Source organism: Myripristis murdjan, chromosome 3, assembly GCF_902150065.1.
Source record: "Myripristis murdjan chromosome 3, fMyrMur1.1, whole genome shotgun sequence".
Taxonomy (NCBI): Eukaryota; Metazoa; Chordata; class Actinopteri; order Holocentriformes; family Holocentridae; genus Myripristis; species Myripristis murdjan.
In genome coordinates this window covers 30253347-30397525 of record NC_043982.1, presented here as the reverse complement: position 1 = coordinate 30397525, position 144179 = coordinate 30253347, and the positions used below count along the sequence as shown (strand labels likewise).

Sequence of the window (144179 nt, the reverse complement as noted above, 5' to 3'; positions counted from 1 at the left end):
TTTTCCTTCTTTTTTCCTTCCCAATTTCATAGCTTCAGCATCTCCTTAAGGTGCATTTAATGCTCATTTTACACTTATTTTTTCCTTTTTTTATTATTGTAGTTTTTCCCCTGTGTAACTTTTGGAGGAATTGTTTCATTGCTGGTCATGATGTTTGTGATCACTCTGTCATTTTATCTTATTTTTTTGAACTGAAAACCCATAAAAATTTAATTGAAAACATTTATCTGCAGAACATGCAGTTTCAGAGATGCTTTGAATAAAGTTGAAGTGGCAGGCAGTTAACAGGAAGGCAGAGTAGGAGCTTATTTAAGCTGATATAGAAATTTAGAAAGCTAAAACCAGGAAATAACAACAGGGTGGCTGAAAATTGTATGGTGGAAAGACCCCTAATGATGACTCACATTACAAAGGATTTTACTGTTAAAAAAAAAAAGTATGAAATATTGCTTAATCTAGCTTTAAATTGCACATCAATACTAGTGAAGTGTAAAACATAGAATGCACTATATACAGTACCAACTGTTACATGACATTACATAATATGGTATGTCATTTTATAATGAGTATGATGATTACCATGTAGATGACCATAAGGTTAAGATAGAGTAAACTTAAGCACTTTTGTGTCATTACAGAACATAAAACGTATCTGCCATGCTGGTGGAGATACCACCAACAAAAGGCTTTACACACACTAACAGGGCCGCTGATCATGCACTACTCCCATCAGTCAGCTTTAGCCTTGGGTTTTATCGCTTTTTCAAGTAGTGGTTTATCTATGTTTTTCATCAAACTCCAGCCTCCTGATCTCATGACAGTTGTGTTCTGGTCCTTATGTAAGCACTAGTGCTGGAATATGCTGTGACGGCTGTCATCTCCAAACTGAATGAATTTAAATCACTGTCACCTTAACATGGCAAGATGATTGATAACACAATCATTACATTGCTGCTTGAAGCAGTTGCTCAGACGTGAGATACATCCTCTGACTGTCAATGCACTGCTTTACAGCAAGGAGCCAGTACATGTACTGTATCGCTTATTATGGTTTGGATACAAACTATATCCAGTGATGCTGTGAGATTGTAGCCATCACTTAGCATCTTTCTTCAGATAATGTTAAAATTGTGGTAGCTACTATTTAAAACCAACAAAATAAATGCATTTGACTCTCTTCCTAGTGTCAGTAGCCACTTGCACCCTGCAGATTGGCAGCTCTTGCAAAATGTTCACCCATCATCGAGATTGCTTTTGCTGTATTGAGTCAAAATATCAACCAGCCCATATCAGCTTTACAGCAAATGTACTTCAGACTTGCACATTTGGGCTGTATGTTTCCTGGTCAAGCATTCGTTACCATCTTTTTTGGTCTCCTCTGCCATCTCTTTATCAGTTTGGATCCAGACTCTGACCCACTCTGCATGCTGCTGCTCATTGATTTCCTGACTCTGCGCTCCAGAGAGTACCACTCTCTCCTCCGCTTATACCAAGACTGGGAGGTAAAGTGTATGTGTGTGTGTGTGTGTCTGTGTGTCTGTGTGATACTTAGATACTAGATGTTGTTACTCTGCAAAACACAGATTGTTTTAACAAAAAAAAAAAAAAGATTTTCTTTGTGTGTCCAGGAGTACAGAAATCTGTCCCAGCTGCCAAACTTTGCATTCTCTGTGGCGCTTAGCCACTTCCATCTCAGTGAGCAAGAAGACATCGATCCTGAGGAAAGTGAAAAACACAGACACAAAGCCGACCTGATGCTGCAGAATGCTCTAATCATGTTCCCTGGAGGTTAGCCAAACTCACAGAAACATGTACCAGTTTGAGTACTGCAACATGATTACTCTGCCCTCTTCATGTGGCTTATTGCATGTGTAAAAGGTTCACTGGAGACCTTGAGTTGGGTGCAGGAAAGTGTTCCACATTAACTGTATCCCATCGTAAATAAGTGTTTTCACCTGTTTGTTGTGCTGTATGTGTGTTTTCTTCAGTGTTGATGCCTTTATTGGATCTGTGTACTGTGCAGCCAGATGCTGCAGTCTCATCACATGCCTTCTTTGGCCCAAAGAGTCAGATGGGGTAATATATGCTGCCTTTATTCCTCCATGTTTCAATGTAAGCTAGGCAGATACAATCAACCTAGCTTTTACCTCCACTAAGTGCATCTCATTTGTGCCAGAATAGCACAGAAATGTAATTACTATCAGATAAGGGATTGTTCTTATGGCCTGTATTGTAACCCTTTCCCCCTTTTCCCTTCTTCTGTGTTCCCCTTCCTGTCCTCCCTCCATGCTTACATCCCTCTCTCTAGGCAATCTCCAGCCCTGGCCGAGCTGATTGGACTGTATGTGGGAAGGACTCACACCTTGTGGAGAGAAGGAGGGGTAATGCTCTGGCTTGAACAGTGTGTGAAGCAAGTGTTGCATCGAGTCGATACCAAAGATCCTCTGGTGGAGGACTGTGAGAACAAGTAAGATTCCAGTAGCTTCTCTTCCAGCTCTGGACCTCATTTTTGGTAAACTTTGCCTTTCCTGCAGTTGTTTGAATAAAACAGTTTTTCATGTTTCTCAGTTGAGATAGTCATTAATGGCATTTAATTGGACTGCCCACTCTCCTTTTAATGCTATGATGAATATAATTGTTCTCAAAGCCTTCACCCTAACATGCTGTTCTGTCCTAGGAGAAAGCAGAGGTACCAGAGTGCACCACGCAACATCCACCGCCATGTCCTGCTCTCTGAGATCAAAGAAGCCACCTCTACTCTTCCTTTAGTGAGAGCCACTTTTAATACCCATGATGTCCTCAGTGCAGTCACCAATGAACACCAGAGTAGGGATGGGCATCAGCAGAATTTTTGCGATTTCAATGCCACTTCTGATTTTTCTTGACAAATCAGATTCTTACCAGTTATCTTGTCTATTCTAAGATTTTCCAATCTGATGACTATAGTTTAAAGTGAGATAAAATGTGTGGAATGTTTTTGTTCACACTACATTGAAGCAGCATTTGAAGAGCATGGAGTTGAGACAGGATGACAGCAGAACTCATGCTTTATCCTCATAGAAATGTTTCACCAAGCTAAGATTGATGTATGATTCACGTTTACTATATCGACCTCTTACGAGCCCTGTTACCTTACAGAGGAAGACTTAAAAGTACAACATAAATGTAGTAACATACACAAAGACAAATAGCTGTGCAAACAGACAGTAAAGATGCATAACCTAACCTATTTAACCTAAAAGAAAATTCTAACACCGAAAAGAAATTTCTTTGTATCTTGCTGCAAGACCAATATGTGCAAAACAGACAACAAAAGGGTGTTAATGAGGTTAATTAAAAATGTTATCTCACTGAAGGAAAAGTTTATGGCAACTCATGCAAACAAAGCTCTGATGCATCCCACATGAACTGGGGTTAAGGTCACAATGAGGTATAATTTTGACATGGGAACCACAGCATTTTTAACACTGAGGATTTTATCATTTTTAAGGGAAAACTTCAAACAGAAATGAAAAATATGTCATTACCTACTAACCCTCAAGTCGAAACACACCCTACCTAAAGTGTATGTCAGTATAACATACAGCAGGTTAGTTGTTACACACGACTTAAAAAAAAGAAAAGAAAAATAAATAAATAACAACCATAAATTTACTCCAAACAGCTTGTGTAGTATAATCTACCTGTTCTTTACCCAGTCACATTTTATGACACCTAAGATGCCAAGATGTGATTTTCTCTTTTTTTTTTTTTTTTTTTTTTAACTTTTAGGGGTCACACATATTATGCCTTTTAGCCAAAAACTTAGCAATTATGAAACAAAATTTCTGTGAATATTCTTTTCATAATTGTGCTGTTGCAGTATAATGTAGCTCTGTTCCTACAGTCATCAACAAAAAAGCCAGTTTTGTTTCAGGAGCTATTTTCAGGGATAGTTTTCAGCTCTGATGCATCTCTGATGTAATGCGTTTCTGAGAAGGCGTTTCCACTCTCCGTCATTTCATTTTTTGTCTTATCCCCTCAGGACGTGACCACTCAGCCTGTGATGGGCTTTGACCCTCTTCCTCCTCTGGACTCAGTGATCTCTTACAGCCGGCCGCAGAGGTAAAGGAAGACTTGCAGACATCAGAACATGAGATTGGGCTGTCAAGTCATTTTACAGTCGTCTAATACAATATATTGTATAAGTGAAGATGAAGATATGGTGTTTACAAAACTAAGCATTCAGTGACTTGTCCACTTGAAAAATAATATTTGTGTGTGTGTGTGTGTGTGTGTGTGTGTGTGTGCCCATGCATTTGTGCATATGTGTAGGCAGAATGCCAGACCCTCGAATGAGAGTACGTTGTCGCTGTTTTTCCGTTCTTTGCTGCCAAACTTCAACCTTCAGGTGAGTTGAATGGACACTAGATTGGGCTGAGGCAGGTGAAAAGGAGTGCATTTCTCAAGGCAGGAGTTAGAAAAGCAGTATTCATACAAATTCTCTAAATTTGTATAACGTTAAAATATTTGTCAAGCACTTAATGCTTAGTGTCTATTGTACACTGAAAAAACTCACTCTCCTAGCAGGGTTCTGTAGTACAGAACAAGGAAAAATGGGAAAACATCTGAACTCACATCCTCAACTGATACATTCCTCCAAAGTCCCCATAGTCCCCCTTAGGGGCTGACAAATAAAGAATATCAAAACTGTGAAGGCATATGACCTCCTCACGCATGGCCATATAAAAAAAAAAAAAACAGCTTAATTTTGTCCACCATTTCCCATTTGGTTCTCTGAACAACTCAACAATGACAACATTCATTAAGTGTGAAGGAAGCTGTCTGCATCCTTGGCCTTACTGTTACTGAGAGCCCTGTTCAATCCTCGATGTTATACTTCGTGGAAAGCAAAATGTAACAAACTGTTAAATGATAATAATTATCTAGTTTGGAGTTTCCCACACTGGTTTCAGTAGCCTTTTATCTGAGGCCCTTATTAAAGTTCAACTACAAAAAGAAAGCCCAACAGAGCTCTGCATATGAACAGAAGTTTGTTCATACTCAGCTGCTGACTGCCAGGTTTGTCTAACTTGTCAGGGGGTCAGGGAAGAGCCGGGTCCAAATGTGCACATGATGCATACACACAAAAGCAAGGTGTGCTCCTCTTTGCACAGAGAAGCTGGTATTTATAAAACAAGACGAAGAAGATGCCGTGAGAATGAGTCTACATCCATGCAAACTTCAGATCTTATGAACAACAGGGCTTATTCATGAAACTCTGTGGTAACAGAATAATGGCGTACAAAATCTGCGACATGGAAATTTCACCTAATTCCTAAATTTACCACAGCTGTGACTACTGTGACGAAGCCACATTACTGCTGTTTTATCCTCAACTGTATCCCAGGTGACAGCCAGTCAAAGCGATATGATAACACATTTAACACCTTTCCCACACTGTGTGTCAGCACAGTCGACAGCATAGAGAAGTCAGGACCACAGAGAAAACCAAATTCTGTGCTGCACAACTTGCTGGCATTTAACAGGCGCTGAATTATTTACACAATATTATCATATGCATATTATTAACATGATATCAGCATTTCATTTGTTAAACATCACCCAACAGTGATGATAGGTGTGGTCAGAAGTGCAGCAGAGTTAAAGCTTTCGACCCCCAGAATTCAGTGCAACAATAATTTTCTGCCATACAATATTTAGGGTTTCATCACTTTTTGAGTCTAAATACAGTGCCATATAATGAGGATGATTGTAGTGTGTGTAATCTGTGCCTTATCCTGTTTTCTACAACCCTAATTAAAAAAAAATAATAATCTAGCAAGAGTTTCTTGCAGACCTATTTATATGTCACCAGTTAAATGGTTTGATTAATAATAATATAGAAGTGCATAACAATACAATAACAATACAATAGCTTGGCATCATTAGATAACCTTGAATCTACACAAAGTTTTATATTCTGGACATTGATGCCTGCTGGCCTATCCCAGTTTAAGCAAAAAATCAGGATATTAAAAGAATATTTAAACATTATGAAGATCTTTGGAAATGGAATCTAAAATTCTTAATAATACTCATTGTTTATTTATTCAGTGAAATTATTTTATTTTAATTAATTTGTATCTTTATTTTTATAATTAATTTAATCAGTATTAAGTCTTTCCATTTCTCTCATTAAATGGTGGATCTAAATTAACTGTTTTTAGCATGCTTTCTTAGTTCCAATCCACAGTGCCATGGAAAATATGAAAAATTATTTTCTGCCTCATTTTTATGAGATGTGAGAAGGCTGATTCCTTAAAATAACTCAAATGAAATAAACCTGAAGCTAGATATTTGTGTGTGTTCTTTGTTCGCCGTGTGGGCATAAATTTAACTGTTGCAATACTTGAAGAGGAGCTTGAATCATCCTCGGTCCATATCGTCCTCGGCAACAAATGAGTGTTTGCTCTATCCGCTTCATTTCCCCACTTTAGTCTCATATCTCTCTGTGCGTTAGATTACGCTGTAATGTGCCCATGATTGTATGAACAAAGATAAAAATACAGGAATACCATATGGCGACACATGTCTTGATATACAGGATGACAACCGAGAGGCAGAACTCAGTCCAGGTTGACTCGTACCTGAGGGGTTTTGTTCAACATAGCTTACAATTTCATGAGGCAATTCCTACTGACACCTATCACTTAGTCATTTTTTGCATGTCTCCAAGGACTTTCCAGAAAAAATTAAACTTTCCTAAATTAAACTAATGAACTGGAAGCAGGCAGAACAAAATGATGTCACCAAAAAAAAATAAAATAAAAATAAGCAAAACTAATCTCGTATTGAAAATATCGTTTTGGACTTTTATCATTTTGCTTGGGGATGGTATGAATGCTGTCACCATCCTAGCAAAAATATCTGGCCTGCTGGCACCCTCCAACATCCTCATCCTCCCTTCATCCTCATCCTCTCCTTCAGTGTTTGCCAGCAGGTGAAAGCAAACCCCAGATTCATTTTCGCTGTGGAACCGGCTTTGTTCGCTTGGCATTTCATCTAGCTATACTTCCTTGTTCCATGGTCCTCATCCACAGTTTTCATCACTTCATATTGGATGTTGTGCTGTTGATCTGGCACTGTGCACTGTTATTGGCTGGGAGCTACACACCCACCGCCCAAAGGCTGAAGCCCAGAAAAGTCCAGAGCACAGCAAAACAACAAAATGTAGACAGAATGCAGGGTCTCTGCAGATACACACACCAGCGCTCACTTCTAGTAAGTCATTAGTGATGCTTGACAGGGATTGTTTTTGTATGAATCTGTACATTGCTTTTTAGGAAAATTGTACTCTTCTGCCTGTAAACTCAGCACATAAACGGCAATATAAAATCTGAATGTAAATAAGGGTCAAGGAAAAACATCCAACCTGAAGTGGAATGCCTAGAAGCAAGTGGACCCCAGGCATCTTCCCTGCAGAAAAGTTTCAGTTTCCCTGATAATATTATTCAGTTGTATAAAATAGATTTAGCGAAGGCTATTTGAAAGATCAAGGTTTTTGATTTGTCTGGGAATAAATTAATCAAGTGCCATTGTTGTCTTAATAGCCAATATCACACAGCTACCCATAAGATTTTATCAAACTTAGCACACTCTCGAAGTCACAGAAATAAATCGCAACTTAATAACAGCCACACTGGTTTTCTGTGACTTATCAAAAATGATCACATAACATTCTTGCAGTTGGCAGTGTAACTCTGACACAAGCGTTAGTTTTCTTTTCATATTTTCAGCAGTAATTATGGTTAAAAAAAATGCCTTTTGGTGGATACTGTAATCCAATTCGCCACACAGTAGCATGAGTATGTACAAATGTTGGCTTTAGTGCCAGTGGGAATCAAACCTCTGAAAAGGGTTAAAAGGGAATTAAAGAATCCAAGCGAGAAAGATTCAGGTTTGCTGGTTTGAATTAGGGCTTTAAGGCCAGTTTTAAAAGCGTCAGTGAATGGGACGGTTTGGATTTCAATGGGGAGTGAATTCCAGGGATCTCCAATCCTCAGGACAGCACCAGTAACATGCAGTATGGTGAAACTGTTTATCTGTTGGTAACTGCAGTGAGACACACCACATGCTGTATGTCAAATAATTAAAAAAGATTGATCAGGAACATCCAATAGGAGTAGTATTTTGGGTGTCATGTCAGAGTGCAAGCACAACACTAACAACAGGTTCCACAGTGATAATAAAGTAATGAATATGCATGTGTGCCTGTCGCTGTTCAGGGTGGCCCGAGGCAGGAGGACGACATGGAAGTGGCTCGAGCCGGTCGGGAGCTTAACCAGGAGGTGAATCGTCTAATGGTGGCAATGAGGGACATGCTGGCCAACATCCAGTTTCAAGAGCCACCGAGAGAGGACAACCACGACACAGACGAGGAAGAATGGGACTGAGGGAGGACAGGGACGGGTGAAATGAGAAGAATTTATTCCGATCATCAAGAAGAGTGGAATGAAAAAGATGAAGAGCAAATTAACAGGTGGTGTGAGGCTCGATGGAAGTAATTTAAGGATGTCAAATACAATTAAATTAACTTTAAATGAGACGAGATGGCAGATTTGTTTTTTTGTTCTTAAATGTCACAATTAAAAAAACATGTCGGAACGATGATATTCCTTATGCCAAAGGAAATGGGCAACATGTAATTATGAGCTGTTTTGTCTGAAGCCTCACTCTCCTCTGCCTTAAGAACATTTATGACAAGGGCAAGTTCTGCACAGTTTAAAAAGTCATTTGTTATTTATGCAGTTAATGGGAGTGCACCCGACATTTCTGGACATTACAAACTTTCTCCCAAGTTTAGAATTCAAATACATAGCTCTGAACTGAAAAATGCAGTATCTTAATAAGAATAAGGAAAACAGCAGCTGATTATCTGGAAATAAGGCTTCATAATCACCTTCAGAATGGATAATGTGCTAAAATAATAATGATAATCCAACTGAATAATGTTTATCATTATCATTATTACTAGTTGTATCAACAGTCACATTGTTTTTTTTATGTAAAATAATCAAACATTGTGTGGGTCCACAGTGTCCCACTCATTGCCTATGAGAAGCACCAGATTGTATAATTGATGATATCATGGGTTCAAGTCTTACTCCGCTGGCTTTACTAGAGCTTATCACTCAGGCATACTGAGTGGACTGCCCTATACAATGGGAACAACATCACCAAGTTGCTTATTACTACTAAAATATTTTGCATGGCAACAACTTTACACAGGTTTAATACCCCGAAGAACTGCACCTTTTATACAGGAAGCTTTTATTCTGACTGTTGCCTTTGGAATTTGCCATATTCACGTCAGTTCAGTGCAGGGGATTTAAAGGTTAATATCAAATAGGATAATGGGCCTGAGGTGAATCGGATTTGCTCCAAATGATATGATTGAGGCACACAGTCGTTGCTGTCTTTGGATAGATTCCTATAACCAAATTGAATATGGAAGTTTGTAATGGTTTAATTTTAGAGCCAGCCAACCAGTGCTTGCATTCAGCTACAAATCAGGAGTAGCACACAATCAGAGGCTGTGCCCGGTTTAATCCATTTTATAACCCACCCTCCAGAACCACTGCGAAGCGTATTTTAAATAAATTTATGCAGTGTCGTCAATGAGAAAAAAATTTGATTTACAAAATGACACTGACATGACCCACTTAAACAATTATGAGTGCTGAGCTTCACTTTTTCAGACAAGCCTTTTAGAGGGATACTGCAACTGTAATAAACTTGTACAAAAGTCACTGTGATGTAATTTATTTTTCCTTAGAGGTTTATAATCATTAATCCAGTCCACGTGAAGCTCTTTTTTTTTTTTTTGCTCCCCTTCATTTGGTGGTCAGGGCTACAGTGGCTTCAGAAAGTATTCAGACATCTGCACTTCTAATCCATACTATTATGTCATATTGACTTAATTTAAAATTTTACATTTTTTGTCATCAGTCTACACACAATATGAGAAAGGAAAACCTGTTTTAAGAAGTTTTGCCAATTAAACTGTTTTAACAACAAAAATTACTTTCTTGTGTGAAATTGGGGGTGTCTTGATACACATAATTTTAGGTGTTTCAGTGGCATAGAGATTACTGGCCATGTGTGATTTCAGAACAGTCATAATAATGATTGATGAAGGCTTGCATTGCTGGGTGGTTAAGGTCCATTTAGTGAGAGGAAAATTAAGTAGATTTGGGCATTCATGACTACAGAATTTCTGTAGTTATCAAGTATTCCCAAAAAGTTGTCAACAAGACATTAAACTTTTTAACACCATAAAAATGTATACACACACACACACACACACACACACACACACACACACACACGCGTATGTGTGTGTGTGTGTGTGTGTGTGTGTGTGTGTGTGTGTGTGTGTGTATGATGGTGGGTACAAGCACTGTAATTTCCATTTTTATGGATAAAATAAACTTGACTTTACTTGACACACACATATGTATGCGTGTGTATGTATGTATTGACACTGAGCCATAGTGTCAACTAGTAGGTTTCCTAGTCAACTATACTGGGAAACCCCTAAAGTAGATAAAGCAAAAGTAAAATAATCATGACAGTGTGAAACTGAAAAAAAAAAAAAAAAAATGCATGAAAGTCCCCTCCACGTGGTGTTTCTCCATCACCATGAAGCTGAAAAGGACAGAGCATCTGCACATCCAGCTCAGCAGACCTGACTCCAGGCGCATTCTGTAGTTTATTTGACAGTTACTAAAACCTATGGAACACACAAATCCTCAAATCATCAATAGACTATTTATTTATTTATTTATTCTGTAGTTTGCTGCTTGCTCTGCAATTTTACTTACCAATTTGAAAGACTGGCACATACATTCACAATATTCCTTTTTATTAATTCCTCTGAACCCTCAGTAGAATATCCATAATGTCAATCAGTGATAGGTGATTTTAACTTCATACCACAAAGCACAAGTTACAGCTCTATATCTGGCAGATCTCTCCATCAAGATGTTTATCGTTCACCATTCACCAATGTTTCGCCTTCATGTTACTGCTTCTTCTTCGTAATCATAATCTTACAGCCTCAGGAGTAGTTGTGTCTTGCAGTCTGATAATCTGCTTTACGCTTACAATGTTTTCATCTGGCAGAAAGAAGAATTTTGTCTCATGACATGCATAACTGCATGTTTCTTCCACCCGTGTGTCTCACGAGAAAATATGTTACATAGGCATACTAATTTAATCTCAAGCTCATGGACCTTTTTCAGTCCCATATTTTGTTGCTGTTGTTTCTCTTCCTACCTTTTAATCACAATTACCACAGCAGTAGTTTAAGCATAATCATGCAAAAATCCTCTTGATCACAAAGAGAACACTAAATGGAAATGTGGAACAAAACTTCCTTTGCACACAACTGTTCCCACATTGTGTTGCTCAGCAAGGCACATGATGATGCAGTGCTCTGGGTTCAGTATAGTGTACTCACGGTCAAATGATGTCCTTGTTCCTACTTTACCTGGAGCTATGGTTCACGTCATGAGGTGTTTTCATGTGATCCGTCAGCAATATAGACAGGCCCTCCTATCTGTGCACAGACTGCGCTCTGTGTACCAAAGATTATTCCAAAATTGTCCTCATTACTGGAAAGATCATAAGTCATTACATTGTGACGCAACTAGTGAAATGAAACCTATTTTGAAACCCACAACCCAAACTAAAACTGAAGCGGGGAAAAGGACCTGAAGTTGAACCTCATCTACCACTGCTCTGAGGAGGTGAAAGAATTTTATTTTCCCAGGGAAGATATTTCTCTGTCTTTCAACATTTTCAGCTCTAGCAAATAGATGCATAGTGATACAACAGAATTATTAAAATAAATAAATAAATAAAAAAAAGATGTTCCAGAAAGACAGTTGATATGCACTTCTGTCCATTCATGTTAGATGGACTCAGAGCTTGGTGGGATTCACATGACCGTACATATGAAGGGCGCTCTCTGAATCACAACAAAATCATGTACTTTCAGAAAGCAAAGGGAGAGGTAATCGCTGCGTGGCTCTAATGGCTCATACGTCAGGTGTTCTTTAGTGGGTCAGGTGAAAGTGCAAGAAACAAAATCCTGGAAGTCTTGCTTGATGTTAGTCTTTAGGGCAGACAACCATGGAAAAAAACAAAGGCACTCTGTCTTTGACTTCATTGTTGAGTCTTCATCAGGGTCAGACTTAGAGTGGATGTGTGTTTGTCTGTTGAGCTGCCTCTGCTCAAAGAACATATTTATATTATTGCTCACTCAAAGAAGCAGTGCCTTAGTGTTTTCCATTGTTGTCTGAACTACTTAAAGACTAATATCAAGAAAGACCTCCCAGATTTTGTTTCATGTTCTCTCAGGTAGTCAGAATATATAGTGGTCATTACCGCATATCACTCTAAGGCAGAACCACAGTCAGTATTGCCATTTGATTGCACTAAAAAAGTGTATTTTCAGGTAATTTCCTCTGCATTATGTATTCAGGTTGACCGTCCATCTGTCCATCTGTCCCATTCTCCTGTGAATGTGATATATCTTGAAGGAATTTCTTCAAATTTGACACAAATGTCCACTTGGACTAAAGGATGAAAAACACAAAATGCACTTTTGGGCATAAGTCAATAATTCATATATTATGACAAAGTTTCACACAGGTGTCTAATACGATAAAATGAAGTGGTGACCGAAAGGTCAAAGGTCAACTTCACTGTCACATCATAATGTTCTGAGTCTCTTCAGAGAAAACAGTGGGCTCTGTCCCTCACTGAAGTGGGCTTAAGTGTTGTGAGTCCAGTCCTATTTTTTATTGATTTAGACCCCAAGGTACTCTTCACTTCCTCTCCTTGGATGAGAACCAGGACAGGGGCCTTCCTGTCCCTCTGGTCATTCACCACACACACACACTGGTTTTACTGATTTTGAGCTTCAGGTGATTATTGTTGCACCATGTGACAAAGCTGTCCTCTGTACTCCTCTGTAAAAAAAAACAAAAACAAAAAAAAACATCTCAACAAAAACTCAAGTAAGGACAGCATGCTTCTCACTGGACATTATTCACTGGAATCATATCACTTCCATTTTGGCAAAAAAATACACTGAATAGCTTTTATTAAATTCCTTCAAATTCTTCACTACAAATATTATGAGCCTGGATAGACATGGATGTAAACTGCAACTTGTCAGGTCTGCAGAGGCATACAACCGTGAGGCAGTAATTCTAGTTTTTTCTTTTCATCAGTATATTGTAAACATCACAAGTTTTAAAAGATCAGCCCAGTTATGTTTGCTATGCTTTGTTTAGCTGAGGAGATGTTCATTTTGCCTCACAAACACGTCTTTGTTTGTCGTGACTTTGATTTGTGCATGATGTGCATGAGCAGATTTTTTTTTTTTTTTTTTGAAGTCAGGCACAACTCCACTTCCTGTTGAATTTGACCCCTGGACTTTCCAGATCTCTCAGATGTTTTAGCTTTTTAAACTCTATATCCTCCTGTAATAAGAAGGATATGGTGATCTAAAAAAAATCATCAATTTAGACAATTAATTTCAAAGTTGAGTCCTAGGACTATTAGATCGAGAATAGGACACACAGAAAGTTTATTTTTAACACATTGCGCAAGTACAGTGAAAATTTAACTGACATTCTTTGTTCAGTGAAGATCTAAGAGGGAATATCTGCACATCAGCTGAGCAGCCTATTGATCCAGTGCCTGTCAGGACTCTGAGGAGGACAGTATGTGTGTCAGTCAAACCTACTTCAATGTGCTCTAAATATCATCCTTTATTTTTTGTTCAGTATAACCTCTTGGTGTGTGTGTGTGTGTGTGTGTGTGTGTGTGTGTGTGTTTGTCTGAAACAACACGATGTGATGGCCTAATTATTTGGTATGAGCGGTAAAGCTGCAAAAATTTAGACAAATTCAAAAGTGGGAGCATTTAAAAAAAATAAAAAATAAAAAAAATAGCAAAGTAGCCTACTGTTGATTTGGTTACTGTGGAAGTGACACAACTTTCTTTTTCTTCATGCTTGTTTGTAATTATGTATTCCAAGACATGTGGGCAATCTTCCAAGAATTATCTTGGAAAAAAAAAAAAAAGGAGAAGACTTACATGAACCGAAACATCAAATACTATCTGGAAGCATTTCCAGTTGCATGTTGCACCAGTCAAACAGCCATGTATACATGCTTTGAATCTGCTCTTTGATCTGTTTCGGGGTTAGGGTTAGAAAATTCCAAGCAATTTCTGGTTATTTTTTCTGACTGCTGTCTCATAACACAAACTACTGTTTTTCTCTGTAGAATGCCTGTAGGTCTACATGGTGATTCTCATTTCAGTTTCAGTTCATTTATTCTATTTATTTACTCTCCACTATTTAATTTATTTGGTTTTCCACCTATGAGGGCAGGACTGAGATTGGCCTCCATTTTCCCAGTGGTTTGCTGCTCTCCCTCTAGTTGCAATTAATTTGAGCGACTGGCAACATATTTTCACAACATTGCTTTAATTTAAATGATTAATTCCTCCAAAAGAACTAAGCAGAAGATTTTTTCATAACCTCACTTGGTGATTGGTAGTTATAACTCCACACCACAAAGCATAAGTTACTGTATATCTGGCAGAGCAGTCCATCTAAATATTTATCATTCCCGGCCTGTTCTTCACCATTCACCCAAGTTTCACTTCTGCATTGCTGCTTCTCCCTCACAATCACAATCGTACAGCCTCAGAAGTTGTTTCTTGCAGTTTGATAATCCACTACATCCTTATGTGGTTTTCATCTGGTAGAAGGAGGAATTTTATCCCATGACATGCATAACTGCATTTTTCCACTTGCAGATTGCACCCAATCAATCAAACACGTGTACCAGCATGGTAATTGATGCTGTGCATAAGCAGTGTGGCTATAGCCATAACCATATGCTTTGAGTGCTTTGATTCATTTTTTAGCAAATCACGAACTTGTGCTTTACTATTGTTATTTGAAACATTATACAAAGCCTACCTGCTCGATAAAATAGAGATAGCACAAGGGTTGAGGTGTGTACTGTCTTAAACATGGGCTAATTTCTTTGGAGACTGTATGTCTGAAGGCTGTATCAGTGTGTGAACCATATACCAGTGGCTTACAGGAGAGGAGGAGTCCAATAACCCCTGCAGCCACTCACCAGCCTCTGCCACTCTGCTCTTCGAAAAGCGATTCATAAACTCTGATTCCCCAGATATGACAGTGAGGCTGAAGTCACTGACAAGCAGTTGGAGTAGTCTGCGCTCGCTGAAGGACTTTTGGGGCAGGATGGTATAGTCGCACTTAAGGATTCAAAAGATTGCCTGTACAATTTTGGCAGCGGTGCTTTAATAAAGAAGAATATTTGTCTGGATCTCTGTGGTGGGATGAGCTGCGCTGGCAGGCGAGGAGCGGCTCTGGAGTGAGGAGGCGCGCTTGAAGGGAGCAACTCTCCGGACTGTGTTGGTGTGTTTAAATCAAGTCTACGATATCTGGAAAGTTATGCCGCTGCTTAGTTAGTTGCTGAATTTCTCCAGTGGCTGGCTTGATTTGTAATCATCCAAATGACTGTTAATGTAACGTGTCATGGACATTTCAAGCACTTTTCGCATGGGCCAGCGTGTTAGTGGGATCAAGTAACTGGACAGCTGCTGTGAGGCCAATTTCTATTCGATTTTTTTTTCTTTCTTTCTTTTTACGCCCGACTGTAGGGTAACGTCAAGTGACTGCAAACTACAAGGAAAAAAATTATTCTCTTTCAGCCGTCCAAGAAACCAGCGAGCGATCCACTGCAAGCCAATAACAGACATGGACAACAGGTCCCATCCTAACTTCCCCATGCACCGTATGGAGCCAGGCCCCCTGACCATGTACTTGGGGGAGAACGAGACGAATTCCACCACTGGAGAACCAAACTCAGTGGAGTGCTTGCAGATCCGCATCCCCCAGGAGCTTTTCCTGACCCTGGGGCTCATTAGCCTGGTGGAAAACATCCTTGTGATATTGGCGATCATTAAGAACCGCAACCTGCACTCGCCCATGTACTACTTCATCTGCTGCCTGGCCGTGTCCGACATGCTGGTCAGTGTCAGCAATGTGGTGGAAACAATATTCATGCTTCTCAACGACCACGGCCTACTGGATGTGTACCCAGGCATGCTGCGCCACCTGGACAACGTCATCGATGTCATGATCTGCAGCTCCGTCATGTCCTCGCTCTCCTTCCTGTGCACCATAGCGGCGGATCGCTACATCACCATATTTTACGCACTGCGGTATCACAGCATCATGACCACACAGCGCGCAGTGGCCATCATCGTGCTGGTGTGGCTGGCCAGCATCACCTCCAGCACCCTCTTCATCGTTTACCATACCGACAACGCTGTCATCGTCTGCCTCGTGACCTTCTTCTGTATCACGCTCGTGTTTACTGCTGTGCTCTACCTGCACATGTTCATCCTGGCACACGTGCATTCCCGGCGGATCATGGCCTTCCACAAGAGTCGCCGGCAAGCCACAAGCATGAAGGGAGCCATTACTCTCACCATCTTGCTCGGAGTCTTCATTCTATGTTGGGGCCCTTTCTTCCTCCACCTCATCCTCATCCTCACTTGCCCCACAAGCCCGTTCTGCAACTGTTTCTTCAGAAACTTCAACCTTTTCCTCATTCTCATCATCTGTAACTCACTGATCGACCCGCTCATTTACGCCTACCGGAGCCAGGAGCTGCGTAAAACCCTGAAGGAGCTGGTTCTGTGCTCGTGGTGCCTCGGTATGTGACATCATGCACATTCAGGAAGAACAGACGGTGGAGAAGGTTATCAGCGATGTCAACATTTTCTTCCTGAATGCGTATTGTGTCAGAAGCTGTAAAGCACTCCTGTACCGGCTGACGATGTCCATATGCCCACGTGCGCAAAAGCAAATGTAGCCTCTATCCAAATATTTTAATACATTTACACATCCAGTTGTGGTTTTTAAATCATACATATTAATGTATCCCATTTTTGTGATTATCCCCATAATGTAACTCTTATTTGCAGTTTTAAAATGAGGTGCATTACACTCAGTACCGCGCATGTAAACGCGCTCTACGCACAAGTACCTGCCAACGTAGGCTAAAACACGCACCTCAGCATATTTGTCTGTTGACTCTTTCCAGCTTATTTTCTTTTAAACAAGTGGAGGAAAACAACTCTGCCACCACTATGTATTGACTTGAAAGATTTTTTCCACAAAATGCAGTGACCCAGTGCTAGAAACACCCAACAGAATTTCACTCAAATCATAAGAGTGTCTTTTTCATATGAATAAGTTTGCATTGTGCCTCCGTGACTGTATTGGTTCTGCTCATTTAAATACATTTATTCTCAAAGCTTGAACACTCTGACATGCACATTGTGCCACAATCCACATTTGGATGTGTATCAAGTTATTGCACTAGATAATGAACTGTGTAAACCCCCCTCAAGATGAACGTTTGGCTTGTATCTGAATGGGAATTTTATCCCATATCTGGGGAAAAACTTGAGTTATTTCCCCTGGCTACTCATTCCAGCTGACATGAGTGTCTTTTGAATAACCTCGGACATCCTATAGGGTAACTTGGTTCCTCACCATCCGTAGGCCAACTGCAAGAGCTTCTAGTGCTGAGAAGCCTTCTTTTCTCAAGGCGAATGACTGATGGTGGGTGGAAATAGATGGATAGAGATGATACATTTAAACAAAGTTTGGTGTGAAGAAAAGAGAATGTAGTAGAAATGAGAATGGGAGCTTGAATCAGGTGACAGGGATGTGGACCAGAGTGTCAGGACTATTGGATGGGCCTATGTTGTGGCACACTGATATGGGTGGGCTACCTAGAGTTCAGAAAAGACTAAATTAAATTATCGACCTTTCAGGTAACATGCTATTAAAGACCTGTGAAGAGGGCTTGTGAAAGATTTTGTATGGTTTCCTAAAGTGCGTAAACAGTACCGAATTTAAAAAAGAAAGAAAGAAATGAGTAAGAGCCTAAGAGAGCCTAAAGGAAAACCATGAGTGTTTCAGTGGCCTATATGAAAAATCACCTGCCTATACATCTGGAAGAACTGACTCTTTGGGCTGGTTTCAGAGAGTGTGTGGATTAAGATTATATACATTTATGTCGTTACTTTTTGCCTACAACTTAATCATTTACTTAATGCACAAAACGCACTACAGTACTTGTAAAGACTTCTGTGAATTTGTTTGGGAAAAAGTTCAGTGCCATTGTTCAATGTTTATTTCATGTGTTCCTTTATCCCACAAAAGTATCTACCTTTATATTTTGCCGTATCTTACAATGCAGTGTGTGATATGCAATCTAATGCAAATATATTCATGAATGAAGATTCAGAATTTTATACGGCCTGTACAAGGAATTTCTCTTGGTCCAGATGTCAATTTAAAAACCAGTAAGGACACATGTCAGTAGATAAACGACACCAACAGTACAATGCAGTTCAATACAGTAAAATATAATCAATACAATACAGTGTACCGTAAAATAAAATAATTAATGAAGAGCCCATGGGTATTTTACAAGATGAGTCTTCATTGTTTGTGTCTGTGTGTGTGTGTGTGTTTGTGTGTGTGTCTGTGTGTGTTTCATGTTTTAAATAGATAGGATCATCAAATATAATTCAAGTACAATTCGCTTTATTTTTTATTGTATTTTTATTTTATTGTGTGTGTCTGTGTGTGCGTGTGTGCGTGCGTGCGCGAGCACGCGTGCGTGTGGTGTAATAATGAATATTGCAAAACTGAAATGCTTGTGTTCTCTGATGTGTGTGTGTGTGAGTGTGCTGCATAATATTTCAAAATCTTACCTTATATTAAAGTTAATTGTATGACAACTGTGTCATGTTTTGTAATTCCTTTATATGGGCTGAAATAAACAAAAGGATGAATTTGTCACAAGTTTGTGTTTGCCATGGTTATCACCAGAGAACCAGGCATGCAGCCCACATGCTCTAACAGAGCTCTCAAGCCAAAGAATCACGTGAAGGATGTATATCTGAAATAAAGAGGTTAAAACAACAAGAGCAACAGATTAAAAAAGAAAATATTATTTAGAACTGATACACGTTTTTCATCTTTCACAAGTGTTTGGATGAAACAGAAATATATTAATATAAGGTTTTCTCACCATATCACACACCATATATCACATATGCTCCATAAACTTTTTTTTTTTTTTTTTTAACAACAAATTCCAGATATTGACTAACTTAACATAAACACTGCTGCTGCTGCTTTAACTTAAGGAAAGGCCTTTCTTTTGAAAAAAATATTTTCTATTTGTTAGTAACAGTTTCAAAAGAGTTGAGTGTGCGACTTGGGGCCAATTTATTATCTTGAGTCTAGCACAGCTATCCCAGGTCCAACTAAAATATAAATTTCCAAGGGGACAGTGTAATGCGCGCTGGACTAGGTCCATTTTCATCCAGTGGAAGACCAGACAGACCTAAAGTGACCGCACCATGTGAAGACCAAACTAACATCTTTACGAGACCACAATATTGCACAATATTGCCAAACTACAGCCTTAATAGAAGAGGAGCAGTCTAAACATTTGACACAGAGCAAACAAAACCTGGAGAGATTGTTGTTTACAGATGAATCAAAGTTTTAACTTTGCAGTTGCTGTGACAGTTTATATGAGGACTGCTGAAGACAGTAAAAGGTGCATAAAGCCTACAGTTCAACACAGTGCATGGCGGAAACATTTAAATGTAGGGATGTTTTGCCTGTTCTGAAACTACCATTCTACCCATCCCTTCTGGCTGAAAGTCCTGTGGAGGTTTCACTGGATAACAACCCTAAACATACTATACTGTGCATATTTGAAGTCCAAGAAGAGCACACAGACCTGATTTGCATGGCTTTCCTCTCACAGTTACTTGTCCTCAATCCCACTCAATGTCTCTGGGGACATTTGAAAAAGGAAAAGGTGAAACATAAAGAAACATCTCAAGAAACTGTAGCATGCTGTAAAAGCGACATCTAGAAAAATCAGTGCCAGACAGAGAGCAAACTGTGATTAAGGCAAATATTGAATACTGTGGAATTTTGACTTTCTGGAAATACAAGGCCTTTATTATATTAGCGACAAATTATGTCATTACTTTTGAAAAAATGTCTTTGATTAATTTATTAACCCAATTCCACTCCAGTGCTTTATATTTTCCATTATTTCTCTTTTTGTCATTACATATATATGTTTATCCTATTGACTTATAATAACAGTGATGCATTAACAGTTACTCATTCAAAACCAAGGGAGCCTGAAAAAGCTGTGAGAGTACGTTTGTACAGGAAGTCTAAATTAGATTAAAAGTTTCCACATTTTTAATGAACTGCTTGTGTGTGTGTGTGTGTGTGTGTGTGTGTGTGCGCACATGCATGTGTGCATGTGTGTGTGTGCACGTGTGTGTGTGTGTTGTGTCTAACTCAAATTAATTCATTATAGACTGCAGTATGTTTCAAATATTTCAGGGGAATTAAACGAGAGAGCAAATGTTGGGTAGTAGAATGGGGCAGGTTATCAAATTTGATGCTGTATATAGTTTCAGAAACAAATATATTTACTTTCTAGCTGGTCTTTTTAACCTACTAAGCCTACCACTATTCTGCAGATGTTTTTAAGTTAAGGAGAGGACATTAATTTGATTATACCTCCTGTCCTGGGGCTCAAATACATGAAAGGCCTGTTTCAAATTGTAATTTCTGGAATTAACAGACACAAGGCCCATTGATATTCTTACATAGTGGTGATGTCTGAAATGAGCTATCTTTAAACTCATGCTCAGTCTCATTTGCTCAAAGGCATGTCAGATCCTTTCCTAATCTGTGAATAACAGCATAAAAAAAGAGGGATTTCATAACTGGAACAGATACAATTTTGCATCCCTTCCTTGAGGGAGAGTTTCATCCATGTCATTCCTCAAGTTTTTGACCTGACTGTTGATTATCCACGTGAGTTAAAGTTGGCGGCGGCAAGACGCAGCAGTTGTCATCTCTTGGTCCAAACGAGACCAAATTTGATCCTTTAGTTTTAACACTATAATGGAAAGTATAGATCAACAGCCAATTCTCATTAATTTACCTAGAAGTGGTATCTAAAAAAAAAAAAAAAAAAAAAAATCACATCAGGGGAGCATTCATGATCTGTGATCTGCTCGATGCATGCTGGGATAGGAACCTTAAAAACATGGTAGGGGATATTGTCTCTTGTCCGGTGCTGAGGAAGGCCAGGGTTATCGTGGGCAGCCCTGATCACCCTCTCGCTCATGAATTTGAGTATCTGCCATCACAAAGAAGGTACAGGTTACCACAGGTTAACACTAATTTGTACCAAGAGTAATACAAATGCTGAACTTGCACAGTGTGTAAGATCTCTGCTTCTCTGTTTGTTTGTCACAGTGTCTACAGAGTTTTTTTTTTTTTTTTTTACTGACTTTATATGTATTGGTGGCTTTTATCCCCTGGCTATAAGACAACATTCCTCTTGTGGGACAATAAATGATCTGAACTGAAATGATCTGAACTGTGTTAAGTGGGTAGGAAAAAAAGAATAATCTTACTTGATGGTTTGCTGGCCTGTGTCTGATAGTGATCAGTTACTAAAGACCAAATAATAACACCCTGTCAGTTATTAGTTATGATAATGATGATGTGCAGATTTAATAGCTGTGGTAATTCTCCATCTCACTCTGATGTCTGAGTTCATGTGAATGCAGCATGGTGTGTGGAAACCTGTGGGCAAATTCAAGAGAGATGAGCCCACATGGTACTGTACTTTTTCTCTGTCACACAGCAGTCAGTGGCCTTGGTTGGACTGTCTCTCTCTATACAGGCGTTGCATGATACATTGTATCATTACAGTGGAACATGAAAAACATATTATATACAATGTAGCAGTTCATGCAAAGCCTAGAGAGAGAGAAAGCCCAGGCAAGGCCACTGAGACAGAAAAAAAGAGTATATATATATGACTGAGTTGTAGCATTAACACAATTGCAATGACTGGCCTAAGGGGGGCACTAAATCTTGCACTTGTTTCTCTAGCCCTCCCCCAGGTGACCCATTACATTACACTGCATGCACTGCTTTTGTCCAAAGCAACTTACAGTATGTACATTTTATCAACAGTCATCAAACTAACCACATATCACAGTTTTCATCAACTAATATAAGCCTTCAATAGGACTAAGTCCTTTTTTTTTTTTTGTTATTTATAATTTGTTAATAGAGAATAGTGTCTGGTGTGACAGGTTAATGCAAGTGGGGTCCAGTGGGGTCCAGTCTTGTCTATGTGGATCCTTCAGAGTCTTCAGTGTCCAGCAAAAAATAAGTGTTGATTCAGCCTTTCTGACAAAGGGGAACCCTCATTCCACCATTAAGGTGCGACAGATGAAGGAGTTATGACTGGAATGAACAACTTCTGCAACCATGTAGTGACAGAGTGATCCCATTTAACAAAAGCTGGACGAATGGCAGTGTTTGGTTCAGCTATGGCAACAAGGCGTATTTGCCCATCAAGGACAAATACCAAACGGAGACTAGAACAAGATCAATGGGTGGTAAGGATTATAAGGCAGTGTGGACTGTTTTGCATATTCATATTGAAAGGTGCTATTTTAATATCAATAAATAGTTACAACATTTATTTTGGAGAAATTTATATATTTACCATAAACAAACAAGAGCATCAATGATGGTCTGAACGCTATATTTTACATTGTCTGCTACAGAGTTGGAGTCCATTTGAAATATTCCCCATTGCTTTACAACACAAAGCATTATTTCTTTATGACACAAAGCAGTAACCGGTTTACTTTGCAAGAAAGCTACAATTTTACTCCAGCTCCACTGTTTTGACTGAGCAGTTTGAACTGTACACAACTGCTTATTTCAGAATGAATATTTGCTGTTATCAAGGGCCATAAGCATCAGAATCTGTGGAAAATGTAGGAAAACAAACATAATTTGAATTTTAATATCAAGAATATTTCATGATAATAATGTATACATATTTAAGATCTTAGAGTTGAGACTTTGGGAACCACTGTGCTTTTTTTTTGTGAGCAACAGCTGTATGACACTAATTACACTAATTAGTAATTACACTATAATTTGTATTTTATAAAATATACAGTATGTACTGTGTACTGTACTGAGTGCTGCTTAATTGTAATTATTGCTGATTAGCCCATTTGTGGGCAGTGGCGTATTTACTGTTGCCTTGCTGTTTAATGACTCCTAGCTTTGTTCAGCAACACAAAGCACCTCTGTTCACAGTAAAGGGGAAATCCACAACTGCTGTCCAAACAACAAACACACTCATTCTGCACAGATCCTGTACTATCTATATATGAGACTACCAGAAAGTAGGGCTCCAAAGTTTTTAAATCATAGACCACAAGCCCAGCATGCATCGAGCAGATCACAGATCCTGAATGCTCCCCTGATGTGTTTTTTTTTTTTTTTTTTTTTTTTTTAAGATATGCTGTCCATTATAATGTTAAAACTAAAAGATCAAATTTGAGACCACTTATGTCACACAGCAAAGCAATATCAGCTTATGTAAAGATGATGACACAAATGGAGCAATTGGTGATCCATCAAAAGTTTTTTATTATAAAAAGAGGGATAGCCTGACTGTAAGCAACAATTCAACATATTCTTTGCCTGCTTCAGCAGAGATAACAACAGTAGGGAACGGGATAGATAAGATCATCATGGAGTGATACCGGACACTAATGAGGGCACTGCACAGTGTCAGTGCAAGGAGAGCAGCTGGACCTTGTGGTGTCCCAGGGTATGTGTTTCAGGCATGTGCTGTCCAGTTAGCAGAGGTCTTCACCAGCATTTTCCACCTCTCTGTGGCCTACAATGTTGGCCTGACGTGCCTCAAATCAACAACTATCATGCCCATCCCTAAGCAAAAAATGTAAGTTGCCTTTCACTCGATTGTACTCAATCCAGTGAGAGCCAAATGCGGAGCTGATTTTGGCCCACATCAAACACACCATCTAACTTGGACCAGCACCAGTTTGCCTGCCAGAGAGACAGATCAAAAGAGGGTGTGATTAGCCCTCCATACCACCCTGGATGACCAGGAAAGACCAGAGACATACATCAGGATGCTCTTCTTGAACAGTTTGGCCTTCAACACCGTACTTCCTAATGGACTAGTGTCCAAACTTCACTGCCTGAGTGTGAGCACAACTATTTGCAACTGGACTCTGGATTTTCTGACCAACCGATCCCAGACTGTCTGGTTAGGACAGGATACAGTCTCCACCCTCACCCAGAGCAATGGTGTTCCTTAGGGATATGTGCTGAGCTCTTGCATGTATACCCTCTTCACCCATGACTGTCTACCTCTCCAAGCAACAAACACCATCATCAAGTCCAGGCATACAGGGACGAGGTGTGAAACCTGACAGCCTGGTGCTCTACCAACAATCTCACTCTTAACAAAAAGAAGACTAAAGAGATCATGGTGGACTTTAGGAAGACAAGGAGAAGAAATCTCGGCCCAGTGTTCATTGAAAGTGAGGCTGTGAAGACACTTTCCAGTTTCAAATTCCTGGGGCACACATCACTACGGGCCATACACACCTCCACTGTCACAACAGCACCTCTACTTTCTGAGGAAGCTGAGGAGAGCCAGGCTGCTGCAGAAGCTTCTTGTGAACTTCAGTGCACAGTGGAGAGGTTCCTGACGTACCGAATCACAGCATGGCATTCCAGCGGCACCAGGAATGACCAGAAAACTCTGCAGAGGGTCATCAAGATGGCCCAAAACATCATCAGGACAGTGGGACACAGCTGCTGGTAGTTGAGGACATCTACTAGTCCTGATGTCGGGGCAGGGCATCTAACATCATCCCTGACTCAGCCCACCACGCCCACCCTGCCCACCACCTCTTTAAGCTACTCATGCATGCACCACAAGACTGAAAAACACCTTACTGAAAAACATCTTATCTTATCTTATCTTATCTTATCTTATCTTATCTTATCTTATCTTATCCCATAAAAAGTCAGGAATGTGCGGTCAATCAGTTTTGCAGCGGTTGTATTAAACTATCCTTTGGGACCAACTGAGACCGAGCACGTCCAAATGAAATCAGGAGCTGCCATAATGATTGCAGTGTTTGGAAAACTTAATTGACTGTTTATAATAACCATGTAATCATCAAAGAGCATCTGAAAACCAATAAGACAGTCAGTTTGACAGACATCTTCTCTGCTGTTTTGCAGAGACAAGTGCAGACAGACTACATTAAATCAGAGTCTGCATGTAAAGAATTTAAGCATAGCAGTGGCCCAGTTATGCTATCAGATTGTCACAAAAGGTCATTTCATGATGACACCAATACACGTTACATAGTTTTACAGTATCTATTTCACTTATATGAAACATGCCCTTTTATACTTACTGTTTGTGTTAACACTGCACCCTTATTATTAGAACCATTATTCTATTTTCTTAACATATTGTGACTATGTATCCTCTGTTTACCTGTTTTTTGTCAGTAGATTTGTCAGTCTTTGCAAAACTACTGTTTTGCCTTTGCTGAACCGACCAAGACACAGACATAAATGCAAAAGGCACTTACCTATTGGCTTGTGATTGTCACAATCAAAACTATATTTTATTTGCAGCCTTGGGCTATTGATGACAAGTGCTTTTGTACATCAAAGGGCATTGCATGCTGCTGGTATGTCAAATCTAAGTCAGCCACAGTTTTAGCTCCATAGCAGAGTTGTACTGTTTTGCTGTACCTGATTCACCAGTAAACACATGTCTCATGTACTGAATGAACTCTCAGAGGGACTGTTGCATGAGACACTCATTAAAGGATGTTAGAACTGGCCATTCGGGGTCAGGAGCACAGCAGTATCTGTTACTGCAGTACATGCACTACATATACTGTCCATTCACAGGACAGATACATAGCAAGCTGAGCCATCATAACAATGTCATATGTCATGTCATTAAGCTTAAAAGTAACCTTTAATGGTAAATTTTGCTCATCTGTGTAGGTGCATTGTGTAGATTCAGAATGATGATGTCATATTTAGGATGACCCCTTTCACAATTTTTATGAAAGTTATTAAAAGTTGGTGTTGTTTTGTGGTGATGTGAACTATGGGAAATGAAGATAGAAAAACAGCAGGGTTGTTACCCTGAAAAGTCATGCTCTCAGCTTATGTCTGCCAGGGTCTCACAATGATCCCCTTGAGGTAGCAACTATTGACAGTCGATGCTAATTTAAAACTAAACTAAGTTATTCAATAAAAGCGTCTGTCAAATGTAATAAGATTTTAGGCCTAAAGCAGCTATAATTTAAAATATCTGAGGACACCGGTTGTGGTGGCAGGTCCACTTAATTGTTAAAATATAATTATTGCCCTTACATAAGCAAATGTAGAGCATCCAAAGACATGATTTCTTTCTATGTATTCATTCATTCATTCATTCATTCATTCATTCATTCATTCATTCACTGGATTCCTCCATTCATCCTCTAATACTTTTCCCAGCCAAAATTCTTAATATCCACTGCTCTGCTGACTCTCCTAAGCTAAATGTATTCATAATTGCAGACCAGGCTGCTGCAGTTAATTTTATAATAATGGACAGTCTCATTGTCATCACCTGAACAAAAACAAAACAAAACAAAACAAAACAAAACAAAACAAAACAAAACAAAACAAAACAAAACAAAACAAAACAAAACAAAACAAAACAAAACAAAAACAAACAAAAAAAAACAGACAACATAGAGAGCTCAATAAACAATCAGTTACACGGGAACATGCTTGAACACACATGAAGATACTGATCAACTCTTAAATTTAAAGTTCTTCAGCACTGATACAAATTGAGCATAGGATATGAAATCAGTCAGTTTCGAGTCATCCTGTAGGCAATTTAGGGTGGATGAGGCACTGTACTGGAATTTTTTTCTTCTCAGTTCCTGCCCTGACATGGGTAATGGACAACAGTAGTAAACTGTAGTCATTCCGTGTTGTGATCCTGTCTTATCTTTTTTTATGATTTTTTTTTTTTTTTTTTTTGGCATTTCTGCTTTATCTGGCAGTGGCAGTCAAGAGAGACAGGAAACCTAGGGGAGAAAAAGGGAATGGCATGCAGCAAACAGTCCGAGGTCGGACCCGAACCCAGACCACCGCAATCAGGACCCAGCCCAAACATGTGGCAAACGTACCCATCCAGAGAGCCACCGGGGCGCCCCATCCTGTCTTCTCTATCTTTGGACAAGCAAGTTCAAATTTAAAATTTTGCTGCTCCCTCTTTTCACTGTTACATTTCTTAAAGCTAGCCAGTAGCCATTTTGCAGCCTGATATAGCTGCAAAAATTAAATTACATTCTTTGTAACTGGATTTCTTGGGATAAAGGGGCAGATTAAATAAGATTATTCTTCTTTCTGCTCCCTTTCATTCAAGATCTGGGAACGTTTGTATTTATATTAAATTGTTTTTTGTTTTTTCTTTTATAAATGAATGAAATAAAGAAAGTGTGTTAGAGGCCACCTAGCTGATGTTTGACTCTCAAAACATGATAGCTACTCTTAAGGTTTAGTGATGGCACTCAGGTGTGAGAGGACCATTAAGGTGGTAGGTAAACCAATGATGGTTAAGTAAAGTGGGAACAACAGATGTTTTTTACAATGGACCTTCGCCCTTCTGGACTCGAGATCACCCCACCTACATCAGCAACAACAGTGTCAGTCAAGTCCTAGTGCCATGCTGATGAAATGCACCTCTGAGTGACTGAGGCAGCATTCACAGAAGCACAATGCAAAAAGAACTACAGACAGGTGACAAATCAAAGGAAACCAATGTAAAGTGTCATAGTAAGGTGTCAGACCCCCCACAAGCTACCAGAACAACCTCAAAGCACCTTGGTGTAGATTCTGTCTCTGTAACTCTACTGGAGCGATGGAGCACCACTCTCCCAACAGATACTGTGCATAGAGAGCGATATTATAGTAGTGCTGCAGTGCATAAACCCATCATTACAAAGACAAATGCACATTTGAGAGCTCAGTGGTGCAAAAACCACAGGCACTGGTCTACAGAGATGTGGAACAAAGTGATGTGGTCTGATGAGTCACCCCTGACCATATTCTGGACAAGTGAGCGAGTGCATGTGTGGTGTCCACCAAGAGAACGCTACAGGCTTGACCCCTGCAGTGAGGGGTCCGCTGACTCTGGTGCTGTGTTTGGCTCATCTTGACCTCTTAGGGGGAAGGATCACTGCAAATCAATACAGAATTACTCTGAGTGATCAGCTTTATCCTGTGATGAAACATTTCCATCCTGATGGGAGTGCACCCATGACTGTGTCCCCATCCACAGTGCATGAGGGCTCACAGGCTGGTCATATGCTGTGGACTTCATAGTGACAGATCTCAAGCTAACTGAATACCTATGGGAGATTTTGAAACGACTAGAGGGAATATTGTTTGGAAGAATGATGTTCATCCCTCCAGTAGAGCCAATGTGCATTTTACAAAATAACAAAAATTTTTTACCCCCAGATAATATTTTTCCTCATCTACAGTATTGGCTCTGGAATCGAGTAAATTAATCTTGTGACAGTGTTCTACATTACACACATATTAAAGCCATCTGTAGATAATGAGGACAGTACTCACTCTGTTCTTGACAAAGAAGCCTTTCTTTTTGAGGAAGCAGGAGAGACCAGGCTTTTACTGCTTGTAGACTCTGATAGGGAAATGACATACAGAATGGGGCTGGATAAAAATATAATATTTTTGCCCCCATAAAGCAGAGGTGGAAGTACTGGCATTCTTAAGGTGACATGCATTATAATAATCAAATATTTTACAAATGTGTGATGGGACAATTTGAGGCATATGCACATGCTATTAATACTCAGTATCTTCAGCAATCTGCACATTTTGCAATAAATAAATAAATAAATAAATACACACACACACACACACACACACACACACACACGTACATATATATATATATATATATATATATATATATATATATATACATACACACACACGTTCCCAGTGGAATGTTGCAAGCATCCTATTCTCCTTATTTATTTTTCGAGTTATTCCTTGAATTATCACGTGAACACTGTTATAGTGTGGTGACACTTTTTTTTTGTTATGTTGTGCATATATCAGCAGCCTGAAGGTACAACGTTTTAATCACATGCTACTGCCCTACACAGCATGTTGAGAGAGAAAACAGAGCATGTCTTTATTGCAGAGAACACACTGACCCTTGCGAAGCCTCTCTCTCATGAGCAAAGGCATTTTTTGTTGCTTATCTATGTAGAAAAAACTCCCTTATGTTAACACTATCCCTCTGTGCATATATGTTACTTTGCCACTGCACTTTTTTTTCTTTTTTTTTTTTTAAATCTTCAAACACCCCCTTCAAGCTTGGTGGTATTTTTTTTTTTTATGACTGACATGGCACCCCAGACCTAATGTACCAATCAACTGTACAATTATACTATTACGAAGAGGAGCACCTATAGAGAAATTGGGGTTATCATGTAGGCACATCTCACAGACTGGCATTTTAAGTATGCTGCTCATATCTCTAAGAGAAGACAATTTGTCTGGCAATCCACACAAACATGCTACAGGTAACAAACTGATTTATGTTTATTATAGTTCTTTCTTTGAAAGGCTTGGCTGACAATTCATCCATAACAGAGGAAACTCCTTGAGTTCCCAATTTAGGTCAAATTCAACTTTAAAAGCTGCTTTTATGTCCATTTATTCATAGTGGTTGGCATCAACTTTCTCCCTAGAGTATTTCCCTGACCACAACCCACTGGATGCTCTAACATAAACACCATTGCCAGAGGAAGTGCAAAAGAGGGGATTGAACATCAACTTCCATGCACTACTATGCTGTGGTAAATTTTAATATTTGATCATTGATAAAGCAATTGTCTTAATACCTATGATACAGATTAGAAGGATCTTTGTTTCTCTAATGAAACTGAATGTGTAGGCTTTAGAGCTACAACCGTTCCACACATTCACAAAATTAGCTGCTGATGAGAATGTATAGACATAAATTCTGTTTCACTGACAAGCAGGCATGCTCCCCACTGTTTACTGGTCATATGATCATTATCAACAAAATTATCAAAAAGTATTCACTCTTATCAGACAGAAAATATTACTCCAACAGTTAATTGCTGAGACTTGTGAAGCAGGGAGGCTTTGCTCAGTAAGTGAAGGCTGGGAGAGCCAGTTAAGCTGACAGGAAACACACTTCCAACAGGAAACAGAAGCAGCTCATCTTTACAGCTGGTGGAGATGATAAAGTATTTGACAAACCTGTTGTCCAGTTTGGTAAAATAAATAAATACATAAATAAAATCTAGGGATCTCTCTCTCTCTCTCTCTCTCTCTCTCTCTCTCTCTCTCTCTCTCTCTCTCTCTATATATATATATACATATATATATATATATATATATATATATATATATATATATATATATATATATATATATCACACACACAAACACACACACACACACACACACAAACATCAATCTATCAATTGATGATCAGATAGATAGTTATTAAATGCAGCATGGATTTTTATTCGTTAACTCGCGGGGGATTAAATTATTGCAAACTAAGGTTCTGGTGTGAGCCATTCCCGCCTTAACATGAAATGTGCCTAACAGAAACAAAACTCCGATTGTGATTTCAGCCAGTTATCAGCAGGCAAAGAGCCAATGATCAATTGCAGTCTCGCCCGCTAGATGTCACTGTTTGTCCTGCCGGAGCCAGACTGAAGTAAACCACCACACTAGAATCTGCATCAAGTCTCCTAGTGATAGCAAGAGTAACACCGGATATAAGGCGGTCTTACCTTCAAAAGAAAAGTACTAATCATTGATTATTGCAATAAAAGTCAATCCAACATTTACGGAGTGAATAAAATTCAGTTTTGGTTTCATTTACCATATATTCATCTTCAGGTATTGTACATACCATAATTATATTTGAACATATCTTGCAAATGTGGCCTGTATATTTGCATATGATATTGCATTACCTACATTCTATGTAGGTAAGCTTAAGCAGCCTCATCCAGATTTTACATGATCTCCATTGTGTATTTGTGCTGTACAACAATTTCTCCTGTCTTATTAAATCACATCAATAGATTCATGCCGCACTTGTATATACTTTGGTATTTTATTTGGCTTTGAATTGTGACTATTTAGCTTCAGTTTTATTATTTATACTATAAGAGTGTTCTTATATCTTATGTGCTTTTTTATATATTGGATGCTATTGTCAATGTCATTGATGGTCTGCAAGTAAGCATTTCATTTCAATATTTTCATTATGCATATGACAAATTAACTAAACTTGAACCTAGAATATATTCTTGATATCTCTTCACTGTTATGTATCTCGCGTGGATGCTGTGGGTTCAAACACATGCCTTTTATTTTGAATGCAGAAACCGGAAATTGAACTTTTTTAATTATGGCTAACTGACACGCCTTGCCTGGTGATGTTGCTGATGACAGATAAACAAATTACACGGCAGATTTGTCCATCTTTGGAGACAGGCGTCGACTATAAACGACATTTTGCCAGCAGATATCTGTTTTAACGAAAGAGTACCCACTGCCGTAGGATAAATAAGCTTGACAACGGGGTAAGCTTACCCAGCACTGAGGTCGGACCGACGCCAGTGAGCTAGCGTTAGCACCAAAATGCATTGACGCCAGTTGGAAATGCTAGGTAGCTGTAACGTTAGCTGTTGACATCTCTGTTATTGTTGTTTTTCCTCATTTCATGTGAACAATGTAGCCTCTGACATCGATGGTTAACGTTATCCCTAAGGCTAATTTTTTGGATTACACGCATCGAAACTTAAGGTTACAAACCCACGATAAAACGATAAACTTAAGGAAAAAGATGACTCCTCTAGAAACTGCCTTGATTGTTTTTATTGACTGGGGATCCATCCTGTGGCTGTAACCGCTTTCCCAACCCTGGTACCCATAATATCCCTAAAGACAGGTCCCTTTAAGATTTGCTATTTTTCTAATCTAAACAGACAACAGTAACAGTGACCATCATTTAAAGGTGATACGCTGTTTTTTGATAGTTGTCATTGTCCATCTCGGTTAAAGCAGATTGAGACTCACAGGGAAGTTGTGTTTTTGATTTGCATACCTCTGACCACTATTACCGTGTAAATGCACATTTTATGCCCTCACTGTGGGCTCCCCTGCCAGAGTAATTTTATATTGGAACCCCCCCAGCGGTAAACAAAGTTGTACATGTGAACCAAAGAAATTTCATTGTATAGAGAACTAATTTTGTGGTTAGCTACTCAGTTCGCTTCTGTCTTTCTTGGAAATGCTACTCCTTATCGTGGTTATAATTAACATAATGTTCTATAATAATGTTCAAATTGATTTTGATCAACGCTAAGATAATAGAGAAAATGGAAGATAATCTATTTTGCTGTAAGCTATTTACAGATAATGTCCACTGTGTTGTGAACAAATGCGTTGGGATCTGTATAGGAACACATTGCGAAACAAGTACCAGTCAAGCTGACTCAGACATTATTTACTGTTGTTGCATTAAGGATGAACATCCTGCTCATTTGTCCTCCTTACTGCACCAGTTCATAACATAGGAACACACATAGAAAGCAAAACAGACTAACCTTTCATTGTAATTGTGATTTGTTTTTTCCTCCCTAGATGTAGCCATTGAAATGGAGTATGATGAAAGACTTGCCATTTTCCGTCAAGGCCGGCTCAATCCCTTTGATCGTGGAGAAGAAGAGGATGGTCCGCAGGGGGGCAAGACACCCCCCCAACACGGTAATCATAATAAAGCCAGTCGTGACAGAAGAGTGCTAGGTGCACACTCTGACTTCCCTTAAGGGACTTCTTAAGTTTTTTTTTTTTTTTTTTTTCTCTCTTTTCAGAACGTTAAATGCCTCAAGACAGCCTGAGTAGACAGGATTTTATGTCATAGTAAATACAACTCACAGCTCATGTCATGCACCCTAAAAACAGTGCCCATATCTAGACAGTGCAAAAAAAGAGTTGCATTCATTAGTGCTAAGTGTAAAGGGATGAAGTAAGTAAGTAAGATGCTGTTTAAGTCCTGTGGTCAACATTGGATGTATGTGTTTTTCCTGAAAAAAGGTGATGGCAAGGGGTAACCTTAGCTGACTATAGACCAATCACTAAATCAGATTCTGGGTTTAATCAGTCACTGACCTCACCGACTAAATTTAAAGCAAAACAGACACAGTTTCCTACTCACTTTATTTCCTGTTTACAACTATTTGTCTTTGGCTGACCTAAATTTAAGAGTAGAATCAATAATAATATTTCAATAGAGGAATCTTAGTTTTGTTTTGTCTAAGTTTTGTTTTAAGCTTTGTCTTATTGAACTTATTAGGTAAGGTATGATTGGTATTTTTCAGAAGTTGATGGTATTAAACAGGTAATAGGTGTGTTAAGGGTAAGAAATTAACACCGACTACGAGCCCGGTGCTGGTCAAATTTGCCTTGAGCTGGTAAACATATCTATTTGTCACTTTGGCAGGTTACTAGCTGTCATTTGGAGATCCTATTAGGTTCAGAACATATAGTTGGTTGGTGTAATGATGAAAAAGGTAGTTGAATTTTGGATTGTATTAGCCAGTGTAACTGAGAAAAAAATGTTTCCTGCTCAGGGTTTGATACGAGGAGGATGTAATTACTCAGCTGTGTGCTGTGTCAGTTAATCCACAAATTGTTTTTGTAGCATGGGATATTAGGATGAAGATGGATGCTCTTCTAATCCCTGGGGTGGAAATTAGGATGTAGTAGGCTGCCAAAAATATTGGCTATTGCTTTTCTCAATGTCAGATAATTTGCTGCTGCAGTGCAAGGTGATGTCTAAGATCATGTTTTGCTGAGGCTCATTTATTTGCAAATATAAACTTGCACTCCCTGCAGTGTCCTAAAATACTGCAGGGGGTGCAAGCACCTAAAATATAAAACACCTTAAATAAAATGAAGAAGTTACCAAGAGTATAGTAGATGCTGAGATGTAACAGTGATGTGTGGCTGGCTGTAAACAGAAGTCATTACTGATTATGAAAAAGTGATCCAGTTTGCTTTTTTATGTTGGCAACTGTGTTTGTAACTCATCTCACAGTCATTTTAATTCTCTTACGTACTAGGAATAAATCTTAGCTGGTGGATAAGGAAGTTGAAAGTGTCTGGTCCAGAGGAAATGAGAATATGACCATAGGCAGTGTTCTGGTAACACTTCCTTTATTTGAAGATTTGGGAATTGAAGAGGTTTTTGTTTGACTGCTGTAATTCTGACAGGCTGGCCCAGCTCACACTCAGCTTAGCTCAGTTGACTACTGTATGTTGGGGTTTTCTGCTGCATGTCTTCTGTCTGACCTGCTACTGTCAAGTTAAATTCATTCAGCATGTTTTGTTGTGAGGTGTACGCAGGTAACAGTTTTTACTTTGTTATTGTAAGGTTATCAATAAGCACTGTGTCATGACTGAAGTTGTGATTAGTCTGAAGTTTTGGTGTCAGCTGTATGGCTGTTAAACCTCAGTTTGATTTTTTTTTTTTACCCTGTTTTCAGATTCCTGCTTCGTTTACTTGGTTCTCGGATTTAATCAGATTTTTACTTCTGAAAATTTAGTTAAAATATCAATTTCATTTTGACAGTGTCAGTAATGTGTTTCATTACAGATTATTTAAGATAAGGCCTCTGGTGTGTACCTTTCAGTTGGTAATTTAGCAATTATGGAGGGAAGGATCGTTCATAAGCGTTATGAAGGTTTTATTGGTTGAAATTTTAATTTACACACACTAATGCAGGATGATTTCACTATTTAAGAAGCAGAGGCCATGTGAGATGATTTCAAGTGGACTTTAAGAAAGAAGATTTTTTTTTTTTTTGATAAATTCATTAATGTCTAACTTTTTTGACTGGCTGCCATTAGACATTGTTATTTTAAACAAGCACTACATGTTGAATTTTATATAGTGCATGATGTTTAATGTGGGGGCTCTCCAGGCATACAAGGTCTTGCCTTGAATTTGCTGCCTATTAGCAGTTAAAGAGAGAAAAAGATAAATATTTGATGAAGAATGTCAGTGTATAAAAAAAAAGAAAAACGCCTTTATTGTGTTAACTACAATGTGTTTGCAAAAAATTTATTGACAGAGGGAAAATAACGTGGTCAGTCTAAAAAGTTAGCTTTTATTGTCCTCTTCACATTTTTGCAAATGCAAGAATGTTGGGAAAAATATGCATATAGGCCTACATTTTACGTAAGGAATGTGTTTTATTGCTGAATGCATGAACACAGCCCACCTACTTATTCTACAATGGTGTTTATATCAGTTTCTTTCAATTTTTGTCACCGATATACTAACCTGTATTTCTCCATTATGTCCCAGTTCCATGTAATTAGATGTTTAAGTCTGAATGATTAGGCTACTGCTTTTTATCCAAAATTATGTCTGTTTTGCCAGTCTGTGGGATTTAGTAATAACTATTGTATGTATCTTATACAAATGATGTAATGCCCCCTGTGGCCAATAGTGAGGCAGAGTAATATGTCCATTAACTCTATTATCTATTTATTAATTCTTGAAAATCAAAACTGAGGAGCTAACGGATCTCCATAAGGAATTGTACAAATACAGTTCAAACATGGCTAGGCATGTGTTCAGGGTTTTCGTTCAGTTTGGTAGATGTCAGATCTCACCAGCAAGATGCATCACTCACTCTGTTGTCATCATAATGAGGCGGGTTTTTAGATGCATCACATGACTAATCACAGCCAGAATCACTTTAATCACACTTGTTATGGTGAAACATGTGCTCAATTCATTATTGACAGACACCTCACATGTAACACAGATATAGACTAACACATTTTTATAAGAATAACAATGTCAACACAGTGGATTGGTAGTTAGACACAATGTATGAACAGTTCTGGACAATTAACATGTAAATATTCATTAAGTACTCACTGTGTGCTGCCTTCAACACCTGATGAAAAAGGTTTAATTGCAAGTTTTCATGATAAACTCATATTCCAAAAATGCCAGCCATCTCTGATCCGATGGATAAACTGGGTCTGAAATTTTATGATTTTACATGCCTCATGACCACATATGAGACGATTTTGCAGAAGTTGCCTTTGCAGCAGGATTTGATTGAAAATAAGTGTGTTTGGGAGGTACTGAGCTCACAGTCAGATACAGAAGACTTGGAATATAGGCTACAGCATGACGAGTGCGAGCTTTTTAAACAGAACAGTGTTTTGCTGTTGTAAAATCACAAAATTACGGATCCAGTTTTTCCATCGGTCAGAGATGGCTGGTGTTTTTGGAATACAAGTTTACCACGAAGATTTGTGAGTAAAACTTTCTTCTGTTAAATCTATATTAATCAGTTCTCTAAGGTTTGTGCAGGTGAGGAGTGCCTCAGTGCCTGTGCATTGTCAACTGGCTTAGCTACACATTACTAGAACTGATAAGGACACACCTCGGGGTCCTGTAATCATACATGATAGGCTGTTGCCCTTTGAGACTTCTTGAATGGTTAGTTGGAGTGCAGGTATTTGCTTAAGTGACCAGAGTCATGTGTGTGAAATTAGCATGCATGACTGGGTGCACTTCAGAGCAGTATGCGCTTACAAGGAGAACAATGCCTCATGCTGTGCTCCTCTCTTGTTAGAGGCGAAACCTGAACTTTTCTCCTCTGAGACCAGAACCCAGAGCTCAGACCGGACCATGGATCTTGGTCTAGCTGAGGATCACTTCTCAAGGCCTGTGGTGAGTCGTGTATTTTCCCTGCAGTTCAGCTCAACTCAGAGACTCAAATGAAGGCAATTTAGGATCAGAATAATTTTGAGTTTGTAGAAAAATGTTCAAAATTCAGTTGTGAATGCATCTAAGATTGTGTCTAAGAGAGAATTTCTGAATGTTTGAGCACAGCCTTGTTTATGTCTGCACAGCTCGTGTTAAAAGTGAAACAAGCACACACACTGTTACATTTGTAATGTTTGTGTTTAATTTTTTTTTTTTTTTGCTCATGGGATTTGATTAATGAGTGGAGATACACAGATTAGGTTAGCATCTCTATTTAACTCTATTTTTCTATTTGTTCACGAACAGAGAGAGCTTTCATAATGCCTGTACATGTCATTTACATTTTGTGTTTGTTTTTTTTTTGTGTGTGTGTGTCTGCTGTTACAGGGCTCCTTTGTGGCGTCAGACATTGAGCAGTTGAAGCTGGCCATTGAGGAGTGCAAGAGGCTGATCTTGGAGCTGCCCGAACACTCGGAGAGACAGAAGGACACGGTGGTGAAACTCATCCACCTGCGTCTCAAACTACAGGAGCTTAAGGTAGGGCCTGAGGAGGGAGGGGAATACTGCAAAGAGCTTGATGTAAAAGGTGGTGGTGCTGGCTCAGTGGGACAATCTTTTGTACAAGACAGTCTGAAATTATTAATTTCACTGGTGAGGAATGCACAGATAAAGATTTGTGTATAACATTTTTTAATAGTGATTTGGGAAGTATCATGGTGAAACTGGTGAAATTGTTTGTATTTCTGATTTTTACCACAAATATTAACCCAAACCAGCTTGAGCACAATTAAAAGGTATAAAGGGAGAACTACTGTTGCTTCAGAGTGCAACCATTTTACCCAAATTCTCCTTATCCAGTTGTGCCATGTGGTTATTTTTTGTGGTTGCACTGGAACAACCAGACCAAAATTTTTATTCATTTTCCTTGCAAAAATACTACAGTAATGTCTTCTGTTTACTGGAACTGTTAAAGAATGTAGGCTATTTCTGATAAAGGCTAGACTTTTTTTAGAAGGACAGAGCTGCTGTCCTTCTGCCTTCACCTAAAATCCAGTGGTTCTTCAGAAGGTAATTGATTTATCTGGGATCTCTGATGAATGCAGGAGTGGACAGATAAGGCACTCAGGCTAGTATTTGCAAAGTAGAATTTAAATTACTGCTGTCAACACAATCTTCCACCATTGTCAGGTTTTCTTGTGTGGTTGGCCTTTATAATGAGGCTGGGAAAATGGCAGTGAAGAAATAATTTTACAGACTTTCAAATTGTCGCACAGAATTTTTGGTGCTCTATAATTTTACTTTTTTTTTTCTCCCTTTCCATTAATGCCTTTTAGGAATCTAAACCCAGCCATGTATTTGTGTCATACGCTCCATTGTTTTTTAAAAAATTTATTTTAAAAATTCTCTCAGAGACATACTGATGCCACCTTGACTAACGAAATTCATAATTTTAACAAGTGTAATTCATCATTTTAAATTACACAGTTATTTTATTTTTTCCTTACATGACCACCATTCAGCTGAGTGACTGAGTGAGTGAGTGTTTTTGGAGATGGGCGGTAATGTGTTCTGGTAGAGTAGAAATTACCGTAATTGCATATTTTTATACTAGTTAATTGTATTGGTCAAGGCAGCTGTGTGTCTCTGTGAGCTGTTTTAATGCAGTTTTTGAAACCAGTGGGAGTCTGTGACTTCCAGGAGATCTGACAAGGGCTGTGACTTCTGATTGTGGCTGAAACACTGGTGGATTTATGTTTGCACTAGCATTATCTTTTAATTCCAATGGGCAATATAGCTCAATATACAACACTGCTGATCCAAAACCAGACTGCAGTGTTGAGTACTGACAGCTGAAAATTATGTCCTGTCAATCAAAAGATGTGAAACTGCTGAGTGTCACACTGAATGCTGTAACATTAAGGGATTTTCCAAAGCACAGTAATGCAATGTAATACTGTAGTCTTATGTAAAATTGCGAGAGAACCATACCATGTCAGGTGAACAGACTGCTGCATAATATCTTGTTTTCACATTAGGCTAATGAAATGCCTCTGTCAAATAGCAAAAACTTCCTTATTGTGTTTATGTTATTGAGTTTTTATTCAATTACAGTCAATAGGTTACACAGTCTGAGCAGGCTCTGCCATAAAGCATGAGACACACAATAAAAGAAAGCCATCTGCAGTACACACTTTTATTAGCATTGTGCACATTTTGAGGAGAAGACTATGGGTTCGGTAATTGTGCATTAACTATGTTGCTTTTCTGTGATTATAATGAAGCTTGCATGTGCATCACAGATGAGTATCTCTGTTGCACAATTGGTTTTCCTTGGCTCTGTGTCACTGAACAGGACCCGGAGGAGGATGAGCCAAATCTGAGAGTTCTGTTGGAGCACCGCTTTTCCAAGGAGAAGAGCAAGAGTGTGAAACAGACCTGTGACAAGTGTAGCACCATCATCTGGGGCCTAATCCAGACTTGGTACACCTGCACTGGTGAGACACATTGTCCGTATTATCAGTTCAATACAGCACATTAGATTTGCTTTATGTGACACTTGCCCAAGGCACATAAGTGATAAAGAAAACACCTAAATGAAACTAAGATCCTGCGTGCTGCTCTTGCAGTGCAGCTCCATAAACACTTTTTTCATAATGATGCTTTCAAACTGCGTTAAGCAAGTTTCTTCTGTTATTAAAAAAACAACTGACAGAGTGAAAAGGCAGACACTTGGAAAGCAAAGTTGTAACACTGGACTCGGTGGAAATTTTTTCCATCATCTCCCTGAATCAGGTAAAATATCATTCAACTACCCGAGGTGGTCAGGTGGAGTAGAGGTGATTCTAGTGGTAATGCTGCTGCACTATCGAATCTGTCATGCCAAGTATCTCCTTTTCTTCTTTCAGGTTGCTATTACCGTTGCCATAGTAAGTGTATGAACCTGATCACCAAGCCCTGTGTGAGGTCAAAGGTCAGCCACCAGTCGGAGTATGAGCTCAGCATCTGTCCTGAGATAGGACTGGACCGGCAAGACTACCGCTGTGCAGAATGCCGCACACCTGTGTCACTGAGTGAGTGGGCCTCTGCTATATCCGCTGAGGGGGTTTGGGAAGCAGACGAGATGGTCAAGAATGTGTACATGTGTAGTGTCACATTCACTGTCATATACTGGATTATTTTACATTGTTGATTGATAGTCTGAAGCCATAATCGGTTATTATGTTTATACAGTATGTTTTGCATTCTGCTATATCAAATAACCAAAATATAGGCCCAGACTTTGTAAATATAGTGTGAGACACTATATCTTGATGTAATGCATTTTTAATACAGTAACAGTATAACAGCAAAATATAATCTAGGAGTATGATAGAAGAGAGTTTTATTACGCTGCTTTTGATTTTATTTTTTCTTAAGGAAGGCTGAAATAATAAGACAGACTTATAGCTTAAACAGACATTGCTATTAAGACAATATCTTAATAGCAATATGTGATTTCAGTAGACCAAATTTCAGCTTAGCATTATATCTTCACCTTTGACTAGCAAGTCTTGCAAATGTTATTTAGATATGTGATTCAGCTGATTGCGGTGTAATGTTATTATAAATGGTCTGACCTGACAGCCCGTCAGGAAGGGGACTGAAAGTGTGTGTGCTATAAAAACTTTGTGTATGCTGATACTTTTGAAATAATATTAAGTATTGAGTGACTTTTGCGCTTGACAGCCTTTTTTCACATAGTAAATAAAAAGGATCTACTGTATAATCCCGGAGTTGTGTTGTTATTTTTGATAACAAATAGTAGTTTCATCTTTTGTTTTATAATGTGCTACTATACATGTTTTTATTGTAGGGGGCGTCCCTAGTGAGGCCAGGCAATGTGACTACACCGGCCAATATTATTGCAGCGCATGTCACTGGAATGACACGGCCATCATCCCAGCACGTGTCATCCACAACTGGGAGTTTGAACCACGCAAGGTAACATACCCTGTCCTGCCACACTGGTATCTACCCAGAACATAACGTGTAAAATCATGTCTTTTATAAAATCTAAGAAATTTCCTGTCAGTTGTGTGTCTTTATTCTTTATTAGCTAGTCTTTCCTCTATTTTATAATTTCCTCCATATCATGTTTTCTTACTCTGTATTTTAACTTTTAGATATCATACATTGTTGACTTTATTGTTCTTTACATCTTGACACCAATGAGGAGACCCACTCAATGGTCTTTCAAGGTAAAATTAAGGTCAAATGAATGAATTATGTATGTGCAGCCAGTTTATGTTTTGAAAATCTGTGTTCTCTTTAGGTGTGTCGCTCCTCAATGCGTTACCTGGCGCTGATGATGTCACGACCTGTACTGAAGCTGAAAGAGATCAACCCACTGCTGTTTAATTTTGTGGAGGAACTCGTGGAGATTAGGGTGGGTAGCCTCACAGTTTTTCAGGCATTGGTGCAGATCCTATAAGAAACTGTAGAGTCTAAAAATAATATGCTCTCAGTGTAAACAAATTACATTCAGTCATATTTCACTGAAGAGTTTTTACCACTTTCCCTTGAACCACCACCAAAATTGTGTAATCTTTCTGTTTTTGGATTACTGCCACAATAATTTCGATCTTTTGACCCAGCCCAGCCCTTTTGCGTCATGAGTAGCGTTTCCATTTCCATAAGAGTCTAATGAGGTGGAAACCAGACAGCTTTTGCATGGAGCAACTGTTACCACATGCTTTTCTCAGAGGGGACATAACCCTCAGGCACTGACCTACAGTTCTGCACATAGAGTGGGACTAATGACAACGTGTGTTTGTGTGCGGATGCTCTATTACAGAAGCTTCGTCAAGATATCCTGTTGATGAAACCCTACTTTATTACCTGTAAGGAGGCCATGGAGGCTCGGCTACTTCTGCAGGTCAGCAAATGTCTACAGTGTCTGTTACAGATTGAAATGACTTAGCATGGCGCAATTCCAGTCTGGTCTGCTCTGGCATGATATTTGTTATTGGTTAAGCCTTATTTGCTCTATTTGTCACAACAGCTCCACCATGTGGAGGCAGATTAGTAACTACTGTTAAGTAAACTACTGGAATCATTGCAAATCCATTTCCATAATCTTTTCTCAGATGTTTCATAACTTGTCTGTCAACATTGGTTAAGTTGTACAAAAGAAAAAAATACTGACCCAAATTCCCAACCTGTCTTTCGTAAATGTTTTATAAAAGTTGTAGTAGTCTTGTAATTTGGTGAAAGTGAAAAATATCTAACAATCTTTAACAATTTCCCATTTATATTCATATTCCCCAGCTCCATGACCGTCAGCACTTTGTGGAGAATGATGACATGTACTCACTACAGGATTTGATTGACATCTCCAGTGGTAGACTCAGCTGCTCGCTTACGGAGATCCATACCACATTTGCTAAGCACATCAAACTAGACTGCGAGGTGAGCTTTGTTGTACAGCACAAAGCACAAATGAATTCTCCTACTGTAAGATGAATGTAAGCATTTGTATCAAACACTTTTAATCACTGCATGCTTGTACAGGGGCTTATTGAGGATAGTGTATTTTCTTAACTAATATGGATTATGTTTCTTTCCTGAAACCTTGACTTAGTGTCCTATTTTGTGCTTGTGTGCATGTATCTATGTATACATGCTTGTGTCTGTGTCTGTGTGTGTGTGTAGCGTTGTCAGGCCAAGGGATTTGTCTGTGAGCTGTGTAAGGAGGGAGATATCCTGTTCCCTTTTGACAGTCACACTTCAGTGTGCCACGACTGCTCTGCTGTCTTCCACAGGTTCGTCACCACAGATTATTACTCTGTTACATTGATAATGGAAAATACCACAAATATTACAATTGAAAGTAGCACATTATCAGAATGGACATGTTTGTATATGTAACAGATGTTGGCAATTGTTGTGTGTCTGTTTAGAGATTGTTACTATGACAATTCCACTACCTGTCCGCGATGTGCCCGAATGACTGAGCGCAAGCAGGATGAGCTGTCAGACGAGAAAGAAGCATAACCCTGCAGAGGACCCTGCCTGATGTTACTGTGACTACTACTGGATGTTGCACTTTGCCTAATGGTGTATTCAACTTTATCAAGAACCTCTGATACAAGTGTTACAACTAGCTTTTCATTTCAGTCCTTTGTGTGTGGAAGTTTATTGTGTTTAGTGTCTTTCTTCCTGTGCACTACATAGTGAAGCAGGGCACTTAGAGGTCCATGCAGGAAAAAAATCTTATTTTATGATTATTATTTTGTAATCTAAGATTTTAATTCATACTCTGAGATGAGTTGTACTGAGCACTGTGTGTGTGTGTGTGTGTGTGTGTGTGTGTGTGTGTGTGTGTGTGTGTGTGTGTGTGTGCGCGCGTGTGCGTGTGCGTGCGTGTGCGTGCGTGCACATTTGTGCATGCATTTGTGTAACTATCTGTGTAAGTATGCTAAATAAATATAGATGCCCTGTAAAGAAAAGAGCTTACCAGTAGGTCATTTTGCATGCAGGTGTTGTGTAATATTAGCCATTAAAAGCCTCAACTGTGCTTATACTGCCAATTTTGCTCAGTCTTAAACTTTTAAGGTCCCCACAATGAGAAATGTTTTCCACTTCCTACAATACAGACCAAATTATTCACTAAATTAATATATTGACAAAATTAATGACATTTAACTCCAAATCAGATGCTTTTTTTTGTGATTCATGTCTAAGCATCCTTCAGGTGTTGCCTTGTTGGCATGTATCAATTCTGTCACTATGTTACAAAAAAGGATGCTCCACTAAGTATAGGACAGTGTAAGTCTTTGACGGTAATGTTTGGCCTCATTGTCACTAACATGGTGCACATTCTAGCCTTGTGTAACTTGCCTATATATTTTTTTTTATGTCTGTTTTGATTGTTCATGTTAGACAAACCAGCCTCTCACTTTCAGGCCTTAAAGCAATATTTAATTTTAAGTGACCACCCAGACCTTAACATGTATACCTCCTATGAGTTCAGAAATAGTTGGCCACTAAATTCATCCACCTTGGACATCCATAATGATCACTCACTTACTTAGACACTGTAGCCCAAGAACAATTAAAAAAAAAAAAAAAACAGTAACTGCTATTGTCATGTAGTGTTATCAACAAACAAGTTTGTTTATGACCTGAAAAATACACAAGTGTAATTTTAGCTATATTGGCTGTAGATACACACTCAAGGTTTGTGTGTTAAAATATATTTTGTACTAAAGAGAAATATTGCTTTAAGTGACAAAGACTGAGAATTGAGAAATTCTTTACAAGAAGAACATATATTTGCTTTTTTTTTTTTTTTTTCAAAATGTAAAACGATGACCTCATTTCAGACAGTTTGATGTATGTTTGGTGCTGTCAGATTTAGTGCAGTGTGTAGCAAACAGCCAAGTGTAAACAAAGTGAACATACATTCATGGACCATATCCTAAGTTTACATGGTGTGCACAAGATTGTCAGCTACTTTATGTACTTTTACCAGTATGTTTTATCCAAAAGTCTTAAAACACTTTGGATATATTTAAGATTTCAGTTTCCAAGTACAGCACTTTTATTTTCCTGATGTGACTACATCTGTTGACACCTTTGGCTACATGTGTAAATGTTGACTTAAAGTTATTTGTTTTAAAATAATGACTTCAGGCTGTTTTATCTTTCAGCATGATATAATGGTTATTTTTTTTTCTCTCTATCTGATAGTCATACATGTTGGTGAAAAACAAGCCTGTGATGACTTGTAAAATCATGTGGAGTACAGTGCATGAATAAAATAATGAGGTACATTACGGTTGCAGTGTTGTTAAATTCATCACACTTGTGGACAGGTGGTGGGTTTTGCCCACAAAGAGAAGATCTCAACTTTGTGTTTTTAAAAAAAGGACCAGAAACGCAACAGAGGAATGTTCATAATGTAAACCGACATCTGACATAAACAATCATGTGACATATGAAATTTTATATAGACTGTTTCAACCATATAATTAAATGTTCTTACATGATTTCCAGGGGGTAAACTGAGATCAGCCACACCCATTGGCACTTAAAGCACAGATCATTTCCTGTGGTAAGAGAACAATGTAGCCCTGCCTACTGACTTTTTTCCCCTATGTAATTGGATTTTTGAACATTTAGCATGATGATTTATCTATCTCGGGCAATTATAAAGTATATGGATGTTCTTTCTCACTGTGCAAGAATGAGAGCCAACAAATTGTTGAAAGCTGGATAATAACCCTTGATATCCTCAGCTAAAATGTGCTAACTGACTTGCTGTGCGGCAGTTAAAAAGTACTCAAATTCTCCAGTTAAATGGAGTAAATGCATAAAGTCTAACAAGCTGAAATATTCAGGTGGAGTGCCAATACATCCAAACTGTACTTCAGTATCCATCAGGGTTATCGGTACCGATATATTGGTCCAATGTCTGCCTTTTTATGAATATCAGACATTGGCTTGTCTATGTCTTCCCAACTGAAAACAAGAGGTTATTATTTATGGCTTTTTAAAATAAGATTTTAAATAGGCTACTGTTTGGCCATACCCTTTGTTTGTTTAGTTCATTCAGTCATTTCATTAAAGATATTTGCTCTGTTGTTATTAGATTTATTTATTTATGTATTCATTTATTTGCATAGTATGTTATGTAAGTGGCCTACTGGCCGGGGCAGGTCAGCACAGAGGAACAACAACGTTTCCCCAGATAACAGCTGGCCCGTGGAGACCATAATGGTGCGCTGCGCTCCCACAACTCAAGTCTCGCGAGATGAGGAGGAGTAGGGGGCAGGGTGTCAGGCATTGGCAGCTGCATAGTGATCTGATCACAGGCTGCTGATCTGATGCTTGGGGACTCGGATCCACTGATCCAGCCCTCGACAGCCAGGGGTGACTAGCTGGCATGATGGGGCTGATGTCTGTGAGCGTCGGGCCCTTCCGCAGCCGAGTGCGCCTCTGGGGCAGAGACTTCTCCACGATCTGCACAACTTTTCGTAACAGTGCTGCTGTAGCGTCGGTAGGACACATTGTTGTTGTTTGTGTAAATGCATGTGCTCTTAAAGTTACCATGAGCTTATCAGAAGTGTTGTTGAATGCAGAGTTTTCATGTGCAACAGCTGTTTCTCCGTGGGTTTCATAATAACGTGTGCGGTGGGGTTAGAGCCATGTGGAGCGGTGTTGCAGGATTTGTCACAGCCGTGAGAAATGATGAAGCAGGCGGTCGAGGAAAGTACACAATGTTCTCCGCGACATGCAGCACACGACAAAAACTGGTCACAGTGCGACATTATTCATTGATCATGTTTACATACGCTTGGTGCTTTTCGTTTTCTGTCATGTTATGCTGTTTAGCTGGGCCCATTTCCTCTGTTTCATAATATTTTTTGTGAAGGGGGCGTCTCTCAGCCACTTGGCTGTGGGTCGGTCGAGGGGTAGCCTTGTAGTTTAGGCACGTTGCATAAACCTGAACTCCCTGACGTTTGTGAGGAAGGCTTATTTGTTGTTCACTGCAGTCAGCATCCATTGCACTTGCTTTTCAAAACTTCAAAACCAAGCAAAGATGCAGATGTGCTCCACAAGCCTTGGCCTATTGAATTTAAATGCTACATAAACCTGCTTTTGTCTGTGTTCGTTCAAAGTTGCAGGGATGTGCAGTGGACACTACGTTAGGCTGTAGCAGTGAAAATGGTTATTTTGCACACATTCATGATTAGGACGTGAAGGCGCTCAGCTCCTCAGCCAGTGGAGGTGATCTGACAGGTTGAGTCAGACAGCCGACCTTCCAGCCAACATGTTTTGTAACGTGCGCCTGATCACGTTCACTCTCTCCTCCCCACTGGGATCCAGAAGTAAAACTAGACAAGAAAAACTCAAGACAAAACTCAAGACTCAAATGCTGTGTGTTTTCACACATTGAGATGGATAGTTTTATGTTACTTTATTATTATTGTTATTGTATGTTTTTTTTTATTTATTTATTTTTTAATCAAGAGCCAGACCTGAGCACCATCCCCAACTCAACCACACCGTATTATGTTTTCTGTACTTGGATGCATTTGTTGGATTGAATTTGGAAATATTGTTCAAGCCCCATAGTTACTATTGAAGACTCGGGGTTATGTGATATGAAATGAAGAATAAACATTTGCCTTTCAAGTGTTCAAGTGAAACAAAGGGAATGTGGCCTATAGCATTGCACATGTATAACAGGCTTTTGCACATGTGACAGATATGTAATACCATCATGGTGTTATGTATCTATGTTTATGTGATTCTTAGCAACTGTTGATATGTCAAGTGTTTATGGGGTTTATGAAGCTCTATGATTTGATGAAATTGAGACTGGAATACTGCCCAGTAAGTCCAGCTGCCCTGCCCAGACTCTTCCAGTATTTCAGTGATACAGTTAGTTTTGTTTTTGCAGTTGTTTGGGAAAAAAAGAAGAAAAAAAAAGTTTCTGGGTAGATTAAAGTAGTAGAGACATTACATTATCACAGAGACTTTTTGTATTGCATGCCCACCAGTTCACATTGGATTGGACAACATTCATCACAGCACTGAATGATGTCCCATACTGTCATTACTACTTCATTGTAGGCCTATTTAATGCTCAGTGAGCTCTGCTAATTTATTTATCATCTCTTTATTTCAGAACACATCATTACTCCAAAGGAAGTCTGCAGCATTATATCAACGCAATTTCACACTTACTCGGTTACTTAGCTCCAACAAACCACCGAGAGGTAATGTGCCTCTTGTATGTTGTTTTATTGTATAACTGAATGCATAAACACGGAACTAAATCTTTTTCCCATGGGGCACATGTGTTTACTTACTTTGTCCTCTGCTTGTGCTGTTAAATTGTTTAGGGTTTGAAAAGTTTTTCCCAAAGAGTGATGAGAACCCCAGTGTCAACAAATCAGCTGAGGATGAGGAGGGTAGGAATCATTATTATTATGATCAGAAGCAGCATTTGTAAGTCACCTGTGCCCTCCTTTCTTTAGGAGGCAGCACGTGGTTGAATTTCTGCGGTGTTGTCTCTGTTTAGATCAAAACACCAAAGACCAAGTGCCGCAGGGAGGAGGAGGCCGTGGGACAAATGAGGAAGACAGAAGGAGAGGAGGAAAACAGGAAGAGTCAGACTGGTGGACGCGCTTTCAGGTGCAAATCTTTATTTTTTAGTTTTATAAATGTCACCTGTGTCAAAAGTGTATAGCCTAATTGTATGAAATTGGTAACAGTAGGATAAAATATATCACTTTGTTGGCAGAGGTAATCTGTTGCACTGACAATAAATGCATGATTTGTGTTTCTGAAAATATTTTGTTTACATGCAGAGTTAGGGTTAGTGATTTTTACTGATCACTGATCATTTTCAAATCAAACTTTTTCATTCCACCTCAAGTGAGAATGGCAGGCCGAGAATGCTGTGCTTTGTTGCACAGCCTTTTAATGATCCCAAATCCAAAACTGAAGTTTGTGATTTATATATAAACTCAAAAGTCTTAAATTATCCACATGCCGCAGTGGACAGGCCTGATTCCAGTGCCAAAATGTCAAATGAGTGAACTTCTTGGTTTTTATTAAACTCTGAAAATTATCTTCAAATGATATCTTTAATTCAGTACATGTTAAGTTGCAACCTTAATAATTTGGCATCAGTGTCATTAGATATATGCAGAAGGCTATTGAAGTTATTTTGTATTCAAGTCTCCAAAATTCAATCATTATGTTGGATTTATGTGCATGTTAGCAATACTGAGTCTCCTCATTCCTCTGTGCTTTGATGAGGACAGTATGAACATACTGACTGCCTGCCTGTTTGATAATTTGTTACACAGTTGATGAGTAGGACAGCAATTGTCATGGTGTGTATTTGTAAAGCTAAATCTGTATTGGGACAAAGGGCCTTGTTTAATCATGAAATTAACAGGCTGCTCCCAGTTGGCATGAGAGTCTGGCATGCAGCAAGCACAGTGGCTTGTTTTTCACTGGAATGCTGACGCAGCCCTCTCTGTGATCAGCTGGTCTGATCCATCTCCCCTCTCTTGTGATTTTTTTGTTCCTATCAGGATGAATTTCCTTGGGATGAAAAAACGCTGCGCAACATCGCAATTGGCGTAGCGGGTATGGGATCAGCTTTTCTATACTTCTACTTCCGGGAAACAGGGGTTGAGATCTCCTGGAGGGACTTTGTTCACCACTACTTGGGCAGAGGCTTGGTGAGTGATAGAGGAACTTTAGATTTTTTTTTTTTTCTTGTCTGTTCTTACAACTATATTGCTAGATATGTAAGTTGTGCTCTCTACACAGGTGGATCGCCTCGAGGTTATCAACAAACAGTATGTCAAAGTGATTCCTGCCAATGGAGTGAACACATCTGAAGTGGTTAGTAACAAGAAAACACTGTGCTGTCTCTTTGCTGGTATGGCAGGATCAGGAATAGCTTGATAGAGGCCACTCTGAACTGAGTTTTCTATGAGTTTCTTGTTTAGCATATAATTGTGTATTCCATCTGTTATCTGTATGTTTCAGAGCTACTTGTGGTTCAACATTGGTAGTGTCGACACATTTGAGCATAACCTGGAGATGGCTCAGCAGGAGATGGGCCTAGACTGCACACGCAGAGTACCTGTGGTCTACACCAGTGAAAGTGATGGGTGAGCAGAAAGGCTTAAAGGCCACATTATACATTTCTATTTAAGTGTTGCTGTAGCTACACCGGTGTGAGTATTTATAGTTCTGCACCGGGGAATCGATGCACACACTGCAGCGATTGCTGAAACATTAAACAACAGTGTGAAAATTGTATTCACTCCATACCAGTGAAGCACAGATAAAATGGAAGCAGTTATGCTTACATTATCTGAAACAGAGAGTTCACTTTCAAACACTTGATGGTATTCAAAGTGATGTTTTGGGATATTTCTCACCATGAATTTAGTCTGTATAGTATACTGTATTTGCAGACCTCCTCAGTTCAAGGTAGTTGAAGAGAAATGAGATCCAGCATCTCTCAGTGGAAATGATGCCCCCAAACATGGAAGCAGTACAAAATGTTCTAGCATTGCCCCACATGCAATTGCAATTTTGGAGAGGTGCAATTTTAGAGAGTTATAATCTATGACGGTGGCCTCTGGGGACTATGCAGGAGGCACAGACACCTACGGCATAGCTATGGTGACATTTTGATGCAGCAGGCTCAGGGAGAAAGGGAGTTAGGTTTACTTGCAAAAGCATCCAGATTTTTCATATTTAAATCCAAGTGATTTGACTCTTATACAGGAAAATGTTGGATTTGCAAATGTTTGTGCTTGCCTAATTGAACTTTTCTCTCTTTCTTCATAGGACTCTCCTATTGAGCATTCTCCCAACACTGCTACTGGTTGGCTTTCTAGTTTTAGCCATGCGGCAGGGACCAATGGCAGGAGGCCAGGGAGGTAGGGGACGGGGAAACCCCTTCAGCATGAGTGAATCCAAAGCCAGGATAATAAAAGACAACATCAATGTGCGCTTCAAGGATGTTGCAGGCTGTGAGGAAGCCAAACTGGAGATTTTGGAGTTTGTTAACTTTCTAAAGAACCCTCAACAGTATCAGGACCTGGGAGCCAAGATCCCCAAGGTGTGTTATGCATAAAAGGTCATGCGGTGGAGGGTGGGGGAGATTAGGAGTGTCTTGACATTACAGTGGGTGGAATATTTTGGTTCCATAACAGACTACAGACTGTAATGAGTTTTGAAATCCAGAAACTTCAATTTTGAGAAGGATTTGTTGAGTCTTTGGTGCTGATCAACAATCTTATAAACCTCCCACAGATATATAAAACAGTTATTTTGTGTTTTGGCACATTTCAAGTCATACATATGGTATTTTTTAATTATCTCCAAAATATAGGGGATCCAGAATGTGCCTATTTATACCTGGACTGTGCATCAATTTGAGAGAAATGGTGTGGGCAGCAAACAAGAGCAACAGAGTCATTGGCTTACTGAAGCTGTTTAAGCACTCAGTTTTATCCTGTTGGTTGTACAGCGTACTGCATGTAATTTCAAGCAGCACACTGATCCCTGTTCTTCAGCATCAATCATGGGTTACATCCATTGCTGCATATATTCTCAATCTCTGTGGGCATGGCTGTGCAGCATCTGTTCATGCCCCACTAGTCACTGTTTGCCCCGCCTCTCCACACCATCCATCTGTCCCAGTGACATCTTCCCTCCAGGTGCCTGCTCTCAAGGCGACAGCTTATTCATGTCTCCTCTGCAAAATGTTTTTAGCAGTGTCACCTACTTTTACAAAAACTAAATGAAAAATAACTGATTTTTCTTTGCAGAAAATAGGGTAAAACTCTAGTTAAGGAAGTTTAACATTTAAGTGTCATGGCAGTCCTCAGAGGTAACACATGGCCTTGTTTTTAGGGAGCAGTATTATCAGGTCCACCTGGGACAGGGAAGACCCTGCTGGCAAAGGCCACGGCAGGAGAGGCTCATGTGCCCTTCATCACTGTGAATGGATCTGAGTTCCAGGAAATGTTTGTTGGTGTGGGTCCAGCTAGGGTGAGTACTGGGCTGAACTGTTGACTGTTAATGAATTACTGACTGATATGATTTATCAATCACTTGAATGGCTTATTTGGTTTCCTTTTTGCTGTGTCTTCTGTTAGATAAGGGATATGTTTGCCATGGCACGAAAGAATGCCCCCTGCATCCTTTTCATTGATGAGATAGACGCGGTGGGCAGGAAGCGAGGCCGAGGAAACTTGGGTGACCAGAGTGAGCAGGAAAACACACTCAACCAGCTGCTTGTTGAAATGGATGGTAGGCAGTGATCTGAACCCCCTGTTGACTCACTCAGTGTTTGGACTTTTCTCCCATTCCCTATGCAGTATACCTCTTAGATCACAGTAGCCAATGTTTTTCATTGCAGGGTTCAACAGTAGCACCAATGTGGTTGTTTTGGCTGGCACCAATCGACCTGATATCCTGGACCCAGCTCTGATGAGGCCTGGACGCTTTGACCGACATATTTACTTAGGTACAATATAGCACTCTACTTCTTTTATGAGATCCTCCTTCATTACTTTTCAGCTGCCTGCTTTCCTCTTCCAGTTGCTCAGTTTTGTACTGTCACTCGGAGTCTGGTGTTTCCAATGATGTCATTCATCCTCTTACATATGCTAAACCTCTCTGCTACTAGCAACATCATTCTTTTGTTTCCACTTTCTCTTTCGATTAAACTGACATCCCTACCCTCTTTACTTAGTTCTCATGTATAACTACCTCAGTGAAGAGAGATGTCCTACAAGATTGAACTGTGCCTTGCTGTTTGACTCTAAATGACCGCACTGACTTTTCAAAAAGTATGACATCTTCTGCATGCACATTTGCTTTATGTGATACAGGTTTAGGTCAAGGGGCCAGTCAAGGGATCCTGTGGCTAGCCAAGAAATTTGGCTAAATGGGACAAATGCCAGAGTGCTGGTTAGGCTGCATTATCTATAATGTAATAATAATCATAATACACTTTATTTATATAGTGCCTTTCATACAGGGGTTGTAGCGCAAAGTGCTTCACAGTAAAATGAAGAAACAAGAGAAAAATCATAACAAGTGCAAATACTGGCCAATAAAATCAAGCAATCAGATACACAATAAAAGAGGTAACAAAAAGCAAGAACAGATGGGCCAAGAAAGTTTGTAAAAGATAGGGAAAAAAAACAATGGTTAGTTACAAGCAACGCAGAATAAATAAGTTTTAGCATTGGGTAGTAGAAATCCATAAATTCGGTGCATATATTAAAAAAAAGCTGGCCTGCATATTTTCTTTATTGTGTGATAATTGGAAAGCCTGGGCCTGTATGTGTGTTAGTAAATCATTTTGCAACTCAAGCAGAGCTGGTAGCAAATTCACTTCCTCAGTTGAATAAAATCTTAAGTCTCCCTCCAGCTAAGGCATTTTCATGAGGTAACATAAGGACCAAAATATGGCTCCATAAAGCATTGTATCAGTGCCCAAAACCCCCATCTTTCCACACTTTATGAGCCATTTGGAAAAGCATAGATTGTCAACAGTCAGTGGGTGGAGCCAAACACCCTGCTTTCAAATATTATACTTCCATGGATGCTGAATTCTGCTCTCTTGTGCTCCGGTGTCCATGCATTAACTTGTTACCATGCCGTCCACCTTTAGCCAATATAGCACATGAAAATTAATGGGACTAATACACAAGCAGGCCCAGATTTAACTTTGTAACTGTTCTTTGTACCTCACAGACCACTTATTAGGCTTGATCTTACCAAGGCCCACACTGTGTTCTCACACTCGTTCAGTCTGTTTTGTGTACCACTGGTCTTTATTGCACCTGTTCACTTGTTATGTCATTAGGAGTGTGTGTGTTTTGAACGGTGTGCTTTTATCTTCGTGGGTAAAATGGTTTATCTGTCTCTGCCCATTGAGATCTAATTTACTTTGTTCCAGTAGTGCTGCACAGTGTTAGGCAGGGCACTGTTCTTTCTGACTTAGAAAAATGGGGCAAAATGGAAGGAGCCGGATCTCTAGAAACAGAAGGATTATGTAACAGGAGGATCGGGACACAGACATCCTCTTTGTGTTATTGAGTTTTTTTTTTTTATCTCCTTTCCTTTAGTTTATTAGTTTTTGGTTTCACTTTATTAAATTTATTTTTAAAAGGGATCATGTACAAAGTGCCTTAATCTCCAACCAGAGAGAAAATATGCTTTGTACCAGATTTAGCTACGAGCTACTTTCCATCTGCAGTCCCTGGGCAGGGACTGGGATCCTAGCCTTGCCTTATGTTTAACAGCTGTTTAAATGTGATTTTGCGCATGCCTTACTCTTTGCTGATGTCCTCATGTCCTTGTTTGCTTTTCTCTGCCTTGCAAGGCAGTAATCTTGAAAATGAGTTTAAAATCATGGGGTAATTAAGTCATCATCTGTTCATCTTTATGCCTCTTCCTGCAGGCCCACCAGATATAAAGGGCAGGGCGTCCATCTTTAAAGTGCACTTGAAGCCTCTCAAGTTAGATCCCACTATAGATGCAGAGGCCTTGGCTAGGAAATTAGCTGCACTATCTCCAGGTTTTACTGGTGAGTTCCTGAGTGTGTTTGTGTGTGTGTGCGTGTGTGTGCGTGCATGTGTCCACAGAGAGGACTTGTCTTTCATATCTTTCTGTGGAATGTCTCATGTCTTTAGCCTCACCCAGTTGTTCTCTCTCCTTGTGTGTTCCAGGAGCGGATATTGCCAATGTGTGTAATGAGGCTGCTCTAATAGCGGCACGTCATCTCAACCAGTATATCAGCACCAAGCACTTTGAGCAGGCAATCGAGAGGGTGATTGGAGGTCAGTTAATAACCACATTTACTCACTCTCAAACAAAAACATTACTGAGATCTTTACTGGCCTGGCACAGCCATACTATGATTTGGTTATCATTGTTTACTACATTTGTTTATGATATTTTTATATATGCACACAGTAACAGTAATAGTGTGCATAGGTCATTTTAATGACACATGTGACGTGTGCAGTTCATATAAATAAAACATTTAATTTAGGAGATTTTAGAAGACAAAATAAAATGGACTTTCTAAAAATTTGGGTGACATAAGTGCCTCCCCACCCCACATACGCACACACAAACCCCACCCTCAACCCCTGGAAAAACAGCAATTAAGTCAAAATATTATTTCAGATATATTATGATATTTTGATTAGACAGTCTCATGATATTAAATTTTGTATATCACCCAAGCCTAGGGGTGCACAATATTATTGGCACATCATTGGAATCAGCCAGGCTTTAAAACAAATATCGGCATATTGGATGTCGGCAAAAAATCCAGTGTCGTGCATCCCTAATAAAAATAAATATGGCATGTTTTGCACAACGTAAGCTGAAGTTGTTGTTTTTTTTTTGCTTTTTTTTTTTTTTTTTTTTTTTTTTTTAATTTTCCATCAGTATCATCAGTTTGTCATCAGTATCACCGGACTCCTTATTTAATGCACAATCCTGTTTGGTAATTCATGCTCCACACCCTCAGGTCTCGAGAAAAAGACCCAGGTACTTCAGCTTCTTGAGAGGACTACTGTGGCGTACCATGAGGCCGGCCACGCTGTGGTCGGCTGGTTCCTGGAGCATGCAGATCCCTTACTGAAGGTGCTCAGACCGTCTCCCACCTTTCTCCTTTTTCTCTCATGCTGTTGCTTGACTTGCTTGCTGCATGCTTCCACAGCCCTTGCTTCACCCCCCCTCTGTCTACAGTCACACTTTCTGGAGACACTTTCTTTCTCTATTTTTGGGATTGCCTTGTTTTGAGAAGGCAGAAAGCAGAGTCTTACAGCATGGCAGAATCACTTTTGAGAGCTCTCCTCGGTTCAGTATGCATATTTCTACACTCCTGCTTTTCACTAAATCATTATATGTTGACTGTGTCCTCTCCCAGGTGTCCATCATTCCCAGAGGGAAAGGTTTGGGCTATGCTCAGTATCTGCCTAAGGAGCAGTACCTGTTCACGCAGGAGCAGCTGTTTGACAGGATGTGTATGATGCTGGGTGGGCGTGTTGCTGAGCAGGTTTTCTTTTCCCGAGTCACCACCGGGGCACAAGATGACCTCAGGAAAATCACCCAGTCTGCCTATGAACAGGTAATCACTTCACTTTACAGCAAGCATCCACAGCTGGGTAGGCAACCACAGAATGACATACTTTATAACTGTAGGTGCTATGGTTGTTGTTGTTTTTTTTTCATCCATCATTGTTAAAGCAGTGGAAATGACATATTGCTGATGTAAATTCAGAGAAAAATAAAGTCCCAGTAATCTAAATTGTGCTTTCATTTTGAACATATAGTGGGTTATCAGGTTTGATCACAAGCTGAAAAATACTGGGCAGATGCTTCACTTTTCATTTCATTATTTTTTCAGCAGAGTTTTCCCTAGAAGTAGTCGCTCGCGGGCAATTTGCAAACACTTTGAAGATTAGTTTATTGCCTCAACAGCCCAAGGTGAAGAAGAAAAACTAAAACTGTATGTTTGTGGGAATAGAAATGTATAATTGGTAAACAGCAAATGGTGATATGAAAGCACAAGCAGGTGATGTGCCTGCAGATACACTAATTCATTTACAATATGATACTGTGATTTTAATAAAGACAAAAAATGCATGAAATGGCTTTAAAAACTAAAATGAAAAAAAAAACAAACAAACAAAAAACAATTGTTTACCATATCAAATCTAAATCGAGTCAAGTTGGTGACTGAGTTCTGGTTAGACTCTCACTAGTAATGATGTGACAGAGCCAAACCTGCATCGTACTAACGAATCAAAAGATTTCCAAGCAGTTTAGGACTAAGATAGTCATCCTTATCTCATAAAATGTCCCTCATACAAGATGCACAAGTATGTTTTCCTCTCAGTCCTTGAAATTATCCTCAGTTTTTGTCTTAATCCTCATTTTCTCTTAGGTGGTACAGTTTGGAATGAGTGAGGCAGTAGGCCAGGCATCCTTTGACCTTCCTGCCCAGGGCAGCATGGTAACTGAGAAGCCCTTCAGTGAACACACAGCGCAGCTAATAGACCAGGAAGTCCGCTTGCTCATAGACGCTGCTTACCAAAGAACCCATCAGCTCGTCATCGATAAGAAAGACCTGGTGGAGAAGGTGAGAATCATTGTCAATGTCTTGAAGACATTTAAAGACAAAAAAGGACTTAGAGCAGTAAAGATCAAAAGTGAATTTATATGGCTCATAAGAACAGTAACTAGGAATTTTAGACTAGTTAAGAAATGAATAGCAAAAAGAGGTGCATTCATCTTGCTCAGCATGTCGCATCAGCAGAAATTTTCATTTCAGACCTACACCGATATTTCATTGTAAAGCAGATATTGGCTGATACCAATGACATGCTGATATTATCGTGCATCCATAACCGTAACTCATGCTGCATACGCTGAATAGAGCGATCACAGAAAAGATATCAACACTGTAGTTCATGAACAATGGCCTGCTAGTGATAATCTTTTCAGATTTTAAAATTAGTTAAGAAATGAATAGCAAATAGAAGTGATATTTCAACACTGCATTCAGCTTGCTCATTAGGTTGTTTTCCGTCTTGTGTTGCAGGTGGCAAAGCGTCTTCTAGAGAAGGAGATCCTGGACAAGGCTGACATGCTGGAGCTGCTGGGGCCTCGTCCATTTGAAGAGAAATGCGCCTATGAGGAGTTTGTAGAAGAGACGGGAGAACTGGAGGAGGACACTTCTCTACCTGAGGGGCTAAAAGACTGGGACAAGAGCAGAGAGGATCAGGAGCACCCGCAGCGCAAATCAGCCCTTTACCTGTAGGTGGACATGCAGCCCAGGCCAGATGTGCTCCTGGACTAATGTGAAGACTTCAGGGCTGGACCTTTTGTCCCAGACTAATTCCTGTCAGACTTAATATTATTATGAAAGAAGCCCTTGTTCATCACGCCGCATGTCGCAGGAGGTGGGATGGTGTTGTGGTGTGTAGGTCCAAAATGGCATAGTCTATGCAACCTGCAAATTTTGTATAGATTTTAATTTAGGGTAGATTTTATGTTCAAATGGGAATACCAAAAATGGACTTCTCATTTTATTTTGAGGGCAAATTGAAGTCACTGAGCTAAGTTGCTATGAAGGGTGCTTGTACAGCTTACCTTTCACTGAAGGTGCCTTAATCTACCCTGTTTCCCTGACATGTTGATGGAAGACCTAGTACATGGTGACACTGACAAACATCCCACAGATTTGTAGGAATATATAGTTTTGCACAGAACCGTTATTGAACTCGTGTTTTAAAATACATACCGGTAATATTTCAATTCAAAATTGAGAGTGCGTTGAGGCATGTGCCTGCTAAATACTGTAACATGTTGCACTGACATGTTTTTATATGAGCTACATTTTATTCCGAGGTTTCCCCAGAAGATTGTCCTCATCTAACCTTACTGAATTTCAACAAAAAATGTGCTCGTTCACCCCCAGGCTATATAGTATATGGTAGATATACCAATAAATCTATACAAGGGCAACTAGAATGCACTCCACCTCAGCAGCCACTCTGAAAATGCCAGAAATATATCCAAAATATCTTTCCCTAGGTGTGCGTTTTAAGTGGCTGGCAGGAAAGAAGGATTATTTTTAAATGAATGCTTATTGAGTAGGGAACCTGATGTTCTGTTTTCTCAGATCTCTGAGATTTCAAAGGTGCTTTGACTGTCTTTAATCTTTTTGAAATTCACCTGCAATGTCAAATCCTTCGTGTCTAATAGTTCACTCCCGTGGCAGGCTCGTAGTCAGAGCAAAAAATATTCTAACCTCCCTGGAACTTTCTGTCTCAAGTGAAACACAAAATTACCTTTTCTCACCATCGCAGACTTCAAACAAATGTTGACCCTCTTCAGCCTTGTTATCATGCATCACACAAGGCAGCTGGTAGATGAGAATTCATTGTTTGGGCAGACTGACATTTTTTAAAGTAGTTTTTTCCTCCTAAGTATCCAAGTGATGAGAGTTAACTCCATCAGCTCTGGTATGAAGACACGACAATAAACCTCCATAAACTAGCACAGCGCAGGATAGATAATACTGTACATACATCTGAACCCTGTAAAGAGGCTACATTTAGGTCGCCTGCTGTTTTATTACTAGGGGTAAAAGTTGAGCTCAGTGAAAATCAAATAGAAGGCAATAAGATGATATTCCACATAGTGCCTCAATGCTAGTTTTTGCTCTGAAACAGATTTCATAGGTCTTCAGTGCTCACACTACCTCACAGTCTCAGTATCAATAACTGCCTCTGAAAGGGAAGTGATGTCTTTTGAAAAAAAACCTTTGATCACAAATATCCCACTGCAGTCTGGTTACACAGGGTGTGTTTGTTTCCTTGTAATTACTTGTAGTGAAATGATGCTTACTGCCTCTTGGACTATTGCTGTGGTTATATTATCAATGATGAAATGAATAAGTGCTCAAAATGAATGCAGGCTTAACTGACTATTAAATCTATGGATTCATGTTTGCCTCTCCCTCTGGATATTTTGCAACTCTCCAACTTTTAGACATTACACACTATAAGACAGTTAGGGAGAGAGATAGAGGATACAAAACAGCTGCAAGCCATTCATTTATTGCCCTGAGAAGGAACTAGTCAGCCTTTCAGTCAGATATTGTTTATTTGAATATTAATTAAATCTGAGCCTAACAAGCCAGCATCAAATCACAATCACGTCATCTTATGTTACCAAAACTGATCTCTCATTCATTTGACTTGGAACGTGGGACACTGGCTCATCAGAATAGTGGTGGTGGCAAAATGTTACATTGCACATCCTCATTTTAAAAGCAACAAATTAGCATTTTAATAAGAAAAGTACCTAGAAGTAACCCTTCTTGGTATCTGTATCATTATTGCCATAAAGAAATTATCCTGTTTGGCTTTGTGGTACACAATGAGTTAAAGTGAGCAGGCAAGCTAGTTGTTTCTGTACTGAGTAAACAGGTTTGTTTTGTGTAAAATGTATTAATTCAGCACACACCGTGCAGGCTGAAGAGCACAATCCCTGCACTAAATCCAGTTTCATCACTTTTTTCCAACAAAAAATCAAAGGACCCCAGCCAGGCTGACACTGGTGCAGTTTGTCAGCCACTTTATTAAAGCTATTATTATTAAGTAGCTTATCTTATGTGATTATTGTTTCTTGCTGGTCCATAGTGTTTTTTCTTTCTACAAGTCAGTGAGTGTTGTTGGTTATACATTGGAATGCAAAGATAAAAACTAATGGTAAAACTGGTCACCAATAAAGAGAGAGTAAGCAGTTTTTTTATGCCCCAGTGGTCTGTGTTTATATCTTTAATATCTCCAGTTTGGTACATAAACCCAGCATGTCTTAAAGGAGGATGCCTTTTTTTTAAGAATCTCAAGACTCGCCATGTTTATCTACTGTTTCAACATCAGTTTTAATGCATTAAGCATTTTGCGCAGAGCGCATGTCTACATCTCCCCTGCGCTTCTAGAATGAACAAAGGAGGCCAGAGTCGAATATCAGAGTACCATGTGACCTAGAATGTGTATGCAATAACTTGATTAGTGTGTTCTGAATGAGTCTAATGTCAGACTGTTATTTAAAAAAAATCACACTTCAAGAAAACATGCATTTTCTCTCAAGACATTGTTTATTCTTCTACCATCCCAGTGTCAGTTTTGATCCATAGTGTTCATCCACAGTATTCAGAATTATTGGCACTGTTGGTAAAGACAAGCTTAACAGTGAGAAAAAATAAAACAAGCAATCAGCTATAAACTGCTTAGAAAAATAAGAAAATTTGCATCATTTCATTTTGTCTATGGTTAAATTCATTTTGTAAAAGCTGATTACAAAATTGTTGGCACTTTAATGTATTTTGGCATTCATGCAAAACATTGAACTCCACCTAACTATATTGCTGTTCACATTTCAGTTCAAGCTTCAAGTATTGCTCATCTTCTGTATATACTGGATCAGTTTAATTTCACCACCAGTCTGTTCCTTTGGATGACTTTAATTAGTTTACCAGCAGTTGTGGCACCCATCATTTTCAAAATGAAAAATAAGATGGAAAACACTTTTTAAACAAATTTAGTGGGGAAAAAAACAACAACAAATTTTTACAGCCTTTTGAGTTATCTGTACCAAACGTGCCAATAATTCTGGAGGGTACTGTAAATTAAATTCAGCAAGAGAAGTGCAAACTTTTTCCAGGCAATTCCAAAAACATCACACATTTTGTCATAAGGATGGAGGAAGTGTGATGGAAGAAATATAAACTTAGAGACTGGCTTCACTGAAACCCAATGCCACTACTCAAAATACCTTATAGTGTCATTCACAAAAAATAAAATAAAATACTCCAGTCACATTTTCAGGCAACACATACTGTAATGGTCTCAGCTTGATCTAATTATTAATTTTAAGTGACACACTATTGCCTGATGTTTCAGCTCATACTCAGTGAATTCAGTGTGAATTCCAGTGCCTGGCCATCACATGGGAAGTCACCGTCGGTCTTACCCTCCAGGCTGTATCTGAGGCTGAAAGGATGGAGGTGCCATTGTTCTGCTGGCCACATACCCTGTTTGTCATCCAAATTCAAAGCTTAAAATTTCTGGCAGCCCAGAGCACAGTAATAACCCCTTGCATGAAGAACAATGATTATGTGTGTATGTGTCTGTGTGTTTGTTGTTGGTGGGGGTAGGGGCGAGGGAGGGGGAAACTAGGAGAGTATATGTATTGCACATCTCAACATCTTTAGTTACAGTGCAGAGCACAGCGTCCAGACTTCAATCTGAACGAGGATATTCAGCACCAAGATACGTGTGTGAGTGCCCAGTGGCAGATGGGAGCTTCCTGGTCCGCTCTCTGTTCCCACCCTGGCTGTGTCTGCTCTGGGTTTCCTCTCAGTGTACGGCCTGGGTGTTTCACATCGGACATCATGGCTGCTTAGGCCTCTCTAGCTTCATTAAGGGCTCTGTGGTGTCTGAGTCGCTGTGGTGTTTTCTCTCTCGCGGCGGCTCAGCCTTGCTGCAGCGTGTCCATGAGGGTGAGCGCATGTACCCGCCTCTGGGCAGCACAGGCTGGTGGGGACCTGAGAACCAGAAACACCACGACTTGTCATCAGCAGAAACAAAAATATTGGCAGACACATTAAGTGTACATGGGCACTCTTACAGACACAGCACTGGTACTGCATCAGTCACAATCCATACCTCTCACTCTTCACAAAATTAGTTATTACTACTTCCTACTGCATTTTAAACATGCAAACCTTTTCACTTTGTGGCCCTTCAAATTGACTTTCATTAAGCCACAGAACTCTATTTAAAGTGGGTTGAGAATATATTTTGGGTCGTGTTCAGTATTTGTTTAGATGTCATATGGCCTTTTCACACTTGGGCTCCTTAGCCCTTGGTTAACTAAGTCATAGACTGTAGCCCAGGGCTTAGTTACTCTCGATTTACGTAAATACGTATTAACCCAGGGTTAGCAGTTAGGATTCACACTTAAAAATCAAAGCCCAGGTTTAATGTCCTTGGAACACTTGCAGCACAGTTTTGATTGGATAACAAACATTCTGTTGCTTTTCAAAAGCACTCTATCACTGTTGTTGTAACCTTGATCCTAACCGTGATTCACACTACAGTCATTAATAACTTTTTGGGGATAACCCTGCAAACTCAGGGCTAAGCCTGCTGCGGAGCAGGGACAGCAAGCCCTGGGCTGAAGTCGGGGTTAGCCCACTTTGGAATGAGCTGGGATTGTGCCAGTGTGAGAGCTCTCTTAGCCTGGAGCTAACAGCTCCCTCAGCCTCAGGCTACAGGAGCTGGTAGCTCCAGGCTAAGTGCAGTGTGAAAAGCCTTATACTTGAACACTGTCAAACAGATTCAAAGTGGTGAGAACTAAACACACTCATACATTTTTTATATTTTGTTTAAATCTCTAGTGATTAAATCATTATGAAGTTAAACTATTCATTTTTCTGAGGAGGCCCTAGAGGCCCCTAAAGAACTCCTGACCTCTCCTGAGCGAGGAGCCATTTACCAACCCCAACCCATTTATAGAAGTTTGTATGAACAGGGAACCTTACAGGATACAGGTACCGCATGCTTTCAAGCACCCTGACATGAACAGTGTAATATATGGCACACCTTTACTTATACAAAAACACACACAGGAAAAGAAACCGGAGGAAAGTTACTGTACATGATGAGTCACATAAAATAATATGCCACATGAGAGGGTGACAGACCAACTGAATAGGGACAGGAAGCAAATTAATCTGCTGAAACTGCTGCTATCCAATACGAGGAATTTAAATGACATACACACAAAGTAAATGCACAGGGATGAGCCACGTCTCATGACAACATTTCTTTCTGTAAAACAGTTGGCAACAACCAGTCTCAGGTGGCTTTCTGCTACCATTCTTTGTCTTTTTCTTCAGTTTCACTTCCAGAGACTATTTATGTCAGAATTGTATAAAACAGGGAATGCTGACAATGCCCAGGCAAAGAAATAAAGAGGTGATTTTCCTGTGTGGGAATTCCCAGGCCATCATTACTTCACACCACTTGGTGGTGCTGTCCAACCAGCCTGCGAGACAATAAGGCAACAGTGGATTTGAATGAGTGAAAGCACACAACCCATTCTAGTTTTTACTGCATGTATCAGTAAAAAGACTGTCTGTGGATGAGGTGTGCTCTGGGCCCACTAAGTGAACGGCATATTCACTGCCTGGCTTAAACGCTTCTCCCTAAAGCCACACCCTTACCCACACATGCTTTAGAGAGAGGCAGAGATGACATTATCGATCTGTTAAGATTGATGGTGTCTCTGTTGGATTTTAATGAGCGGGACAACAACCTCCACAGCATCGTGAGAGGCTCTGCTGGTCCAAGTGCCTTTTGTGTCTGCTGTTGGCTGCTTGCCTTGTGTGTGTGTAATGCATTATCTGTCTACACTTTTTTTCTTGTCTGCGTTATTTGAGTTAGCTGTTGACCAATGCCTTCCCAACCATTTGACCGAAAACTTGAAAAACATAATGCCAGGAAAATGATTCAATGGGAGACACAGAGGAATGTTTGCCCACCTGATAAGTCAGGTTATATAATTACTTCCCTCCCAATGTAAATGGATTTGCCCTTCTCTCTCTCTCTCTCCCTCTCTCAACACACACACACACACACACACACACACACACACACACACACAGTCTCCCAAGCTACAGCTTTCTCAGACCCGCTCTCCTCCCCACCATTTGTGCAGTAACCCCCCCCACCCCCCACCCCCCCACCCCGCACTGTTGGCTCCTCCCACACAAAGGCTAGTGAGACTCAGAGGAGAACAACAGTTGTATGGTGGCAGATGTGTGTTTTTGTGGGTACGTCTTCATGCGTACGTGCGTGATGATGCTCTTCTCTTTCAATCCATTTAAGGGGAATACACTCAATTTTTTTGGGCATGCTAATCCTATTGTCTGGCACAACCCATTCATAGCTTTTGAACAGGAACTGGCATTTTTTCCAGAGACGCTAATCTGTGATGTCATGCTGATTTGCAGCATGGTGAAGCCCCAGTGGCAGCAGATGAGACCAAGCAGGAATCTGACCTTTCACATGCAAAAGAGTTTTCGTTGTAGGATTGAACAAGGAAATGTGGCCTCATGCCCTTAGAAACAACCCGGGTGCTGACAATGTCATGTTTTCTCTCTTTTCTGATCCTTTCTCTGTGTGGATGTGCAACATTACAGAACTGGGAGGGAGTTTCCTGTTGGGTGGATGTCAATATATAAAGAAATTGATTGATTGAAGTAACAGTTTAGCTGTCAGACATGGGAAGCATTTTAGCTAAATATATTTTAAATAGTTCAAAAATAATGCCTTATAAATAAATATATAGATACATCTTTCTAGAAAACATCAGATTTCTAAGAACTGTCAAAAACAGGTTTCCTACACTTTATTTTGGCCGTAGCACAGCAATGAATATGTTGTCAAATCACTGACAAGCTGATATGTCACACAACCTGTCACAGACTCCTGCGACAGGTGATCCTATATTTATCCTGAGTTTTTTTTTTTTTTTTCAAAAGGAAGATTGGGCAGTATTTAAAACTTGTGCTTTCCAGCTACTGCAGCAGAAACATGTGTTAAAGTTTCTCCAGTTACTCTCCAAGAATAGCTAACATATTCTTTCTTCCCACATTTCTTTGGTTGTTTGATTCACACTCCTTTGAGAAGCTGTAAGGCTATGAAGGTTGTGGCAGAGTTTCTTTCCTAGCCTAGTCAAATTTTTTTTTTTTTTTTTTTCTTGGGAGGGAGGACAGTTGGAGAGCATCGACAGAGAAAGAGACAGTGTAGGGAAGATACAAAAGATTCTTCCATGTGGTTTCTGGTCTGTCTGAACATACATGACCTGTCCTGAAAGATACGACTCATTTATAGCCTATCCGCCCGACTTGTGGATCTATTTGTTTCATATTAGCTGTGTTTTCATTGAATTATAAGGCAAATTTTGTAAAATGAATAAATAAATAAATAAAATTTAAAAAATCACAGAAAATAAGATGTAAACTTGGAGTGTTTCCTCGAGGTTTAAGTGGGTAAACGGCTTCCTGAACTGTGAGCTATGACAGGAAACATCCATGTGAAAAATTTCTTTATTTTTCTGTATTGTCAAAATTTCCAATATAAAAATGTTTTAGAAGTGAAAAAATTTAAATAATATTGGAATTTGCACATTCTTTATTGTATTTTTTGTATTTCAAAACACTTATTTTCAAGAAATCCATTTCATCACACCAGAATTTTAGGATTTGTTTTGCAATATTTGATGAGCAAATGTGTGTAATTTGTGTTTTGGGCCATGTCTTCACTGTTTGTGATGCTGTCAAGTTCTGTTGCCACGGTGATATCCTTTCTCTGTCCTTCAGTGCCAGCATGGAGCTCGGCTGTCAGAGGTGCAACCCTCTTGGGGGACACTGCAGACCAGATGATTCACATCTGTGTGTGTGATGCGGTCAAGAGTGTAGCACCAGAGGAATGGAGAGTAATAACAACAAGGTGATACAGTGGCTCTGCTTTAAAGTGACTGTGGACTGCAGAGCCGCCCTTGAACGAAAGCTGGATATAATCAGCAAATCTGTTTTCTTCTTTCTTCATTTCGACAACTCCATCCTTTCCCCTTATCTTTTTAGGAAGTGCATGGTTTCACCTTAGGTTGTACTGCTTCATCTTGCAAACTATAGTCGAAAATAGATTTTATACAAATGTTTTTGTTGATAATGCAGTCTTGATTAATGTACCTGAAAAAAAGCCACCAAGATAGGAGCAAAAGGGCTCTTGTCTGCTCAAATGTCATCAAATGAAACTTTTTCTATTGGCAAAGAATAGAGGGCCACCATTTTTACACTGACAGCGCCCAGGGTAGTAAAATGTACAGTTCATTCAGCTCATTTGAATGTGATAGAATAAGGAGACATGCTCTGCCTCAAGCTTTTTGTTAATTGTGTCTAGAAACAGTCACTGGATGAACCACATTATTGGCATTAATCAGATCAGGTCATTAATCTTGAAGTGTTTGTGAAAGGTTTAAAAAAGTGAATGCCTTGGGGTGCATTTCCCTCTCAGCAACTACCACTTACTAATAGAAGAAAGGGAGATGGAGCGAGATGGGAAAAGGTAGGAAGGGATTAGACGATGAACATGAATAAAAAAAATATTAGAAAAGGGAAAAAGGGCATGTGACAGCAAGGAGGAAAAATAAGCAAGAGACAGGTTATGTAAGTAATCTGTTAGTGTAGTTGTTCAGATTATGATAACAGTTTAAATGGCTTTTGAAGGGCCGAGCCTTGTATCCAGCAGGGAAGAGTGAATTATTCAGGAACCTACATTTAGAATGAACTCGCTAACCCAACCAACCACTCCTGCTCCCTCTCTCTCTCTCTCTCTCTCTCCCTCTCTCTCTCTCTCTCTCTCTCTCTCTCTCTCTCTCAGTCTCACTCTGCCTGGCCTTCCACTGCACTGTCATCCCTCTCTGCTCTGCTCTCCCCTCACCTCCTAATCAGCCTGCTTCCTGTAACATTTCCCCTTAGCTCTAAACAACACCCCACACCCCTCAAACACACACACACACACACTCAGCAACTTCCCACTACACCGCAGTTTTGTCTGACCCACATTTAAAGTTCACACAATGTAATTAAATAAGCCTTTGTTTCTCTGTCTTCCCCTGTATTGAAGTCACTGATGTCTTTGTAGACAAGTGTCCAAGCCTCTAAGTTCTGTTCATGAGGTAAAAAAAAAAAAAAAAAAAAAAAAAAAAAAATCATATTAAACCAATATAGGCACATTACAAACACGTCTCTTTCATCGTGTATTAGGGGTGTCAGACTCATATTAGGTAGTGGGCCACATTCATTCAGAGCCAGATTATTTTTTACTAATGTCAGTATGACCCGTGTCAACCATATGGATATATTAGGCTACTTCTGATATATGATATTAAATCAATCAATTTGTACCAGTTTGTACCAGTCAATGAGCAACTGCATGTTGGCACATGAAAATAACTCATAAGGTAGAATTACATAAAGCAGAGGAAGGAAATAAAACAAACTTATAGCATGCAGTTTTTCCATTTACATCCAAGAGGAAATGCTGCTCTTTCCTTCTTCCTTGAAAAATTCTACATATCATGTCTTTTTGCTTTCTTGATAGCATCATTGCTTATGACCACTGGATAGTTGGTAGTGCTAGGTCTAATTAATATATCATAATTTATCATATAGATGTCTTATTTTGCTTATTACTCATACTTGATAATAATTGGATGGAAATATTTCATTTAAAATAAAATAACATTTTGATTTAAAAATGTTTCTTGTTTTTTCCACCCTCCCTCCAAAACATCTTGGGGGCTGGATGAGCCCACATGCCACTTTTGGCCTGCGGACCGTATCTCTGACATCTCTGCTGTATTACATTCAGTTCCGCTCAGTTCACTTCTACTCTTTATACACTGCAATGTGTCTGTGTGCCTATAAATGTATGTTTTTTTAAATCATAACATATCATATCATATCACCGTCACTATGAAAGTTTAAACTTTTTTTGCAGGGTTTTCCAAGACTTTGTAAGAGTTGCCTGGTGTGAAATCATAGCGGGTTGGATAATGAGAGAGGTTTCACAGAATCCAGATGTGACAGAACTGCTGGGTGTCACAGCAGAGATTTGTAGCGTTGAGTCGCTCTTAGAATAGATCCATTCCCACACGCAGTATCTGTCACTGTCTGTACCAGTCTGTAGGACACAACAGAATATCTCTGTTTGTGTCTTAATTATGGCCCTTCTTGATAGACTCTTTCCTATCTTTTGAAATAGTATGGCGCAATTATGCAAAAAAAGATACTAAAAGACTACTAGAGGGCTACAGCTCTTGCCTATTTGTTACACTACATGTTAGATTCTCTTTGTGTGTGACATGAGCACACACTGAGCATTAGCATCTATTTTTTTCTTCCGCTACCATATAATAGATGCTATTAGGTGGACACTTTTACTCAAACTGGCTTACAGTAAGATATTGTTGGCATCAGATCACCCAAGGAGTGAAACCTGAAATCTTTTAAGCGACTCAAATGTGTGAACAGCCATTTTAGTATCTATCTGGGATTATCCTCCTAAACTGTACTCCTGCCATCTCTGAGACAGACAGGCAGAGACAGACAGGGAATGATGGAGAAGTGCCAGCTAAGGGACAATACGAGTGTGAAAGGTTCTTTATGTTGCTGTCTTTATCTAATGTGAGACACACAGCACAAAGGCAGAAGAGAGATTATTCAAAGCAGGGTTCCAGAAAGCAGGAATGGCAAGAAATCCAGATATGAAATTTACAGATATCTGGGATTTACTGATCCGATAAGCAAGATCAAAGTAAGTCTACATCGGTTGCTATATGACAGCTTATGTTCTGAAGCTGGCTTGCTAATTTGCATCTTTACTTGAGTTAAACTCAAGCCAGCCTGCAAGACGCTACTTCAAACCAACGTGTGACTTGTGTCAAAAATGTACACCCTTTTCCAGAGGATCCTGTGGACTTCAAAGTCAAAATAATCTGCCGAGTTTCATCTCACAAGAGGGTGATTAGACTACTATTTTTCAGCACAATCTTTTATCATAATAACTCACATTTGAGCCTCACATTTCAAACAAACATAGCTCTTTGTGGATTTGCCCTCTCTCGTGTAGAAGTTATGGAGCTTTCTCCACAACACTGGAAGCGCAGAAAACCTTGTGAAAGCAGCATTATGTACATTAGTTAGAAATTTCACAGAGAGCTAGAAAAGTCAGTTTCATTTGTGTTTTTGTTTCGTTTTCATTTCCTGCAAATTAAAATGAGGCATATGGTTTTATATTCTCTATATAGTTGTTTCATAACATGCACCCACCTCTAGCTGGTACTTAGGTGCAAGAGGAACTTCTCTTGTTTTAATGGCCTCAGTCTTCTTTCTGCGGGCCACAATGTGAAATACAACTGTATGACTTAAGCCTTTAATTCAAAGTAGGTGTGAGCAACTATAAAATGACCAGTCTGAACTGTATTTCTGTATTTTATTTTAATTTGCTTCCATGTGTGTTGCTTGGATTTGACCTGACTAAATGAATTAAGCTGATTTAAAACGCATCAGCGTAAACAGTACTATTCAAAAATCAATAACCCATTTCAATTGTAAAAATCACAAATTATCTCTAGGTTATTTCGACTGATCAAATTTCGCTCTTTTGCTGCTGCTGAGGTGTTGCTCATTCTTTGAGTAATTAGGCCTAGACCTATGTTCATGTTTACTGTATACAACATTGATATCTCCTGTGCAAGAGCAGTGAAATAAAACACCATGTACTGCTTTTTGTCCTCTGAGTCTATTAGTAGTTCTATTCTCAGTGCTGAACTGAGGGAAGCTTTAACTTAAAAATGATAATAATAATGATTTCATCTGAACATGGAAAATCTTGATCTGCTGCACTGAAACTGAAAGGACTAGTTTAGTTAGTTTAGGATTTCTCTAAATCAGATATGTAAGGTACATATATGTTAAGTCTGCCAGAATAAGAGACTGCACAACACTATTCATGTACTGTGCAATCAGTTGCATACAACTGCAACAAAGAGTATATGTTTGCTGTACACTCAGACTGACTCATTCAAATGTCTGATCTATCTTTATTTATAATTTATAAAAGGGAGTGAACAACATGTTTCACATCACTGCTTTTTCAGCTCCCTCATTGAGACCCGTTGTTCGGTCTTATGTTTTTGCTTGCATAAATTATGAATAAAAGAGATCAGTCATCTGTGTAAGTCAGTCTGGGCGTGGAACAAACATTTATTCCTCAATGGATGTTTTCCTGCGCTCCACCAGCACCTCACCAATTTGGAGCTGTACAAAAGAAATCATACCTTACAGCTGTCCATCTTACTGAACTAATCTCAGTTAGTGGGATGGGACTTGGACAGACACTTGGCTGTTACATCTGCACCTGTGCTGTCTACTGTCTGGCTACTGAGAAGCAGTTGTGGGTGAAACTTGGCTTGAGGGGGATAGGAGATAATGTTTAATCTGCTCAGCTGTGGGAGCATGGGTTTATCTAGGGAGCGGGTGATTGGGACAATGGAGGTACAGTGAGGGCGACGATGGTAAAGGGAGTGGGGAGTTGAAGGGTAAGGGAGTGAGATGTGTGGATGGGATGAAGGAATGACAGAAGCTTAAGGTTTTAGGCTTTTTTGAGCAGATTTTGCAGGACATGGAGGCCATGGCGGAGGACAGGGGCTTGTGTGTGGAGCTGCGAAGGTCTTTTTCTGGATGGTGGAGAAGTAAGTGAAAGCTGGGCTCCAAGGGAAAATACATGAGGAAGTAAGGGGAAAGCTCATTGGACTGATATGGAGAGGGCGATTTGAAAAACTGTTAGAGGGAACAAGCTGCAAAACAAACAATAAGGGCTCTAAAATCATTTGTAGTTATGTGACATGGCTCAGTAACTCTTTCTGAAAAACAAGAGTCCTCTTAAGGCTGAGGGATTTTGTTTCCCCTGCTCTGAAATACTCAATTAAATATTGACTTTAACTACTGCTAATGGACCTTACTGAGTACCTCAATCACAGTATAGAGAATTGAAGGGTAATTTAAATTGAGAAAAATTATTTTTACTTGTTTCAAATTTCTTTTTAATCTCGTCTAGAAAATGAACACAAACACATTGTTTTTTTTTTGTTTTTTGTTTTTTTTAAATATATACTTGACATTACGTTATTTACACTTAGAAACAATCAGGTTAAAAACAAAATAATGATGACAACCCCTTCATTTCACCTTCTAAAGAAGTAGCCCTTTTATCTTGTTTATAATAAGATTAAAGACTGAACTTGTCATTTAAGCGATTCATATTTTTTCTGAATCATTTAAAACACCCTGAACTCTGAACCACCCTAAAACATTGTATATCTTTGTAACTTTGGAAATATTCCTTTTTCCTCAGTTCATTACCATCTGAATTGAACAGGCAATGGTGCTGAGTCATACCATTAATTGTTGTTGCATCATGTTCAAGGAAATGTGTTGCTATGACCCATCCTATGTAACTGAGTTGGTAACATAATCACCATAATAACATGGTGATTATCCAGTTAAGCACTGGGCAGCCATGAACTTGGCATCTTGCATTCGCAGTTGTTGCAGTTGGCAGTGAAAGAAAAAAGGGCAAGAATCCTTCATTCGATAGTAAACTGGGCTTTAGACCGAAGCCATAGCCATAGACAGAAACACTTTTTTGTTCCACCTATCACGGTTCTCTACAGTATCCCTTACATGCCAAGTAACAGCTTTAATTCAAAGTATATGCTGTGGAGTTGCAGATAATCCTGCATAGCACAGATGGCTAATAAGGACCATAACTCACTTTTAACAAGCCGACTCATCACACAGAATATTAGTGATGAACAGAAAAGTGATGGGAAACAGGGAAATTTTGCTTCCAAAAAAGAGGGTGATGTTTTAGTGAAGGAAGGAAACTGAAGAGAGGAGATAAGATGGGAGGCAGTGCAGAAAGCATAAAAGGAGATGCTTATTTTTAAAGATTTTAACCTGAATTGCTCACTACTTCCCTACTGTACTGAAAAGTGTCAGAGCATGTCTGTCCACATAAAACCAGTTTTGTGCTGAGCCGTGGCCATTGCTGGAACGAATCAGCCATCCAAGAGTTAAGATAGTTCAGCTTAAAGTGAAATTTCCAATTGGTCGACCAATTGGTTGTCACATTTCTGCAAGTACATCTTCATAGTTAAGAGCAAAACAAACAAACAAAAACATCCTTGATGCATCTCTAGTGTATATGTTTTACAATGTTTTACAATCAGAAAGTATACAAAAAGTAACTCAGTTGTAGTAACTGCAGCACAAGTAATTAATTAACATTGAACCTTGCTAATTAGAAAACACATAGTTGAGATCACACTTACTGCTATTGAAATCCACAGAGGATAAACCTATAGTCAATGAATAGCTCAATAGCTCTGATAAAAGCACTTTCATTTTTTTTAGGTGAGGTAACATGACTTCAATTTGCCTGAGCTGTAGAAGGAAATTTTGGTCATCCACTGCTAGATATAAAAAAACATTTTTCTTGCAGTTAACCTGCATTGCACTCTCTGATCATATTACATGTTCCTCACAGAGCCCCTGGTGAACATTTTATTGAACTAATTAGACTTGTCCATATAAACATCACCATATCCATGTAGCAGAGGCTTCATCCAGTCATGACAGGCTGTATTAAGTGCGAGGCCTGGAAACACAAAAACGTGTTTTTGCTCACTTTGCCATGGGGTCTTAAAATCTGTATATTAAAGCGGTCATGATCGCATATTAATCTGAACTGTGTGTAGTCTGAATGCCATCCAACCATAATGCTCGTACAAGCAATGCAAACTATTCAGCTTCATGATCACTACTCTGAGCAGGATTAGAGCAGTGGACATTAGTTTTATTACTTCTGCTGGTGGGGATTTGATGGCCACATTAGTCACTGAAATTACTATACTGTATTGCAAACCCTGTGATTTACTGAACTCATTTTTTTTAGTAAAACTTATTCCAGGTTTTTATGACACTGCTGCCATACAAGCCTGCATTTTAACTGTATCAATATTTAACCCCCACAATCAAATTTATAACTGATTCAGTTAGCACACATCAGCCTCTTTTCTCAGTGTTGAAGTCCTTATTGTTAGTCTGTGCTTCCTCAACATATTCCTTGAATTCCATTAAGATATAATCATGCCTTTTTACAATAGGGAGAAACCATAAGATGTGAGTTCCACTTGTCACACCATCACACCCTTCCATAAAAGTCCGTTACTGATTCTCTACTGTATGGCTCCCCATATAGCAGGAACTGGGCATAGATAATAACAGCGTAGCCATTAGAGAAGTAAAGCATAAACTGAAGGTACGCCAGGCCCTTTGCATGCACAGCACAAGTCGCAAATCAGCAAGAGAGAGACAGCCGGTTACTGAAGGTGAAAGGGAGAACTAATACTCTGTGGATCAACTTAGGAACATATATTTGCTTTGAATCCATTATATATTAATCGCCAAATAAAGCATTTTCATTTGATGACACCCCTAATATCACTGGTGAAACTGACATCTTTATCAAAGAAAAGTAGTCTCAGTTTTAATTATTACAGTTCATTCTCTGGATATTGAATGTATGTATCACGAAGAAGTTGCATGAACTAAACTGTGCCGGTGGACCTTTAAATATGGAGCTGGCATGGAGCTCTGAGTGCTGAGAGGCAGGGAGAGAGGGATGCATAGTGTTGGAGAAGAGCTTTCCCCCTCAGCATGCAGTATGAGGTTCCCAGGTCATAAATAAAACATGTCAATGATTTTTTTTTTTTTTTTTTTTTTTTGCTTCCTTTGGCAAAATGGAAGGAAGGTAGGTTGTTATCCTGTACCTACTGCTGTCTGTGACAAACATGCAAGTGAAATTGTCACCCCTCTGGTTTATGCAAATATGCACTGGGTTGCTGTTGAGAGAGAATTTTGGTGAATATTTGGCCAGTATGGTGTGAACAAATCAGCACAACGGACAGTCCCATTTAAATACGGTGTTGTTTCCTTTCATTACAGTTTTGCAGTAATTTCCAATTGTTATGTTGCATTTCATTAATAATCCTCAAGAAATTAGCTGAGTATCATCAAAGCCCACAATAATGCAGGCAAACACACAAGCCACACACACACACACACACACACACACACACACACACACACACACACACATCGGATGAACCTTTTAACTTCTTATACATTATGTATACAGTTAGAGTATGGCAGCAGTATTCTGATCCCACAGGTCATTACAACGTGCAAAGAACTGTTGGTTCATGTTTTCCTCTACAGAAGACAGATTTGCACCCAAAAAAAGTCACTGTGTTAAATCAATGTGCTGTGTGGAGGAAATCAAATTTGGGTGACGCTATCCTCGGACAGCTAAAGATCATGTGTTAGTATCGTACAGCTATTATACTGTTAATGACACAAGATATTGTCTGGGACATTTTAAGTATAGCTGCGAAGGCTGTGGAAAAAGCCACACAAATGAAAACTGCATACATGTGCCATGAAACGAATCTGGCTGCAACACATACACATTACACTCTGAGTGGATACACTTCCTCAGGCAGCTGCATATTTACTGTTGCATGGGCTGTGTATTTGTTTTTTGTATCTTTGTGACTAACAGTTTGAAAATATATGTCCAAATTCACTGAACACAATCTTGCACCTCAGTTGCTTGAGCAAAGAGCTACTGAAACACAAGCATAACATTTTGACACTATTCACTAAGAAGTGCATGTAAATCAAGTTGTGGCACAAACAAGCCTTAAAAAAGAACTGCACAAGCAAATAATCCCCTTCATCACCAATTACAAGTGCAAATTGCCTACTTACGATTTGAGACTCATCGGCCGCAACTGGCCCTTGCAAGCTAAAGCGCCTTCTATGATTGGAGCATTTTCTGATTTGATTTTAGATCCCAGGACAAATACCATCCCCCTTGCTTTTCCTGATTTGCTGGTGATGATGCCAGTGCTACCAGGCACACTTTCCACTGATTGTGAACAGCTGGTGAATTGCATGGCATTTTGATTTGATCATTTTGGTATTTCAGCATGTGTTCTTCCCTGCAAATCCTCAGATGGGTCTGATCCAAGTGTATTTTCTATGTTAAAACTACTTCTAACCTCCTCATTTTTCTGAGCTTTTTTTAAGCACATATGCATTTTGGATTACAGTCCAAAGAACATTCTTTAAAAGAAGGGGGTTGTTTTCACCGGACTTACCTGCTGGGGACTCGTTGTGGTTCTCCTCATCAGAGTCAGCAAAAACTTCAGCCAGTTCTTGGTCAGACATGTCAGTCAACTCTGTGAGATCCAGAAGGTCAAAGTGCACCTCCAAAGAAGACACGCTACTCAGGGGCTCTACGAGGCAAAGACAGAGAGGATGGCATGCATTTAGTTTGGTATGAAGTAGCAGTTTTACACTATCCACTCATCTTTGCTGACACCACAGAAGAAACTGTGCTTTTTTAACAGGGGTGGGGGGTTGCATGTATTGCAAATACAACCCTTGAAAGTGTACTCATAATAAAATCAGTAACCATCCCTGGTGTTACTAAAATCAATTTCAGTGACACAAAAGACTGAATTATTTATCTAATTATATCAGTGCTTCTCTTGCTCTACCCCCTGTGCTTCAGAAATATCAGAAGAAACTGCACTCTTTAATCTGCAACCCAGACAAGGGAGCTGGACTGTGTGGCGAGCTGTTCACTGTACTCAATTTGTGCCTGTCCTTCAGCGTGATACTAATGTGTTACAACATGCAGCTTGACCGGACAGTCAAGACAACAGCTAAGGTCAGTGGAAATGAAAATAGCATCTACAGCCAGTTTTACAAAACACCAACCCCTCCATCCCTCTCCTGGGTGTGGGACACCTGCTCTTTTCTGGACATTCCCCAGGCAGGGCTCACATGGCTACAGATGTGTTGTGCTGCACGTCAATGCGCCAAGCTCGGCATTCCAATCAAGCCACCTCCAAAGTTGGAATGTAAATGTAATGTAATACAGCACGGACTGTATATTTAAGGATCCGGCTCTGTGACACATTCTTTGTTGAAAACATACCCTTACAAAAGTTTCGGTAAACCTGTATATTTTAAAAGAACCATGTCTGTGTAATATGGCTGAACTAATCCACCATTATTGTGAAGAAGAAAACACCGGATGGTGTGCTAGTTTAGTTTAGTATATGCATAATCATTATAATAAAAGGACATCCAAAAAATCAACAAAACAACAACATCAACAACAAAAACTGCATTAACAGTGTAGGAGAGAAGGAAGCCCAAAGGGCTTATTCATAGTCCTCCCTTTAATTCAGCAAGTTGTATAGAGTATAAGCCAGAACAAAGAAATTTCTTGTGAGTGCAAACATACACAAGGAGTATACTGCATTGCAGACTGCACTCAATTCAAGTTAAAAATGTTAAAAAAAAAAAAAAAAAAAAAAAAAAAAAAAAAAAAAAAATTAGCTGTACTCTGGGACTACATGACAAGAGATTATGTTTTTTTCATCAAGCATCAGTGGATGCTTGTCTGTCTGTGCTGTACAATCCCAAGAAGGACTGTGAACCTCTGTTTTAGTTAAACACAGAGTGCACTTCGATTGTTGTGTGTGGGTATGTCTATGTGGAGAAAAAGAGGGGGTGCTTGACAGGTTGAAAGCTGTCATTATCCCATATCTTCTGTGTGACACTATTCAGTTTCTAGGCTGTTTAAAACAATGCTTCAGATTGAATCAAAGTGTGCTGTTCTGCTGTTCTTTGTCTGCTGCTAGAGACAATTTCCTCTTTTATCTATATGATGAAACACACAGTGATTTAATGAAAGAAAAATTGAGACATGTTGCAGTAAATAAGAGAAGACTGATCATCATGCTGAAGTAATTGCCTGTCAGATGAAGATGTACTCAGCATCAGAAATGAGAGGAAACTTGAGAGATTGATGCAGAGAAATGAAGCAGTTAGAGTGAGAGGATAGAAATACTGTAGGAGAGAGGAAAATGCAGAGGCTTTTAGAGTGGCATGTTAGTGGTGTTTGAAGGTGTCTTTCAGTGAGCCATCACTAGCTGTATGGGGTCAGAGGCAGGACAAATAGGCAGTTTCATGTCTCCTCTCCTTTATGACACACTTAAGAGAGTAGCAATCCCTACTGTCTCACCCTTTATGATACCTAACTCCCCCCTAATTCACTGTCTTTACAATTTTCAGGATGGTTTTCTCGTTATCAGGAAATACCTCAAACACAATTTAAAGCTGACATATATACGTAAACATGCATACAAATATTATCCAAGTCTACAAAATTGGTCTCTTATTGAGCATCAATAAAGCATACATTACCATTATATCACAAATTAGAAAATAGGCTTGGTTTGCTTCCTTGTACTCATTACTTATTGGAGGACCTAACCTATTGAAGTAATGCAAATTACTTATTGACAGACTTTATTCACCATCAGCAGAGTAACCAGTAGAGAACGAGGCCTGATTACGATCGTGGAATGTCAAGTTTCATTAATTCAGTGTCTTTATCTGCTTGTTCCTATTCGGGGATATGGGCGCCTATCCCAGCATGCATTGGTTGGAAGGCAGGAAAACACCCTTGACAATCCATCAAAGGGCTAACAGAGATAGACAATTACACTTGCCTCGCCTACACTTTCCAACCACCTGACTGGTATGTGGGAAGAGACTAAAGCGCCAGGAGGAAACCCACAATATAGACACGAAAAGAAAATGCAAACTCCATTAAACCGTTTTGGTTTAAGGCAAAAGGGCTAACCACTGAGCCATCATGGTGCTCCTTCATGCTTAACTGTTTTTGATTTTACCTATCTCAAAATTGCCATTTTTATCAAAAAATTAAAAAAAAAAAAAACATGGTTTCCTCTCAGCTTATCTCATATATAAATGACCTGTCATATTTTTGAAAAATTTGGTAAGGTTTCTGTACACTCCACAGCACTGAGACAGCCCTCATCAAGGTCATAAATGACGTCCTCTCAGCTGCTGATGATGGGGACTGCTCTATTTTGGTCCTACTGGACCTAGGCTCTGCTTTCAATACAGCTGACCATTCTACATGGTTAACATTACTGTCTTTTATGTTGTACTTCCAGCTATGTTTTACTCCTTGTATTTATTCATTCAATTTATTTTAGTTTTTTTTTATACTTTTCACTTGTGTGGTTTTACCTTGTATAAGCACGTTGTATATTTGATTTGAAATGTGCTATATAAAGTTCTTAATATATAATAATAATAATAATAATAATAATAATATATAATAATATTAATTTCATCTTTTATTTCCAGTTGAGTCTACAGTAACCTTACGAAACAGTCAAGTTTATTTACATTTATGTTCCTGATGCAATGCTCTCCCTGATAGAGATAGATGTGACACACAATAATATTTACCAACCCAGTGACTGGACTTATGTGGTCAATAATACATCTGAATGCTAGTTAGCATATGCTCCACAGAGAATTGTATAAGAGAAAACTATACTGAAAAGGTTAATGCTATTTTATTTGGGTAAATGTTTAAGTCTGTAGAAAGTCTAAAAGTGAAAGAGAAGGGCAACAAAGGGGGAGGAAGAGACAGAATGAAGGACAGAGCAAGATTGTGCCATTTTTGTCATTTAAGATCTTAGTGATGCATTGCACAATGATGACTGTGCAGCTCTAATGGACCACCTGGAGAACTGTGCGGGAAACTCTGGCTCAGCGCTGAGTTGACTCTGAACCTAGCACTCCAACGGAACATACTCTGTGAAAGCAATTCCTCATCTGTCTCACCTGACATCACCTGTGGAGTTCCTCATGGCTCTATTCTAGGCCCTGTCCTTTTTTCCTGCAAACATGCTCTTACTTGGCAATATCATTTGCAAACAATGAAGCACTTTCATGATGATGTTACCCAGATGTACCTCCATTAAAACCTGGTGATCCAAACTCATTAAACATTCTTAAGAACTGCCCGCAGACATCAAGTATGGGTTGTCACAGAATTTTTTACAATTCAGTCAAATCAAAAATCAATCCACATAGCCATCCTAGATCCAGAAACCTTATTCTTAAAGATCATGGAAGTCTGTCCAGTGTCAGAAAGAGACCTTATATTCACATTTTTAACATCTTGTCATTAGCTACAGTATCGGTTAGATACAGAATTTATTTTAAGATTTTATGGATCATGTTTAATGCTCAGCTAGGTCTGGCCTCTAGTTACATAACAAGCCTCTCATTTCCCTATGAACCACAGCACAGCCTGAGATCCTCAGGCAAGGCTTGGACTGTCCCTCAGGCCACACTCAGGACTGAAGGAGACTGCACTTTTCCATCAGAGCACCTAGAATGTTAAACTACCTGCATATGGAACCAGGAATCTTTTATAGCGATTTTGTTGCTCTAAATAAACCTAAACTTTAAAATTTAAAATCATCTCATACGGTGCACTTTCACAGACTTGCAATTGTGCAATTATTTTTTATCCTTCCAATTTTAATCTTGTGTTTTGCATTGTCTTTTGGGTGAATTTGTGTTACTATTTATTCATATAGAAGCCCAACTTTTCAGTTTTTAAGAACAGTTTTTTTTTTTTAAACAAAGAAAATTAAATGTGTTAATTTGATTTTGCTTCTTCTTTTGTACCTTGTAATTATGTATTTTATTCTGCTTGTTTTTATTCCTCCTGAAAAGCACTGAGAAGTAATCTACTATTTTAAATATCAGTAGTGAGAGCAGTTTTTTTTCTAACAATCTGCAGCTACATGGCACAGCTTTAAAAGGCTAAGCAATCCACCCTCACAACACTGATTAGAATAGAATCAGCATTTCTTTTAATAAATCTATTCATTATTAATTTGATTAGAGAAAAACAAAAGGCGGCATGTAAACAGCAAGCCACACTATTTCACATCAGAGACCTTGGCTGTTTTCATATGTTGTTGCCTTGGTATTTGCCCATGGGCTTATATTCAGTACAACTGCACTGCAAAACGCATTGATTTGCATGGCAATAATAGTGTAAGACCTGATGTTTTTAAGCATTTTATTTTAATCCAAGGTTCCTCCTTTGCATGTATGTGTGTTCATCTGTATGTACATATGTGAAGAACAGAAGAAACATTTTGCTCAGGATGAGCTTTCCCAAGAGGCTGGAAGATGCGCTCACCTGCAGTCTTTTTGGGGTGTTTCTTTTTCCAGGAGAAAAGAGACCAGAACTGAAACAAAGGGATGGGGAATTGTGAAGGAGGAGATGAAAAGGAAAATGAAAGCGGGAGAGACAGAATGACATAGAGGGAGAGGTACAGGCTCTGTGGGCAAGGAGATAAATGTAGAATATAGAGAGGGAAAGAAGAAGATAGGATGCAAGTAGATGGAGACTTGAAGGGATTATATATGTATACTTAGTCCTCTGATGTCATTTTTTAATCTGTGGATACTGCTGGAAAATGTGAATTTCCTTTGGATGAATAAAATATCAATCAATTAATCTATCTATCTATCTATCTATCTATCTATCTATCTATCTATCTATCTATCTATCTAAAAGAAACACTCCCTGTGTTATTTAACCATTTTCAACTGGTTACAGCTTATTCTTACTCTGCTGTGCTTGCTTTTCATAACCCCATCTCTAACATCCCTCTCTCCCTCTCCCACACCCACCCTTCTTGAATAATTAATCAGTACGTTTTCCCTCCCAGTGTAGTTGATGACAAGCAGACACGCTGAAACAACTGCTTCCATCTCAACACCAATCAGGGTGGCTTTAAGATGCCAGTGGGGAGAGCTGACAATACAAAATAACCTGCTGACCATGGCCTATTATGTCAAATTTGGACTGTAATAGTTTGCTGAACCATTCTTAACGCACAAATTATAGCTTAATTCCTAAATAACACTTTTAATTCCTATTATCCCCTTTTATCCCCTTTGGAAAAGTTGATGATGCTTTTATTAATTACTAAAATCCCTTGAAATGATCAGTGCAGAATACCATTTGCCATTTGGTTAGTATAAAAGATGTTAAATAGTTTACAACTGTTCATTTAATAGTATTTCATATAAAAGATTTCCTTTCCTTTCCTTTCCTTTCCTTTCTTTCTTTGTCTTTCCTTTCTCCCTCTTTCCTTTCCTTCTTTTTCCCTTCCTCTCTTCATTTAGGAACACGCTGATGGATTTAACTGAAGGAACAAAGAGACTAGACAAGGAGGATGGGTAACAGGGAGGTGATTTGGGAGAGGGGATGAGAGAGGAGGGGGCATGCCTGGCATGCTGGACTGTCAGAGCTGTATATGTGTAATCTCCTTCCCTCTCAACCACCTCATCACAGCGCTGAGGTCATTAGTCCAACCTGAGCAGCCTGTAATGAGGCCTGGGCAGTCCAGCCTTCACTAAAGGCTCCTCAGGCTTACCTCCTCCAGAGCCTAGCCTGAACTCTGAAGGGGGTAACACCCCCACCACTACATGCCCTTACGCCATCAGTGTCCCTGCATTCTAACACCTCCAACACAAACCCTCATGCTAAAATTTTAGGCAAAAAGTCTTGTTAAAATCTACACAACTGGTGAAAAAAACAAATATGCCTCATGTCCTTCTATTATGATATGTGAATAGAAGAGAAATAGAAATAGAAATCCATCCTTTCTTAGTGTCAGGATAGAGGTGTCAATTAAAACTTTCTAATTCATTATGCTGATAATTATCTTTGAAGTACTCTCCACCCCCACCCTCTCACTCCCTCTTTCTCTCTCTTTCTCTAGCCACATAGTGTTGGCCAGCCTGCCAGGTGGCTTGGCTAGTGGTCACATTAAGACATTAGGGCAGAGACCCTAGCCTCACTCGATGAGTGGTCCCTTTAAAATGAGCATTTAGTTAGTGAAGCAGATAAAGGCTGCCTTGTAGCCACAGTATCTCTCTCTGTGTCTCTGTGGCCTGAGGCTGTGCCCTGGGCTCTGGGTCCTTGGTCTGGCATAAACAGGGAAGCCTCTGTATCTCTGTATGGGACTGATGCACAATGGATCCTTTCAGCCAAGGCTGTGGAGTGGACTTTGAGACTGGGGAGGCAGAATGCCTAAAACATACAGTGATCATTCAGCTGACTGGAGAAGCTTCACGTGTAGTGGATGAGGAGGTTGATAACTCACAATGGTTTGTGTAAGATGTGTGTGAAATCTTTTTCTTTAGTGTTAATGCCCATGTTAGCAGTAGAGTATGTGTTAGCACTATTTTAGTGCACTGGAATAATCACTGTCATTGACCACACACTCCTAAATAGAAACAACCTCTTCTCTGTGCTTAGGATACAAGTACTTGCCAACTTCATCTTGGTCATATCCTTTAGTTATTAACATATACTTTCAGTTATTTCCATCCATCCATCCATCCATCCATCCACCCTTACCCCGGTACTCACGTCTCCTCTCAGTGACGTGCAGCAGGCCAGTAGTGTGCCCTGACAGGCCGCCCTCCTCCTCCCCAACTGGGTGGTGGAACAGCTCCTTGGATAAATCCCCTGAGCTGGAGGGCTTCAGCAGCTTCTGAATGTCTTTATTGGGTTCTATCAATACACACAAAGAATACACACACACACACACACACACACACACACACACACAAAGCGAGAGAGAGAAAGAGAGAGATGGCATTATTGATATTATTGATTCACTATTGATTTTAAAAAGCTGATTATGGGTTTGAGCAGTTTTATTAGAAGACAACAGAAGTGCTTCAGGAATGCTGCATTTCTTTCACAACTTATTGTAGATCTCTGTTTCCTTCAGCTCTAATTTGCTGACCATGAACCAGCAACAACTTAAGATCTTATAATTAGTGAAATCTCTATAGGGAAACCTCCACTCTTTGGCTAATGATAGTGAGCACTGTACCTGAACATTCCCACCACTGGAAGAACTCCATGTTCCTTTCAACCCATATCAGTCATATACTGCAGTTATCTTCTTTGCATAACCAATGTTATGCATTCCCATTGAGATAATATTTTAGACATACCAGATTGAGGCCTCACATTAATCCCCAGGTTATTGCATCACCTGTTCTTTGTAATCTCCAATTTTGGAATTACCTTTTTCTGTGTCCTATCTACAGCATTCACACAGACAAATCTACACACTCTCTTATTGTCTATCAATCCTGTATTAATTTCTGTGGCTGCAGGTATATAAGTGAATGTGTGTGTGTTTGTCTGAGATCTTTTCAGGTGTGGAAATATCTGAGATGAGATGGCTACTCAGCCATGATTTAATTTCTGTGAAAACAACTTCATCATGTGTTGAGAATCAATGCATTTCTATGAAAAAAAAAAAAAAAAAGTATTCAGAGAGCTTTATTATGTTTTTCACTTATGAGAGTATTCCCAGTCAGGCAGGGAGAAATATCTCAAACAAGCATTCAAGTTAGAAAAACAATCTCACCCAGGCTCTGAAAATAGAACGCACTTTAAATAGTGTCCCCAAACATGCAGTAAGCACAAAATCTCACTTTACAAAACTTGATCAAAGTTAAAGTTTGCCCACACATCTTATCTCTTTCAGGCCTCAGACATCACAGTTTTTGTTATTTGAAGTGGGGAATTTGAGAGAAAAGTCCAGGTTAATGATGCTGTAAGAATGTAGAGATTAAAACAGTGCAGACTGTGCAGCAGTGCAGTAATCAGCGCAATCAGTCCACCACTGCATGGATTATAGTGTATGGAGGGCAGGAAAAGGATGCTGAGTAGAGGATTGAGGTGTGACGCCATCTGACGTCATCACAGGTAGGCTGCACATTTAACTGAAAAAACAAAAGAGATTACAAGACTCAGGAAATTTCCAAACTGCAAGTGCCTGAATAGTGGGAAATATTGCTCCATTCAGCATCGTAGACAAGATGTTCTGCTGCTGTGCAGAACCTGTAAATGAAGTTTGCAGGTTGGAGAAAAGTGTACAATTGATTTTCAAAATATTCAAACCAGGAAAAACCTAAACATTAGCATAAATTTACCTGCAAAGGCAATATTTTGACATTTTTCAAAGGCAGAAATAATCAATATCAATAGTATGTATTTTAAAAAAAACAAAACAAAAACACTGCAGTATGATTTTTATATGATACCATGCAGACCTGAAGGAAAGCAGTGTGGGTGTAGACTGTAGAATCTCTCAAATCAGGCAGACAGCATGTGCTACAGCAAAGGCCTAGCCAGCTGAGACACAGCCAAAACATGATGGATTCTCATTTCACCCTGGATGCCCCAGTGTTCATTGTTGGCTATTGATTTATGTTCTCTTCCAAACAAACTGAAAGAAAGTCGCTTTTGCTTTTCGTGTTATAATAAAATACCTGTTCAATATTTATACTGTCTACCAGCAGCTTCATTTTCCCTTTCCATCACTTGTTCTGATGGTCATGCCACATTTCCCTTATACCTTTGTAACAATTGCTATGAGGCACTTTAATTACCACTCTACCTCTACACACACACACACACATACACACACACACACACACGTGCGCGCACACACACACACACACACACACACGTGCGCGCACACATGCACACAATTCCCAGAGCATCCTCAATCAACAGATTATCATGCTATTTATACTTAGCTATCTCTGCTTTATAAGGAAATGTAGGGTACATTTGTAGACATAAGCTCAAGATAACAAACACGCTATCCTAAGTGATTAGGTTAACTATCAGTGATGCAGTTTTTTGTGTTGTGTTACATCAAGAGCTGACTCCTGTTGAGTGTCTTCACAGAGTGTGCTTCTAAAGGATGCAGGCATTTGCTATGTTCATGGTACTACAGTAGACTATAAATAAGACTATACACTATAAATCCAAGATGAGAATCTCTCTGCACCTGCAGTGAATCAGGCTGTGCTGCACTGGCTATCCTATTATAAGTCTTGTAACATATTTATTGTTTTGGTAGAAGATCTCAATCAGGATGTTGATGAATGACTGAATAATAAGAGCTGTTGCAAGGTCATGGGTATTTCCTGGATGTGACTTTGAAAAGGAGACAAGTTTACACAGACAGGCTGATCCAGCTACGAGTTGCCATCCTGCTATATATAGGTGCGTGTTGTGAGGAGGCCATCATCACACACAGAGCACTTAATGAGAAAATCAGTCACTGCTGGTAAAAGCTAAAAGGAGACACTAGAAATGTGTCCTTTTCAGACTAACCCTGTTTTGAACTATCATGCATGAGTTCACCTGAATCAGCAAGCTGTGGTCCACAGAGAAAGACACAGGCAGAGGAAGAGAAAGACGAGGAGGGGGCGGGTGTCCTGTTTGCCAACAGTTGAATCAAAGTCAGTGCCTCAGTTTGATAAATCAATTCACTTTCGACTGTGCAGGGCAGGCGGGAGGAATTAACAAGATCTCACAACACCCTTTTTGCCAGTTAATTGTGCTTGCTGCTTTCTCTCTGTCGTGCATTCATTTTTTTCCCACTTTCTCATTACGTTATTTACTCTGCAAGGCTATTTTTAAACCCATAGCGCTCTGAAGATAGCGCCTTAAATTGCCTAGTTGATTGATGAAAGAAAATGAAAACAAAAAAAGTTACTACCAGAATTGAATAATTTTACACTGAATGTTTCTGGTGGTTCTTTATGGAAAATAGCATGTTCATATCTGAGTTAGAATTGTCCAAAAGAGGGCTAGGAATGTTCTGTTTACTATTAATAAAATAATTCAAGATGATTACTTTCTTCCTGCACACATGTCCTCATCCTGACAACACCACTATCCACAAGTCACAAACTGGTGACCCATAATAATGTTCAGTCTATTTCAATTTCATATCTATGACTTGATATTATCCTAACTGAGCATGTAAAGGAAATTCTAGTCATCAGCATGAGCATGAAGAGCCCAGTTATGTAAATAGTGACAAGTGTAACAAAACCTTGGCAGAAAAAGCATCTCCTACCATTCAAGAGCTACTGTTACTCTCAGTGTCTGCTGAGATAGCAAGTTGCCAAGCCTTTTAAGACAATACCGTTTTACTCTAGTCACAATACCATGGGGGAAAAAAAAGCACAAAATAAACAAATTTCTATTCAATGGTTGGAACAATAGTATGCATAGAGGCAGACCAGTGGAATATACTCACAAGCTGAATCACATGTGTACCACTTTGTCTAAATTCATACATTACAATGCCTATTGTTTCATTCGTGAAAGTACAAGAGTTGATTACCTGCACAGGCATGATATGTGAAGCTCAGGAACATTACAGTATCTAACAATAGTTAGATTACAAACACTTGGGTATTGGGTAATCTCGGGTATTGCAAGAATTTGGTATTGCAAGTACTGCACGGTGGCAGTGAAATATTATACAGTGCCATCATACAGCAAAGGTTTCTCTGGATGGCCCATACACTAAGACCATGTGTCAAGTCACTGTTCTAATTTGTATTTCATCAATCACAGCTTCTGTGTGTTTGACCTATATTGTTTGGGGACAAAAGGGCCTATACTGGTGGGTGGATAGCACACTGCTATGTAAATAAGACAATATAAACAGTGTGTATTCCTCAAATCAGTGACCAGCTCTAGACTAGAGGCTGTCAGAAAATTGTGCTGACATGAATCTAGAGGCTCCGCTGGTGAACACTATTTGAGTAGGCTACGGTCCAGCCAGTCTGGACGGGCATGCAGTGACAGTGAATGGAGTGTCAGGGTTATAATGTTGCACACATTAAGTACTGGGACTCTCTAATACAAACTGCCCTCTCCCTCATACAAACATTATGAACAAGACAAAGCAAGACACTTCTTCTATCCACAGTAAGCAGGCTATTCCCAGCACAAGAACTGAGCCATTCAGGATACAACAGCCAAGACAAAGACGCCCTGCAACACTATGCTCATGTGATGGTACTAAGACTGTGGCAGGGGGAAAAAAGAGAGAGAGAATAGAAAATGGCTCTTACCTGGGCTCCCTGCCCCTCCCTGTGCCTCCATGCAGCTCAGCGGAGAGTGCCCTGCTGTTCACCACAACAGCATCGGAGAGTGGAGGCGACAGACAGAGAGGGAAGAAGGGAGAGGCAAGGAGAGAGTGTCTGTGTGTGTGGTATGTATGTGAGTGAGAGAGAGAGAGAGAGAGAGAGAGAGAGAGAGAGAGAGAGAGAGAGAGAGAGAGAGGTGGGTGGGGAGAGAGAGAGACCCTGGCACTCCACAGATGCTGCTACTCCTTTTTTTGTCCTCTCTTGTTCCAGATTTCACAACCAGGTGATCTTCAGCCTCACAGCACTCTCAGCAGCGCTCAACCTGTCTGACACTGCCATCAGAGCTCACTGAGTGTTGCACTGCCACACAGAGGGAGTCGACCAGAAAGAGGGGGATATGGGAACAGCGACATCAGAGCAAATCGCTAAGCCACTTGGTTTTAGTAAGCACGGCATTGTGAAAGAGCTCAGCTTGGTGGGTACAGAATACAGAGAGATCCAGAGAGAAAGAGAAGGGTGGAGGGAGGTGAGGGAAAGGGAGGAGGGGTGGGGGCGTAAGCTGGCAACCTGCCTGGGCTGAGAGAGAATGGGGTATCAGGGAAGGTTATGGGCCACTGGTGGGGGAGGAGGAGGTGTGTGTGGCGATAGTACTGGGGCATGTGTGAGGCCTGCTCGTATGTGTTGCTGGCATGTTGTTCAGATTACTAATGGTTCATTGAACCTCAGCTGTAAGAAAATACACCTAACAGTTCCTGGAAGCTGGACTATCTGATGATGAAAGGACATGTGGCACAATCAAACCTTCAGGTGACACAAGTGCTGCATTCAAGGACTTCTAGTGCACAATTTTGGCGGCGAATAACAATCATGGGGGAACTCTTAATGGAAAATGTTCCCTTCGATATTTCATCACAGAATCTTAAGTCCATGCTTGTGGGGGGAAAAAAGGAATTGATCAGGAATTGATGCGTCTCGTCGCTGAGGCCTGACTGCGGGTAGAGCTCGCCATCTAGAGGAGGATGTAAATAAACCCCAGGCGCCTTCAGGTAATCACGTGGTCGCGTTGCCATGACAACAGACACTGTTTGCTGAACCAGTTGATTGCTCCCTCTCTGTCCAGGAGCTATCAACACATTTACTGCTGCTGTTTCTGTGTGTGCGTATGTATTTGTATGTGTGTCTCTCTCTGTGTGTGTGTGTGTGTGTGTGTGTGTGTGATAACTGACCACCATGGTGAGTAAGCGTTTTGTTTTCAATCTAGTGTATCGCTACAATGTGGATAAATAATAGTGGGTCAGTTCGCTCAGCTATTACGATGCTAATTAACTAGCCCGCGATAAGTTGAGAAGTTATCGCGATATATCTAATTGGAAAGACGTTAGCTGTGTAAGGAGATACTGAGTACGGGAACTAACACTAACTAGCTAACTATCAGTTGCAATTCTACAGTATTTACGCCAGTTAAGAATGAGATGGGCCTATTATTAGCCCCCTGTAAATGTCTTTTCTCCGCAGCCACCCAAAAAGGACAAGAAATCTGCTAAAGAAAAGGCGCCTGCCGTGATAGATGGCTTGTCCACTGAGGAGATGTCCAAGGAGCAGGTAGGACCTCAACGAGAGCCAATTCAGTGGTCTGTCCACTGAGCAAACAGTACCACTAGGGGCGCTGTAGCACAATGTCAGAATGCCATAATCCTTCACGTTATTATCGATTATGCCTATATTCTTATTCTTAAATATGAACTACGTGGTCCGTATGGTCCTAGTTGTTCAGTGTCCTAATTTCCCCAAGTTTACCAATAACCTTACACTTACTTTGCAACTCCAGTGACTAGTCTGTGAATCAGTCTTACAAATACCACATGAAATCAACGTGACTTCACTGCCAAGCATGGGTGTTGTTGATCAGGACCACCAAGACCACTCCACAGTCCACTCACTAACCGTCAGCTTCAGTACCTCTAGTGGTAAGCAGTGGTCTATGTTAGGATGACATGCACCGGGGTGTCTTGCTTTTACCTCGTGAGGTCCGGGCGCCCAGAGGGACCATGTGAGGGACCACTGAACAACTGGTCAGGACCACAGGGACCACAAGGATCACGCAACGGACACTGAACATCTAGGACCCTATGCTGACATTCGTTCGTGGCAATGGATATGTGTTATTCCAATATACCAGAGAAACAAATGCCAGGGTATGGCATTTCCACTGGTCATGTTGACTTTGACTAAAAGTATTCATCAGTGACACCTTTTCCAGGACAAAAACGAGACAAAAACTAAACAAAAATGAACCTTTGTTTACAAAAACTATGATGAAATATAGTGAAATCCTTGTCAACAAGTAGGCCTAAAAAAAAAGAAGATGAAAATACCAGAAACAGACAAATGAAAACACAGCTCCTGAACTTGGTTTGGAGGGGAACAGATATATGGGCAAACAAAAGCTAGATACAAAATACACAAAGTTATAATGTAAGAATGTAGACCAATCTATGTACAGTTGGCTCCATAAGTATTTGGACAGCGACAAAATATCTATAATTTTTCCCTCGTACACCACCAAAGTTGATTTGAAATGGAGTAGTCAAGATGTGATTGAAGTGCAGACTTTCAGCTTTAATTTAAGGGGTTAAACAAAAATATGGCATTAACCTTTTAGGAATTACAGACAATTTTATACATTGTCACACCATTTTCAGAGGCTCAAAAGTACTTGGTGTGGCCTTTTCCTTTGTTATTCCATGACAAATTAAGAAACTAAAAGGTCTTGAGTTCATTCCAAGTGTTTGCAATTGCATTTGATAACTGTTTGTAGAACCCTGAACATGCAATCCAAAGAGGTCTATGCAGGTGAAGGAGGCTATCATTAGGCCCAAAACGCAAAAAAATCTATCAAACAGACAGACTGACAACTGAATCTAGGAATCTAGGCCAAAATAACAACCCAAACCAACCTATGTTTTAATTAGGTCTTCTATCTAATCCTTAAAAAACACAAGAAAGAAACAAAAAGACATTGGCTAGACCTAACTCTCTGAGCAGTCTAATTAACAACTACCCGAAAATAGCTGTTTTCCAGCTCATATATGTCTGTGAAATGAAGTTCTTTAATTCTTTGTAGCTGGAGGAGCACATTGTACGCCTCCGAGAGGAGCTGGACAGAGAGCGGGAGGAGAGAAACTACTTTCAGCTGGAGAGGGACAAGATCCACACCTTCTGGGAGATCACAAAGAGACAGCTCGAGGAGAGCAAGTCTGAGCTGAGGAACAGAGACAGGGAGATAGAGGAAGCTGGGGAGCGCCACCAAGAAGAGATCAAGGTAAGGCTGACTCATGAACACAATATGCCACTTGCACATTCACCCATTAAACACTACTGATGTGCATGGGCAGTTCATGAATTTGCGTTTTTTGCTTGCCAGCTACTGAAGAAGAATTCAGCATTCAGATGCATCTCATTTTAAGCGGTTTAAAAAGAATTAGCCCATGCAAGGCTTTGACTGGTGTATGAAATTCATGTTGCTTACTCTGTCATTATGTCCCATCAGGTGTACAAACAGAAGATGAAGCATCTCCTGTATGAACACCAGAACAACATCTCTGAGCTGAAAGCAGAGGGCGTCATCTCCACCAAGCTGTTGCAGAGTGAGCATGCAGGATCAGAGAATGAGCTTCGTACAGGAATGCAAGCTCTCAAAGTGGATGCAAAGAAGCAGGAGCTCTCCAATGAAACCGCTATCAAAGAGCTCAAACTGGTGAGTCCACAGTAAGTCTGGATTATTTAACATTTGTTATTCTGGTGTCAGTAGGTGGGACTTGCTCTCTCTCGACTTTGGGAACAGAATTGGGACAGTTAAAATGAACATTCTCCCCAGATTGTTATACCTATTTACAGCACTTCCAGTAAAGGTGCCTCTTAAACAGTTTAGGAGATGGGATAGAGTCCTGTCTGGATTAATTTGGAATAATAAAAGACATTGAGTGAGATACTTAACATTACAGCTGCCAGGGGACAGAGGGGACATGTCTTTGCGTTGTTTTAAGCATTAGTATGCATTGGCCCAGCTGCGGCCCCTTGTGTGTTGGTGTAGTTCATCTTATGAGGCTAAGTGGAAAGACACTGAACTATATTTAGCCTAATGGACATACACATACAGTCAGCATTGGGCCATTGGTACAGACAATGGGCCAAACAATGTATCACCTACTTTGGCCAAATAATAACAAATGGAAATCTTAATAATTTGAGGTTATACGTCAGGAGGATTTCCATCGGTACCTACAGATTTGCCACTTTTTATTGACGCATACGATTAAAAAAATCCCAAAGGCATTATAGACAACGTAAACCAGGGATTCACTTAATTGAACAAAAATTCAACCAATTACATAAAACAGTGTTGGGAAAAGGAAGCTAATATGGTAATGGAGTGCCAGAGGTAGTGTGGCTTCAAGCATGGAAAACCCAGTCTACTTCATCTAAGTCCTCTTTTTGGATAGACTTTTGTTGAAAAAAATATACGTTTATTGATTCAAAATCAAAAATTAAGTTGGTCGCAGCATTCTTGCCAGAGTGCGGATCGGTCTCAGCAGACCATGCACATTTTTTTTTTTTTTTTTGGGTTCTGTCCATGTGTCAGACCTTTTCAGAAAGGAGTGGGCCACTCAGTCTCAGAGATTCTTGACTAGATCTGATTTTTCTCTTACCTTCTTATACCTTGGAAACAAACCTAAAAGCCTCAGTAAAAAGTGACACCTATCTCCTGAGGATTTTATGGCTGCAAGTAAAAAACAATTACATAATGCTGACCCCATCTAATTTCTACATTTCAGCATCGTTGCCACAAACATCTTTTGATTCTTAATCTCTGTCTCAACAGAAACATGAGGAAGAATTAACTAAAATAACAGACTCTTTCGAGAGCCAAGTCAGAGGTAAATAAACTAATGGCCACTTTGAGTTGCGCTGAAAATTTGTGTTTTCAAAAACTCTAATTGGGAATGCTAACTTTTTATTTGTTGCTATTTGAGTAGAAATTAAAGCCATTTATACGAGGGAGATGGACTGTCTGCGAGAAAAACAGGAAAAACTGAAGAAAACTGAAATCAGTGACATTGAGAATCGAATGAACAGCCAAATCACCACGCTCATAAAGAAGCACAACAAAGCTTTCAGTGACATGGAGGCATACTTCAGCAACTCCACACAGGAGAGTGAGAGCACCTATAAAACACTGAAGGTAAGAGATATTACAGACACCCCACAACCCCTGCCACACTGAAGCTAAAGAAACTCCAGGTTTATTCCATATGTGTGTTGTTTCAAATGGCATGATCTGCTGGCATTTCTCAGAAACAACTTGAAGAAATGAAAATGAAACAGAAGCAACTGGAGAGGGACATGTCAAAAGTGATGCATGAGAACAAACGTCTGATAGAACCTCTGCAGAAAGCTCAGAGGGAGGTGCCTGAGCTTCAGAAACAACTTGTCAACTTCGAGAAAGACAAGGACTTGTTGGCGGTATGTTTTCCAGTCTTTTTTTAAAGCTTTGAGATTTTAGATTGTATGAGAACAGACAAGATTACTTATATCATAATCATAGTTTTGCTTGGCGTGATGTCATCGCACATATATGCAGCATGCAGAATGAAGAAAACGTAATATATTACCCTGAAATGTTAAAGCTTAAAGTTTTGTTGTTGTCACACGTTGTTGCTTCCTGTGCTTAAACTGGTGACATTGTCTCTGGCAGACCTCGAAAACACATTTGAAATTTAAAGAAAAGGAGATGGAAGATCTGAAATGGGAGCATGAGGTGCTACAGCAGATGTTTAGCAAGGTAAAATTCTGGGAATAATTTCCACAATGTTATGTCAGATGAATTTCAGCTTGATGCACCTGTACCATTATTGTGAGGTGTGTGTGTGTGTGTGTGTGTGTGTGTGTGTGTGTGTGTGTGTGTGTGTGTGTGTGTTGTTTGTGTGTTTTCATGCAAATGTTTTTGTATTTGTGTATTTGTGTGCATGCATATGTGGGAATGCATGGATATGTTGCACAGATTCAGCTGGAAAGAGATGAGCTACACAAGAAGTTCACCCAGGCAGTTCTGAAGGTGCAGCAAAAAAGTGGTTTTAAAAGCTTGCTGCTAGAAAGGAAGCTGGGAGCTCTGACAGACACCCTGGAAAAGAAGGAGGCTCAGCTCTACGCAGTGCTCTCTGCCTCAAACATGGATCAAACTGCCCTCGCTGGAGTCACAGACAAACTTGAGGTACTGTATTATCTCCCCTTGTGTTTGCTGTGGACGACACACTTGTCCAGAGCTACATTTTTGCTTTGCTCTTGATCACTTACATTCTTTGACATATTTGACATATGACCAGCAAACTGTTTAGCTCTTTTGCCATTTTTGTGTCACTGTTCAAATGTCATGATACAAAAACACACAAAAAACACATTTTTGTTTGTAGGAAGTTTTGGACTCCAAGAATATTTCCATTCAGGACTTGCAGCATGAATTAGCTCGAGTTTGCAAGGTTAGCCATTCATTTACTTCCTTAAAATATTTTCATACATTCACTTAACTTGAACTGTAGATAACTATGCTATAACTATTAGTTTTTCTGTAGCTACTGAGTACTGATGTTAATTGGATCCAATATGTGATGGGCAGGCCCATGATGACCTGCTGCAGACCTACGAGGTGAAGCTAAGGGCTTTTGGCATCCCTGTGGAAGAGCTGGGGTTCAAGCCGTTGCAGAGTAGTCTGGCTGGTCGAACTCTAGGACCAGGTCCTGCTGGTCTCCTCTCTGCAACCAAATGATAAGCAACTTGTGTTTCCTTGGAGTGAGGCCTCCTGAGCCCTGTAATTTTTTCCCTCTGATTTGTGGTTTATTTATCTTATGAGTGCACCTTGACAGGATGACTTTTCTATCCCTCCTTCATTCTCTTTTGATAGAAATACTGAGTATCATAAGATCAGTAGCAGAAAGGGGTTAACTTGAAATATACGGCTGTTCACCACTCACTGTGATAAAGTGAAATAAATAAGGAATGAAATAAATTAAGTAGTTAAAATTGAGATGTTCTGTGTCATTTTGTATAAAATAAATACACATAAAATTTGCAACCTCTTTATTTTCTGGGGGCAAAGTAAGGGTCATGTAATTCCCTTGCTCATTATATCACTGAGACATTTACCAAACATTTTAATAAGCTTAACACAACTGTAATTCAAGTTACAGGCCAACTTTGCAAGTCACTAAACCTACCTGTCCTCACTTTAGCTGAGCCTGCTCTAGATTTTTAATATTAATAGGCTAACACAAAGTTTTACTAACTCTCACCTGTTGCTGTCAGCTGCAGCCTCAAATGAGTTTTGCAAGTCAGGGTTGCTGGTGTGAAGTGGTGTCAGAGTGGCTACAGCTGTCTCTTCAGTAGCACAACTGAAGCAATGGTCTCTAAACATACAGATAGATACACACAATCAGACACACACAGTGATTACTAGTCAGTGAAAGTTCAACAGAGCAGTAGGGAAATGTTGCGCTTACCGTATTACAATCATCTGTGACAGCATGGACAGGAGCTGCCTGGAAAATGAAGCAAGAGGGAAACAGATATAGGAGGGTAGTTCTGAAAATCCTTTGAGATCAGCCTCTTCCTCATAACAGGAAGGAAAGTAACTGTTCACATGTATTTCCTCTAAGAGTAACACTGAGTCTTGCTTCAACGGGGTGATAACAGGTGTTAAGAAGAGTGTTTCACATAGTAATGCAATGAATCAGATGAATCCTCAGCTCAGGCACAGAGTTTACCAGACAATTCCACCTTAAAATTCAGTGAATGGTACCGTGATGATGAACAACTTCAGCCAGTCCCCTGCTGCCTCCAGAGATCAGATGGAAGCAGAGAGAGGGTGTGGAATGAATTGGTAATCATTGTCTCCATGGTTGAGGGAAAGGAGGGTGAGGAAAAGCTGTAGATCAGCTTTAAAGTGTGACCAGCAATCTAATAAGCTTTACTGCAATTTTTGTGTCGATGTTACAGCTTAATAAGACTAATAATTATTACAAGTAACAAGTGTTTATTATCATCATCATTATTATTTTTTAATCCTGTGTCACTCAGTGAGCAATGGTGAATATGAAAGGGTAGATACAGTCTGTCATTTGGTTTTCAGGACAAAGGTATGTCAAACAAACTTGAGAACCTCAGATAAACTGTATGTCCAGATTTATGCATACAGTAGAAAAATAGAGCATAGCCATGACCTCTGGGTGTGAGACTGATGTGAACAGAAACACATAACATGCAGTGATGTAGCTCGTTAGAATAATTAACGCTCAAATGAAGAGCAAGTCCACCTGTTGACATCAAATGAGACTGACCACCTCCTGAAAACAGCCCCCTACTGGAGTGGGAACTGAAGCTGGCTTCTTTTGAGTTGATACTGCTGGTAGAGATCGCCCTCTGGTGGATAGAAATGAAACCACAGCGGCTCCAGATAGACACGTGACTGTGTTGCTGTGACAACAAGTATTGTTTGAGGTACCACTTTGCTAACTATTCTGCTAGCTTCTCTCTCTCTCTAAGAGCTATCAGAGCTTTTACTGAAGATAGTTCTTGGTGTCCGTGACAATTGACTATGGTGAGTAAAGCTTTAATATATATGAATATATATATTTTTATAACTCAGTGTTTCACGGCAGTGTGGAGAAGTGGTAGCACGCCAGTTAGTAAGTTAAGTGACAGTTAGCTTGCAGCTAACGCTAGCCAGATGCTAGTTAGCTAACTGCTAACGTTAGGTTGGTACAGGAGGGTTTGTGAGTTTGAGTTTGAGGTTTTGCTGAATTATCTATATAGGCCTCCTGTAGGGTAACGTCTCCTAATGTGGAAACTGGCGTTAGCTAATGAAAAGTGTGTGTGTCGTCTATTATCGTTCATTTCAGCCACCAAAAAACAAGGGCACAAGTAAAAAGTCTGCAAAGGGAAAGACTCCCGTGGTGATAGATGGCGTTTCCACTGACGAGATGTCCAAGGAGCAGGTAAGAGCTCTGAACTGTCTGTTTTAAAACAGAGTTAAAGTAATAGCTGACATGCTTATATTAAGTAATATGACTTGCCTTTTCTTATTATACCATGTCAAATTTACGCAAATGTCTCATTTACTTTTTAAATATGTTGTGATTTAGGATGAGAATAATGTGCTTCATGATGGCTTGCTGTTAAATATAGTTTAATTAAAAGGTTACTTACTGAATGAATTTGCTGTTACAGACCATTCAAAATAATGGGACCTGACAGTACCAATGTCAGTACAATGCTACTGACAATACCACCTCCTCTAATTCAAAGATACAAACCTGCTGAATGGAGGCACTCCAGAAGATCTGACAGCTCATATGCTGAAAACTTGCCTGACTGAAGGATTTTTAGTAATTGTTTATTAGGGGGTGTCTGTCAAGAACATGTATGATGCATTGACAGGAGTCTCTTCAAAACTGTCCGCTGAAAAAAATGGTTTATTGACAATGCACTGAGCTTAACTTTATCCACTCAAACAAAATCTAATTTTATCAATAAGACATTTGATTGCCCTTATAATGACTTCTCAAATTTATGACATAAAAAAACAAAATATGCTAAAGATGCCTCATTGTCTTAGGGGTGGAGTGATGTTTGGAGGGATTATGTTTGATCCTTAGAAATGAAGGTAGCTGATTGGTTCAGAGGGTACAGTCTAATTTAACAGCTACCCGAAAATAGCTATTTTTCCAGCTCATATGTCTACACAGTGAAATGAATTCTTTGTAGTTGGAGGAGCACATTACCCGCCTCCGAGAGGAGCTGGACAGAGAGAGGGAGGAGAGAAACTACTTTCAGCTGGAGAGGGACAAGATTCACATCTTCTGGGAGATCACTAAGAGACAGTTCGAGGAGAACAAGTCTGAGCTGAGGAACAGAGACAGGGAGATAGAGGAGGCTGAGGAACGCCACCAAGTAGAGATCAAGGTAAGGTTGAGTCATGAACACACCCATTAAACGCTACTGATGTGCAGGGGCAGCTCATGAATCTGAGGTTTTGCTTGCCAGCTACCAAAATAGACTTCAGCATTCAGATGCATCTTACGTTAGGCGGTTCAAAAAGAATTAGTCCATGCACAGCATTGACTGGTGTATGAAATTCATATTGCTCATTCTGTCATTATGTCCCATCAGGTGTACAAACAGAAGATGAAGCATCTCCTGTGTGAACACCAGAACACCATCTCTGAGCTGAAAGCAGAGGGCGTCATCTCCACCAAGCTGTTGGAGAGTGAGCATGCAGGATTACAGAGTGAGCTTCGGAAAGGAATGCAAGCTCTCAAAGTGGACACAAAGGATCAGGAGCTCTCGAATGAAAATGCTATCAAAGAGCTCAATTTGGTGAGTCCACAGTAAGTCTGGATCATATATGCACTTGTCAGTCTGGTGTCAGTACTTTTTCACAGAAGTGCTGATGCCTGTCCACTTCATCTTATTTCTACATTTCAGCATCATTGCCACAAACATCTTAGATTTGATTCTTAATCTCTTTCTCAACAGAAACATGATGAAGAATTAATTAAAGTAACAGACTCTTTTAAGAACCAAGTCAGAGGTAAATAAACTAATATCCACTTTGAGTTGTGTTGGAAAACTGTGCTCTCAAAAACTCTAACTTTGTATTTGTTATAATTTGAGTAGAAATTGAAGCCAGATATGCAAAGAAGATGGAGTGTCTGCGAGAACAGCAGGAAAACCGAAGGAAAACTGAAATCAGTGAGATTGAGGATCGCATGAACAGCCACATCACCACTCTCATAAAGAACCATGAAAAAAATGTCAATGATATCAGGGAATACCACAATGACCTTAAACAAAAAGATTTGGCTGTCAATAAATTATTAATGGTAAGATTACAAATACCTGGCGGGCGCCAAAGAAAAACTATGTTTGTCACAGTTGAGTATTCTTTCACTTGGATTATTTTACAAATAAGTAATTTGCAATTTTAGGAACAAATCACAGACATGAAGACAAAACAGCAGCAACTGGAGAGCGACATGTCAAAAGTGATGCTTGAGAACAAAAGTCTGGCAGAACCTCTGCAGAAAGCTCAGAGGGAGGTGGCTGAGCTTCAGAAACAACTCACCAGCTATGAGAGGGACAAGGCCTTGTTGGCGGTATGTTTACTACTGAATAATGTTTTGTTTTAAAGCTTTGGACACTCACACTACAAAAAAGACATGTAACATTACATATTATAAATGTAGTAACCAGCATGCAGAAGTAAGAAATCATAATTTCAGTCAAATGTTACTTTGAAAAGTTCAAATCATCTTGGGTAGTTCATTTTTTAAGCTAGAGTTTTGTTGTATTTTGCACATTTTGCTGACTCTGGTGAGTGTCTCCGTCAGAGTGTCAAAGCACGTTTGAAAGTTGGAGAAAAGGACATGAAAGATCTGAAATGGGAGCATGAGGTGCTACAGCAGACATTCAACAAGGTAAAATTCTTAGGATGAAATGCAGTGTCATGCTGGACAAATTTCAGCTTTACTCACTGGTACCATTACTGACAGCCAAATGTTTTATGTTTCTGTGTGTTATTTGTTTTTCATTTGTTTTATTTATTTTTTCATCTGTTTGTGTTTGTGCATGTGGGCATATGGATATGTTGCACAGGTTCAGCTGGAAAGAGATGAGCTATACAGGAAATTTACTCAAGCCATTCAAGAGGTGCAAGAAAGAAGTGGTTTTAAGAATGTGCTCTTGGAAAGGAAGCTGGGAGCTCTGACAGACACCCTGGAAAAGAAGGAGGCTCAGCTCTACGCAGTGCTCTCTGCCTCAAACATGGATCAAACTGCCCTCGCTGGGGTCACAGGCAAACTTGAGGTACCATACTGTATACCCCCCCATGATTCATTCCTTGAAATGTTTTTGCAGTGTATGTTATGCGGGTTTCTGTAATATCATGATAAAAGAACAAAGTCTGTTATTGCCTGTAGGAAGTTTTGGACTCCAAGAATGTTTCCATCAAGGACCTGCAGTATGAAATTGCTCGAGTTTGCAAGGTTAGCTGCTATTTTACTGGCAGAAAATATTTTCATACTATCACTTAATGGAAGTGTAACTTACTGAGCTGTGCAGTTTTGTTTTACTTTTTTGTAACTGATATGAATTCTGCCATGAGATTTACTCTAATCAACTATGTGACTGGCAGGCCCATAATGACCTGCTGCGCACCTACGAGGCGAAGTTAAGGGCTTTTGGCATCCCTGTGGAGGAGCTGGACTTCAAGCCGTTGCAGAGTAGTCTGGCTGGGGGAACTCTGGGACAAGGTCCTGCTGGTCTCGTCTCTGCCCCCAAATGATAAGCAACTAAGACTGAGGACTCTCTCTAGTTTATTTTCCTTAGATGCCTTTGTTTTGGACTGAGGTATTTTTATCTGTTCAATTTGACGGTGACTTTTTTTGTTTTCTGTTCTCTTTTGACTGAAATGCAGAGCATCAGATAAGTGGTAAATAGATTTGTATGAGATTGATGTTTACCTCTCACTGTGACAAATGAAAGTGATTTAAAATTGATATTTATTGTAGATTTTTATATCAAATAGACAAGATCTTAAAATATGATACGACGACACTCTGCAGATCAGTACTGGGCTGAAGAGCCTATGACACTTCAGGGCCTGCAGGTGGTGCTCCAGTCTTATTCTACTGAGTTAACGTCCTAAACTGTACACTCTATTGCTGCAGTGAATTACAAGGGAAAGAGGAAAATTTATTTTCTTGTGTGTATGTGCCTTGACGACCTTGTTAATCTGAAAACTGTAATAAACACTTTGTAAACAAAGTCAACATTGGGGTAATGGTGTTAGAACAGGGGTGTGTTATGTGTTATGTTTTCATACCCTGTGTTCTCGGTCTTCTACTTCAATGTCACTTGTCTGAGTGAAACCTTAAGACAAAGAACAAATCTATTTTTATTTTTTAGTTTGTTTATTCGCAGGATATCTCTACACGTCATGAGTTCTGTTCACAGAACGTGGAAGTATCGTCCATGATAGTTGCAAAAATCATGTCATATTTTAAAATGCAATCATGAAAAAAAGAAAAAAATCAGAGGCTCTCTTATTTATACTAATATTGCTCATGTAAAGCAGCCATTTTGATTTGATCTGGTTGATCTTCTGAAAATAAAGCACTCATGTGGGTCTACTCTGTGTACACAGAACAAGTATGTCCTGTCCCACCACACTTGAAAAAAAAAAAAAAAATAGTATATTTAAAACATAATACAAGTAAGTAGTGGAATTAATTCAAAGGTAAAGAAAATCAGAGGCAAATTTATACAGAAATGTAATTTTGTCATATTTTATCAATTAATTAATGCCAAGAATTATTTTCTGCTATTTTAAGTACATGTATGGCTTATTTATTTATTTATTTATTTAGCCAACTTCAGTCCTCTATAAAGCACAGGTTTGGTGTGAGTGAGACATCATGGACGTTACATATGGACTGGACGAGCTGGAAAACCCTCTGTATTTGTGACGGTTTGTATAACGGTAAGCGTTTCAGAGTTAAGACTGGCCCTCTTAGGCCACCGTCCACATGCCAAACAAACTCCACTGGCAGACAGCTGTTGCCACGATCGTGTTACAGAGCTCACGTGCACGTTGGGCTGTCACTCGGAAAGATTATTTGAAGGCTACTTTCGAGTACTGATAAATAAAATAAATAGTATCGGCCATAAGATGACGGAGCCTGTTATAAACATACACCCCGGTAAGTATTAACGAGTCCCGAATGAATACAACTGCATGCCAGTGTCGAACAGCTGATAACGAGGTCACTACTGTGCCACTGTTTTGTTTTGTTTTGTTTTTTTTGTTTTTCTTGTTTATTTTGCTATCAAACCGGTTCCGTTGTCTCTTCAGGGGCCACAAAATGGGACATCCGTCAGAAAATTTGGGACTACATCGAGGAGAAGAATCTTGCCAACTTCCCGAGGCCTGTTCACAACAGGATACCAAATTTTAAGGTAGGGTAAAGTCTTGTTACTAAGGCCTAACTCGGTACGAAGCCGTTCAGAACTCAATGGGACATTAACGGTTTGTCGGTTAACGGTTTCGTCCAGAATACACTGTCAACGACTCAATACACGATAGCGACTTAGCCTGACACTGTAGCTGAGGCTAATGCGTCATAAACGTGTGTACAGGCTTGAGTTTAAACTGAAGAAGAGACACCCAGTGTGTTTTCAGACAGGGTTGAGAAAGAAAATTACATCTTCTAATACCACAAGAACAACTTTCTGTGGAGGTAAATAGACCACCAGGACGGTATAGAGCCAAGCAGGATTAGCAAGTTTGCTGGATAGCTTTAAGTGTTAGACAATATCTAGACAGATGAATTTGTCTCTGCTGTTAGTTATCATCAACATGGATCACTGACCTGTGCTTACATTTGAGTTTTGTGTCAGAGATTCACTACCAGCAGGATAAAGTATAGTCTTTTGAGCTGTTATCTGGCTAACTGGCAAATCCTGTTGTGTGAAATAGCTTCGTGAATAAGGAAAAACACATCTGTTGTAACAACAATAAGGCATAATGCTGGAGTCTATGATCAACCTGCCTGATTACCTGTTTATGCCTCCCAAACAACAATTATGTGGATTTCCATAAATATCTGATTGAATAATTGCTCTATCTCTGTGCATGTATGCATCTATTTCACTGTGTGGTCACTGGCTAGGGTGCGGCCCAAGCATGTGACAGGCTCACAGTCCTGCAGGAGTTCAAGTCCAGCCAGACCATCAAAATAAACCCAGACAGGCCCCAGGAGCAGGCTCGCTTTGTCACTCTGGAAGTAAGTTGCCACTGGGAAACATTTTCTTACCCCTTGTGCCCCCTCCCTGTTCTCTTCAACCAGGGTGCTTTCACAGCCTGCGCCAAGGTATCTGAGCTCCCAGTGTTCACCCAGACAGATGAGGTGAAGGTGGATCCTGATAAGCCTCTGGAGGGTGTCCGTCTGGCAGTGCTACAGGTAGCACTGCATTGGGGGAAAAGGGAGCAGGGACTGGAAATGAGAGCCCAGCTGGGCCCATTTCTCCTTTTTTTTTTTTTTTTTTTTTTTTTATAAACATAGCAACATTTCAGATGCATCAGTGCAATTTACATAATATATTATGTTTTCATTATCTCCTGTTGACCTTCTATATTTCAATCTAATGTGTATCTCCAGCCACTATAATCAACAGTGAATGCCTGAGAGCTAATTTTTGGCATCCTCCTCCCAGGCAAGAAAAACCTTATTGGTCCCTACCCCTCGTCTTCAGTCTGGTCTCTTCAACAAGATCACCCCGCCTCAGGGAGCCAGCAAAGAACAACTGCGTGTGTGCTCTACCTCTCAGGTTAGAAGTTAACAGTTTAAACCTCCATACGCATTGTCCCATTTTTTCAAACGGTTTCTTCGTAGTCTTTGAAATCCTCTATTACTTGCAGATCCCACTGGAATGTTTTTGGTTCGCCTGTTTTTCAACATAACAAATGTTTTAGACATGGTGTTTGTTAACTTATATATTTAGCTGTATTTCCAACTCATGTGCTGATCTGAATTACCTGTTGGTTCTCTCCTCATATTTGTCCTTTGTTTTTCATTCTGTCCTGTCTTTCTTGACTGCTTTTTTTCAGGGTGTGAAGGAATTCAGTGTGCCTGTTGGCCTGGATGCCAAGGTGAAGGTGGACCTGGTGGTAGTTGGCTCTGTGGCGGTGTCGGAGAAAGGTGAGAGCTATTTGATGGAAGCGCCATGAAGGCTTATTTCACCAGCTCTGTTCCACTAAACACAGGCATCCTTACAATATAGATATTTTTGCTGATCAATTGGCTCTGTGATCAAAGCCTCACAATCTGTTATTATGCAAAACTGGTTTTGCTTAACTGTTCCTTTGAAGATTAGAAACAATGCAATACAGTGTTCACTAGGAAGTTGCTCTAGCATGATATTTATTTGTTTACTAATGTATTACACTCTGGAGAGTGGCACGAAAATGGGAGAGGAAGAGCTTAATGCCACATGACAAAGATCTTGAGCCATATTAAAACATTATGTTGTGAACTGCAAGTTCAGGGCAGCTCTAGCCCACTGAGCCACCAAGACACCCTGTAAGGGAGACTGAAGAAGAACAGAAATGGAAATGTGCATTAATGGACACATGTACCTAATCAGATCCATTTTGCTCCTTGTGGCTCCATGTGGTTCTGCATTTTGCCCTCTACACAACCACCTTCCCCACCACTCGCATCCCATTTTGATTATTATCGTCAAAATGTCTAAGATAACTGATGCAATGTCAGGATAAAAAAAGATTTATTTACTATAATTCGTATAATTCCAGATGAATGTAATGGTACAAAAACACATGATTTTCATAAAAGCATTTGCCCACCCCTCTTTCATACTTGGTTACATACAGTATTCTGTATCCATATCCCCCTCACTCTACACTAAGTTAGTCTTCTGGATGGAAAACATCATCACAGTCTCTACATATAAGCTATGTAATCACACTGAATAATAATTTTAATTTTTTTTACAACAGAATTTCTCAGATTTTACATGATAATAATATATGCTGAATGTAATGTAAAGTAGATGCAGGTTAATTTTAATATAGTCTTGTAGGCTGTGGCTTTTAATCTGCTCATCCCATGTCTCTATATGGCTTTTGTCTCATGCAGGCTATCGGATAGGAAAAGGAGAGGGTTACGCTGACATGGAGTATGGCATGATGGTCGCCATGGGAGCTGTGAATGAGTCAACTGTGGTGGTTACTGTTGTCCATGACTGCCAGGTTAGTCTGTGTGCTTATTGTAGAGTCATGAACATGCTGTGTTGTCTTAGTGCAGAAAGTACAGCAAGCATACCAGATAGTGCAAGATTACATTATGAAATTTGGCTGGCTAATTGTTTAGCAGTTTGCATCATTTACCAGTCAGCTTAAACTCACAGGAAACTGTTTTCAGTCACACAGTTACTAGTGAAAGTGTTGGCGACATTAGCCTGACTCGCAGGCACTCTGAATGTTCAGAAATATGGCCAGCAAAGCTGTTTTTGCAAGCAGAATCCTTCAAATATATACATACATTTTCTTTACACTATACTCTTTCATTGATTTTCTCTCTTAATCTGATATAAAACATCCTAATTGAAGCTATGTCCACTTAAACTTAGAATGTCAGAATATCAGATGCCAAAACATTAAAAAAAATATTGCTGGGCCAATGATTTTGTGGTTCACTATGTCAACAGTGATGAAACTGAATAATTATGCCAGAAATGGAAATGTTGAATTTATACCTACAGGTTGTGGACATTCCAGAGGAGCTGATAGAAAGCCATGACTTGACTGTTGACTATATCCTCACACCCACAAAAGTTGTTAAAACGGAGTGCAAACGCCCCAAGCCACAGGGTATCATCTGGACTAAGGTAAACTGAAAGAACTTTGCCTTTTTTTTTTTTTTTTTTAGTTCTTTCTTTCTGGTGAGTTCATAAAAGCTCAGACGTCAGTTCAAGTTTCATGTTTATTTGAATGTAAAGTGGTTTTGAAAGAGTGTTGAGGTAAGGGGGAAAAAATGAAGTGCAAAATCAATACAACCATATTCTAATTACATCAATCTGCAATTCAAACCTCAGGGACGTTGTGGTGATACTTTCTGTTTTGATCCCCAAACAAGTCATTCATCTGAGTCATTTTAGGGGGGTCTGTTTCAGATTGAGGGAATAAACATCTCTCTTATACAGTGTAAATTCAAATAATATGCATTTTTCTTGTGTCACATCAATTTGTACAACTATTCAAAGATTATTGGTGAACAGTGGATCTAGAGGAGTCGTCTTGCATTCATAAAGTGTGACCCCCCCCACCTCCCCAAAATAAATAAATAGATGTCTGTCTGTATGGGCAAACTTTGTCTCATCACCTACAATTGCCCCCCATCACCTGCGATGTCTATACAAGTGTGATGGTACTTTCTAGGTACGCAGGAGTTTGCATTATTTGAAAATTGTAGTACAGCAGTGAATGTAGTCACTGGCTCATCCGATCTCAAGGCCATCTAGCATCTTGTGTGTACAACATCACTGACGCACAGATACATACAAGTACTCTGCCAGCATTGACTAACAAAGAGAGCACCAGCCAAGCACTCACTAACATCTAACGCCTGTCCTTTGTGATACTGCCCTCTAATGGACATGTTGTGAAAACACCTCATACCAGACGACTCCAACATAGTCACCCTGTTTCCTTCAAGTGAATCCCAGTGCATTTCATTTTTTTGTGTGTGGCTGTATTGCTCTACTCTACTAATTGATTTTCATTGTACCATATGACTAATATAACTTCTCCAACATGTAAAAGTGTTGCACTTAATGCATTTTTTTTTTTGACATTCTGCTCATTTTGTTTTATTTTGTAAGCATCTATCCTTTTAATCAAATTTACCCATAGAGTGATTTTTCCGTACAATTCACTTGACCCATAAAAGTTAGTTTGTGATATATTTAAAATTAAATTATTTGGAATAATTGAAGAACAACTGGAAAAATATAATATCTTGCACTTTTGAAAACTGCATCCACGCTGACTTTGTGTTTATTACATTTTAAAGTTTAGCACCTTAGGTCTCCGTTTTAAAACTTGAGTCTGGGTCACCCAACTGTCATTGATTCACTTACAGTTATATTAAATATTCAGTCTTTACCACCTGATAATTTTTCCTTCATCAGAGGTAATATATGTTTTGGCCTTTTCTTAACATCTAGAGAGTTTCTTCATAACCTCTGGGTCCCTTAAGACACGCATGTAAGTAAACAGGACCCAGTGACCTTACAGGCGGGAAGGCCATGTCTGATCATCAAAGGCTTCTCTGCCGGGCAAGCTTGGCTCTGCAGGGGTAGTGGAAAGACGGGTCAAACAGGCCAGTGTAAAAACAATAGCCCTGTATATCCTTTACAGCACTGATCATCATCAAAGCCCACCAAGACACTCATAAGACCCAAGAATTCAGGAGAGCATTTTTTTAACCACTTGTGAAGCGAAATACCCCTCCACTACAAAAATAGTTGTATAATTACTCTGGCATGGTCTGTGAGCAGGATAGAATAACACCAATTAATTTGTCAGCTGTTGTAATGCCACTCATTTAACTCATCCACAGGTATGCTGCATGGGTCAGAGCAGAGCTATCTGTATGCTATCTGTGACCCTCGTTCAGCCTTACTGAGCCTTTTCAGTTTTGTGTCTTCAGCTGGACACAAGCAAGCTAGAGAAGATTCCCATACTGAAGAAGCTGCTTGCTCTGGAGGAGCAGTCAGGCAAGGATGTGACACTGGGCACAGCGCCTGCTGCAGGGGAGCCTGGTTTCCCAGCTGATTATAAACCCAAAAGACAGACCAGAAGGAGGCCAAGACGTAGCACGCAGCAGGATGCTGAAGGAGAATCCAGAGAGGACGCAAAACAAGAGAACAGAGTGGAGTTGGGACAGAAACCTAGATCGCGGCCAGCAAGAGTGAGGAAAGAAAGCAAAGGAGAAGTCAGGGAAGATGGAAAGGTAGAAGGCAGGGGAGGGCGTGGGGGTGAGAGCAAAGAGTTGGAGAAGGACATGACAGGAAAAAGTGGAGGGAGGAGGAGAGAGAAGGCCCCTGAGGACAGGGAAAGTGAAACCGTATCTCAGCGCAGGCTCCCCCCAAGTGTAACCACAGTTTACCTGGGCGGCATCCCTCCTGGGCTGCGCGTTAGCGAGCTGAAGACTGCCCTCCGAGAGAGGGAGGCAGTGCCACTGAGGCTGACCTGGCAGGGAGCTCAACACAGGGCCTTCCTGGACTACACCGACCCTGAGGCGGCAGACCAGGCCCTGGAGGCTCTGCAAGGTCTGTCTCTGAATGGCCACAATCTGCAGGCCGTGCTGGCCAAGAGCCAGAGGGGGGGCAGGAGGTCTGGACTGCCCAACCGGAGACCCAAACCAGCAACAGCTCCGAAAACTAAACCAGCACCATCAGAGTGTAGTGATGATACACATGATGAAAAGACTAAGCAGTAATATCAATCAAAAGGCACACAGCCAAAGATATACTAAATTAATCACTTGTGGTGCCATCTTAAATGCCTTAAGCAGAGTTTAGTTTGTTTGTAATATCTCTGAATTTAATACAGTAGAACCTGCATTTTATCAGCCTCAGACATCGGAAAGAACTGTGTATCCTCATGGGGAAAAACAAATAAAATATGACTAATAAAATATGCAACAGCAGTACTTGAAACATTTGAATAAAATGAGAATTTCATTGCTGCATAATGACATCTCAATATTTTACTTTTAGTATGTTGCACATGCCATTTTGAAATACATATGCAGTGATTTTTTGCTTTGATTTATTTACACACACCTCCTGCTCTGTCTTTACAGGGGTGTTTCCTTCATAGCTTTGAGAAGTTCTGAAACAAAGAGTTATATTTTGTATCTTCTCCCAAGTATCTTTGGCTATCAGTTCTCTGAGCATCTTGCAGTGTGAACATATTAAAGAAATCAAGCTAAGATCTACTCATGATATGTAGGCTCTTAGTCAAACTTCCCTTTCTGAGTTCATAGAATTGAGATGTCATAGGCAGGTCTGTCTGTCTGAGTATTAAAGTGGAGCAATAGGAATTTAGGTTTCATAGCATCACAGATTCCTTTACTTACAATTCAATTATGACAGAGTTATTGTCAGGTTTTTCACAATATTTTGTGTAATAAAGTATTTGTGGAGTTCAAACACTTTTGTCATTTTCTTTATAAAAATCACCTACTCATGGCTTTCTAGCTAGCTTAGTCACTTGGAATATGATACCAATCTCGGTCTGTCAGTCAGTAGCATGCCTTGATGAGCTGTGCTCCAGTCATAATGCATTTCCTCAACTAATGCATTTGGCTGGTTCAGGTTTAGTGTGTATCTGATTTTTTTTTTTTTTTTTTTTTTTTTTTAAACAAAGTGGGCAGTCTACCCTCAAGCTTTTAATTATGTTTTTGGAGAAGTACCGTGAAGAGAAACAGGAAGATGGGAGGGGAGAGATGTGACAGCATAGCAAGTGACAGGACTTAATTTACTTTGCAGACATGCACATTTATAAACTATGCACCACAACACTTGTTCCTATAGTTTGTCTCAAGATCCTAATCCCTTGTATTCTACTGTCCAAATAGTCAACCTGATCTTAGGAGGCAGATGACACATCAGTACACCAGCTTTTGTGTTGGGGTGGGCTTATCTCCAGAAACATATTGGGGAGCACTGTCTGTTTTTGAAGAAACTGGTTGCCATAACTACTCATCTGGTGTGATTTTGAATTAATGGAGAAATGATTTACATTTTTCTTTCCCTATTGAGAGCCCTCTTTTTTGAGTGTCAGCAGGCCTAATGTTCCCTTTTACAGTTAGTATGTGAAATAGTGCCACTTCATTCCTAGACAGCACAGGATGTTATGACAAATTGAGGTAACAGAAATACCAACACATACCAGGACATTATATCGCTTTAAAAATGTTTGTGATATAACACCACATTACCTGTTAAATGATCACTATAATTCTGGGCTGCTTTACCAGAGAAGTGCCCTGTTTTTCAGTGAGGTCTGTGCTGTGCTAAGGGATGAGCACATTGCATGTCTGTCCCCACAGAGCAGGCCTCGGGCTTTTTATGGAGCTGTCATCCAGGCCTGGCTAGGGAACAGCTGTGGAGCCCCATCTCAGCCCCTCAGCCGCGCCAAAGTACTGAACCCTGGCTAATGTCATCGGTTTGCTAATGCATAGTCCCACTGCTGTTGAGCCTACTGGCCCTGTGCACCGTGGCATGCTCATACAAGGGAATTTCACCGGGGTTCAGTTAGTGGTCATGTAGCCAGATAACAAAGTTACACAAGTAATATCAGTTGCAGGATGTTACGGCTTAATGCACAGATCTACATTTGCACTTTACCAGCATGAGTTATAGAACAAAATGATTGAGGAGGATTCTTGAATTACATTGGAGATACTTTACCTGTCTTACAAAGGGAGCACATCAGAGGGGAACCATGTTGGTGCCTACAAAATACATTAGTGTCTACCATGTTTTCCTTGACTGGGAGCATGTGTTATTGTTTTCAAGCCACTCGGCCTCTTTGAAAGACAAGGATTTCAAAGGGGTCATTCCTTGATCTTATTTGTGACAAAAGTAAAAGTGATAGTTTGCATAAGCTTAATATGTTGCTTGATACAGGTAAAAACTAGCAATTATGATTTTTGCAACTGGAGTAATTAAATGAAGCCTAAGGGAGCAGGTGAGCAACCTTATGTAGGCTTATTGGCATATTTGCGTGTTTGCATTTATGTATATTTGTAGCTAGATCTGCCATGTATTTTCGTGGTATGATCAGACCTTCAAGACTATTCTCATTTTTAATCATTTTGGTGAATTTTTGGATTAGGTGGTGATTCCAGTGATGCATCCGCAAGTGTTTTATAGTTCTGGTCAACATTTCTTCAGTAATTACAAATTCAAATGTCTCTGGAAGAGAAAAACAAAGCCTATAGACATGTCACTTTTGCATGTTTTATTCAGAAGCCACTGGCCTTTTTGTAATCTTCTTATGCTCTTGCTCTGTGGGGGTTTCATGCTGTTAAAGCCACTCCACTGTGTAGGTATTCAAACTTTGAGGTGACTGGTTGTTCACCCCAGAGCCATTTACTTTTTACCCTGATACGCATAGGTGATATTATTTGAAGATGAATATAGGCCAGCATCAGCTTTTCAGTTTGTTTGACCCAGGCACTGTTTTGCAGAAACAATTTGGCCTCAAAGCTTTTGAGAAAAAAAAAGAAAAGTAAATCTATCAGTGCGGTGGTAAGCCTACAGGTTTTTACCCTGTAACCAAATGCTGGTCTGCCTTTGATTTGTTACGGCTTAATTGCTGCAACCAGTATTATTACATAGTAGGTATACTACTTTTGTGCTTAAAATGTTTATTCTTGGTCTGCATCAATCAATATGCATTTTATAGAAAATCTGATTTGGTCATTTAGTGCCTATTTCCAAAACTACATGTGACCTTTGAACCCACAGGGCAAGTGAAGACAGCATCGCTTAAACTGCTATTTTGCGTGTGCCGATTGGGTAAGGCGTAGGCCTTGAAGCTCGCTAAACTGGTTTATGGACTAGCACAGAAAACCGCTAGGATATTACCTCCCTCAAGATTAAGCAGTATGATATTATCATACCAGTCGTTTAAAAAAAAAAAAAAAAAAAAAAAAACTGGTATACCCAAGAATATAGTGGCGTGTAAATCCAGCTAAACTCCGATTGTCCACCTTGTTAACTGTGGAGCTGTATCCACCATGTTTAGTCTGACAGAAATCTTTCATACATTTATAGTGGTTGCATACATTTTCAACCTGATAGTGTATGTAAAGATAGTGTATTTCAGATGAAAAGCATGAAACAGCGTCCTGTATTTTTCTGCAAATAATTTTGGATGTATTTATATTGGCGGTTGTTGGTTTTACGATGATCACCTGAGTGGAAGTCAAAGGTTACTCAGTTTACTCGCCCACTGAATTACTATCATAGTCCTATGGGGACTTAGAGGTTTGGCCTCATAATTGCATGTAGTAGTTAAATGTTACGGACCTGCGACAAAATAGACACATGTGCCTTATTTTTTGTAAATTAAGGCTCCACCTGCTCGACAGATACATTTAATTTCATACAAATGGTGTGTTGTATTATAGCCTATAGTCTAGCCTTTATCTAAGGCCCCTCGCTAATTTTCCTAGCATTTTATACAGTGCTGAAAATAATGACCGTCTAGATACAGCTAACACACAAACGACATAACAGTGCTGACATTATATTCTCAATTTTCATTTTAAAACAAATAAGCGTTCTGACAAATATTGCCAATAAAAGCATACCTCCTCGGCCTAATCGCCTAAAATTAAAATACATAGGCCTACAGAATAAATAAAAAAGTTGCGCTTATAGGCTATTCAAAAAAGTGCCTTCATCTTTTTTTGTTTTTGTTTTTTGCACAATATATGAACATATATATTTATATATATATAGATAATGTCCGTTATTGTTCATTTTAAAAAGTCAACGCTGGTATGGAAGTCCAAAAACAGCTTGAATCTAAATTGTCAAAGAGGAAAAAAAAATAAAGAAAATTTTCTGACAGAGAAATGGAAATGTGCATTTACATATAGGCCTAGTTTAACAAGATGAATAAACATTTACAAATGTGTAAAGTGGTAATCCGCTCTGCAGAACTAAGTACCAAACAGCAGCTGGGCTTTATGTGCCCAGTTTTTACCCCGCCGGTCGATTTTTTTGATGTGCTTGTTTTGTGATTGGGTGCCCGTTTCCGTCTCTTTTCGGTGTGTAAAACAGTATACAAATAGTCCAGTCTCTTTTCCTTGACTTGTGGTGATGCAGTGAGCGCTCTCCAGGGCGAGGGCATGCCTTTGTCTTTCAGTGTTTTTTTTTTTTTTTCTTTCCTCTCTCCCTCGCTCTCATCATTCACTCTGCTGGCCAGACTGACTGTCGTGCATGGCTCAAGTCTGTGTCTGCAGATTGTCCACGCCGTCACATCACGCAGGGCTTGATGTCCTGGTAGGAGACCTGTTGGTGGTGGTAGTAGGAGCCGCTGCCCGGAGAATGCATCGCTGAGGAAGTCATGGCATTGAACGAGAAGACAAACTCCTTTCGGTCACACATGTTGGGAGACTGGGAATGGTACCGAGGAATACCTGTAAATGCAACAGAAATGATTTAATTTGAGTAAAACAAATGTGTAATGCGATTTAAGTTCAGAAAGACTTAATAAATGACAGATCATTGTAATATTTCCTCATTTAAGATTGTAGTTTTAACTTTGAAAAACAAAATAGTAGGCACAAGCATAAATCCAGATGATGCTTTTAATATTTTGATAAGGTTTTCTGTTATAATTTAGGGTTTTATTGTTAATTATTAAATGATAGGGTATTTACTAATAGACACAATTCCGCCTGAGCTAAAGCAATGCTGTATAGGTGATTGTGACAGCTAAGTCTTTCTTGATTGAGTTTTTATGTACTCTGTGGATTATTATAATACCATGCATTATAATAATAAAAACAATAATAATTATTATTATTGTTATTATTTAGTTAAAATTAAAATTTTAATGTTTACTTGATGATTGTATTTTCTTTCCACACCTGTCATATGTAGCTATTTATTTATTTATCTGTTTTTAGGACAGATGGCCCTTTAATGCACACTGCCTGAAAAACGATAATAATAATAATACCTTAAAATAAATTGTGATTTATTCTAACGGAATGAATATAGCTGTTTCACAAAGTGAAATAACATTTTCAGAATAGGTTTGGGTATTCCTTGTAGGCCTAAAATCCAATTAACAGCCACCATGATTGTCAAAATGAACTAGGACGGAGTTTCTGAGAGGGAGGGGTAGCTATAGGCCTAATTGACAGTGGCCTGCTCGCACGCCAATCCCGGAGGACCCAGTGCCTCGGGGCAAGGCAGGCCGGCTCTAACCGCGCTTGTTTTTTTTTTTTTTTTTTTTCTTGGCCGGAGACTGGCATGGCTCTAAACGTGGGTCCCGGTAGACTTGGCTTTCCGTGCGTACTGTAACCACTGTCAGGGAATTTATTAGGGGACCACTGATTTTTTAACCTTTCTCCAGTCCTACTCTATTTAATCGAGGGCTGGGAATTGAAACAGACTATTCTAATTTTTCTTTTAAGAAGCTCTCTTTTAGTTATATCATTTCATCACTTTACTTTACCTCGCCGACCTTACAGAGCAAAATATTTTTTCCAGCTCTCCTCCCGTCATGAAATACAGCTGTGCACAGTGGCAGCAACATGAAAGCGATACAATGCAAATAATGTTTTGTTGTCTGGGAGCTGTTAAATATTATTACAGTTACTCTAAGATGCGCCTATAAAAATATGTGATCCATTATGCAACCAGCGCAGAAATATTGTTCAGGCCCTGCACTAATTGGTTTGACTATAGTACTATTTGAAAATATCCACACTTTTTCCTGCCTCATATTTTCCACTAACTTCATTATGTTTACTTATACAGTTCATAATAAAATTAGCTGACAAATTATGTTTGAATGAGTGAACTTTACAGCTTTGAGTAAAATGATGGTGTTTATCCTACCTTGTAAATCTGTGCCGCTGTGTCCATTCTGGTGCAGGTAAGGTTGGTCTAGTGAATGCGTGGGCAAGCTGGGCTGCAGCGGGTTCGCTCCTGGATTACAAGGAGACAGGGGTTGCTGCTTAATGTAAGAAGCTCCGTTATTCAGTGAGGCAGATGGAGCAGGAGCCCATGCCGAGGCTGAACTCGAGTAGACGGGGTGAGGCTCCATTACTCCGCCGCTTGTGAGTAGCGGGGATGCGGAATTGTCATGGTGGGGATAATCACTCCCAGTGGATCCTGTACAACTTCCCATGTAGGAATGTCCACTGTTGGCCGACAAGTGTGACATGGAGTGCCCGGATAGACCCATCCCCTCCATGTTACCTGCCAGATGTCCATTCATCATCCCAATCCCACTGTCCAGAGACAAGCTGCTGGGCGGACAGGATAGGCCCCCGCCGCTCCCCTGAAAGTTATAGGACTCTGGGATGTGGTTGAACCCCAGGCCGTTCATCATGCTGTACATGGGCTTCAGCGCCTGGCATTTGCGCCTAAAACCCCTGGGTCTCCTTCTGAAGGACCCCTCCTCGAACATGAACTCGCTAGCCGGGTCGATAGTCCAGTAATGGCCCTTCCCTGGCCGGCCGAGGCCCTTGGGCAGCTTGATGAAGCACTCGTTCAGGGACAAGTTGTGACGCACAGAATTCTTCCATCCCTGATACGAGCCTCTGAAAAACGGGAAGCGGCTCTGTAGGAACTGGTATATTTCACTGAGCGTCAGCCGCTTGGTTGGAGAGCTCTGGATAGCCATGACTATTAGTGCTATGTACGAATAGGGGGGTTTCTCCGGTCGGCGGATCCCAGCGTTTGTCTTTTTTGTTTTCGTAGTGGATGACGCGGTCTCCATCACCGCGGTCTGTCCGTGCGGCTTCTCCGGAGCAGACATCGGGCTGCTCTGGGCAGGAGTCTGCGCTGGGGGCTGCTGGACCTCTGCCGTCATTAGATAACTTCAATCGACGTGGTGGCAAATGTAGATGTTCACTTTCCAGCCTCCCCTATAAACAATACAACGTCGAATAATAACTCACATAGACACAACAAGTCAAGAAATCGCCACTAATTATTGTAGGCAAACTTTACGCGCGGGCCAATGACTAAGCTGTCCTGACTAAGTTTTCCTTATGATGCAGTCCTCTGCAGTGTGAAGCCTGCCCGCCTTCAACGCAGCGTCCGAAGTGGTATTAGGAGCAGAACAGGAGCCGCTTTCCACTTCAGTTGGTGTGTTGTCGTGCGTCCGAGAGCTCACTTTTTACTTATCTGTTGCCATCAGCGCATTGGAAGCTGGATGTCTTGGCCATCGTAATGTTGGGACCCGCCCAGTTCCTCCTACTCCAGTGGTGGGCTATAGCATTCACATCTGTGTGCGTTCACTTTTCAAGGAAATGTTTTCTCTCCGTCTTACATTGAAATAGTGAATATATCTTCCATATAGGCTAGCCCACGCAAACTACCTAAGCTGTAGACTCACGGAAATAGCTTAGCAGAAATACAAACTACACGAAATACAAGAAATGCAAATTACTCCACCAGCCGTGGGCACAGGCATGTAGACCAATTCAAATAATTGTCTGATTTTCTATTATAACTTTTTATATTTTTTTGTGTCTTGTAATATTATGCATATTGTGCAAGCGGAATATATAAACATACACACGAAAAACCATCATGTAAATCCAGATGGGTTAAGTCACCAGCACTGCAGATAGGTTTGCCTGCATTCTTATTAAACTGTGATTTTTATTATGAAATACATTATGAGACATTTTTAACGTATGAAGTGCTTTTACAAAAGCACATTCCCCTCATATTCAAAACCACCCTCCTGATTTCTGTAAAAGATAGACAGGAACATGGGCAGGATGTTTATACAGCAAAATGTAAACATTTTCCCTGGCCTTCTTTAAATAAAAATCAAGCAAAAGCCTCGCTGGATCAGCTAATACTCAATCTGACTCGATATGTCCGTCTACTCACAGCGTGTCGAGGAGACCCTGGAGTTTTTTTTTTTACCCAAGAATACAGTATTGTTTGTCAGATGTAGTCACCATATTTATGCAGGGACACAAGGCAAGAGAAATGGACGCCCCACCGCTCTGTGTGCGCAGAAACTCGGACGGGGAGACTTGAGACCGACTCCTACAAGACACTTGCCCATCGGAATGATCCACGGATAAAAGTAAGGCAGATACATCATTTTTCTGTCAGACTATTTCTAGTAAAAGTGGCGTCCCTCAGGCTGAGTGCAGTTGCATGCCATGTGGTGGAGGACCTAAAATGTTCAGGTTCTTTCTGAGTGACATATAACAGCATTACAGTTTATAATTAGAAACAGGACAGAGGCAAAATTGCTCGCTGATGAAGTATTCATTATGCATATACCGTTCTCTATAATGTTTTTATTTAATAGGTCTGAAATTCATAAGAAAAGGCGAATCAGTTTGTTTTATATCTCCCCAGCTGAACAGTTGCATTGTACTTCGTTTAGGGCTTTTTATATAGCTGTGTGAGGGCTACTGAAAGACGATCAGTCCATAACCTAAAACTGTTGACAGTAGGTTGCTTATTGTTCCCCAGAGATCCCGATAGCTGCAGCCTGTAACCCTTTTCCTTGCCGTGGGTTCAGTCAGTTGAGCTTGTTGACGCTCTGATCTTCGCCGGCATTACTGTTTATTATGGGGGATGCTTATGATTACTGTCGGTTTTGACATAATGGAACATAATAGTGGACCAAATAGAGGCTGGATATATTTGTAATTTCATAGCCTAGGCCTGTGCGTAAAACCAGAGAATAGCGTATGTTTGGCGACTTCAGTGCCTGTGTGTGAAAGCTTGCAATAGCACTCATGGATATTTTTGTAGATGATGTGTCAGCACCATATATCCTATTTATGTGCTTAACTTTAAGAAACATTTCAATTTTATAAATAAGACTTAAACATCGAATGGTGTATTGGTGTTTACCTCAGAGTGGTCCCGTTCAAAACAGGTTGGTTTTCCTCCTGCCTGGCTTTTTGCCACGGGGGCAAAACAAGTAAGAAAATATTTCAGTTGTCAATTTTTTATTGTTAACACAGTGGATAGAAGAGCACGCGGGGTGTTCTCTATTGTGGAGATTTCAGCCCAAGAAAAGAAATTAATATAAGTAGCCTTGTAGTATTGTTTTAACCAGTGCCTATACGCGGCCACTCGCTTGGAATGAGGCCCACGCATTTATCAGCGTAGCAGACCACCCAGCGCGCACCAGGGCCAGGCGCGCTCCCGTGTCTTCTCTGCCCACTGCATTTAATTACCGCTGATGACTTCATTCCATTAACTCGCTTTTTTCAGCCTCACATGCTTTGACCCCATATCATGTTTTTTTTTTTTTTTTTTTTTTTTACTTGTACATACGCCCAAAGCCAAGGTCCATGACCAATCTTCGCACAGACACCCAGAGTTTTGTGGTAACGCGTTACTCCATGACACATTACATTCCTGATTTATTTCTTTCACCAGAGCCCTAACCAACTATTATTTTAAACGTCAGTAGTTTCATAAATTTTAAGAAAGTAGGCTACTTAGCATTTCGTAATTCTACATTGAAAATAAACTGTCTAAAACTTTGCGTTGTTTAAATACGTTTTCTAATGAATATCGTCAAATTTGTTGAATTCCATAGTGTGTTGGCCATCAGCAGTACAAACGAGTCATATGGAAAGGGAGGAAAGGGTTACTGAAAAGTGTAGGTAGCACATTATGTTCGTCATTACTGAGTCCCGAGGTCATAACTTCGCTGTTGCTCCACTGCAGACGAATTCATGCACTTTTCCATGACGTCTCATAATGAAATATTTGACAGCGCTGCATCCTCAGGAATGCTCGGCCACTTAGGTGGAGGTACACCACAGTGTGCACAGGCCTGACAGTCTTTCCGGACTGTCTTACAGTTATTTAGTGAGGAGAAACCAGTTGTGGACTAAATGTAAAGCTGCTGCAAGGCTGGAAACATAAATGTTTTTCAACAAATTCCCCTCAGTGAGCTCCAACTGTACAATATCAGGAAGATGACTCTACAATTTAAATATTGTTTTTATTGGTATGGATCTGAATACCACTGTCAGAATATCTGAGTCTGAGGTTTTAATTTTTTTCTGTAGTCGAGTGATGCTTTTTTTGTGGGACAAAAACAGCACCCTTGCCCATCTTACTGATGTTAAAGTGTAAAGCTAACCCATATGCCAAGCCACATCATTTTGCTCAGTGAAGACATGGCGCATATCAAAATGATTGCGTATCCATACCAGTTACACCAAGCGAATTTATAAGTATGCATCCACCAGCTGCAATGTTCAGCAGTGCAATTTAATTTGAAATGCCCCTGGTTTCACAGCGACACATTTACCTGTATGACTCAGATGTATCACGGAAATAGCAGAAAATGAAATAACAGATCTAAGTCGTTATTGGGTACGTTTAGCTGATGAACGAAGATAAAATGAAATTTGTTTAGAAATTAAAATGGCGCCTATGACAATGAGCAATAACCCTTTTCTGTCCTCGGTGCTAAAGTGGAGCCTGAGAGGGTCACCAAAAGGCTGCAGTGGACGTGTTTGGAGCAGCGTGTGACAGATTGATCTATCAATTGGATAACTGCACCGAGAGGCCGTAAGTTCATCCGACTTGAACTTGGAGTCCTTATTTTGGAGCAAGCACTCTGCAAAGTTTTCTGTTATCCTCATTATACTTTTTTTTTTTTTTTTTGCGTCGGGTTGGTGGGGGGCAGTTATCTTTTATAGTAAACTATAGAGCAAATTCAGTCAACATGTAGTTTAAACACTGTCATTTGTCATTTAAAAATCTTAAACGGGCATCAATATGTCATCTTTGGTAAAACGCTGAAATAGAAATGTTTTAAATATATTTTGTTATTCAGAGAGATGAAATGGTTAAATGCCCCTAACACAGTGTAGGCTGTTTATGATAAGAAACGCAGCCTAGACATCAGCCAGACTGCTTATCCGCAAATGGCAGTATTTGAAATCAATATGGCGCAGTTGAACCTTCAGTGTAATAGTAATAATAATATTGTTGTTTATTAGGAATTAGTAATTAGACCTATTAATAACTAGTACAACACTTATCTGATTTTATTCATGGCTTTGGTTGTTTGTTTTATGTTTGGTTGCCGTTTTATAGTGCATTCATGTTGTACAGTCTTATCTTTGGTGTGATGAGTAAACAAATGTAAACAACACTGAACGCACAGATGCAAGAGGGCAGCTGTGTAATCCTGAACTATCAAGATAAGCCAGGTGGGACTGGGTTTGGAAATAAACTCGTCTGCGTGCTTTTGGTTTTGTTCTGATGTGTCTTTTTGATCCATTGATTTCTTCTGTGGGCTTTTGTTTTGTCTGGGTTCGATTAACTTTTATATTTCCCATTATAATTCCATAATGAAAAATATTAAGCTTAGGCAGTGTGGACAATAAAATGATTTGTTTTACATATTTTCGGGAAAATGCGTTAACCAGATTGGGAGACGTTGCTTTTGTCTCACATTCATACAAACAAATTATAGAAGCATCTCAATTGGTTTTCTTTATGTTTGTCTTTATAGCGTCATCCGGGATTGTCGTTTTAATTGAGAGCAGTATAATGTCAAGGTAGGTACGCCCTCATCACTTTCCCTGGCGCTGTAGGTGGCCGTGTATATTTTTGTTTAAGTGGTGTTTATGTGAACGAGAAAGGACGGGATTGCTCGCAGACCGCTGATTGCGCGCATTGGGTCGCTACATGGATTTGAAGTGTATTTGATGGGCACCACCCTCTCAAGTAATCAGCAGCAGCAGAGCTGCGCTCTATGACTTTTTAATTTTCTTGGCTATATCTCGCTGTTAGACCTCCCCTTGTTTACAAGCGTTTGGGAAGAGGTCATGTTGGCATAGCATTTCTTCTCCCAAAGCATGACTCGGTGGGCAGTTGTCATACTTTTGAATTCCATGTTTACATGTTTATGTTAAGCTACTTTTCATATATATGCACGCTCAGCGTGGAAACATGGAAATGCCTTCAAAGGGATCGGATTGTGTCCTTGTGCGCATCACTGAGCCCTGGCCATAATGGACACTGTTGTGGCTGACCCTGCACTCCGACTCAGTAAATTATTATTAATGTAGCAATGCGCTGGGCGGACCCTATCGCTTTAACTCACATTTGCATCCAGTGTGTCAGGTTGCTGGTGCTCCTTTCAGCTGGATGCAGCAGCATATGATCGGCAGATTGACGAAGCTGTGTTGATCTAGTTTAAAGGGATACCCACTTCAGTTTTGTTAACACCTTTGCTCTCTCTTTCCACAGACAAAGCATCACCGAAACAGTTAATCACGGCAATTAATGTCCAAGTCCCAACTTTATTAGGCTATAGGCTGGCTTTTTGGTAAATATCAAATTGATGGAAATAGCAATGGCAGCGTGCAGGAGGAAAAACTGTATTTATCTTAAAATAAAATAGATTTTTGTTTATATTGGTGATTGTTTACCTCATGGGGGCCTGGAGGTCATAGCTTTTATTTAGGTCACCTTTTATTTACTACAATATCAATGTAAGCAATAATTTATTCCTTCCGTATAGCTTTACTTCTGCAGAAAGAGTGGTTGAATTGTTATCAGGGAGGACTGCATTATTTAAACGGTTGTTGTTATTATTCATTGATTAGTGAGCTGAGCGTGCATGATTACATCAAACGGGACTGCGCCCACAAAAGAACATTTACATTGTTGCTACTGATTATTGCAAATGTACGAAGCTTGACATCGCAGCGCCTGGCTAATAGAGCTGGGTTTGTTTTTTTTGTTTTTTTTTTGTTTTTTTTGTTTTTTTGTTTTTTTTTTTTGGAGGCGTCTTGAGCTTATTTAGGTTGTTTTGAAAATTTGCTTAGATATAGCCTTTTTTCTTTTAAGGGAACTTCATTCAGTGAAACGAACAAAAGCGTCGGTTGTGCGTCATGATAATATTGGGGGTATTTTAAACAGTTTAGTCCGTAAATTTATTTACTTATTTGTATTAATTTATTTTGATCGCATTGTTAAGTAGAGACGGCTTGCTGTAGGAAGTGAAGCTCATTATCAAAGCTTACATGAGTCATTTTGTGCATTGTGAGAGAGCCCTGGTCTTCTCAGGAAAACTTGGCAGGCCCTCCCACAACAGTCCCTGGTGTATAGGCAAATTAAAAATACTCATATCCTCATTGTGGCATCTTCTCAGGTCTTTATTCAATTTGGCTTGTGTTAAAATAAAGATTTAAAAAAAAAATGTATTTTATGTTTGAAAAAATGAACTCGTTTTGTCAGCCTTAAGTCCAAAAGTAAATACACCTTTCATGCAATAAAAATGTGAATAAAAGCATAAGTAAATTCCTCCTGGTTTATTCAGTGACTCCACAAAGTGCTGCATTTGGCAGGTTCAGAGGTTTAACAAATTTGAAACTGTCCAAATGTGGTTAGCACTTGCAGGGAAAATGTTCCATATTTTTAAAATATCCGTAAATGGCCTTTATTCCAACAAGCTGGCTGGATATTTTCTGGGTGAACCCAACAGGGGTGAACACTGCAAACAAGCAAACAAAGCAGGGGAATAATTAAAAACCTATAGATCTAGTGAAAATCAAAAATAAGTACACTATATTTTTTCCTTTTAAATGTAGAGGTCCAGACTTCAAAGTTAGATGTGGAGAGCGTTCATGATAAAATAGTCTGCATAATTGTGGATTTAGTTATAGTTGGTTGTTTATAGACAGGCTAAGGCTTTGTCTTGCTGCACATCTCTAATCTATCTGCTAAAATGACAAATTCTAAGTTTTACAATGAAATTGTTAGCTGATGTTAGTCTATTTAGTCTTTAAATTAATGTAATGCAGTTTCTGTTCATGCTTCATCGGTTCACTGTGATAAAATACAGTCAGTTCATTTGAACAAAATAATTTTGTCTAAATAAGAAATGACTGCATTTATTTTCAATTTATTTATTTTTAAAGTTCAACAACATTAATGGTTATCATCAAAGAGGTTTATTCCTCTGTTGTATTTTTTTTTTAGAGAAGATTACATTAAAAAAAGACTGAACTTTCGAACAAATTTAAATGTTTAATTTGTCTTTGAAAGCACAGAGCATTTTTGTTTTTTGTCAATGTGTTAATAACATGCTTCAAAGTAAATTGATATAAACGAGCAATCACTTTTCCTGTTTGTATTTTATGCTAACTTTGTACTAACTGGTAGTTTTGGTGATAACATGGCACATTACCATAATTTTTCTTTCTTTGCAGCATATTCTATTTATCTTTTGTAATACAGAATGTTTCAAAGTGCAAATTATTAATAGGCTAGAATATGTTATACAAACATTTGTTTCTGAATACATTCATTTCAATATTTTAGATGGTCGTTGCTTGATTGAAAGCAAGCATAGCATTTCTGGAGATGATAACCTCTCCCAAGATCACATCCAGTGAGACTGCAGCTATCAGACAGAGCTAATGGCAGCAGAAAGGTATGGATCAGGAACATTAAGCATCACTAACACCTCCGTCTTCACCCAGAAGCCCAGAAAATACACTTTGAGACTGTGATTTTCCTTTCGACACTTTTCCCCGGTACTCCATTTCACTGCTCTGCTCTGCTGTGCTGTGCCCTCTTCTCTAGGGAGCTTCAGTCTGCCACACAGTGAGAGGCACCCTCCCTTCATGCTGCCCCACCCTGCAGCTCTGCACACCTCACCTCCCAAGACTGGTCCATCATGGCTTGTCTCTGATGCAGGGGAGACATCAATAATAAGAGCTGAAGCAGAAACCACAGTCGAAGACACAAAAGAGAGAGGGAGGGCAGACGCAGGCCACAACCGGCTCTGCTGCAGGTTAGCTGCTTTGATAGTGCCTTGATGGCAGTTTGATGGGTGCACATGGGGCGACATGAGCTTATACATACGTGTTTACATGCCTGTTTACATAATATCTATGGTGTTTACGCACAGCCCACCGACTCTCTTTTCTTTCCTCTGAAGGGGGATTTTCCTGTGGCAGGCTGCTTCGGAAAAAGCAATTAAGAATTCCCAAACAGTGCACCACAATGGGAGATATCATTTGTGCAATGTGTGTTCCGTGTCCCTTGCAGTTTTTCTCTGGAACGGGTTGGCTATTTTTAATCTGCGCAGAACCGAACCCACCTACAGACAAACCACAAATTGAACGATGGGGAGGTGGCTTGGGGTGGGGGATGAGTGGGCATGGTAATTGCCTATTGTGGAGCTCAGACTCCTCTCTTCTGCCATAAACAGCTTTGGTAGTTCACAACATGATACCCTGCACTGCAGTCAGTTTGAAATGAGGGCATATCCTCATTGTCTGTGGGAACTCATAGCCAGGCAGTGGTTGGAATCAGTCAGGAATGCTTTGGGATGGTAACTGGATTCAGTTGTAATGCCCGGCTCTCCACAGCGGAACACTAGGGTGGGAAAAAGGCCGAGAGCATTTCCTGAGCAGAGGGGGGTCCCAGCGAAGCATCACACACCATGGGCATCGTGTGACAGCGATCCTGCCAGGCCTTAGCCCATGATCCCAAGTGGAGAGGAGAGAAATGGAGAAAAGGGGGGCGAACAGTTTAAATGGGAGAGGGGGGGAAAGAAATGAGATGATAAAGAGGCTGAAACAAAAGACGTTCAATGAGGCAAAGGTAGTTATGATAATGCACGTGATGGACTGGTAGTAGATGAAGATGAGGGAGGTAAAAACTGCCCCTTTTTCTTCTCTCTGTAAGGGAATGATGCAAAAATGTTGCTTGTGATACACCATCATTGTGCTGCCATTTCAGAAGAAGAATCTATCAAGTATTATAACCTGAAGATTAGTGTTGTCTCTTAAACACCATATTTGTAGTTTTACTTGTTTGTAACAGTAAGAATCATAATGAGCAGGAAACTTTGTTGCTTGTGTTTGTCTGTGTGTGAATCTGTGTCTGTTTGACTATCTCTGTGTCTTACTGTCTTTGTGTGTGTGTGTGTGTGTGTATGTGTATATGCTTGCATTCACGCCTGCGCACATCTGTGTTCATGGCTGCATGTCTGCATCTATCTGTTAGGGTGTTGTAAATATCTGTGTGTGTATCCAGACTTGTGCAGGCAGTCACATTCTGCTCCCTGTGGCTTGTGTAAATGTTGGGAGGATCTCGGGAGGAATCTTACCCTATAGTTGTCAAAGGGCTTTTTATTTCCACCTGCTACCGGCCTCTTTCCGTTGGTCTGCTCTATAACAATGGTACTGGGAAGGTAGTAGAGTGCAAAGTGATTGATGTTGGATTGTGTTTGGCCCTTCTTCAGATTGGGGCCTGAAGGGAAGTCGCTATCCCTCCCTTCCACCTCTGCTACCCTGCAGTAAACGCAGAGCTTTATGGGGCAAAGTGCTGATCAGGCCTTTCTCAGAAATCCCATTTTAACAAAGTGCCAATCGGCCCAAAAGACAAGTTGGCAGGCACACATAAACAGGGTTTTCATGACTCATAAATCAATTCACCACTACATGAAACAGGATAAAGTTAATTTATGCCACACCGTCTAACCAGAGTCGCTCCCTTCCATCTTGCCTCTGGCCATCATTCCTTTTTTTGTCCTTCCTGGGGGCTCCTTTGGGTGAAAAGAGATACACACGCACATCGCAACGGCATTCCTTCCATTTTACTGAAGAGCAGCGTGGCAAAGAAAGTGATCTATCACCCAAATTGCTTGTCTTTCTCCCTGTCTCTATTTCTAACTTTCTGTTTCTCTTTGTCCTTCCTCTAGGCTGGAGTGGGCAGGCGTGTGGCTTTGGCCGCAGGAAGCTGTGAATTCTTTGGAGAATGGAAGATGTCTTAGTGGGGAGACATACTGCCCCCACCTCATCCACCCACCTCAAAATGACCCCTGACCCCTTCATGTGTTTATATCAGACTGTGGAAGTGAGAAATAGTGATGAGTCACTCTGGCTCTGCGTTTACACTCTGGAGTCACGCAAGGAAGGAAATCAGCCACGGTCTGCTAAAAGTGGCGAGGTGAGAGAGAATAGCTGCAGTCCCCCAGCGCTGCAGTGATTTACCTCTTACAGTCTAAATTTAATTCACATCATCTATGCTGCAAGAATTTTCTACCAACAGAAAACAGCAACATTTGCGCTGCAGTTGGCAGTCATTTAAGGAAAAGGCAAATATTTTGCAGTCACTTAGAATGGTCCAGAAGATGTTTGTGTATGTTTTTGCATTCAATACTCTGACATCTATTATATGATCACATAAACACATATGATAAGCATGATGAGTTCTCAGTTGACAGAATATGCATAAATTAAAGAGCAAAATATTCCTGACATCCATGAGTTTCACGTCTTCTGAGACAGTGTGCTGATACCAATGCTTACCAGTGTTTAAAAAAAAAAAAAAAAAAAACTTGGACAATGTTTTTCACTTCATCATGAATCCTGATAATCATTTTCCTTTCGTTGTAAAATAAAATTAAAAATATGAGACAATTAGAAAATTAAGAATGAGAAATCATGAACAGCTAATTTTTCAGAAACAGCAAACACATTCAAATTTGGGGGTAAAAAAAAAAAATAAAGCAAATTATGCTATTTGAGCCAATTAGAGGGTCAGACACGGCTCTGGGGCCGTAAACTGTCATGTACCACCATATCAATTTTCACCAGTGTTCTTAAAAATTCAGATCTTCAGTTTGTAGGCAAAACAATACAGGTACCATATGGATTCATGTCATTTTATAGTCATGCATTTTATTTTATGATGATAATTATAAGATGAAAATTTTGCCAACTGTGTTATTAAATGTCTTTATGTATACTGTTGATAATATGTCTTAAGACTTAACAAGGCCTTGAATACTTTGAGGGCAAATGTAAAGTGAGGTCACTGCTGCAGCCAACGGCGGTTATTGAAATCTTGTTGCCATAGCGCTACTCCGTCTACACTGTGTGCTGCTAGATTGCACAGCTGTTGTTTTTAAGAGAAGCTCCAGTTACTGTAGCTGCGCTCTGTAAATAAAAGTGACATTCATCCTTTTGCCTTTTTTCCTTTTTACATCATTACATGGGTGCAAGAAACTTCATCACTGACTGGAACGAGTAACCTTACACACACAAACACACACATATACACACACACACACACACCCGCAATGAGAGAGTCAGCAACTCTTATTTTGGCCCATCTCTCCTGAATTGTAAGTCCTGTCAGGAGTTTTGATTGATAGTTGTGTTTATCACCATATTATTAAGTAATCAGGCTCACCACAGCTGGGTCTGAAGCTCCTTAATTCCAGTTACAGGACTCGGCTTCTTGCTAATTAAAGGTTTGGGAAAACTGTTTATTTTTGTGAATTTTTGTAAAATATAGTTGTCTGTGTTTTATGAGACTGCGCTGATTGTTGTATTTGTATTCTATCTGGAACACTTAGTAGTAAAATGTGATCTGTATGTCTTCATTTGAAAGATCTTGCATATTCAAATGGACAGGAGAGAGAAAAATATGCGGCACTGATTATATACAGACAGTAAAAAAAAAAAAAAAAAGTAGTACCCTTACATGCAACTTGACAATGATAGTACAAGATATCTTTGTATATAATGCCAGAGGGCCAATATAGGGCCATGTTCTCTGTATCAGCAAAGGCCTCCTCTGGCTTTCCCCATGCTACTAGAGTCTGAGGCAGGCTGCGTTTGTGTACTGCTGAGGTAAACACAGTCATGGCAAAGTGGACATGCTGCTGAGTGTGTCCTGACTGGAGCTAAAGAGGCACTGTGGCACTGCACTGGAGGCACTGGCAGGTTTCTAGAAGTAGGGTTAATGTGATGAATGGCCATTCGGTAATGGGCCATGTATTAGGGTGAAATGGCTCTTTTAAAAGCTCTAGCTTGCACTGTTGCTATGGGCAATTTGATTCGGGCATCAGTCAGGTGGCAGATGTTTCATGTTGGATCAGACAACCCTCTTGCTTTCTCTCTCTCTCTCGTTCAGTCTCTCAAAAAATGATGTAAGAACTAAATTCCCTGTGAAACAGCTTGTAGTAATTAAAAGAAACAGTAACTTTGTGCAGTCAAAATGGTCAGTATTGATACCCAGTTGTCTTAAAATGTTTGATGAACACAAACACGATGAGAACGCTCTGTTGTGCCCAAACGTATAATACTGCACAAAAATTTCCTGTCCAGGACACTTCAGCATCAGCGAATTGCTGGATGCTGAAGCAGGGAACATGTACATCAATACAAAACTCTCCTGGACGACTTCTGCTGTGGGCTGATCTACACAGCATTGCCTGCACATTTCATGTATCCGCCGTATATACTGTATGTTTACAATTAGTTCTGATTATGAAAAGACCCAATGTACACACGCATGGCTTTTCTGTACATATGGTTCTTCAATCTGGATTTTTTTTTTTTTCTTTTTTTTTTTTTTTTTAAGATATGGTCAACAGCTGGTGATGCACATACCCAAATGTGTGTGTCCATACGTGTTATCTTCAACTATAATTTAGTATAGAGTACAAGAAAATTTTTAAAAATTATATCTTTTTTTTTTTGGCATGCAAAACTTATCTATCTATCTATGTATATCTGTAATTTTGTTAATTGGAGGAATCTCTTTTTTTAATCCACACATTTTAGTATCTCATATGTATGTGTGTGTGTGTGTGTATATATATACAGAGAGAGAGAGAGAGAGAGAGAGAGAGAGAGATTCATTCTCAATGTAATAGGTAAGTGTTAAATCTGGCATCCAAACTTGGCCTCAGACTTATAGCATTTTGATCTTTGCCTAAAGGTAGTAAAGTTAGTAAAATTCCACTTGAAGAAGTGATTGATGATTAATTCCCTGTTCTGTGGTGGAGTCAAAACGTCAAGATAAACACGGCAGGGAGTGAAGAAGCTTTTGGTGGTCCATTTGTTTGCTATTAGTTTTCTCCATGCATGAAGGAGCTGTGGGTCACTGTCTGTATCATCTGCTTATCCAAAGAAGCAGAACCTGACCACTAAATACTTTATTTTATCAGTAATAACCAGCATCTATGATTTGTGACTATCATAAATACTGTAGTACCAATTTATGGGTGCTTGACCTGAGGACTAAAAATGGATTCACCTTGGTTTATCTGTTTTTCTAAGGAGGTCATGTGAGGCACAGGAATTAAAACACACTTAAAATGCCTGCTTTCTCTGAATTTCCCATCGTGAAAAAGTGGAATAGATCTCTGTTTACACTGCTGTCATTTATTATGGCGGCATTAGGACATTTTATTGGTTTTGTACCACAGACAGGGGAAAATCCAATCTGAATGGAGGCAATGGCAGAGATCTCAAATTGTTGAGTCTTCTTGGTTAAGTGGATAAGCGTCATTAGTGAATGTTTTAGCGTGGGGAAAAAATAATTAAACTGGCATAAACACAGGAGCCCCTTCAGGGATTTATCTCAAAATCAGATAGTAGTGCTTAGTTTATCACCCCTGTCCTTAATATTGAATAAATAGTAGTAAACACTCAAGGTAAACTGGATTCCCACTGGCTTTATGTGTTATTTATTTCTCATGATGTTGTGTGTGCAAAAGAGTAAGATCCAACAAAATTAGATTCATTGCCATCTCTTTATGCCAAAAATTCAGTTTTACTGTACTGGATGGTGTACATTACACTCCAAGCTTATCACAGGTGTTGGGAAGGACAGACAGATGGACAGACAGGCAGCCAGATGGTTCCACTTTGACGTCTGCTAATTCCAGGGAATCAATCCTAAATGACACCTATGGGATACACAGAGTGGATTTCCTTCTGATGCAGATTGGTAGTGGTTTGCAGATGAAAGACAGTAAAATAAATAAAGTTGTGGCGAGCAGGCAGAGTTCTTCTGTCCACACCATGCAGCCATAATGGGATACATACTGATGTGAATGGGTTTTGTAGGTCTGCTCCTGTTTTCACCACTGTTGCCTTGGAAACACTGATGAACTTCTGCTGCCAGTTTTTTATGGCTGAGTATCTGTGTTGACCTTTGTTTGTGAGAAGTACTGAGTGAAATCTTTCTGCGATATTTACCGAATTGTAAAGAGTTTCCTAACAAGTGGAATAGCAGTGATTAGGAGGAACAGCAGCTCTGTTCCTTGTCACCCATTCTGCTAGTTGAAACGCCTGCTGGCCTGCTGCTGCTGATACTGTTTTAATCCTAAAGCAGGTCATTAAATCAAACTCAGCAGTATCAAATGGCTTTTTAACCTCCTCCAATCAATCTTTTCATCAGCTGCTGTGTCTGTATCTGCCTGGAGTAAGAATAGTAATGGTAAGACAATACAGGCTTGTCTCATCCCGGCTGGAATCAACATCATAGTCCTACAAGTTAAAGTGACCTCCAGTTCCCTCCATGTGCCAGTGCAAATTCAACAATGTATTGTGCAACATTTCAAGTTAGTTAGAAACCTCTTCTAGTTTTTTAGTACCTCTTGTTGTTGAGAGGGTGGGGTGCAGTAAAATAAAAAGCGTCACACTCTCTTCTCTCTTGAGGAGGCAGACGTGGTTAAACAGGGTCAGCTGAAAATAAGGGATGCATGTTCAGGACTACATGCATGCATCAGGATGTGCTGAGGGAGACTTGCGCTGGTGCAAAAGGGGCTCTACTCATGGATTTGTCACTGGTGCCACTGAGGTGATTTATTCAGATTTTGGTCAACTCCTGTCTGACGTACCTCCACAAATCACAGCCTGGGGTCTGGCTGACCCAAGGTTTAGTTTTGTCTCTGACTCTCTGACCCTCATGCAGTCCGTAGTGACTGAGGGCAACACCCACCAGTGACATCGCCCGGGGGCATTTACAGGCTCCTCTGACCAGGAGTAAACCTATCCTGTCCTCAAACTGCATAGTCCTGAAACTGCATTAGGAATTACAGTGAATCAGACAAACAATAACCCTTTATTCCTTTAACACATTGTGAACAAATGATGCAATTCAAGGTACTTAACCGAATAAATAATAGACATTACAGTAACATAAATGTAAAAACAGTAGGGCTGTACCTAACTCTAAAGTTGGCTCAGATTTGGCCTTTATGACAAATTGACTCAAGATATGTCACTGCCATGTGTCAGATTTTCACTGAAGGTTTATAATTTCTTTCATGCCCCATTACTACGACCAACGGCACATGGCCAGTGATCACTATATTTGTTCAGTGGCCATTAGTGGTGTCCTCCTACCCCTGAACTAAGTGTTAGAATAATTTGAAAGTTATGTCTTAAATAGAAATGCACTTTCCAGTTTGACTGGACCTAACAAAGTATTCGTTTCTTATTATGTCTGCTGACAGCCACACAAAGTTTGATGGTGTTCTGTGATTCTGTTCAGAAATTAGTAGGTTTTTGTTTTGTTTTTTTGTTTTAGTTTTGTTTTTTTTTTTTGTGAAAAACCCCACCCTTTTGGCCATCTGTGTGGCAGTCGGCTGTAAAAATTAATCAGTTCTCTCTTGCACCATGATCAGCTTTTCCATAAATGTCATGTAAATGTAAAATCATGTAAAATTTCATGTAAATCCATTCATAACTTCTTGAGATTTCTTGCTCATACAGAAACAGAAAAAAGACAAACAGAAAAAACAAAGACATACGAGGGTAAAAATATAACTCTTATTCAGCTCCAGTAATGAAGGTAAAAAATATATTTTACAGATGAGAAAGGCACTTGAAGCTCCACTAAATCGGAGGCCTGTGTTTTCAATCCTCCAGACCTCCTCCTCCTCCGCCCCCACAGTGTATTTCCAGATAATCTGACATATCGCTTTTTTCAAGGAGCCAAAAATGTAATTTTTCAGAGGACTGACCATCTTGTATACAATAAAACTGATACCTGTTTGCTCAGTGGAGTGTTTGTGATGGGTGAGGGATCAGTGACCACCAGCAGTGCTGTGTGACCCAGGGGCTCAGGGTGATAAGACCTCCATAACTCTCCTTTATCCCCCTGCTCATTATCAACCTCAATCCCAGATCTGCCCTGAGCCCTCTGGCCATCGCAGGCCAGGCTGGTCTCCACCATCCACAGCCCTCTCCAGCTTGGAGATTACCGTCGAGACACACTGGCTCAGTTTAATAACCCCCAAAGAGACGGGGGTGAACGATTTGTAGCAGTCAGCTCTGAAGGAATGGGAAGTGCTCAAATTTAGACAAAGAATTTACTCAAGGGTTTTATTTTGAAGAGACCATTTTGAGGTGACTGTCATAATCATTTTGATAGACTTTTATTTTGTGCGTTTAACAATGTTTTAAAACTATGGCTTGGTGATATATTAATATAATGTTGATATCATGATATAGAACAAGATGTCTGGGATTTTGGATATTGTAATATGATATGGCGTGCATTTTCCTGGTTATAAAGGCTTTCTTACAGATTACTGTTGTACTGTTTATTAGCCTCTTGTTGTTTTGTTATTATATCCACAGTACTGACGATTGTTTATCAAAAAATCTCTGCGTAAATAGTGTAGTCATCCCTACAATGTTCTAACAATATCAGTATTGAGGTATTTGGTAAAAGATATTGTGATATTTGATTTTGTCCATAATGCCCAACCTCATTTAAAACTTATATTTCAGTCCACGTCTGCTTTTTGTCACTGTAGTGATGACTGCTTTTTTGCAATAATACTTTCCAAATGTCCAAATGTCCAAATGTGCATACTCAAAGTTTGTTAAAGCAAGCATTATTTGCTTTCCTATAATACTATTTTAGCCCTGTTTAATAGTGAGCTATAAACAGACCTCTATCTTTGAATCTGCTCAGGCATTATTCCTCTCTCAATTGTAATAAATGGAATTAGCTAATTTTAGGCTTTCTCATGAGCTTGGACTCAGACATGATCAGCAGGACTATTAAGGCTGTCCCCCAGGCCGCTGCTCTCTTTAAATTTTGCTTTCTCGGGAAAGACTTATAGCTTTCAGTAGTTGAGGCCAGGAAGATGTGTTAATATATGAATATCAGAGCTTTTTTTCTCACCTCGCGGGCCAACTGCTGTTATTCCTGGCCCCTAGTGTCTGCCGCTTGGCCACACATTTTTCATCAGGTTCTTTGAGCTGCTAAACAGTGGACTGTTTTCATTCGTTTAACTTTCATGTCCCCGTAAGAGGGTTCTTATGAACTGAACCTCTATCCCACCAGTGCTAAATGATTCCTGCACCATAAATGTTATTCACATCAAGCACAGAACGCCTACCTGGCACTAGTCTAAATATAATGAATTATTAAGCTTTGATTTCTCTTGACTTTGATGCACTGCGTTTATTGCAGTGCATACAGGATGCAGTTTAACATGCTTGTTTTCTGTGCTGTGGTTTTACCTTTTGATGTAATTGATTTCACAGTTAAGCTCATATATTTTTATGTGGCAGAAAAAAATGTTTAAATTGTCCATTCATGTTCATTTTTTTCCTCTCCACCACTGAAATACAGTTTAGACTGATTTTCATGTAATAAAAACATTTCTCGTCATGACCACAAGTGTTTCCTTCAGCTATTGTTTTTGAGTGTACATGCATGTCTGTGAACGAGTGTGCATGTGTGCATGCCTGTGTGCGCGTATACGTGTACACACACACACACACACACACACACATAGAGTAATACATATATATACATATATATATATATATATATATACATATCTGGCCATCGTCTGATATTTTGAAGCTTTACTTGAGGAGTGACCCAATAAAAACATTTATTATTAACTGAAATATGAAGTTGGATTTGGATTTCACTGGGTAAAAGGGAAAATAAAATGACAGTTTCCAAACTGTTATACACGATTAACGAACCTGGAGACAAAAACCTGCTTCACCCTGCAGTGTTAATGTTTGCTATTTCACAACATTTCTAAAATATTTAAGCAAAGAAAAAGCACATTAACATTTAAACATTGCACAGGAAAAAAATCTAATTTGAGCAACCTTAAAATGCCAAGCTAAATACTGCATTGCTAATGAATACATTTGGATTGATTCGGTTGGTTGGAAGGCAAGTTATGCAGCAATTCCAAAGCATGCTGCAACAATATGAAAACCATTTTCACAACCAGCTCTGTTTATTATGAAAATACAGTAGAAAAGAGGATGACGAGCAGCGCCGTTGCTAATAAACACAATCGCTGTGTTTTAGTATAAAGTTATGTTTCAGTTTATAGTTATGGCTTTATCAACAGGCAGTGTCGGTCTGTCTATCTGTCAGAGAGGAGGTGTGTAATCGGAGGAGGCTTACTAGAAAGAGCTTGGCAGGCGCTGCAGAGCAGAGTAAAACCCTGGACAATATTCCAGCTTCATGCCTGAAAATCAATAACCCAGACCTCAGCGCTGAACGCACGCAAGACAGACCCCACACAGCGGCGAGCCTCGCCCGTCAGCTGCCCCTCAAGCCCACCCTTCCCTCCCTCCTCCACAGAACACCAGGGACCCCAACCTCAGCTCTGTGATTGTCCAGGGCTGGGTAAAACCTGCTCCATACCCCTGTCTTCACGCCTGCTTTTCTCTGTCTCCCACTTTCAGTTTATGCCCGTCTCTCTCCTCTCATTTATCACTCTCTTCTCCAAGCTGTGTTGTGGAGAAGAGAGGACCAGTGATGCATACTGGGAAATAGTTGTAAAATGATTCATCATCCGCCTGACCTTTCCTGCATGCGTGCATTTTTGCGCCTGCGAGTGTATATGTAAGAGGGAGGAGTAGACAAAAAGGGGGAGGGGGGTAGCGTGCAGGTTTCTTGTTTTAATTTCTCAATTGGCTCTTAACCAGGGGTCAAAGGTCGGCTTAGCACAACAGCTCTGACAAGATAAGCACCTGTTTCTGTGTTGGCAGGCCCACGGACGGCCAGAGTTATCCTATTACCCGCAATATGTAAACCTCTCAAAGGGCCTATACACACATGCGTAAATACTGACGTAAATACAGGAAAACACCAGTGCTGCTCTCTCAGCGTCTGAATGATTCAAGAGGTGAACACTAACACTGTCAACACCTTCCACCCACGTTTGGGTGACTTACAATATTACCTGATTAAAACAAACTCCTCAGCATGACTTGTGTTTTGAGTTGTGTTTGATGCTTTGTTTTTATGAAGATGTTTATCTCCTCATTGGAAATTCTCTAATTGAACGTTTCAGAGCGCTCATTACACTTCACAAGAGAGGATGTCTTATATAAAGGTGCTGGCACTGATGCCTCTGTGGGCATGCAGTCCACTGGCTTGGCATTGCCGTATTTTTAGAGAGTAAATAGGCACAGAGAAACCGCCTCTGTCTGCCACATTTTAGCACCCATAATTTGGCCCACCCCTTGTTTATCCTCACGAGGCCTGTCTTGCTCTCTCTGTTTTTCTGCAGGAGATTGATGAGGGGGTCGCCATCGCAGACCACAGAGAACAGACAGACAGACATACACAGGCTCAAAAACACACAGATCCTCCTACATGCTAACTGTATATTTTCCCCACTCCTGCCATGTTCATTCATCGCAGTGGAACAGGAAGCGCTTCATTAAGCTCACGATGGAGATAATCAGACAGTACCAGCTGCAACAGTGGGGAGCAGTGGGCATTTCTTAGGCCCTGAGTGGGAGAACCATACAAAGTCCCTGTGAACGACTTCAGTTACTGACTTTTGATCAGAGCGGGGGCTGAGGTGGGGGTACAGAAATTTCAAAATATGGGACTTAATGACGGAATTTTGTGTCGATTTTCTGAGGCGCAGTAAACTCTCAGTAGACTGGCTCATGATGATGTGTTATATTTTCACACTTGTGAGTTGAAGTTGGCCAAAACCCCAAAGCCCAGAGCCAGAACGCAGTGCAGCAGGGCTCCTACCAGGAAAGTAGTGGTGACACTAGTTAACATACTGCAGCGGAGACAGGAGAAAGGCAGCCATTAAATTGTCAAGAAGCTGTCAGAGGTATAGCTCTCTCTCTCTCTCTCTCTCCACCTCTCTCTCGCTCTTTCTCTCTCTAGCCCTTCACAGTTTTATGTTTTATGCTTTTTGTACCTAACTAAATGTACAGTATGTTTACATTATATGGCCCCCTCCCTGTCTTGATTGTATTTTCTCCACTCTGAGTGCTATTTTTTTTGCCTCTTCCCCAAGTCCCTTTGCTATTCTGATAGAAGTTGATTGTTAAGTGGAAAAGCTTTCCTGAAAAGCAATCTAAGCCTGTCAAAGAGATCTTGCTCTACAGCTCTGTCAGCACTCTCTGGATCGAAATTCCCTCATTCGATTTTTTCATTCCCATTTTCATTCTCCATTCATATGTGATTTTCTGTAGCCATCTTGAAGAGAGAGAAACAATGCTGCAGTCACTGATTGACAGACCTTGCAGGGATTGAACCCATGCTCTGTTATCCTCCTGCAGAAAAGATGCCTGAGTGTGTAGGAGTTGATAGTGAGCCAGCATGGTCACTGTGTGTGGTACCGGGCCAGAGAGCAACTGTGTGTATCTGACAGACAGGCCCGCTAATCCATACATGTGTGAGGGGTCAGATTGCTCAGGAGTGTGTGTTTATTTGTGCCAAGGGGTATGCATGTGCCACTTGAAGGTGTGTTGGTGTGCGTGTGCGTGTGTGCATGCGTGTCTCGCCTCACCATTCGTTGTTAATTAGGAATGGTGATGTGAGTATGTTGCAGGCTTGTATGATCAAACGCAGTGGGCTGAATGTGAAACCATACAGGGACCAGAGGAAGCAGTCACGAAAGCTGTCTTGGCAGTCAGTCTGTCCGAGCACCCGCGCTCCAAGGCTAGCTGGAATGCTCTCTGGATGCTGTGGCCATTTCCTAAGCCCTGGCTTTCTGCTGTATTAATCACCCTCCGCAAGGTCTGATTTCTTGGCCCTACTCTCTAAGACCACGGCCTTGACACTCGACTCCGCTCTCGCGCTTACCGTGTGCATGGAGTCAGCACGCTTTCCCATAGCATGTGGTTTCAGATGTGTGTGAATGCATGAGGGGAAAGTGGAGAGATTTGACATGTGTGTGTGGTTGAGAAAGAAGGGAGCTGGGGCAGCAGGGCGGCGAGAAGAGAAGGAGAGAGAATGCATGAATCTGTGTGCAACAGCCAAAACTGGCAGACCTGATAAGAAGGGTCGGTCCAAATGAATGGGGGTCAACAGTAGAGTGGTGCAGTAGGGATCCAGTCTGGGTAGGAGGGGCATGCAGGGGCACAGAGGTCCCAGAGGTCACCGAGTCACACAGACAGGGTGTGTAGCCTTACATTGTTCTGAGGCAGCCTCGCCGCATGAATGACGGTGTGTCATGATGAAAATAGTTTCTCACAATTGTCCAGGAGAATGTGTGTGCTCATGAATTTTAGGCTCCTGAAGGCTGCAGCATGCCACAGCACTACCTTCTGTCATACCAAACAATCCTGAACTGAAGAATGACGAATTAAAAAAAAAAAAAAAAAAAAAAAACACGAGCAATTATTTATAAATAGTCATTATTTTTAAAAAATGTAGATTTTTTTTCTTTTTTCCTGTCACTAATATTTTATTGCAGGTTTTCATAAACTACAGACACACAGAATACAAATCAGATATCAAATGTCCAAAAGTCATTTGATATTGGTATCCAAGGACAATACAACAGAACATACAGTGTCCACTTTAGTAGGTCCACCTGTGTAATCAAATGCAGTTTAATACAAAAGTTCTGCCATAAATTGTAACTTTTAAAAAAGTTTATAATGTTCAGTTTTTGTTGACATTGTAGAGAATGTCTGAATTTAATTCTATGTTTATTATTGAGGTTATAATTTGCAGAGGTCTTGTACTGGACTACATTATAATGAGAGGTGTTTCCCTCCTTATTTATATACATGAGGGGGGCGGAATATTAGAAACACCTTTCAACGAAATGCAGTCCAGTTCAACAGCAGCACTAACTATGAGCTCAGTGCCAAACATAGAACTGAATGAACACCTCTATTACTGTGACAAAAAGAAAACCTGAGCATTACAGGCATCATAAACAGTTGTATTGGACTGTATTAGATTGTGCAGGTCTAACTATTAAAGTGGCCACTGAATGTTTACCGTAAGGCATACACAAACAACATGAAATACGAAAAACAGAATAGACTCAGAACTAAGTTTACCCATGTACACAAATAAAAAATATGTATTTAATCAAAATAGTCTTTCCTTGATGTGCATTATTGGTGTCTGACAGAAAATATCTCCCTAATTTAAGGAGATATTTATCAACTGTAAAGCTAATAAAGGTGGACAACCATTTGTATGGTGCTACTTTATGGTACCTTGGCAGACGTCAGTGAACCACCAATAATCTCCTCACCACTTTGATGGTGGTTTATGCAAAACTCAGTAACTGAAAATTTGAATTCTTCACTCAAAGTAGAGGGGTCTCCAGGTACAAATAATTGCGGACAGCAGGGTCATGAACAAGAAACCAAAAGTCCTCTCCTTTTGAACAAGATCATAAAATTTGAACTTTGAGGTTCCCTGTTCAGATGTCCATCAAAAAATGCTGGCATTTTTCAACTGATTCCAATTCGAAATTGGGTGTAGGACTAAGTAACAAAGATGTCAAGCACTCTTAATGCAGAGCTGTTAAACTGAGTTAAACCATCCTGCAGTAAAAGGCAAGACAAGACAGTCCTGCTTGCGAGGGTTACAGAGGTTACGTTTCACAGTGATGCACTTTGGGACAGACACCAAACTGCCCACTGAACCATTTAGGTTTTTACAGGCTCTTCTTTATAGGTACCATGGGACTCCAGTGACCAGAGACTAGCAAAATGTGTGTGTGTGTGTGCGTGTGCGTGTGTGTGTGTGTGTGTGTGTGTGTGTGTGTGTGTTTGTTTGTGAGCTCTCATACGACCATTATATCTTCTCCTTCTTGTGTGGCTGACAACCATGTGGTTACCATCATACATCACCAGACAATCAGTGATTTCCCTTCATTCCTCCCTCAGTGGGCAACATGCACATAGAAAACGGCAACGGCTTCTCAGGTCGAGCCAAGGTACAGTATAATGGTTTTACATTTACATTTACCTACACTGCATCTCCAGCATAAGTTATGTGGTCTCATATTCACACATATAACCTTGAAAAAAAAAAAAAGTGAAAGAGATTTGCAATGAGATGATCCCTCTGGTTTACAATTCTTATTGACTTTCGTATTTTCTTGAATTAAGTGTCGTTTTCTTGGTACTGGTGGACTGATTTGCCTTATTCTGCCTTTTGTCAACATATTTACACTTATTGCCAGAAAAATGCCTGAAACAAGTGAAACTGCTTTGGAAACAAGTGGGGTTATCTCATCCCATTGGCAGATGTTTTTTACTTGCTTTAACAAAAAGAAAGAAAGAAAGAAAGAATAAATAACTTCTTAGGATGGATATTTTTGCAGTATACTGTAATCTGTGAAGTACAATGATGTGAAATAATCAGTGTTAAACAAACGTCTGAGATATCCTTAAGTATTGTAATCTAAAACATATATAGAAAGAAACCATTCACAAATTAGATTAGACAGGACAGCTGGGTTATCTTGACACTAAATCATCACACATTGCTTTGGCTTCACAGTATCATTAAGCATTATGGTTTGATGCAAGATGTGTGAACTGATCAGCCGCACAACTTATCTGCCACAGCTTCCACTATCTCCCTACACGTGGGTCACCACTGTTATGAAAATCATTGTTTGTTTGACATTTGATTCCTCAAAACTCCTTTGCCAAGCCCATTCATCCTTGTTGGATTAGAGGGGGAAAAAATTGTGACCAGGTCTTTTTCCCCCTTTCATACAAACTGTAAAATTTAAATGCAACTAGCCAACGTCATTTTTGGGGAATTGTAAATGGCAGGGAGTTGGATTCTTTTTGTATGCAAGATAGGCATTTTGGAAACACTATGAAACCAGATGTAATTCTCCAGTGCTCTGCTATGCCCTTGTACAGAGATGCTCTTTGTGTGTGTGTGTGTGTGTGTGTGTGTGTGTATGTGTGTGTGTGTGTAGGTGTGATCTTAGCTGTGGGCTGGCAGTGCCAAGCTAATGACCTCGAGCCCCCCAGGCTAAGCCGGGGCTGTTTTGCTATTAAGCTCCTGTCTCTCTCATACAGGGCCTTTGCTTTGAGCACTCTTGTTTCTGGGGGGAATCTGTCAGTGTGACGCAGAGCTGGTTTGTCTTGGCGGCTACTCCAGCGCTATGGGGTGCAGATGTTCACGGTCTGTGTGTGTTTCCCAATTAAAGCATTAATCCAAATCAACCGAAATGATCGCACACGGTGCAAGGACAACCAGGGAGGCCCCTCCAACTCTCTCACTCTCTCTCTCTCTCTAACTCTCTTTCTTCCTCTCTGTCCTCTCGCTCTTTCTCTAACCTCTCTGTCTCGCTTCCTAAATGTCTATCTTTTCTCAGCCTGTGGCCTCTTTAATTGTCTCCATCACCTCCTCAGTTCATCAGTGTAATCCATTTTTCTCCTCCCCCCTCCCACTCCCCACGCTGATTACTCACCCTGCATTCCTTCAGCATGCATCAAAGCAGCCAGTGCTAAATGTGGAAAAAGTGAATGTGGAGAAGAAGAAGACAATAGTGAAGTGAGGCTCCACTCTGCTAACATTTCATTTTTCCACTATTTTCTAAGATTCAAATGTGTTTATTTTCCATCCCTGCAGTAGCAGCTCTGCTGTCCTGCATCTGTCATTGTCTGTGCGTAAGAAGTGTATAATTTAACAAAGTGACAGATTCGTGTTTTTCACTGAAGGCCTTTAATTCAGAGGACAACACATCCTTGAAGGACGTTTCCTACTCTCGTGGTTGTGTCCAGGTGCAGATGCATGCACACATGCCTTACCTCTAACCCAACACCCACCCGCCCGCACACACACACACACACACACACACACACACACATACACACATACACACCCAACCATCCACCCACCCACACACTCATGTGTGCTCTCACACATGGACAGGTCCCAAACATCCTGCTCTAGCTAACACTAACTCATCATGTGTACAAACAAATGTCTGGAGGAGGCAGGATAGGGCTATGGAGAACGACCCGCATGCGCGCGCACACACACACACACACACACACACACACACACACCTGCACAGGTCAAACAGTTCAGTTTGGTCTGAGACGAGTCAGTGGCCTCACATACACATATATGGACACACTCATATGCATATACTTATACTGAACACTCAAAGTACACACACACACACACACACACACACGTATGCACATGCGCATGTACACACACACACACACATGCTCCTGAGTGTATTCATGAGCTAAGCAGGCTTAACAATGGCCAGATATAGAGAAAATCAGTGTATACAGTCAAAATATGGCTTTAGGCACGGTGGGGATGAGCTCCATCTGGAGAACACTATGGATGAAGATGTGTGTGTGTGTGTGTGTGTGTGTCTGTGTGTGTGTGTGTGTGTGTGTGTGTGTGTGTACGCACACAATGTTGACTTGGAAGATGAAGATGTCAGTGTGCTTGTGTATGTATGTGTGTTGTACTATCTGTACGTGTGTGTTCCAGTGTCCTCCCAAACCAAACACAGTTAACAGTAGCCTGCTGTCATAACACCCTGCCATTCTACAATGGAGCCCGCTGTTCCATCCAAACAGGCAGAGAGAGTGAGAGAGAGAGTGAGAGAAAGAGAGAGAGAAAGAGAGAGAGAGAGAGAGAGAGAGAGAGAGAGAGAGAGAGAGAGAGCATGAAAAGGAGCGGGACTCTGAAGGGAGAGAGAGAAACTTTTCTAGAAGAGGAAAGGGGAACGAGGAGAGACGAGGGGGTTGAGGGAGTAGGAGCAGCGTGGCGAGAGCAGCGATAAGGGAGCGAGCATGGAAAGGGAGTGAGATCTGTAAAGTCCAGGCTAATTACTCTATTGTGAGGCGAAGGCAGGATCTGGCCCGGTGCCAGCAGGAAGTACACTACATAGTAAAGGTTAAGAAAACCACCAATAGATCTGTTCAGGTCATAATGCATCTGTATGTGAATGTGTGTGTGTCTGTGTGCACATGTGTGCACATTATGAGCATGATGAAATGTTCATCAGCATGCACACATTATCTCACTTCCAAAAAGTCAGACAAAGGTTAAAAAAAAATCTGTTTTAAAATTCCAGTTTGAAAAAGTTTTTGTTGAATGTCAGTTGAAAAATAAATTGAATTTTGCAGATATGTTGCATTTACACAAACATTGTCTTATGCTTCGCTGACTTCTGCAATTGTGTGTCATGAGGCATTCATTTTTTCAACTTTTTATGTTTCTACTGTACTTTATTTACTCAAGATCATGATCACATGGTATGGAGCGCAAACAGGTCATACAATAGTAACAAAATGAATATTATTTCATAAATGGGGATTTCGAATCTTTAGTTTAAAACAAGAATTTTCTGTTCTTGTATTGAAAGTAACGTCTTGATTGAAAGAGTTTTGATCTCTGATGCTGGTAAATTTAAAAATTTCCTCTGAAGCTGACTCACAATAACAGTCTGAATGATGCACTTGGTGAACACGCACACACACACACACACACACACATACACACACACACACACACACACACACACACACACACACACACACACACACATGCACGCACAAAGACCTTCAGTCGGGGGGTCCAGTGTAAACAACAATGACATGATTTTATTTTCCTCTTTCCCAGCGCTCTGTAAAAATGCTTTCACGCTTGCCCTCTCTTTCCATTTCTCCTCTTTTCAACAAGTGAGAAGAACAGGACATAAAATTGCTTGTTATCCACGGTTAACTGTGAAGTCAGCTCGTGTAAAATTTTCCTCACGGTCTAATAAGAGATAGCAGAGCTGAACTCAGATATTGACGGTTTTTACTTGGAATATGAACAACTGTGAAATTCCTAACGCCCTACAAGCTGAGCGCTCCTCCACAGCCAAAATGACCAAACTTATATGAACCATCTCCACTCAATTGATGGCCATGAATGCTCCAAATATTTAGAGGAAAGTTTGAACTCGACCTATTTTTTTTTTCTCTCCCCTTACCCAGAACAAATTATGTATATCATCATAAGAAGTTTTGTCAGTTTACACAAATCTATTTATCACTCTTTCACAGCTGCAGCCACAGCCACTGGAAAGGTATGTGGTGATCTTCAAATGAAACCATGTCTGATTTTAAAGTTTGTCATTTTAAGGTTTACGCGCAATCTTGTTAATTATTCTTTAATAATTTTCTTTATTAATTTTTAATTGCAATGGATTTTTGTGCCAATTCACCGCCACTGAGCTTTTGCCTCCACAAAGCCTTTGGATCCTCTGTATCACTATGTTCAACCCACGAAAATTAAAGAACAAATTTAAAAAAAATTAAAGAGCAACTGTCCAAAACATTTTAGACGCTCTTACTAGATTACTGGATTAAGAATTCCCTTAAATTACAGGACGCTTTAGGTTCTTTGACTAGTTTACATCAGAGTGTAAAGTAATTATCACACACCCACATGATTATGAATCTGACAAAAAAGTTCTGGTATTTCAAATCCTGTTATGGTGATTTTTTTTAAAGTCATATTTGTGTCCACTATATGACTAACTTTTTTTTGCAGGCATCCTGACAAAAACTGAGATAAACACCTCAATAACAAAGGAAATCACTGTGTTTGTTCTCTATGGTGCTCTGTTGGATTACAGGCTTGTCACCGCCACCTAATAACAGGGTGCACCATGGTTTGTACTTCAGAGACATTTTGTGGATGGATACCTGATACCTTATAGCTCATCCTATTATTGTCATCTGAGATGCATGGCTCTAATTAACTGTAAATATAGGTGATTGCTCCCAAATTATGCAGATGGTGCTCTCTCATTTGAAATGAGTCAGAAAAGCAAAACACATTTCGACAGGCAAATAGGTATGAAAAGAAATCAACTCCGAATATTAGAATATAGAAGCAGAGAAATATTGATTTAAAAAAAAAAAAAAAAAAGTTCAACCTGACCAGGAAAACAAGGATTCAACAAGTAGTATTTTTATATTTTTTTTTCCTTTTCTCTGGTCAGGCTGAACTTGGCAACAGTGCTGGTGGACATTTTTCTCTGTCAGGCCGCAGGAGTCGGTACAGCAGAGCCAGCTGCCGAGGCTCACAGCCTGGTCTCTAATTAAAACAGTGGAAAATGAGATAACTCCAGAGATCCATCATGGCCGGCGTTGGCCGTCAGAGCGCTTGGGGGCTGCCACCCACTGTATGTTTACACCAGGGCAACTAGGCCTCTCTGCTCTCAGGGTGTTTTTAGAGTCCCGGCCTGATTTCTCTAATGGGCCGAAAGGTTTTTTTAGCCTCCTTCCACCCTCGCTTTGCTACAGCCCTCACTCGTCTCCCACCCCTCCTTCAAGTGTTCCTGATGGGGCTGACAGAGGCTTGGGGTGGCAGGGTTCCACCCTCCTCTCTCCTCCTCTCCCTCCCTCCCACATTTCCCACCCACTCTGCCTCGTTAGACCTTCATTTATTAGGCCCTAATGGAAGCTGGGAGTGCTGTGATGTCATGCATTGGTGCAGAGAGAAGACAGCTTCTCTCTATATTTTTTTCCCTCCCCTCCACCACCCTTTTACTGTGCCTCCGTACAATCAATTTTCTCTCTTTTGCTTTGTCTACCTTTAGAATTCTTCCGCCATTTTTGCCCCCTCTCCACTTTTTTTTTTTTTTTTTTTTTTATTTGCCTCATTCACCCTGAGCTCCTTTCATTTTGCTTTGCTGAAGGCAGGTGTTCACCAAGACTCAACAGAGGAGGTAGTGTGGGCAAAGATGTAATTGGCACAGTTTGGCAGTGCCTCATTGTGCGCAGCTCGTGTCTTCCACCGTTCCCCAGCAAGGTCGTGCACGGGGTGTGAAGCAGGGCACGCGGGTCCAGAGCATACCATGGTCAGCAATTTATTTATGGGCAGAGGCTTGGAACGTGCCTGCGCAGCTCACAAAGGCCTATTTTGACAGCTGCCATTTAAAAGAGAATAAAATGCTGTTGTGATTAGAGTCAGGGAATAGCTGTCTTCATTCTTGCTGAATAACGGCAGAGTGTTAGCAGATCTCTCTCGGCCTCTCATGCCAGGCACGCTAATGATTCTAAGGCCTCTTCCACAGCTATTGCCAACACACAGGAGAGGAATCCAGCTACTAGCTCTGTTTCCCTTCGACACAGCAGCCTTACATTGGAAGGAATGAGGAGGTAGAGTTGAAGGTCTCGTCATAGCTGGAGACAAGCTTAGCACTCGATTAGCAGCAATGAAACGCCGCTTGTTGAAAACTTATCCTTAAATTTGGTTTCTAGGGCAGTCACAACAGCAGACTATGTTATTGTCCCTCTGGCGTTCACAAATAAGGAGATTTATTACTGAACAGATAATCTCAGCAAAAGGCATAAAAACAAATCAAAGGTGTGACACCCTTCACTAAAAAAGTTTTTGGTCCCTAGGGGCCCTTTGGACCAAAATGTCACTGGTTTGATGTCTGTTTTTAAAGCAGCACCCCTTTTCATTTTTTTTTCTCATACTTCTTTGTAAGATAAATGTGTTGATGGAAATTATAGTCATTACTCATTCTGAACACAGAATTATTATCAATACAGTAGATTGGGATTATATATCATGACTAATGATATAAGTCATGTAAATCCAAGCCTTGCATTATAGTGCATGCAAGTATTGTTAATAACTTTGACCATAAGAGAGGGGAACACACATCTCTTGTGCATGAGTGCATGCATATGTACATGAGTGTGTGTGTGTGTGTGTGTGTGTGTGTCTGGGTGGCCACCCAGTGGCTCAGCTCATCGGTTTCAGCAACACATTACTTCATGTTTCGGGCTAAATATCACTGCACAGACCTCTGTGATCATGCCAGCATTAATGCAGCTAAGCTGATGACAAATGCTACAAATGCGATACTGTGATCCTGTAACTGGATCACTGTTTTTGTTCTCATTTCAGAGGCTTGTGCACACAGGCTGGTCATCAGT

At 40.0% G+C, this 144179-nt stretch overlaps 9 protein-coding genes and 1 long non-coding RNA gene across 13 annotated transcripts in view; 8 read left to right on the top strand and 2 right to left on the bottom strand.

Annotated features, from left to right (window-relative positions):
- Positions 1-10065, top strand: part of tcf25 (TCF25 ribosome quality control complex subunit) — a 23539-nt gene extending 13474 nt beyond the window's left edge. The window contains exons 11-18 of the mRNA XM_030047816.1: positions 1397-1502; positions 1629-1788; positions 1989-2076; positions 2309-2467; positions 2678-2768; positions 4025-4104; positions 4315-4390; positions 8268-10065. Coding sequence (XP_029903676.1) covers positions 1397-1502; positions 1629-1788; positions 1989-2076; positions 2309-2467; positions 2678-2768; positions 4025-4104; positions 4315-4390; positions 8268-8435 — 928 coding nt within the window. The 3' untranslated portion in view covers positions 8436-10065. The remainder of the gene's footprint in view (positions 1-1396; positions 1503-1628; positions 1789-1988; positions 2077-2308; positions 2468-2677; positions 2769-4024; positions 4105-4314; positions 4391-8267) is intronic.
- Positions 10066-15853: 5788 nt separating this feature from the next.
- On the top strand, positions 15854-17707 carry mc1r (melanocortin 1 receptor). Its single transcript, XM_030047973.1, has one exon. The coding sequence runs from the start codon at positions 15860-15862 to the stop codon at positions 16829-16831; it is 972 nt and encodes a 323-aa protein (XP_029903833.1). The 5' UTR covers positions 15854-15859; the 3' UTR covers positions 16832-17707.
- A 13932-nt stretch (positions 17708-31639) lies between these two features.
- On the top strand, positions 31640-44839 carry def8 (differentially expressed in FDCP 8 homolog). Its single transcript, XM_030047881.1, has 12 exons — positions 31640-31806; positions 32870-32992; positions 36889-36986; positions 37410-37559; positions 39376-39517; positions 39929-40093; positions 40876-41003; positions 41335-41448; positions 41857-41937; positions 42330-42470; positions 42714-42823; positions 42962-44839. The coding sequence occupies exons 2-12, from the start codon at positions 32884-32886 to the stop codon at positions 43053-43055; spliced, it is 1332 nt and encodes a 443-aa protein (XP_029903741.1). The 5' UTR covers positions 31640-31806; positions 32870-32883; the 3' UTR covers positions 43056-44839.
- Positions 44840-45870: 1031 nt separating this feature from the next.
- On the top strand, positions 45871-59097 carry LOC115356577 (AFG3-like protein 1). Its single transcript, XM_030047795.1, has 17 exons — positions 45871-46062; positions 47698-47788; positions 47915-47983; positions 48094-48206; positions 49118-49267; positions 49359-49433; positions 49581-49705; positions 50394-50667; positions 51465-51602; positions 51710-51863; positions 51973-52080; positions 54028-54153; positions 54296-54406; positions 55108-55223; positions 55510-55710; positions 56530-56724; positions 57187-59097. The coding sequence occupies exons 1-17, from the start codon at positions 45949-45951 to the stop codon at positions 57403-57405; spliced, it is 2379 nt and encodes a 792-aa protein (XP_029903655.1). The 5' UTR covers positions 45871-45948; the 3' UTR covers positions 57406-59097.
- Positions 59098-60236: 1139 nt separating this feature from the next.
- On the bottom strand, positions 60237-87185 carry dbndd1 (dysbindin domain containing 1). Of its 2 annotated transcripts, none has more exons than XM_030045510.1 (4): positions 86770-87185; positions 82217-82372; positions 75021-75158; positions 60237-61704 (listed from the first exon to the last, which is right to left on the bottom strand). In XM_030045510.1, the coding sequence occupies exons 1-4, from the start codon at positions 86798-86800 to the stop codon at positions 61550-61552; spliced, it is 480 nt and encodes a 159-aa protein (XP_029901370.1). In that variant the 5' UTR covers positions 86801-87185; the 3' UTR covers positions 60237-61549. The 2 variants fall into 2 exon arrangements, with proteins under 2 accessions (XP_029901370.1, XP_029901379.1); XM_030045519.1 differs by having other exon boundaries at positions 82229-82372.
- Positions 87186-88356: 1171 nt separating this feature from the next.
- Positions 88357-93635, top strand: LOC115357143 (dynein regulatory complex subunit 4-like). Its single transcript, XM_030048529.1, has 10 exons — positions 88357-88386; positions 89909-90106; positions 90335-90541; positions 91667-91721; positions 91821-92026; positions 92140-92307; positions 92540-92626; positions 92846-93055; positions 93255-93320; positions 93458-93635. Exons 1-10 carry the CDS (start codon positions 88372-88374, stop codon positions 93605-93607), a joined length of 1362 nt encoding a protein of 453 aa, XP_029904389.1. The 5' UTR covers positions 88357-88371; the 3' UTR covers positions 93608-93635.
- A 1665-nt stretch (positions 93636-95300) lies between these two features.
- Positions 95301-100025, top strand: LOC115357142 (dynein regulatory complex subunit 4-like). Its single transcript, XM_030048528.1, has 11 exons — positions 95301-95434; positions 95736-95831; positions 96601-96798; positions 97006-97212; positions 97372-97426; positions 97513-97718; positions 97824-97991; positions 98226-98312; positions 98491-98700; positions 98814-98879; positions 99029-100025. Exons 1-11 carry the CDS (start codon positions 95432-95434, stop codon positions 99176-99178), a joined length of 1446 nt encoding a protein of 481 aa, XP_029904388.1. The 5' UTR covers positions 95301-95431; the 3' UTR covers positions 99179-100025.
- Positions 100026-100400: 375 nt separating this feature from the next.
- On the top strand, positions 100401-107631 carry mthfsd (methenyltetrahydrofolate synthetase domain containing). 3 transcript variants are annotated; one of them, XM_030048361.1, is made up of 9 exons: positions 100401-100595; positions 100748-100851; positions 101565-101678; positions 101742-101855; positions 102109-102222; positions 102503-102593; positions 103551-103663; positions 104176-104301; positions 106125-107631. In XM_030048361.1, the coding sequence occupies exons 1-9, from the start codon at positions 100565-100567 to the stop codon at positions 106914-106916; spliced, it is 1599 nt and encodes a 532-aa protein (XP_029904221.1). In that variant the 5' UTR covers positions 100401-100564; the 3' UTR covers positions 106917-107631. The 3 variants fall into 3 exon arrangements, with proteins under 3 accessions (XP_029904221.1, XP_029904220.1, XP_029904219.1); XM_030048360.1 differs by lacking the exon at positions 101742-101855; XM_030048359.1 differs by lacking the exon at positions 101565-101678 and having other exon boundaries at positions 100403-100595.
- A 3433-nt stretch (positions 107632-111064) lies between these two features.
- Positions 111065-114349, bottom strand: foxf1 (forkhead box F1). Its single transcript, XM_030045165.1, has 2 exons — positions 113071-114349; positions 111065-111638 (listed from the first exon to the last, which is right to left on the bottom strand). Exons 1-2 carry the CDS (start codon positions 114047-114049, stop codon positions 111475-111477), a joined length of 1143 nt encoding a protein of 380 aa, XP_029901025.1. The 5' UTR covers positions 114050-114349; the 3' UTR covers positions 111065-111474.
- A 702-nt stretch (positions 114350-115051) lies between these two features.
- Positions 115052-124585, top strand: LOC115356023 (uncharacterized). Its single transcript, XR_003927937.1, has 3 exons — positions 115052-115285; positions 121789-121999; positions 123917-124585. It is a non-coding gene; the product is annotated as an uncharacterized LOC115356023 (long non-coding RNA).
- Positions 124586-144179: the final 19594 nt, after the last annotated feature.

Excerpts from the sequence above, each read along its gene's own strand:
- LOC115356577 (XM_030047795.1), top strand. The coding sequence starts at position 45,949 with ATGATGGGGCTGATGTCTGTGAGCGTCGGGCCCTTCCGCAGCCGAGTG. Across the intron at positions 54,154-54,295 it reads ACTATCTCCAGGTTTTACTG|GAGCGGATATTGCCAATGTG; the intron begins GTGAGTTCCTGA and ends TGTGTGTTCCAG. Across the intron at positions 55,224-55,509 it reads ATGCAGATCCCTTACTGAAG|GTGTCCATCATTCCCAGAGG; the intron begins GTGCTCAGACCG and ends GTCCTCTCCCAG.
- dbndd1 (XM_030045510.1), bottom strand. The coding sequence starts at position 86,800 with ATGGAGGCACAGGGAGGGGCAGGGAGCCCAG. Across the intron at positions 82,373-86,769 it reads GGGAGGGGCAGGGAGCCCAG|AACCCAATAAAGACATTCAG; the intron begins GTAAGAGCCATT and ends GTGTATTGATAG. Across the intron at positions 61,705-75,020 it reads CCACAACGAGTCCCCAGCAG|GTCCCCACCAGCCTGTGCTG; the intron begins GTAAGTCCGGTG and ends TCTGGTTCTCAG.
- mthfsd (XM_030048361.1), top strand. The coding sequence starts at position 100,565 with ATGACGGAGCCTGTTATAAACATACACCCCG. Across the intron at positions 100,596-100,747 it reads TGTTATAAACATACACCCCG|GGGCCACAAAATGGGACATC; the intron begins GTAAGTATTAAC and ends TTGTCTCTTCAG. Across the intron at positions 100,852-101,564 it reads ACAGGATACCAAATTTTAAG|GGTGCGGCCCAAGCATGTGA; the intron begins GTAGGGTAAAGT and ends GTCACTGGCTAG.
- foxf1 (XM_030045165.1), bottom strand. The coding sequence starts at position 114,049 with ATGACGGCAGAGGTCCAGCAGCCCCCAGCGCAGACTCCTGCCCAGAGC. Across the intron at positions 111,639-113,070 it reads CAGCGGCACAGATTTACAAG|GTATTCCTCGGTACCATTCC; the intron begins GTAGGATAAACA and ends TTGCATTTACAG.
- mc1r (XM_030047973.1), top strand. The coding sequence starts at position 15,860 with ATGGACAACAGGTCCCATCCTAACTTCCCCATGCACCGTATGGAGCCA.
- LOC115357143 (XM_030048529.1), top strand. Across the intron at positions 92,027-92,139 it reads GCACCTATAAAACACTGAAG|AAACAACTTGAAGAAATGAA; the intron begins GTAAGAGATATT and ends GGCATTTCTCAG. Across the intron at positions 92,627-92,845 it reads TACAGCAGATGTTTAGCAAG|ATTCAGCTGGAAAGAGATGA; the intron begins GTAAAATTCTGG and ends TATGTTGCACAG.
- LOC115357142 (XM_030048528.1), top strand. Across the intron at positions 97,427-97,512 it reads TTTTAAGAACCAAGTCAGAG|AAATTGAAGCCAGATATGCA; the intron begins GTAAATAAACTA and ends TAATTTGAGTAG. Across the intron at positions 98,880-99,028 it reads AAATTGCTCGAGTTTGCAAG|GCCCATAATGACCTGCTGCG; the intron begins GTTAGCTGCTAT and ends TGTGACTGGCAG.
- def8 (XM_030047881.1), top strand. The coding sequence starts at position 32,884 with ATGGAGTATGATGAAAGACTTGCCATTTTCCGTCAAGGCCGGCTCAAT. Across the intron at positions 37,560-39,375 it reads TCAAACTACAGGAGCTTAAG|GACCCGGAGGAGGATGAGCC; the intron begins GTAGGGCCTGAG and ends GTCACTGAACAG. Across the intron at positions 42,824-42,961 it reads TGCTCTGCTGTCTTCCACAG|AGATTGTTACTATGACAATT; the intron begins GTTCGTCACCAC and ends GTGTCTGTTTAG.